The 144,179-nt window shown below is 39.6% G+C and overlaps 1 protein-coding gene across 6 annotated transcripts; it reads left to right on the top strand.

Moving 5' to 3' along the window:
* The first annotated feature begins 51,957 nt into the window (after positions 1–51,957).
* On the top strand, positions 51,958–136,931 carry SGMS2 (sphingomyelin synthase 2). 6 transcript variants are annotated; one of them, XM_027062008.2, is made up of 7 exons: positions 51,958–52,098; positions 115,254–115,441; positions 115,876–116,579; positions 120,257–120,374; positions 125,459–125,612; positions 130,478–130,644; positions 132,183–136,931. In XM_027062008.2, exons 3-7 carry the CDS (start codon positions 116,125–116,127, stop codon positions 132,384–132,386), a joined length of 1,098 nt encoding a protein of 365 aa, XP_026917809.1. In that variant the 5' UTR covers positions 51,958–52,098; positions 115,254–115,441; positions 115,876–116,124; the 3' UTR covers positions 132,387–136,931. The 6 variants fall into 6 exon arrangements, with proteins under 6 accessions (XP_026917809.1, XP_026917807.1, XP_026917808.1 ...); XM_027062007.2 differs by lacking the exon at positions 51,958–52,098 and adding an exon at positions 52,397–52,534; XM_027062006.2 differs by lacking the exon at positions 115,254–115,441 and having other exon boundaries at positions 51,961–52,098.
* The last annotated feature ends 7,248 nt before the right edge of the window (positions 136,932–144,179 follow it).

The raw sequence follows: 144,179 nt of genomic DNA, 5'->3' as shown, positions 1-144,179 counted from the left end.
GACCTATCCATAGAAACTTAGCAGGTCAGAAAGGAGTGGCAGGATCTATTCAACGTGCTGAATTGGAAAAACATGCAGCCAAGAATTCTTTATCCAGCAAGACTATCATTCAAAATAGGAGAGATAAAGAGTTTCCCAACAAAAACTAAAGGAGTTCATGACCACTTAACCAGCCCTGCAAGAAATTTTAAGGGGGACTTTTTGAATGGAGAAAAGACAAAACAAAACAAGAAAGACCAAAAGCAACAAAGACTAGAAAGGACCAGAGAACATCACCAGAAACACCAACTCTACTGGCAACACAATGGCACTAAATTCATATCTTTCTTTACTTACTTTAAATGTCAATGGACTAAACGCTCCAATCAAAAGACATGGGTTATCAGAATGGATAAGAAAACAAGACCCATCTATATGCTGCTTACCAGAGGCTCGTTTTAGACCTAAAGACACCTGCAAATTGAAAGTAAGAGGATGGAGAACCATCTATCATGCCAATGGTCATCAAAAAAAAAGCTGGAGTAGCCATACTTATATCAGACAAATTAGATTTTAAAATAAAGACTGTATCAAGAGATGAAGAAGGGCATTATATCATAATTAAGGGGTCTATCCACCAAGAAAAATCTAACAATTGTAAATATTTATGTCCCCAAAGTGGAACAACCAAATATATAAATCAATCACAAACATAAAGAAACTAATTGATAATAATACTAAATAGTAGGGGACTTCAACACCCCACTTACAACAATGGACAAATCATGTAAGCAGAAAATCAACAAGGAAACAATGGCTTTGAATGCCACACTGGACCAGATGGACTTCACAGATATATTCAGAACATTTGATCCTAAAGCAGCAGAATACACATTCTTCTCGAGTGCATATGAAACATTCTACAGAATAGATAGCATTCTGGGTCACAAATCAACCCTCAACAAGTACAAAAAGATTGAGATCATACCTTGCATATTTTCAGACCACAATGCTATGAAACTCAAAATCAGCCACAAGAAAAAATTTGGAAAGACCATGAATACTTGGAGATTAAAGAACATCCTACTAAAGAATTAATGGGTTAACCAAGAAATTATAGCGGAAGTTTAAAAGTACATGGAAGCCAATGAAAATGAAAACACGACAGACCAAAACCTTGAGATGCAGCAAAGGCAGTCATAAGAGGGAAGTATATAGCAATCCAGACCTTCTTAAAGAAGGAAGAAAGGTCTCAGGTACACAACCTAACCTTACACCTAAAAGAACTGGGAAAAGAACAGCAAATAAATCCCCCAAACAGCAGAAGAATGGAAATAATAAAGGTTACAGCAGAAATCAATTATATAGAAATAAAAATAACAGTAAAAAAGATCAATGAAACCAGGAGCTGGTTCTTTGAAAGAATTAACAAAATTGATAAACCCCTAGCCAGATTGATCAAAAAGAGAAAAGAAAGGACCCAAATAAAATAAAAAATGAAAAAGGAGAGATCACAACAAACACTGCAGAAATATAAACAATAATAAGAGAATATTATGACCAATTATATGCCAACATATTGGGCAATCTGGAAGAAATGAACAAATTCCTAGAAATATATAAACTACCAAAACTGAAACAGGAAGAAATAGAAAATTTGAATAGACACATAACCAGTAAAGAAATTGAATCAGTAATCAAAAATCTCCCCAAAAATCAAGACTCCAGGGCCAGATGGCTTTCCAGGGGAATTCTACCAAACATTTAAAGAAGAGTTAACACCTATTCTTTGGAAACTTTTCCAGAAAAAAGAAATAGAAGGAAAACTTCCAAACTCATTCTACAAGGCCAGCATTACCTTCATTCCAAAACCAAAGACACCACTAAAAAGGAGAACTACAGACCAATTTCCCTGATGAACATGGATGCAAAAATTCTCAAAAGATACCAGCAAACTGGATCCAACAATACATTAAAAGAATTATTAATCAAGTGGGATTTATTCCTGGGATGAAGGGCTGGTTCAATATCCACAAATCATTCAATGTGATATATCACATTAATAAAAGAAAGGATAAGAACTACATGATCCTCTCAATAGATGCAGAAAAAGCATTTGACAAAATACAGCATCCTTTCTTGATAAAAAACCCTTGAAAAAATAGGAACAGAAGGGTTCTACCTCAAGATCATAAAGACCATATACAAAAGGCCTACAGCTAATATCATCCTCAATGGGAGAAAACCTGAGAGCTTTCCCCCTGAGGTCAGGAAGACGACAGGGATGTCCACTCTCACCACTGTTTTTCAACATAGTACTGGAAGTCCTAGCCTCAGCAGTCAGACAACACAAAGAAATAAAAGGCATCCAAATCAGCAAGGAGGAAGTCAAACTTTCACTCTTTGCAGGTGACATGATACTCTATGTGGAAAACCCAAAAGATTTCAACCCAAAAGATTTCACCCCAAAACTGCTAGAATTGATCCACAAATTCAGCAGTCACAGGATATAAAATCAATGTACATAAGTCGGTTGCATTTCTATACACCAATAATGAAACAGCAGAAAGAAAAATCAAGGAATCAATCCCATAAACAATTGCACCAAAACCCATAAAATACCTAGGAATAAACCTAAGCAAAGAGGTGAAAAATTTATACACTGAAAATTACAGAAAGCTTATGAAAGAAATTGAAGAAGACACAAAGAAATGGAAAAGCATTCCATGCTCACGGATTGGAAGAACAAATATTGTTAAAATGTTGATACTACCCAAAGCAATCTACATATTCAATGCAATCCCTATCTAAATAAAATCAGCATTCTTCACAGAGCTAGAATAAATAATCCTAAAATTTGTATGGAACCAGAAAAAACCCTGAATAGCCAAAAATAATCCTGAAAAAGAAAACCAAAGCTGGAGGCATCACAATTCTGGACTTCAAGCTGTATTGCAAAGCTGTAATCATCAAGACAGTATGTTACTAGCAAAAAAACAAAAAAAAAAAAACAAAAAAAAAAAACAAAAAAAAAAAAACAAAAAAAAAACCAGACACATAGATCAATGGAACAGAATAGAGAACCCAGAAACGGACCTACAAACGTATGGCCAACTAATCTTTGACAAAGCAGGAAAGAATATCAATGGAAACAAGACAGTTTCTTCAGCAAATGGTGTTGGGAAAACTGGACAATGACATGCAGAAGAATGAACTTGGACCACTTTCTTATACCATACACAAAAACAAACTCAAAATGGATGAAGGACCTAGGGGCGCTTGGGTGGCTCAGTTGGTTAAGTGTCTGCCTTAAGTGTCTCAGTTGGTTAAGCTCAGGTCATGATCTCACAGCTTGTGAGTTTGAGCGCCACATCAGGCTCTGTGATGAGAGCGCAGAGCCTGCTTGGTAGTCTCTCCTCACTCTCTGCTCTCCTCTCTCTGCCCCTATCCTGCTTTTGCTCTCACAAATTAAACAAAATTAAAAAAAATTTTTAATGGATGAAAGACCTAAATATAAGACAGGAAGCCATCAAAATCCTAGAGGAGAAAACAGGCAACTATCTCTTTGACCTCAGCTGCAGCAACTTCTTACTTGACATGTCTCCAGAAGCAAGGGAAACAAAAGCAAAAATGAACTATTGGGACCTCATCAAGATAAAAAGCTTCTGCACAGTGAAGGAAACAATCAGCAAAACTAAAAGTCATTCGACGTAATGGGAGAAGATATTTGCAAATGACATATCAGATAAAGGGTTAGTATCCAAAATCTATAAAGAACTTATCAAACTCAACACACAAAAAACAAATAATCCAGGAAAGAAATGGGCAAAAGACTTGAATAGACACTTTTTGAAAGAAGACATCCAGATGGCCAACCGACACATGAAACAATGCTCAACATCACTCACCATCAGGAAAACACAAATCAAAACCCCAATGATACACCACCTCACACCAGTCAGAATGGCTAAAATTAACAACTCAGGCAATGACAGATGTTGGTGAGGATGCAAAGAAGGAGGGACTCTTTTGCACTGCTGGTGGGAATGCAAATTGATGCAGCCACTTTGGAAAACAGTATGGAGGTTCCTTAAAAATTTAAAAATAGAACTGCCCTACAACCCAGTAATTGCACTACTAAGTATTTATCCAAAGGATTAGAAGGGGCACAAACACCCCAATGTTCATAGCAGCACTATCAACAATAGCCAAAGTATGGAAAGAGCCCAAATGTCCATCAACTGATGAGTGGATACAGAAGATGTAGTGTATGTATACACATATACACATGTATATCTACACACACACACACACACACACACACACACACACACACACACGATGGAATGTTACTCGGTGATCAAAAAGAAAGAAATCTTGCCATTTGCAGCAATGTGGATGGAACTAGAGTGTATTATGCTAAGCAAATTAAGTCAGTCAGAGGAAGACAAATATCATATGATTTCACTCATATGTGGAATTTAAGAAACAAAACAGATGAACATAAGGGAATGGAAGCAAAAATAATATAAAAACAGAGAGGGAGACAAACTGTGAGAGACTCTTAAATACAGAGAACAAACTGCGGGTTGCTGGTAGGGTGTTGGGTGGGGGGGATGGGCCAATGGGTGATGGGCATTAAGGAAGACCCTTGTTGGGATGAGCACTGGGTGTTATATATAAATGATGAATCACTAAATTCTATTCCTGAAATCATTATTACACTATATGTTAATTAATTTGGATTTAAATTTAAAAAAAAAATAAAGAAAATAAATAAATCTACAGTGACTTACAAACAAAAATAATGTGTAATGTGTAGCTTTATAATGTGATTTTGTACTTACATTTGAATATAAGTATGTCTCACAAGCACATATGTCTATACTAAAAATCATTCTAACAGCGGAAAGGCACTAGAATTTAATTTAATAAGTAAAGGCAGCAATTTATTGGAATGTGTAGTTCTAATAGTGACAGGAATGAGTTTATTTGAAGATGTTTACAACTAAACACCCAATGCAGTGAAATTGAAATCAACTATTAAAAGATCATGAAGAGAAAACCTGGGTTTCCAGTTTGGCACACAAAGAGCTTAGAAGTTGCCACTCAGTCCTAACAACAAGTACAAAGCTGAACAAGTATAACAATCAAGAACTCCTCTTAAATTCTTCAGAGAAGTGAAGTCACAGAGCAAGCCACTCCCCCCAAAATTGGAGAGACATACACGCAGATACAGATACAGTCACAACTTACCAGACAAGAAATCTCCTGGGATTATATGACTGTCCATGTAATATATGAAATAATCAACAACAACAAAAAACACTCCTGGAACTAACAAGTGATTACAGCAAGATTGCAGGATACAAGGTTAATATACAGAAGTCAACTAGCAATGAACAAATGTGATTTTAAATTTAAAACACGTAACCATTTACATTAGCACTCCCAAAAATGAAATGAATGAAAGAAATCCAACTATATATACATATATATATACGTATATATACGTATATATATACGTATATATACATATATATACGTATATATACGTATATACATATATATACGTATATATACATATATACATATATATACGTATATATACATATATATATACGTATATATATGAGGAAAACTATAAAACTTTGGTGAAAGATATCAAAAAGCTAAATAAATGGAGAGATGTTCCACATTCATGCACAAGACTCAATATTCTCAAGATGTCAATTCTTCCCAACTTGAATCATAGATTCAATGCAATTGCAATCAAAAGCCCAGCAAGTTATTTTGTAGGTATTGACAAACTGATTCTAAAGTTTACATGGAGGGGCAAGAGACCCAGAATAGCCAACTCAATTTTGAAAGAGAACAGAGTCAGAACACTGACACTACTTGACTTGAACACTTACTAGAGAGCTACATTAACCAACACAGTGTGGTACCGGTGAAAGAATAGACAAATAGATCATTGGAAAAGAACAGAGAACCCAGAAGTAGACCTACATGCATAAAGTCAACTGATGTTTGAAAATGGAGCAAATCTTTTCAACAAATGATACTGGAACAACTAACTGGTCATCCACATGCAAAAAAAAAAAAAAAAATCTAGACACAAACCTTACACCCTTCACAATAATTAGTTAAAAATAGATCACAGACCTAAATGTAAAATGCAAAACTATACAACTCCTGGAAGATAATATAGGATAAAACCTAATTGACTTTGAGTATGGAGATGACTTTTTAGACACAACAAAGGCACAATCCATGAGAGAAATCATTAATAAGCTGGAGTTCACTACAATTAAAATCTTATGCTCTGTGAAAGGCAGTGTCAAGACAATGAGAAGACAAGCCACACACTGGGGGAAAATATTTGCAAAACATACATCTGATAAAGGACTGTTATCCAAAATATACAAAGAGCCCTTTTTTCCCCTTCTAGAATTATTTGGCACATTTGTATACGAAAAGAATTAGAAACTATTTGCTACATCTAAAATACACACACAAACACACATTATAACTGAAGCATCTATCTTTAGCATCTGAAATATGAGCTATTGGATAAGGCTGTAATCGTAGATAGCACATCAATTCCCAAACTGAAAGATTCCGCTATTTATCTCAAAATTGCCATGGGAAATGCTAGTTGTGCAATATTAACCATCTCTCCTAAGGGAACACTCTACCAATGCTTAGACATGACATTTATCTTCACTAAACACACATCCTTTGCCAAACCTGTTTGAAAAACAATTCATTTGGAAGGTTTAGTTGATCAATCTAGTATGCAGCCAAGACACCTGTCAGTCCTGCAGTCAAAATTTGGAGCATGTTTTCAAGCCAGACGGGATCCCATATATAAAAAAGTAACTGTGAGATGCGCCTGGGTGGCTCAGTCAGTTAAGTGTCCAAGTTCAGCTCAGGACATCGTCTCACAGTCCTTGAGTTCAAGCCCCAAGTTGGGCTCTGTGCTGACAGCTCAGAGCATGAAGCTAGCTTTGGATTCCGTGTCTCCCTCTCTCCCTGCCCCTCCCCTACTCACGCTTTGTCTCCCTCTCTCAAAAAATAAACATTAAAAATTTTTGAAAGGATAACTGTGAACTAAATCTTAGTAAAACAATCTATAAGAACCACATAATCAAGATGAAAATTTCACTGCTGAGCTAGGTTAAAGTTACATCCATATAAAAGGGACAGAAAAAAAATTTTTTGTTGTTTTTATGGTCAAAATCAACCAACCAAACTCTTTAATCTGCTCCCTTCTCTTCAACTAAAGAATTCCTCTACTGTGTACTACAGTTTAGTGGTTAAGACTACAGGTTCTGGAGTCAGATTCTCTGCATTTAAATGGCACTTCCCACCACCTACTAGCTCCACACCCTGGACCAAGTGATTTAACTTCTTCAGGGCCTCAGTTACACCTTCTGTAGAAAAGGGCAAGCAATACAACTAGTTTCATAGAGTTGTTGAGGATAAACAAGACAATACAAGTAAAATGATTAAAAGGGTATTGACACAGAAAATACTTACTAATTATTATTGCTTGATATTATTATAATTCTTCATTTAGTTTCCCAATTGTTCATCTATGTCTTCCAACTCAGAATATAAAATTGCCGGGCACCTGGGTGGTTGACTGAGCATCCGACTTAATATTAGCTCAGGTAGTGATCTCATAGTCGTGAAATCAAGCCCCACATTGGGCTCCATGCTGAGTGTGGAGTCTGCTTGAGTTTCTCTCTCTCTCCCTCTGCCCCTCTCCCCCACTCTCTCTCTCTCAAAATAAATGAACATTTAAAAAAAAGAATATAAAATTGCCATTAAGTGGGAATTAGGTCTCTCTTGCTTATGTCCCCACAACTAGCACAATACTCAGTGCATAGCATGGGCTCACTATGTGTTTCTTAGAAGAAAGGAGGGTGGGAAGGATAGAGATAGGAAAGAGGAGACTGGAAAGAAGAGAAAGAAGTAGGAAAGAGGAAGGGAGAGGCAAGGGCAGGCAAGAAGGAAAGAAAAAAAGGGAGTAAAACTGAAAATGTATAGTGAGGAGTGGAAAACCAATAATAATACACCATGATTTCCTGTTTGTGGGTAGAACTCTCTATTAATTTCACAGGTAACTTGATTGTTCTTCTAAATCTACTTATTTAATACTTTTGATATATATGTTCAGTCACAACAGTCTGAATACATTACAGATATGCCTTCTGGTTTGCTTTTAAAATATTTAGTTCACTTAGTTCACACACAAATATTGAAAACTACAAGGGAGCATATAGAATGAAGCATAAATTCATGTACATGGGCAAATTCAGAGTTTAGTTCTTTTTTTTTTAAGTTTATTTATTTATTTTGAGAGAGCAGGAGAGGGGCAGAGAGAAACGGAGAGAGAGAATCCCAAGCAATCTCCACACTGTCAGCACAGAGTCTGATGTGGGGCTCTATCCCACCAACCCTGAGATCATGACCTAAGCCAAGATCAAGAGTTGGACATTTAACCAACTGAGCCACCCAGGCACTCCCAGAGTTTAGTTTTTAGATTTGTTTACCTCAAAGCATTTCCATGGGTATGTATTGACCAAACAATTAGGTAGTTTAATTTGTTAATTCAAAAGCTTTATAATAATCTTAACAAGAAATAGTAAGATTGTTGTACTGTTTAAGATATTTAAAAATCTTTTTGGAATCAATTATTTACTGCATAGTGAAATTATAATCATACACAGTAATAAAAATGAATAACAATAATATAATAAAATGTAAAAATACATTAAAAATGGTCATTATACTGCTAATTTAGCTAAATCTAATTAGAATGAATTTGAATAGTCTAAATGATCTAGTTTGGCTGACTAGTTAATAGTCAATTTTTCTCTCTGCTTTGTATCTGATAAACTTAGTACAAAGGTACTTGTTTATCATTTGAAGTGACCTATTTTTCATGATTTTCCAGAAATGCTAATTCCTATAGAACAAATATCTTCTAAAAATATTTTCAAGTATTTTCTCAAAATTTTATGCTCTACTGATAGAATCTTTTTATTCACTAAATAAACATTTTCTTGTTTGTATTCGTGTGTGGGATAGTTCCTTTTAAAACCACTCTAATTATCCAAATATTTATCTTACAAGTGAGATCATAATTTTTGTGGCTGTTTCATTTACTATGGAAAGAATACAGTGTTTTACTACAAAGGACACCAAAAAGCCCTTTAATTCTAGAACTTCTTGCCCTTGTGCCATAAAAACAGGCTAGGACTACAGAGGAAAAAAGATTAGAAGGCAGTGTTTATAATCGTAGACAAAACTATGCCCTACACTAGCTACAAAAAATAACTCTTTTTAAAAACATCACACTCAGAACTATGATTTTCAACCCCTTAATTTAACTTTGTTTTGCCTTTGAAGGCAAAAATGCCTTGAACTCTAAGTGGCTTTTAGATTTTAACTGTACTCTCTCATTGAATCTTTCAAGTCCCAAAGTCACTATTTGTTGGATTATAGGTAACATTTGTAAGGGAGGCCCCTCACATGTATGTATGTGTTGTTACCAAGTACCATTTCTAGAGCTAATTTCCATCCTAGGGACCAAAGGGTGAGGTCATAATACACCCAGTGGGTAGAACAAAGGCTCTGAGAGCAACACTGTGTTGCTTTCAAGATCTCTTATCTTTCTCACAAATTTTTAAATGTACTAAATAAAAGTGGAAAGGAGGAGAAGGTGGAAAATGATTTTTTTTTCTTGGCATATAAAAGATTGGGCAAACATCTACGTTAAATCTCATAGGAAGTCTAGGTTATTGGATATTGATGTAATGACTACAAAGGGAAAAAATGTTATCAGGTAAACATTAAAATAAATTACCAAAAAATGTGACCTGCATAAGTAGTTCTCAGCCCCAGTACATATTAGTATCACCTGGAAAGCTTTTAAATTATATGAAATGCCTGGGCCCCACCTTCCTAAGATTCTGACAAAATTGTCTGCAGTGGGGCCTAAGCACTGGCATTTTTCAAATCACAGAGATGGTTTTAATGTGCAAGAGGGCTGATAACACAGATCTACATCTAACCAATTAAATACTTGGGCAGATTTTTAACCAAAGGAAGTGGTTGCTTTAACACCAATAAACCCTCACAAAGGGCCTGCACTTGCCAGGCACTGTGTTAGGCTTTGAGAATGCAAAAATATTTGAAAATGAAAGACTTTGAAAAATAAGAACACAAATGGCACTAACAATGAAAATACTTACTCATAAGAAATGAGGATCAATGATTCTAGGATTCAGGTCAACACTAGAGTTAGGAGTTCAAACAAAAAGAGGAATTATAAGTTCAGAGTAGATGGCCAAAAGCCTCCTCTCAGATTTATGCACAAGTTTTAATAAAAATCCTGAGATTAAAAATGTCTATCACGGGGGGGGCAGGGGCGCCTGCATGGCTTAGTCAGTTAAGTGTCCGACTTCGTCTTAGGTCATGATCTCTCAGGTTCATGCGTTTGGCCCCACTTAGGGCTGACAGCTCAGAGCCTGGAGCCTGCTTCAGATCCTGTGTCTTCCTCTCTCTCTCTGTCCCTCCCATGCTCGCTGTCTGTCTCTCTCTGCCCTTCAAAAATGAATAAATGTTAAAAAATTGGAAAAAAAAGTCTATCACTTAACTATGAATAAGCCAAGAGACCCCTCATAAAACAAAGGAGACAGAAATCACAAATGCTGAAAAGCAAGAAAATGCAAAGAAGCCAGTTCATGGTAGTGCTTTTTGGTAGAGAGAGAGGCTGCTTACCAGCAATAGAAATGTTGAAGTGGTGAGATGACTTTGAACAATTAAAATTGAGGAAATCCCCATCTTCCTCAGCCAGAAATTTAATATGGCTTTATTTCTCTTGGTATATAAATTCTAAGGAAGCATAACAATCCATATTGAACTGTAAAGACAAAAAGATAATCCATAGTTAAGTGAAATTACTTGTAGGTTATTAATAAATGAATTAAAAACCTTAATTTGATCCATAAAGGGGCACTTCCACAAAAGCTGACAGCTTGACTTAAAAAAGCATAAACAATAACTTGGGCTTTATTTTATTTATTTATTTATTTATTTATTTATTTATTTATTTATTTATTTATTTATTTTAGAAAGAGAGCAAAAGAGAAGGAACTAGAGAGAACACACAGGTGTATGTGAGTTGGGGGGCAGCAGAGTGTGAGGGAGAGAGAGAATCCCAAGCAGGCTCCACACTCAGTGTGGAACCTGTCATGGGGCTCAATCCCACAACTCTAGGATAATGACCTGAACTGAAGTCAAGAATCAGTTGTTCAACGGACTGAGCCACCCAGGTGCCCCTCTTGGACTTTATTTGAATACCCAAACAATAAATATCAGTGCTGGTGTTACGACCCGGAGTAATGGATATTGGTCTGATTCCAAAGTGAGAGCTAATAATTGTGTTTCATGAGGAAAGTCTGGAGAGTACATATCACCTGCTATAAGATATTAATTAAAAATACATAAAGTTTGGGGTGCCTGGATGGCTTAGTTGGTTAAGCGTCTGACTTTGGCTCAGGTCATGATCTCGGGGTTCATGAGTTAGAGCCCTATGTCAGGCTCTGTGCTGACAGCTCAGAGCCTGGAGCCTGGTTCAGATTCTGTGTCTCCCTCTCTATGCCCCTCCCCTACTTGCTCGCTCTCTCTCTCTCTCTCTCTCTCTCTCTCAAAAATAAATAAACGTTAAAAATTTTTTTAATACATAAAGTTTTCCTCAGATTTAAAATTAATCTCTATGCACCAGCCACCTGTAAAAAAAGCATTCTTCTTGAGAAAACTGTTGCACTTTACTCTCCTTGTCCTTCATTTCTTGAGAATTGCAATGCTTTCTCAATTATGAGTTGTATGAAGAAGTTCTTACCAACTGATATCTTTACACAGTCCACCACTTCTGTATGTAAGTTGTTTACTATCATCCCCACCACTAGTAATAATAATGATTTTGATGAGGAAACAATTCACTGGGCTCTATTGTATACCAGGTCCTTGTCCTTCGTGCATATTAAGCATTTTTATATATTATCTCACTTAATCTTCATGATTAACTTATTTATTCATATTTTAAGAATGGGAGGATTATGGCTAAGCAAGATTTAAAAATTTGCCCAAGGTTGGGGTGCCTGGGTGGCTCAGCTGGTTAACCATCTGACTTCAGCTCAGGTCATGATCTCGCAGTCTGAGTTCAAGCCTCGCATCAGGCTCTGTGCTGACAGTTTGGAGCCTGGAGTCTGCTTCGGATTCTGTGTCTCCTTTTCTCTCTCTGCCCCTCCCCTGCTCATGCTCTGTCTCTCTGTGTCTCTCAAAAATAAATAAAACGTTAGAGGTAAATTTTTTAATTTAAATTGCCCAAGGTTACAGAATTAGGAAGTAGCAGAACTAAAATCCAAGTTCTTTAGTTTTCTTTTTCTTTGTTTCTTTTTTTTTTTCAATTTGGAAACCTAAGACATTCCAATAATACATGCACACTGTAAGAAAATCCTAAAATATAAAAAAGTCAGCAAGAATAAAAAGGCATAGCCGTGAAAGATAACTGTTGAAGTATGTTCTGTGTGTTACCTTCCCATCTTTTTGTTGTACTTGTACACCAGTGCCTGTGATCTCAAGCACCAAGCTCGGCAACCGCTCTATGATTCCGTCTATGTGTATTCAAAACCCATCCTTTTAGGGATTCCCGACCATTCTCTATTCTCCATACCTAGTGCTGTAGGCAGAAATACACCCAGATGCACAAGGAGTTACATCTCCTTTCCTACCTCCCCTGGGATTGTCATTCTCTGTACCCTGTCTTCTCCTTGCCAAAAGAAAAACTGGCAAAAGAAGCAAAACTCAAGTGACCAAATCATGAATTTCTTTGAAACACCCCAAAATAACACAACAAATCTCTGGGATACAATGTCTCAGGTCTGAGTGTAGAGACAGAAGTTGTTATCAACCCAGGTCTCTGAGAATGGGTAGTGTAAAAGCCTTAGAGTTCAACAGGAATCTAATGAAGTATGATTTAATCTCTAATAAAAACATGTGTGTGTGTGTGTGTGTGCGCACACACACACACACACAACTTATAAATGCCTCCCTAGTGTCTTTCTTCTTGGGTCAATATTTCTGGAACACAAATTTCAGAAAGTATAGATTGCTGTGACTTCTTTGAAGGGCATTTTGGAAACAGCTATAAGAATGTAAAATATAATTACTCTTTAATCAGCAGTTTCATTTCTAGAGATCTTTTCTTCAGACCTAACTGAAATACGTACACAAAAAGTATACACAAGGATATTAGTAGAGCATTGTTTGTAATTGAGAAAAATTAGAAAGCACTTACATATCCATCAGTGAGGGACTACTGTGGGAGCATAGAAGTGGTGCCCGCCCTCATAGAAGTTCATTCCAGTGGATGTCTGACTTACCCTGCAGAAGCTGTCTTAGCCTAAAGCACTCACTCTGTGAGTTTACATTCTGGAACCACTCCACTGCTACCTCCGATAGTATCACTGAGAGATCATAAGATTAACTATTTTGTAATGCTGGCACAGCAGGAACAACTAAAGCTAAGTTGTGTCATTATTTGTTTCCTTTAAATGTTCCAGGAGTGCCATAAAATTAACCCACCTTTAAAATTTTTTTCTACTGCAACTCTTAAAATATGCTTTTCTCTCCCCAAAGTGGCAAGGAATTCACATTCTCTATTTGCCTTCCAGATTCCCTTGCAGTGTGACAGTGGCAGCTGGGTACCCACATCACATTTTTTTAAAAAGTTTATTTATTTATTTTGAGAGAGAGAGAGGGAGAGAATGAAAGCATATATGTGAGTGGAGGGAGGGGCAGAGAGAGAGAGAGAGAGAGAGAGAGAATCCCAAGCAGGGCTCGACCGCATGACCTGCGCCGAAACCAAGAGCCAGATGCTCAACCAACTGAGCTACCAAGGCACTCCCCAAATCACATTTTAAAACACCAGAGCCACCACTGAGGTCCCTCCCGAATGTCTATGGTCTTCAGAAATTGGGGAAGCATGTGGAAAAGAGTGAAATTCCTCTCAAGTCATTCTCTGCAAGCAGAGAGTTTCAAGAACAAGGATTACAATGTGAGTTGTACCCTGAACAGCAAACATTTCAGAATGTGAGCAAAACATATCTCTTGGAAAGTAATTGAGCAACATCTATTGTAAATCTTTGAATGGGGATTATAGCCAGCCATTGAGTGTACGTTCTAAAAATTGTCTGTCCTTTTTCACTAATGCAACTAATTAGGGAATGATAGGAAAGGTCAGATAAAAATCAACGTCTAGACTATATACTTACTTTAAATAAATACAATTTTATTACCTTCATATAGTGATATATATGAAACTGTCACAAGAATAATGCCAAAAATTTTAATAAGGGTACCCTGTTTGTTTATTTATTTAGAGCATGCTAGCACGTGCCCATGCGGGAGGAGCAGAGAGAGGAGAGAGAGAATCCCAAGTAAGCTCCATGCTCAGAGCAGAGCCCGGTGTGGGGCTTGGCATGGGACTCGATCCCACTCTGTGAGATCATGACCTGAGCTGAAATCAAAAGTTAGACGCTTAACCCACTCAGCCACCCAAGTGCCCCTAGAGTATCTTGTTTTAGATTAACACATTAACTATATGTAAATTGGACTCCTAGCATTTGAAAACAATTTGTTCAAAACAGTCCCTAAAATCTTACACCCACTATAAATTTCTATGTCAAGCCATTTTGATAGGTCTTGAAGAAAAACTTCAGCATAACCAAATTCACTGTTTTCACAAATTCAGAATTAGTGACAATTTAGAAACTTAAGGTTGGAAGAGACCTAAAGTTTATCTGGTTTAACAATCCAATACTCTGTAACATCCCTACCAGTTAGTAAGCATGTATTTGTTGAGCGTATACTATGTGATAAGCCAAGGGTTTCTGAAGAAAATCTCTAAAAGGAGGAACTCCCACCTCACAAAGCAGCCCATTCCTCCTTGGGAAGCTCTAACAATTAACCATGAGCTGGCAGCTGCAACGTATCCTCTGAAACTGTTCTTGCCACGTTTGCCACTGACCTCCCTACTGCAAAAATCAGTGTCCTGTTTTTAATTTCATATTGCTTGAACTATCTGGAGCACTTAACACTAATAACACACCCTTTTTTTGAACTTCTCATCTAATCTCTTCTTCCCAGATTAGATCAGATCCCCTAGTTATAACCTATTATAGCACCCTATACTTTGCTTACAGAACACTTATGAGAGTTTGTAAATAAATGCTTAAGAGCATGGACCTTGATGCCAGACTGTCTGGATTCAAATCCTGCTGTAACACACACCGCCTGTGTGACCTTGGGCAAGTTTTTTTATACTTCAGTTTCCTTATCTATAAAACAAGAACAATAATGGTATCTACCTCATGGGTTGTCGAGTATTAAATGTTACTATTTATAAAGTGGTTAGAACACTGTAAGTGGCAAGTACAGAGCACTATGTGTTTGTAAGATAAATGGATGATTTGATTAAATTCTGTGGGTCTCTACTAGATTGTAAAGTCCGTAAGGATAAGAAATCATGTCTACTCCACTTACCATTTTATGTTCACTACCTAGTTCTGTGTCTTTTGCATCAAAGTGTTTGTTGAATGAGTGAAGGAATAAGTGTACAAGTGGAGGAAGAATCAAACAATGTAACTGATACAGATTTTATTATCTCGTACGGAAAGAGTGCACCCATCCAAAGCTTACCCCATATCTGGTCCATAATGGTCACTCATAAACACCTATTCTAGACAATTTCCCTGGAATGTTCCCTTCTTCTTGAAAGCCCTCTGCTGACTGTCCTTGGTCTCTTCCTCTGACTTTCACATTTCTGATTACACGAGCTGAGCTTTGAGAAATGCTTCTGGCCCCTTCAATCTTGGCAATATGCATAGATACCACTTTCTAGCATTTTGAATGGGCTCCCTCCTTGCCTTCAGTTTTGCTCTTGCCCTTGATTTTGGTGTTTCCCCAAATCCCAAGATCCACAGCTGCTGTGTATTTAAACTGACACAGGAACCCAGCTCTCTGACTCATGGTGTATGATGCCATTTAGACTCTAGCAATATGCAGTTCTTGGATAGAAGGTTAAGAAATTTGGCAATCTACTACTCAGAGTACTTTTATTTTCCTCTTAATTTCTCTGAGCTAGGATCTTTCCATTTTGGCCAGTGAAAGGTGTGGCTCCTATTCAAGTTTTGCCTTGTGTGCATTTGATAAAGTCAGCTGTGCATTTGATAAGATCAGCTTTGCATTTGCAACTTTACTCTGTTTTGTTCTTGTTGTTGTTGAGTTTTCTGTCATCTTTTAAAAGGAGTACTTTATAGCATTTCTATACTGCCAAACACTGGGACCATACTACAAATTGTTTGGCAAAAGGGAAGATTATGGGGGTACAAAGTCAGCACTGTTGTGAAATGGTGGCAAAGATCCTCATCGTTTCTAGGTTAAGAGATGATAATAGGATGTGGGAGGAAAGGAATATCAGCAAGTAGATTTTCTCTAAAAACCTTGGAGTCCTCATGTAAACATTTAGTCATAGGGCTGTGAAAATGTGCCCACTGTAAAATAGCTAGGTCAGAAGCAAAATTTGAAAGCTTACTACACAAATTCATGAGTATCAAAATAACTTTATCCTTCTGTGTTTATTTCCTTTAGGCAGAATGATTAGTAGAAGTTGGTTGAGGAGGTTCACTTCTTGGTCCTTGAAAGTCAAGAGAATTAATACAACAGAACCATCGGAAAACTAAGATCAAAGATCACAAAAAGGACTCTCGAAAAGGGCTCTTCAAATAAATCATTTCTGTCTCAATTTACCCTCTGGATAGTTATCAAGAAAACAAAACTAGACATGCTTACTATGTACATATAAGTAGATTCTATTTTCCCAGAAATAAATCCTTCTCTAAGACCATAAATGTGGTAGTAGAGTTGACTCCAAATTATGCGGGGTTTTAAAAAACATTATTGAAATGTTCAAACCCTTCCAAATACACCCAGACATGCACACACACATACATCACACTTCAAGTTAGTATCTGACTTTGTTGTTGTTGAAGATCTATCTAGTGATACTATTTGCCGTTGACCTGCTTTTAGGGTAAACAGTTTAAAATTTTGTATCAAAGAGATGCAACTCAGTGGGCTAAAAATAATGAAGTCTATTTTTCTCATTTAACATTCCCACAGGGTGAGTAAGGCGGCTGCTGTGCTTTACATAGTCACTTAAGGATCCAAGTTCTCTCCAGCTTTCTAACTTACTTCACTTGCCTTTTCGAACATCACACTTAGCTGGTATACCTCCTATCTTTTTTTTTTTTTTTTTTTTTTTGGTCTCTCCTCTGTTTTGAGTGGGCTCATTCTCCCTCATCAACCCTACATCCAAAGGTTAAGGGCACAGGGTTCAGTCCTTGGATCATCTCTTTTTTCCTTACCATTCACTCCCTAGGTGCTCTCATCCCGTTTTGTAATGTTAAATAACATCCATATGGACGACTTCCAGATAAATACCCTTAGTTGGGATCCTTCTTTTGACCATATTTTTAGTAGTCATTTAACACCTCACTTGGAATCTAATGGGCATCACAACTTTGACATGTCCAAAACTGAGTTCCAGATATTTCCCTCTAAACCCTCCTACAGTCTTCTCAACCTAAATTAATGGTAGTACCATTTTTTAAGTTCCTCAAGCCAAAATCTTGATGTCATCCTTGACTCTTCTTTTTTCTATCTCATACCTCATATCCAGTCCTTCCACAAATCTTGGCTGTACCTTCAACATACATCCAGAATACAACAGCTTCTCCTCCCGTTGCCTTGTCTATACCTGTATTTGGTCTCATTTCACTTCTTATAATGGCCTAATACCTAGTCGATGTTTCAAATCTCCCTTCCCTGCCTTATTTTTGTCCTTAGCACTTATTTGTAACAAACTGTACGTTATACTTATTCACCTGTTTTTATTGTCTATATGAGCTCAAGGAGGGGGCAAGAACTCTGGTCTCTTGTTCACTGAAATATCTCCAGCATTTAAAATGCTACCTGCAAAGAGTAGATTCTCAGTAAATATTAGCTGTAAAAATGAATGATTCATGTTTCTCCCCCATTGTCTAGGGAGGCATGTACATGTAGTGTTTTAGGCTCTAAACCTCATCACTACCATTTATATTCTGTTAGGGAGACCTTAGATAATGGTCATATCTAGCTATATGGGAGTTTGGAAATGGCACTTCTAGCTTGTAAGCTATGGCCCACCTACAACTCTATAATTTAGAAAAGGGTGGAACAGAATTTGGTGGACAACCAGCAGTCTCCACCAACCTGTTATTTACACAACTCATTTTATTCAGAATGACAACAAAACCCACTTTGGAGTCCCAGAAGTAAATTACAGGCTGAAGGCAGACCAAGCTGTTCAATAGCATGCAAACCTAAGAGTATTTTATAAGCCTTTTATCACTAGTTTGCTCCTTAAAGCATGGCTGAGGCAAATCCCATTTGGAAGACTCTGCCAAGTCCTAGATAGTCTTACTAACTGCTTTAGACCGAAACTTCCCAGAACACATGGACCATATCTTTAGACTTTTATTATTTTATTGCTCAGTGCCACCTGCAAAGGTTTTGCAGAAATAGTATTAAGAACAAGGGAAAAAAAGAAGTGTAGGTGAAAATCTGTAAATAGTATGGTGAAAGAAACTTGTTACTGAGTTTCCTATTATTATCTCCTCAATTACTAGAACTCCTGAAATAAAACAATGGACTAAGATTCCTCCTTCTAATAGATTCTAGCAATCTATGTGAATGACCTCCAGAAAACTGGATGATGTAGAAGCGTGGGGTGTGGAAAATCTACAATCCAAAGTCCAAGCATAGATCTTTGCAGGAAACAGTCTCAGGTATTGAAATTAATCAGTAGTCTGGAAGTGACATTATTGTGCTTTATCTAAAGTTTAAAAAGTCTCAAGTCCCTTTCAGTCTTATAAAATTAATTAATTGAAGCTAATTTCCATAGTCACCAGATAGCATTTATGATCTTTTATTTTTTTATTTTAGAGACACAGAGTGAGAGAGAGCAAGCAAGCAGGGAAGAGGGGCAGAGGGAGAGAGGGAGAATCTCAAGCAGTCTCCACACTAGGTGCAGAGCCCAATGTGGGGCTTGATTCCATGACCTTAGGATCATGACCTGAGCCAAAATCAAGAGTCGGACGCTCAACTGACCAGCCACCCAGGCACCCCTAGAATTTATGTTCTCATGTGTCAGAATATAAACGTAATATAAACACACAAAAAATTTGTTAATGAGGACTACTCTTTTGACAAATTAAATGTATTACATATCTGAAAATAACCATGGTTCATATAAAAAACATTTATTATTGCCTCACTGCAAGAATTCATGATATTTTAGGCAGTGAGTTTATTCGTCTGTCAAAAAATACAAAGAAACCATTTCAAATGAATACCCTTTCATCTGGTTTTCAGTGTGTCCCATGAAGGGTGTTCAAATAAAGGGAGCTGGTGGGAGTAAGACAGGAAGATGGGGCCTCTCAATTGTACACATAAAACTATTATCTCAATTACTACAGCTAAAAAATCAGCTTCTAGATTTTCTCTTCAAGACCTTCCCTTTTAAATAACTAACAGAAGTTTTGGGGCGCATGGGTGTCTCAATGGGTTAAACGTCTGACTCTTGATTTCAAGTCCAGTCATGATCTCATAGTACATGAGTTTGAGCCTCGCATCCAGCTCTGTGCTGACAGCATGGAGCCCGCTTAAGATTCTCTGTCTCCCTTTCTCTGCCCCTCTCCTGCTCATAAGTAAATGAGTAAGTAAATAATTAAATAAACAAGCATTTGAAAAATCATTGGAATAACCTTTTAAAAAATTTTTTTAAGTTTATTTTTGAGAGAAAGAGAGAGAGACAGCGTGAGTGAGGAAGAGGCAGAGACAGAGGGAGGAAGCAGGCTCCAGGCTCTGAGCTGTAAGCACAGAGCCCTAGGTGGTGCTCAAACTCAGGAACTGCAAGATCATGACCTGAGCTGAAGTTGGGATGCTCAACTGACCAAGCCCCCCGGGCGTCCCTGGAACAACTCTTTTAAGGATCGTTCATTAAAATACTAGAACGTTACCTGAATGGGTCCTTAAGTCTCTCGAAAACTAAGTAACTGCAAAGAAAAATTAATTTTCAAACAGCTGAAATATGGTACAAAGCTTTGGAAGTCATCTGGACTGAATGATACTCAGAATTTTACACTCACCTTCATACCATTTTCGCAGCTGAGAAGTGCTCATTTCCCTTATACTCAGGTATGGAATCTCTGGACTTTTTTTTTTTTTTAATGTTTATTTATTTATTTATTTTGAGAGAACACAAGTGGGGGAGGGGTAGAGAGAGGGGGGCAGAGGATCCCAAGCGGGTTTGATGCTGATAGCAGAGAGCCTGATGTGGGGCCCCGAACTCCAAACTGCAAGAGCATGACCCAGGCCGAAGTAGGATGCTCAACTGATTGAGCCACCCAGGTGTCCCAAGAATCTCTGGACCTAAAAAAAAATTTTTTTTAATGTTTATTCATTTTTGAGAGACAGAGAGACACAGGGTGCGAGCGGGGGAGGAGCAGAGAGAGAGGGAGACACAGAATCCGAAGCAGGCTCCAGGATCCCAGCTGTCAGCACAAAGCCTGATGCGGGGCTCGGACTCACAAACCAGGAGATTGTGACCTGAGCCAGGACGCCCAACTGACTGAGCCACCCAGGCGCCCTTTGAATTTCTGGACTTTTAAAATGGGACTCAATGGGCAATCAAGAATCATAAATAATAATAGTAAGACCAGGGTAAGACTGGCCTGCTGTCCTTTCTAGAAGGCCAGCTTCACAGTCCCGTGGCAAATAGGACTTGAAAAATATTTGTTCAAACCTCATAGTGTTCAGTTCGGTGGATCCAGCCCCTATCTGCCAATGGCTTTGGAACCATTTTTCTTCATGGCCATACTTCTAGCTGTCAAGTAGGTTTTTATTAGTTTCCCATTTCTCTCAAGGTTACACAAATGAGACAGGAAAGTGAAACTATTTTTCTATGGAATAAGGCACGTAGTAAGTTTAGTATTAGCTCCAATTTACTGCCCTAGGACTGATGGCTGTCGGCCACGTCTTGAGCAGTGTGAGGAGTTCACACACCCTGTGCGATCCTAGCACTTTTTTGTTCTCATTCTCAATCTTCTGAAACAATTAGTCCATCGCCTCTCCAACCTACTTTTATTCTGTAGAGGTCATGGTTGCCATCTCCAACATTTACTTAAAACCAAGAATTTATTGTTCTTCTGAACTAATACATCCATAAACAGTAGATCATATAGTTTATGTGATATTCTATAAATAATGCTTTTAGACAGCTACTTCCTTTTTAAATATTTGATGGTTGAACTCATAAAAACATAACTTGAAATGATAGCCCTTTCCTCTTCTGATCCATAGGTTTTCCCTGTTTCATTGGGGTGGTAGGTTTCTACACATAATTATACATATGCTTCCCATACACCAAATTTAAAAGAAATAAAATCAGTTCCCAGGCCAAATGCAAAACATGTTGAATTACATACTTATAAAAAACATCTCAAAAGGTACATGCTCCTTGGGATTATTGTTAGAATCTCAGTCAAAAACAAAATCCCAGCTCAGGCTTTGCAAATGTGGGCAGCACCACGGGCATTCTTTGGAGTGTTAAAGATTTTGCAGCTTGGTATTTTTTGGTTATTCTTTCCTAAGAAACATACAGGAAAAAAAAATTTCAAGCTTAAGAGAAGGGTCAGTGAGGGGGCTATTTAAACCCACTTTTTTTATTTCTTGAATTGATGGTAGGAGGCAGCAGCTTACAAGGGGGTGAACAACTGCCTTCAGATTCACCTTTTAGCAAGGACCCTCTCTGTTTACTGGCCCCTCCTTCCTGGAAGTTTGCACATGTGCTTGTAGCATTGGAAGTTTGTGGGATATCCAGTTAACATGAAGTATTTTCCTGCAGGATTGCGTGCCTTTCTCACAACCTTGACAAAGCACTATTACCATCATCATTGATAACCTACAAAATGTGTTATGAAATGTGACTCTGTTTCTCTGGCATTGTACCCAAAGTCACACTCCAATCCCTTAAAAACAAAACAAAACAAAACAAAAAAAACACTGCTGAGAAGCAGTATCATAGTATGATTCAGGTCAGCAGCTGCCGACTACAGGTCACGGGCCACCACATTCCATCCTTAGGACAAAATCACAATTCTTAGGGTTCCTGGGTGGCTCCATAGATTAAGCATCCAATTCTTGTTTTTGGCTCAGGTCATGATCTCATGGTTCATGGGTTCAAGCCCCACATGGGGTTCTGCACTGACAGTGAGGAACCACTTGGGATTCTCTCTCTCCCTCCCTCTCTCTCTGCCCCTCCCCTGCTCACATGTGCTTTCTCCCTCTCTCCCTCTCTAAATAAATAAATAAACATTTTAAAAAATCACAGTGCCCAACATGGCCCATAAAACCTTGAATGGTATGTTCCCTGCCTACCTCCCACATCAAGTCATACCCATCTCTGTGTCAGACGCTACATGACAACCACCCTGGCTTTCTTCCATTCCTCAGAAGGGCTAGATTTCCCCTACAAGACCTCTGCTGTTCCTTTAGCCTTCCCATCTCCCCAGGGCTCGTCTCCCACCCCTCACACATGCAGGCTAACTTCAACTCAACTCTCAGTTTAATGTCACTTACTCAAAATATGGCCTTCCCCAACCTCCAAATTTAAATTAGGCTCTTCTATAACAATGCCTCAAAGTATCCTGTACTTCTCTCTTTTACAGCACATATCACTATTTGAAAATATATGTTTATTTTTATGACTGGGTTTTAAAACTTTTTTTATTTATTTATTTATTTATTTATTTATTTATTTATTTATTTATCTCACTAGGCTAATAGCAAACTCCATCAAGGCAGTCTGGGTCTCTCACCTCTATAGTCCTGGAAACTAGCATGTACCAAACAATAAATATTAGCTGAAAGAATGAACTTCACTTCCACATTACATGCCAGGAGGAGAGGTCTCAGAACATTGGCCAACCATTTTCCAGATTCTAGGTCCCTGCCCTATGATGAAGCTATTGAAAAGGGCCGGGATGTGCCTTTTAATTGTCATAGAGCCAGCTCATGCCCAGAGATTGATTTCCAGCCCTGGTCATTCAACCATCCTTGAGAACAACTAGCTCATTCCCTGACTGGTGCTAGCAGGAAAAGGCTAGGTACAGGTGGCCACAAAGTCACTGTGCATGCTGGTCAGAAACTGTTTGTATGCTTCCTTCTGTTCTCCACACAGGTTGTATACTTTCCTACTTTCTTCTGGATGTCTTCCTCTACTTACACAGTTAGAAGGCATTAAAAAGCACTCCTAGGAGCTGTTTGTATGTCTTCAAACATTAGGTGAAGCTAAGGAATGTTCTCTCTGCAGTCCTTCAAGCCAAATTGTCACATGCTACTGGGCCTGAACTTCAAAAAGAACATTCATATAAGTATAATCCCTTATCCACAGAGTTCTTTGACTAGGAGAGCTTAGAACATGCCACTATTTTGTTCCAGGACAGCTGATGCCTCAAGACCTCCTTATGCAGCTCTGGGAAAAGCCATGGCTGAAGCATGTTCAAACTAGCAGTGTCACTGGCCCTGATATTGGACATGTGCAGCCCTATCTCATGCTCTTCTGTCTCTATCATGCTATGGAAAGAGTGTTGCTCAGTTATAAAGGACACAGTCTCATGAGGGGGAACTTCGTGGCCCTCTGTTGGCAGTCATCTGTGGAAATCAGCAAAATCCTAGAGCCCCTGGCAATATAACCCCTAGTCCTTGGCAGGCACTGGATCATATGTGCACTCCCCATAGCTGGTAACTGACCCCTGGTTGTGGCCACACCAGAGACACCCCTTAGCATCCAGTAAGGCCACGAGCATGACTAGTACCGATTACAAATAAATGATTGTTAGAAATTCTTGCTCTAAGCCAGCTGACTTTACATTTCTTGGGCCATTTGTTTTAAGTGTAGTTCCCTTGCAGTTCTTAATAGGTCTTGGCCATACATAATTTATGGCTTCTATTTTAAAAGTGCTATCAGAAATCAATAAGAATATAAACACACCACTGTTATAAATGTCCTCATAGCAACTGTCATCCCATGCCATGCTATTCTTTTCACAGATATAACTAGAACAATTGATGCCCTTCTTATATCAGCTGTTTTCCTCAGGTTGAGCCACAGCTGAATGAAATATTAGCCAGTTTTAAGGAAGAACACTCTACCCTGAGACATTTAACTCAGGATGAATCATTTAAAGCGTAGTCGGAACTTAGCTGTGCTGTAGCACAGTTGAGGTTTCACTATATTAAAGAATGTCTACTGTATAGATTATGTTGGGATATTTTCCCAATCAGCAAATTTAATTAAATTCCTACCACACAAATCTCTTTTTGGTATTTACTGAAGTCTTTGACTATATTATGTGCATTTTGTAGTTTAACACTAAAATGTCATAATTGCTTTATTAATGTCAAACCAATACCTTCATTAAGACATTCAATAAACATTTATTAAATGCCTACTATGTACCAGTCACCATGCCAGGTATTGGTGTTACCTGATGAATATTCTGCCTCCAAGGTGTTTCCAGTCTACTCTGTTTCCATGTTTAAATTCTTCCACAAACTCTGGAAGATGGGCAATAGGTCTCATTCAGCTCTATATTTTAAGTGTCCCATGGAGTGCCTGGCACACGGTAGGTACACCATAGATGCTTGTTATTCAAGTCAATCAAGGAATAAACTAATAAATGAATGACTGAATTAAGAAATAGAAGCTACTGAAAAAAAATTTGAAGATCTAGGCTGCCAGAAACCACCAGACCAAGAAGCAATAGCCATTTTTTTTTCTCTCTTAAGTTTAGAAAACAGAAGAAACATACTCTTTGCCTACCTTTGGCCCCCATTTAGCCTCCAATACCTATTTTTTCCTGAATACATTATTTCCTCTTGCTCTTTCATTTGTCCTATATGAACAAATTGTCTAGAATAGCATAAGGCAAGGGTATTGAGTTTAACCACAGCTTCCTTCCTTTCCATTTCCTTCCATTTCCCAAAGCAAGTCATAGGGTCAGTTACCATCAGATTTTGATTTGAGATTCTTCTAATATATGCATTTCTTTCCATGAATTTATTAGACCCACCCTGTGCTTCAGGGTCTCCAGAAATCAGGTGCTTCATAGGAAGTAGAATGTAACACCAAGGCCAGTCAAATCCTTGCATTCTAAAATCCACTATGTAAATGAACTTGAGATTTGAACGGGACACCAGATTACCATGTGTTTCTCTACTGACAATGGCTGAAAGTCACCTTATCCCAGTGAGTCTAGAAAGAGCCTATGCAAGTGACCACTCAGCAGGTTCCCAGAGGATACTAAGGCACTGGCATTGAGCACCAGTTTCTGGACACTTCCATGAAGAGACCTAGGAAGAAATTGGGTTTTCTCAGTTTAAAACTGAGGGGGAAAGTTCTAAGTCACGAAAAACAATGGTCAACATAATGTCTCTTCTCTGAATATAGATCATCAGCTTGGACATCAATCACTATTCATCATTCTTCTTTCAAGACTGTAACATCTGCGTGGATCAGAAAAATCCTCAAAAGATTCTTTGGTAAAAAAATTATTCATTCATTTAACTAAGAATTTGCCTACAAGGTGACAGGCAACAAATTAGGTGAGTGTAGACCTCTTCCTGTTCTGAAGGAATAATTCCAAATGTATCAAGTGCTGTGGAAGAACTTCTACAAACTTCTCTCAGGGCAAAGAGATAAGAGCAACATCCTCTGTAACATGCAGAGGAGGGTGTGTAGCTCTGTTCCAAAAAGTGCAAGCTCTGGAGACAGTGCCCCAACCTACAGCCCACCATCAGGCCTCACAGGGCGTGAGATTTCAGTGAGACAATACATATCAAGCATTTCGTAAACATTTAACACTTCCTAGCTCCTCTCTCCAGACTAAAATGCCTGGCTTGTTCTATACATTGTTATTTGGAACACTATCTTTGCTCCACGTGTAACTCCCTCTTTTTCCCTCATTATTGAATAGCCATTCCCCTCCCCCAAAACTTTATTAAAAATCCAAATACATATTGTTGTTGTGCATTAGCCACTAAAAGTTGTTTCTAAGACTAATGCGGATATTGCCAAAAAAAAAAAAAAAAAAAAATCAGGCCTGAAAGAACATAGGTCCCAAGGGCATAGCCAATTGAGGTGGCCCCAAGTGCAACACCAAGGAGTACTCAAGTCTTCCAGTGTCTAGGTAACCAGTTTCTTTTTTCAGTAAACACGGATATACCCTTGAGAGATGGAAGGACCTGAACTGACAAATTTTTAAGCAGGACAACAAGAAGTTCCAAAAGACCTATTTAATCCCAGAGCTATCCCTGGGCTACATTTTGAGGACTGGGGGTGGAAGGGGGGGTGACATTTCCCTACTTCCTCATTTTCCATAGAGAGAGGGGTACATTTCTAAATTTCAGCCCTAGGAAGAGAGAAAGGACTGAAGGACTTCTGGATTCTCTTCTGGATTCCCAAATAAAGAGGAATTATGTCTCTGATTGGTGATGTGGGGAAGAAGCCTCAGAACTTATCTTCAACCTCTTTTCCTCTATTTTAGACACCTGGTCTCAAGATGTTGTCGGTGGAATTGTGTCCCCATAAAAAAAGATATGTCAAAGTCCTAATCCCTATACCTCAGCATGAGACCTTATTTGGAAATAGGGTCTAGATTACAGAGGTAATCTTGTTGAAATGAGGGCCTTAATGTGGTTTGTAACCTAGGATGACTGATGTTTTTATAGACACAGAGACGAATGTGCACAGAGGAAAGTCCACATGAAGAGACAAGGAGAATGGTGGGAATGACTCTGCTACAAGCCAGGGAACATCTGAGGCTGCCAGAAACTGGAAGAAGCAAGGAAGGGTTCTTCCCCTACAGGCTTCTGAGGGAGCATGGCCCTGCTCATACCTTCATTTCAGACTTCTAGCCTCCAGAAAGGGGAGATGTAAATTTCTGTTGCTCTAAGCCACTTAATTTGTGGTACTTTGTTACAGTAGCCCTAGCAAACTAGTTCACCGAGACAAACACTTTCTCTGCTCACTCTGCCCCTACAAAGAAAGACATGTCCATCCTGGCCTCTGACCGAGACACTCCAATCAAAGTGGTGAAGTGGAGTGGGTAAGGCAGGGTCGTGGTGGATCATATTAGCAAACCCATCAGCATGCCTCCTTCTTTAAATGCTTTTTATTGGTAGCAAAGCTAACAGATCAGTATCTTATTTCTCAGTTGTTGAATTTGAAACACATGGGCTTGATTTTCTTTTTCTCGTATTTTTTATATGTTTATTGACTTATTTTTGAGAGAAAGAGAACCAGTGGGGGAGTGGCAGAGATTGGGGGCAGAGGATTCGAAGCAGGCTCTGTGTTGACAGCAGAGAGCCTGACACGGGGCTCCAACCCACGAACCCTGAGATCACGACCTGAAGTCGGATGCTTAATCGACTGAGCCACCCAGGCGCCCCAGAGGCCTGATTTTCTAGCCTAAACTCCAAATCTAGCCTGAAGCACATAGTGTACACGTATTAATTCATTTAACCTTCATAGCAGCCCTATAAACGTATGTCCTTCTATTACGCCTATTTTACAGATGAGAAAGCTTAGGCATCAAGCAGTCAAGTAATGTACCCAAGGACAATGAATGGTGAGGAGTTGGTTGTAGGCAGCCTGGGGCCAGTCTGTCCTCCCTGCCTTGGCAAAGGCTACATTCCAAGAGCAAGCCATTAAATAGTCCTATTGAAAAGGGATCTTTGGTCAAATAAATGAAGAGAAACCTGGCTGAAAAAAATAAACATTTCTTTAGTGTCTCCTGATCTTCTCAGAGCTTTTACAATGTCAATGTGCTTTATGACTCTTTGTCAGGATATGGAGTCCACCATTTGTTCACAGAGCATTTTTAAGGAAGCTTGGGACTAATGTTCTGAGGAATACCAGTTTGAGAAACGGGAAGAGAATAGTTTGGGGAGGGGGAGATACTCTTTGGTTTGGATACAGATACAGGATTTTTTATAATTTCTATATGCCATTTAAAATACTAAGAAATTCCTTCATTTAAACTTTACAAAGAATTATATGTAAGGCTGGGCCATTGGGGGGCTAAAGCTGACACATACCCAAGCCATTGCAATAAGGGACAGTGGAATTGTTGTAACAGAAATACGAAGCAAGGTCAGCAGGGGGCACCTGGGGGGCTCCAGTGGTTAAGCAACCAACTGGATTTCAGCTCAGGTTATGATCTCATGGTTCGTGAGTTCAAGCCCCGCATTAGGCTCTGTGTTAACAGCACAGATTCTGCTTGGGATTCTCTCTCTCCCTCTCTCTGCCCCTACCCTGCTTGTGTTCTCTCTCTCTCTCTCAAAATAAATAAATAAACTTAAAAAAAAAAAAAGCAAGGTCAGCAGAGGGCAAGTCTAAATCTCAGGGGGTGAAAGGGATAATTTCATGGACAAATTGGAGTTTGAGCAGGACTTGAAGGATAGGTGGACTTTAGACAGTTATTTTGGATTAAACTATGTTAGGCCTAAATCATTTCTGCTCCAGGATGGGGTCAGAAATACTGGAGACTCTAGAGGTCATTTCTGAACCTAGAGTTTGTACAGGGGCAGTGTTACTACAGCTAATGAAAGATCACAAATTGGCAGCCCCTAAGAAGGATGTGACCAGCAGACTCTTGTTTGGCCAGCTCAGTGTGGCTGCTACCTGTATGTGTAGATGTATGTACAGCATCCTCCCTCTCATCCATGGTTTCACTTTTCACAGTTTCAGTTATGCATAGTCAACAGCAGTCTGCAAATAGACACTCTTCCTTCTGACGATATGTAGTAGCCTAACGCTACGTCACCACACCTACATCATTTGCCTCATTCCATCTCATCTCACAGCATCACAAGAAGGGCAAGTACAGTACAATAATATATTTTGAGAAAGAGAGAGACCACATTCACATAACTTGTATTACAGTGTGTTATTGTAATTGTTCTACTTTATTAGTATTGTTTTCAATCGTACTGTGCCTTATTTATAAGTTACACTTTATCGTAGGTGTGTACGTATAGGAGAAAACATAGTATACACAGGGCTCACTGCTATCTGTGGTTGTGGGCATCCACTGGGGGTCTTGGAATGTATCCCCTGGGGATAAGGGCAGATTGCCAATTACCATATAAGTGAAGGCTTCATTTAACACAAGTACTCTTGTGTCCCACCATCAATACTATTTTACTTACCTGTCTGGTCCCTGAAATCTGGTCCCTCTTCCAGGCTGGTGTCACTATGTGCCACAGCTCAAAGATGCAACTATCTACTCCTCTGTCAACATGTCAATATGACAATATCATGGAAAACTTCAGAGTTGGGTCTCTGTTGGGGAATACATATGAAATATCCCTCTGGAAATGGTTGGCTGATTCTTCCCAAGTTGGTTATCACAACCTCCCTCTGAAAAGGAATTCTCAGTCCAGGGCAGTGGCTCATACCTGTGCTCAGCCCTGCCTATAGCATTTTAGTTCAGTAATTTTTATAATGGATTGTATTACATTAAACTCGGCACATCTGTCATTCTCTTAAATATGCTGGGAACAGGAGAAGCATAGGATGCCAAATAATTTAAAATGTAATCTTTAAAAATCATCAGATAATGATCTGCAGGCCAGCTAAGTCATTTTCCTTAGGATTTTTTTATGTTTCTTTTGAAATCTTTTATAGTTTTGGTTGTTCTTCTGAACTAGTATAGTCGTTTCATTAATGTTCAGAAAGTAAGCAGTGTATGTTTACAACATATTGTTATGGTTATAGGCACTGGAGTGCAATAAAATGCATCCCTACATACCATACACTTGTAAAATTGTGACCACAAGAACCATTCTATGCCTCTTTATGATTATGGCCACACAGGATCTGGACAAAGATACCAACAGAAAGCTTTTGTGAGTTTCTTCTCACCCTTTTTCTCAAGGGGGACAGAGATGGGAAATCACTCTTTTTACTTCCCTTGTGGAATGTGGTCCTCACAACTTTAAGCTATGCCACACACAGAATTGGTTTTTCTTTCTTCTTCTAGTAGGCGTCTTCCTAGTGAGGATGCTGATTCTGAGAGATCACAGGATTGCACAGAGCAGTGACCCAGAAATGCCCTGTCTGCTTCCTAGCTTCCTCCCTGGGCATCCCTCCCTCTAAAGGGGCATCCAGCCCCAGATAGTAAGAGGATCGTGGGACATTCCTCTCCCTTTGTAGCTATCTGTGCCTTCTCTCCCGGGGCAGGAAACCATACGCAGGTTCTGTGCTGACAGACACCATGTTTAAACGTTTATAAGTGAATGGAGAGCAATGAGCTGGAAAGGGTGGGGCAGGAAACTTTGCTTTTCATTATTAACCTGCACTATTTGGTTTGTTAACTAAGCGTTATTACTTTAATTTTTAAAAATTGTTTAATTCTGGGGCGCTTGGGTGGCTCAGTCGGTTAAGCATCCAACTCTTCGTTTCAGCTCAGGTTGTGATCTCATGGGTTTATGAGTTCAAGCCCTGTGTCGGGCTCCACACCAAGTGTATAGCCTGCTTGGGATTCTCTCTCTCCTTCTTTCTATGCTCCTCCCCTGCTCATTCTCTATCTCTCTCTCCAAATAAATAAATTAATTAATTATTTTGGAAAAAAAAAAGTTTCAGCCCGCTCTTGAATATTGGAGCTGCTGTATACCTTTGTTCCTCTTTGGGGGCAAAGCTACCTGAAAGAGCTTTTGATGCTCCCATTTCCCCTTCCTCACTTTTCATTCAATATATTTTAAAAAGTTAAAATGTGTAACTGATTTTTATGCAATTTATACATATAGTTTTGAAATATCCAGCTAATACTAAAAGGTTTTAGCGAAAACTAACACTCCCCTGCCCAGTCCACAATCCTGTTCCTCACCCCACTGGCAGTGAAAACCACTTTCAACTTTTATGTTTTTTCTACTAGGAATTATGTGTGTTTTTTAAAATTATACGATTATACTGCTACTAATTGATCTATTTTAAACAATTTCCATACACTTCTTGTTACAGAAGTTAAAGTATGTCATAACAGACATATACACATGTCCCTTTCCTTCTTCATCTTCTCAGTATAACTTTATTGTAATATTTGGCTGTCAGCAGTCATTTACATTACTATAACCAGTAAATATTCACTGTTCAACTCAAGTTGTACATAATGAATATTTCCTTTTCATACAGCATTTTCGTTTTTCTGGACTCAGACTGCCATTTCTTAGCTTCCCTTATGTTTATTATTTATTTTTTTCTGAATGTTCTTTCCAAGAGATCTGATGAACCTCTGAATAATTTTTCCCAAACATTTTAACACATCCATTCCATTTTTTCACCTAGAGACCTTTCTCCTAAAGCCCTTTGTCTTCTGTTTTAGTTGGGAGAGGTTGGCTGCCCTCTAGAAAGTTTTGGTGCCTGACAGACAACCCCTTCACTCTTATTTTCTGTTGGATCCTTTTGTATTAATCATGGTGGGATGACCACCATTATAAACAGACCCCAAATATATTAAAAGACAAACTATTGACATTTATTTCTTCCTTACTGCTGTGCACTGATTGTATCCCCTTCTTTTTTTTTCTTTTTAGAGAAACTTTTATTTATTTTTATTTTTTTTAATATGAAATTTATTGTCAAATTGGTTTCCATACAACACCCAGTGCTCATCCCAAAAGGTGTCCTCCTCAATACCCATCACCCACCCTCCCCTCCCTCCTACCCCCCATCAACCCTCAGTTTGTTCTCAGTTTTTAAGAGTCTCTTATGCTTTGGCTCTCTCCCTCTCTAACCTCTTTTTTTTTTCCTTCCCCTCCCCCATGGACTTCTATTAAGTTTCTTAGGATCCACATAAGAGTGAAAACACATGGCATCTGTCTTTCTCCGTATGACTTATTTCACTTAGCATAACACTCTCCAGTTCCATCCACGTTGCTACAAAAGGCCATATTTCATTCTTTCTCATTGCCACGTACTATTCCATTGTGTATGTAAACCACAATTTCTTTATCCATTCATCAGTTGATGGACATTTAGGCTCTTTCCATAATTTTGCTATTGTTGACAGTGCTGCTATAAACATTGGGGTACAAGTGCCCCTATGCATCAGCACTCCAGTATTTCTTGGGTAAATTCCTAGCAGTGCTATTGCTGGGTCATAGGGTAGATCTATTTTTAATTTTTTGAGGAACCTCCACACTGTTTTCCAGAGCGGCTACAGAATTGTATCCCCTCCTAAATCCATACATTGAAGTTCTAATCCCAAGTGATTATATTTGGAGATAGGGCTTTTAGGAGGTAATTAAGGTTAAATGAAGTGCTAAGAGTAGGGTCCTAATTGGATAAGATTGGTGGCCTTATAAGAAGAGGAAAAGAAAGAAATCCTCACGAGAAGGCAACTGGCTATCTTCAAGCCAGGAAGAGGGCTCTCACCAGATTTCCCAGCCTCCAAAACTGAGAAATAAATAAATGTTTAAGCCACCCAGTCTTTGGCATTTTGTTATAGAGGTCTGAGAAATCTAAGGCAGTGACTTTTCGCTGGGTGAATCTGAAAATATCAGTGTTTGTCAGTCTTTTTTTAGGGGTAATTTAGGTTCTCCAGAGAAGAATCCTCCCATCTGCTTACCAGTCTGTTGACAGAATTCCAGGAGCATAGCAGGGGAAAGGCATCCAAGAACTATAATTCGGTATGAAAATGTTCATTTAATCTGTGTATTTACAACTCCATGCCTTGTCCTGTCCTTTCACTGGACTACGTGTCCCAAAGTCAAAAGTTTCTCTCTAATCCAATTTCTCCAGAGAATAAAATTCTTGGGCAGGCAGGAGACACATGGGAATGTAGTCCTCTGGCTGGGTCACATAAGGAAGGGAATCAGTGAGCTTGGTCACTGTATAACAACTTTCAATGAACATCTCTATTTTCATCCAGGTACTCACATCCACCTTCTGAAGTACCTGCTATATCCAAGTGCAGAACATCTAAAGAGTCCCACAGGGCGAACTGACTTGTTCCTCATCAAAACTCCTCAACCCTGCTGCTGCCCCCAGGTACCTAAGCATATATCCCCCCCTATGCTCTGCTAGGTCAAGTCAGCCTCTACTTCCTGTGCTTTCCATCTTCCAAAAATGTGTTGATACTGCTTATCTGCTGTTGCCTCCTTTCCTATTAATTTTGACCTTGTGGTTTATTATCTCTTATTGTTCCTCATTTCTTACTTGGTGGAAATATATTAAGATGCAGTCCCCTTGTATATCCTCAAGCCATTTTGGCAAACTACACCTTATTTTCCATCTCCACAGAAACTGTCCTTACCAAGGTCAGTAAATGTCTCTATTATTGCCAATGTGGTGGAGGCTTTTCTAAACTTATCGTACTTAATTCCACAGTAGGAGATGACACTGTTGATCCATCTCTCCTTCATACAACACTCCTCTCCAGACATCTGGTTTTCTCCTACATTACTGCTTCTAATCATTTGCCTCCTTTGTCAGTTTCTCCATCTCTAGTTGATGTCAAAATGTTGGAGTTTCGCAGGTATTAATATTGGAACTTCTCTTTCCTAGTCAAGCCTTTTCCCTAGGTAATTTTATCAAATTCTCATAGGTTTAACTATTTTCCATTCCCAGATTAATATTTCTGGACTTCACCTCTCTGATCTATAGACTCATCTATCCAACTGTCAATAAATCCTACCCCTAACCTGTGCACTCTTCCATATCTCTGAGGCAATGTCCCTAGTCAACAACGATTGTCTTTTGTCTCTTTAAAATATATAGAAATATAAATAAATCTATATAAATAATATAAATATATATAAATAAATCTATATGTGTATATAAATAATATAAATATATATATAAACATGTGTATATAAATAATATAAATATATATATATATTTTAAAGAGACGAAAGACAATCGTTGTTGACTAGGGACATTGCCTCAGAGATATGGAAGAGTGCACAGATTAGGGGTAGGATTTATTGACATGTAAGAGATGTAAAATAGACAGTTGGATAGATGAGTCTATATGTATATGTGTGTGTATATGTGTATATATGTGTGTGTGTGTGTGTGTGTGTGTGTATATACACACACACATATGTATATTAACCAAGTCAAATAGGGCTCCGGCATCAAATTTGGGACAGTTACTGGGGATCTCCTGCATAGGAGCTACAACAACTGCAGGGTCATATCTTCTTCTAATAATTGGGGGAGAGTCCCTCACTCACTTAGAAATCCTCTTGCTTTCATGTACTCCAAGTTATTATCCTCCTAAAAGAAATTTTTTTCTCATTAATTCAAATTTCTTCTATTTTATAAAGAGAGAAAAATGCTGAAGTGATTTTTTTAAAACAATTCATTGTGGTAGGAACCACCAAAACAATATGGAAATCAGAAGAAACAGCAATAAAATTTTCCATTTGGGGAAAGGAGAAAAACACAACTAGGAAAGCATTCCTTTGCTTTTTTCTCTCTGCCACCCAAGTTCTATTTGTACTTGACAAGGCCAAACTAAACTTTTTGCCTTGTTAGGAACTGCAAGGATTTTTCCATTCTTCTTTGGTTTTCCCAGACCACAGCAGTGCCTTTCTAGTATAGCTGGTTGACTTCAGCTTTTCACTATAATTCCATTGGATTTCTTCCCCCCATTTTCTCTACAGAATGCCATTTGAGTACGTATTTCAGCGCAAAAAAATAATAATAATAATGAAGGAAATTTCAGTTGATTTTTTTAAATGTTTACCTATTTTTGAGAGAGAGACAGAGCACCAACAGGGGAGGAGCAGAGAGAGAGGGAGACACAGAATCTGAAGTAGGCTCCAGGCTCTGAGCTGTAGCACAGAGCCTGGTGCGGGGCTCAAACCCACTAACTGTGAGATCATGACCTAAGCCAAAGTGGGATGCTTAACTGAGCAGCTCAGACGCCCCTGGTTTTTTTTTTTTAAATCACTGATTACTACTCAGCGAAGCTAGGACGCTGCCAGATAAAAAAAGGATTCTTTTTTTTAGACACGTTTTTGTTTTGTCGGAACTGTGCATTCATCCTTCTGTTGTTGGTGCTGTGAAAGACTTCATGGGAGCAGTCCTAAGACTAACAAATTGCCTTATGAAACGATGGCCTTAATTTGCTTTGGTTTATTGACTGTTTCATTCATTTCCTTAATATTTCTACTCATGCAAAGGAACAACAGTGCAGTGGTTAAGAGTGTAGTGGTTCTGAAGCTAGCTGCTTAGGTTTAAATCCCAGTCTGGCTATTTAGTTGTGTCACCAAGGGCTCCTCACTTAACCTTTATCCCTCAGTTTCCTCATCCTATTGATACGTAAGATTGCGACATGCCCAGTGCACTCTAAGTGCAATGTAAATGCTAGGTAACCCGTAGGCTAAGTTTACATTTGTTGCTAGGGATCAAATGATAGGCAAAACCAACATCTTGCTCTATGGAGCCTTCTACCTACGACTTAAGCAAATGACTTCACATAAGCCTCAGTTTAGTTATTTGTAATCGAGTGTCTCCCTCGCAGGATTGCTGTGGGAATCATAAGAGATAAGCTAAGGAAAATGCTTAACAGGGTATGGCAGATATTAAACACTCAGTGTGAGCTAATATCGTCCAGCAAGAAAGGCAGATAATTAAGCAGCCTACGGGATGTCATAACTTATGGTAGAGAAGTGTAGGGTGCTATAGAAGCACCCACTAGGATGTCTTCATTGAAGATAAGTAAGGATGAGTTAGCCAGAAAAAGAAGGGCAAGAGAGTTTCCAGCCACTGGTTTAAACACAGTGGAAGTTTAATATGAAGAAAAGGAACTGGGAGTGAGTGGCAAGATTTAAAACTGGAGTGGTAGGTAGAAATCAAGTCATAATAGACCTTTTCAGCTATCCTCAGAGTTGTACTTTATCCTGAGAAATGGGTGGAATGAGAAGCCATGTAATGGGCTCAGGTAGGGGAGTGATAAAACCAAAATGGCCTTTTAGAAAGAGCCAGATGGCTGCAGAATATAGAATGGAATGGAGGGTCCACAACCGGAGGCAGGAAATCATTTGGAGTCTGCTGCCTGTCCTAGGTTCTAAGTGAGGGATAGAAGGTGGTGGCCTCGGACAGGGTAGAGATGGGGAGACTCATATGCTTCTTTAGTCCTGCCATTTTGGTGAACACTTCATGTCTTCAGTTTGAAATCGTCTTTTTTTCTTACATACATTTTTCCTGTGACCGTTTCTTTGGCTCACCCCCTCTCATCTACTACAGTGAGGGGTATTTTTTGTCCTCCTGAAACTTCCCAAAACATCCTGCCAGGGCAGCAGGCTCTGGAGAGTTCACCAGAGTTTGCTGGTTTGAGTGCTGATTGTTTCCCACAAAGAGAACAATTCTTTTTTTTTTTTTAATGTTTTTAAAAAATATTTATTTGAAAGAGGGAAAGACAGAGTGTGAGCAGGGGAGGGGCAGAGAGAGAGGGAGACAGAGAATCTGAAGCAGGCTCCAGGCTCTGAGCCGTCAGCACAGACCCTGATGCAGGCCTAACCCACAGACCGCGAGATCACGACCCAGCTGAAGTCAGATGCTTAACCGACTGAGCCACCCAGGCGCCCCAAAAAGAACAATTCTTAATCAAATACTGCTTGAGTCTCACACCATTTGTTTTGCACGCTGCCATCTGGAGCTGCCCCCAGATAGGTCACATGACAGAAGTGCTGTAGAGATGATTAGAACTGCAGTTTTCCATCTAGAAAGTTAATGTTCACCTCACTGGGAGGAGTAGTGCAAGTACTTCATAAAATAAAATAATGAGTTACCAACTTCTTCACCACCTGACCATACTTTGTCCAACCACTTAAAAATAGTTCCTTGAAAATGACTTGGGTATTGGGCAAGGGGGAGGGTGTATCTAGCTCTTTCCTGGGAACCCACCCCACCCCAACCGTTTAGTTCACCATGAGAGTTCAATGTGACTGGGCATAATCCGATATTGAAGTCATGGGTTGCGATAAGATAAGTAAGCAATAAATACCCTATTCAAATAAGAAGACATGACATTTTAAAGGTTATTGGCCTCAATACTTTTCTCCTAAGCCATTATGGGATTTGAGGAGGGGGGAGTTTTATGGTTTGCTTTTGTTTCTGTTGTCATCTTTGTTCAACAGAAGCCCTGATGAGAATAGCCTGAAGCAAAATTGTAGGTAAAGGATGTGAATTTAGACAGCATTTCCCATTTTTTGCTGCTCTGCATTGCCAGCCTTTAATGCCTTCTTGTGATACTCACTTAGAAGCAGGAAAACAAATGAACTAATTCCCAATAAGTCTTTAGTATGTTTGTCTTAGTGTGAGGTATAGACGCAGTCCCAGGGAAGCAAAGGTGATCTCAGATTCAGAAGGCCTGATGAATTTGCTGAAAACATGAATTTTGGGATCATGAAACCAACAGGAGGAAGTCCATCTCCGAACCAGTTCAGTTGAGATCGATGCCAACCTGACTGCTGTGAACAGCAAGTCTTCCTCCCCTCCTCTCTGGCAATCCCCTGTGCAGTTTTGACATTTCACTCCACAAATCTTCCAATACCCTAATTTTAGGTCTTTAACTTCTGCTGAATAGCAAGCATCACTCTGTAGTATGCACAAAGTCCCCTTGGCCTGAACTGTGTTCAGTCATATCTCTTGCAGCTGTGTCCACTCCAAAATAATAAACTTATGATCCCTCTCTCTGAGAGCCGTGGCCTCAAACCTGCATTTCAAGTTCATGGAGACTTCAGTCTTTATCCCTTTTCCTAGTCTCAGCCCTTCCTAGCTTTAGGGCCTCTCTAATCTGAATTCCATCGCTTCGTTCACTGAACTAAATTTATCAAGTTTTTACTTTATGTTTGACATTGTTTTAGACCAATTGTTTTCATCCTTGGCTGTACACTGAAATCATTAGGAGACCTTTAAACAATACTGTGCCTGGAGCCCACCCAGAGATTCCAATTTAAGTGGTTCAGGAATCTCTTTTCTTTCTTTTTTTTTTAATTTAATGTTTATTTATTTAGAGAGAGAGTGCATGGGCAGGGAGAGGCAGAAAGAAAATCCCAAGCAGGCTCTGTGCTTTCAGAGCAGAACTGGACCTGGGGCTCGATCCCACGAACTGCGAGAACAAGACGCGAGCTGAGGTCTGACGCCTAACCCCCAGAGCCCCTAGGCATCAGGAGTTTCTAGAGCTCTCCTGGTGATTCTAATCCACAGATAAGATTAGGGACCACCGCTCCAGAGAAGAGAGATACAGCAATGACCAAGAAAGTAAGGCAGAGCTCATCTTCTAATGAGTTCAAATTCTATCCCTCCTCTTCTTACTGCTTTAGTACTCTCACCAGTTTACCCTTCTACTAAACTAGTCTTCCAGGTCCTGATCCCAGATGAAACCATCCAACTGTCTCTACTCAAGCACCCGGGCATCCTGGCACAGCTGTGTTAAAGATATAATTCTGCTGATTAGCTTCATTATATATTTATGAGCTCCATCCTCAGCTTGGCTCTCAACATTGGCAAATTTTTACTTATCTTTTGCCAGCTTCCTTTCTCATTTCTGAAAGCAGATATCTCAAATCTTTCTCTCTCTCTCTTAAAACCCTATATCAAGATCCTGCCTCTCTCACTTTCAGCCATTAACTCAACCTCTTATTTAACAAAGAAAATAGTATAAGTAGTAAAGTCCTTCAGCACTCCTCCTTTCCACCTTAACATTATAGCTTTCCTCTCCTTTGTATCTTTAATTTGTCTCCATGGCCAGATCCTTCTCTGTTCTCCACAAATGTGCTCAAGTATTTACCTATTGAACCTGCTTAGAATCAGTCTATTCCCTCCCTGTTCTTTCACTGACCTATATCTTGAAAGAATTCTCTGTACCTGCAGCCTCCACCTCCATTTCTCTGCTTACTCCCCCTGAATTGCAATTTGACTTCCACTGCTGTGACCTTACAACTGTGCTTTCCACACTTTCCCATGCCGTGGCAACCAGAGGAAATTACTGTATTTACTTGACATCCTAAGGACCCCCATCAAGGTCGCTTCAGCCCCTTTCCTGGCCATGTTAGAAACTTAAGGGGCTCATTTCTTAGCTCACCTGCAATCGCTCATGGCTCAGCAGCCTCCCTTGTCTTACCACATGGGAAACTCTGCTTCACTGAAACTGCTCTGGCAAAGGACATCAGTGACCTCACTGACAAAGGCAATGTTTGTTCCCCTGTCCTCATCCGTTCTGTAACAGACATTATTGATCATGACGATTCTTTATTTAAAATGACCACAGTTTGGTCAAGATAATGTGGAATGGAGGCCAGGAAGTAGGTGGAGATGAGAAGAGCAGGCTACTTTCCTTTCACTGTCTCCTTGATTAAAGCCCAGTTGTTTCAGAGAACTCTGCTATCAACAGACAATGCCTGGGAATCCATGGTCAGATTATGTGGCCCACAGAAGGTCATTTGCTACAGGAAAAGAGCCCGAGTCTTCATTGACTAAACAATTGGTAAATTGTGACACTTAAGAATCATTTTGTGTATCACCCTACCCCTAGAATGCTTCCACAAATTAATTCTAATTATTTAAGATCCTAAGAATGGATTATTTGCATATTTCTGAGGAGAGGCCATTTAGGGAGTCTTTGAATCACAAACCTTAGGATGATTTTTGTTGTATGTGTGGTTTAATTTGGAATTATCCAGGGGCATACCTGCATAACTGCTTACCTTACCTTCATGGTGGCTTCTTTTTCTCCTAGTTACTATAAAGATAAGGTTTAGCATGACCCAAGAGCATTTTCCCACAAAAGCGACAAGGAATGTAATGTGAACAACTTGGCCACGTTTAAAACATATAGTAGTTGGTGTAGGGGAGGAGTTTGGGAGGGTGATTGGTTAGGCTAAACTCTGAGGTCATTGGTCTTTATAATATGCCCTATTATGCCTATTCCCAACTGGGCTGAGGATGCTGGAGTTCACTGCCTTTAAAAATATCTTGTCATAAGGGTGCCTGCGTGGCTCAGTCAGTTGGGTGTCTGACTTCGACTCAGGTCATGATCTCATTCCCACAGTTCATGAGTTCGAGCCCTGCATCGGGCTCACTATTGTCAGCACAGAGCCCACTTGGGATCCTCTGTTCCCCTCCCCCTCTCTCTGCCCCTCGTCCACTTGTGCTCTCCGTCTCAAAAACAGAACATTAAAAAATATATATACCTCATCATAAACCCATCTGTCATAGGTCCCAAAACTCTGTAGGGAGCTATGCTGTGGTTATTCTCCATTTGCCCTTCCAGATCCATTCTCACCCTTCTCAGCCCTGTTCTGTAGCCCTGGACCCTGAACTTTACTGACTGTATCATCTGGGCTTCCTCACCCTTCAGCTCCAGGTCAGTCACCAGCAGGAAATGTGGGGGCAGGAGGAGAGAGGTCAGGGTCACTGTTCATCTCACTCTCTCCACTCTGAATGGCTACATTCCTCCACCTGCAGCCACAGCTTCTGTCTGGCAGCCCGTTTTCACAGTGTTAGCTCTTATTGGCAATGGAAACATCTTTCCCTCCCTTCCTTTTCAGGCCCAGAGGTGGTAATGACTTCCCAGTGTGCCTGAGTGCTTCATCATTTCTTGTTTTATCTTTGTACTAGCCTCTCTGACTACATCCTTTATAAATAGCCCCTTCATTAAACTCTTTTTAGTTAATCTCTTTGGGTGTGCCAACTTTTTCCTGCCAAGACCCTGGCTATATGGGTACATGTATAGCCATTTGCCTATGGTGCGGCATTTTAGTGAATATGATTACAATTATTATTCTGTGTTTTCCTCTTAACTTTTTCTGTTAATGCAATTACATCCAACTTAAATCACCTAGCATGTTTCAAAGGCTGTTATCCTACAGATGAAGGGGCAGTGGGAAGCCAGAAGCCAGAAGTGGTTGGTTGACACTGGTAGACACAATTAAAGTGGGTTCTAAGCAGGTTGTCATGGGGCCCATGAGTTGGAGTGAGAACTTTTGAAAACAAATGTGAAATAAATGCATTAAATTTTAAGTTACTTCTAGGTGAAATATGATCACATTCTGACAAATGTAATTCTAATGTGTTCATCTTGTTTTCCCAACTGTATTGAGAACACTTTGAAACCAGGGATATATGCTATACCTTTGTCTCCCTATAAAACCCAGCATATAGTAGGTACTTGATAAATGTTTATGGGATAGATGGACTCAAAACAGGTGAAAAGTACAACTAAACAAATGAGTAGTGACAGGTTGCTAAGTGGAGAAACCTAGGATATATATAATAAATAAGATAATCTTTTTCTTCAGATTTAATCAAAGGAAAAGTAAATAGAATGAATGAAACCAGACCAAGGAATAGATGGTTAAAACAAGGACAAGATTAATTTATGGGAACTAGCTAAGAGAGGGCAAGGGCAGGAGAGAATGAAGAATGCCAGGTTGGGGGTAGCAGTGGATGATATAATGTTAAGAAATTAAGTGTAGGGGTGTCTGGGTGACTCAGTCAGTTAAGCATCCACCTCTTTTTTTTTTTTTAACATTTATTCATTTTTGAGAGAGAGAAAGAGAGAGAGCAAGCTGGGGAGGAGGCAGAAAGAGAACAAGACCAGAATCCGAAGCAGGCCCCAGGCTCTGAGCTGTCAGCACAGAGCCCAATGTGGGGCTCAAACCCACAAACCAAAATGGGCGATCATGACCTAAGCTGAAGTTGGACACTTAACCTACTGAGCCACGGAGGTGCCCCAGCATCTAACTCTTGATCTCGGCTCAGGTCTTGATCTCAGGATCGTGAGTTCAAGCTGCAGATCACACTGGGTGTGGGGCTTACTTAAAAAAAATAAATAAACAGAAAACAATGGATTTTAAAAACACAAAGGAAAATGAGAAATGTTTTTAAAAATTATTAGAGTCAGTTACTTTCTTCTGAATCTTGGAGCATGCATATTCAATACTGAATGCAGACTAAGGAGCCATCAAAATTTAATTTAAGAGGATGTTGTAAAGATATAATACATGAGTTAATGTTATATGAAAGTATTCTGGATTCTTTTCAATGACATATAAAAGCAGGTGTTATTTCATGTCAAAATTATAAATTGTATATATGATATAGTTTTTAGTGGCCACTGCCTAAAAATACACTTATGACTGGAAGAATTGAAAAAGCTGAGAAGTCAAAGATTTTCATCTATCTTCCGTGTCTCTTTATCCCTGACTATATTTAGTCACTAGGAAGTAACATGTAACTTGTAACTGAAAACATGATTGATATAGTATTTATGACGTACTAAAGGTCATTGACTGGATACTTTCATATAGAAAGCACAGGATGCAATTATTACCTCCCTTCATTCTAGAAAGGGCTTGGATAACCAGGTGGACTTTGTACCTTTTGCATTAGACATCTCAGTTTGAACTAATAGCTGAAAAGTCAGATCTGCATAAAGTTAGCATGTCCTACAGCAATATCGTCCTCCTTCACATTTTAAATTAGGGGGAAAAAGTCTGTTAAAACTTGCGATTCAAGTCCCATTCCTTTTAAGAAGGGCAGAGTGGGGTAAGGTGATATAATCACATGTAGTTCCCTAATAAACGGTATGGAGGGAGGATGTGTGCACACATTCTAATTGGAAGGGAAGCAGGGGGAACAATTGAAGAGGCAGTGAATGGAGAAAGTGAGTGTGGCCTGAGAGGCTATCAGGCTGTCCAATAAGGACATGTGTCCTATAAGGAGTGACTTCCCTGCTGTGGGTACCTGTCTGTGAAGTCTCGTCTTTAGTTTGATTGGCTTAAAATTCAACTTTGCTAGAACATCAAGGTGACTGGCCCACTAGAGACTGACTCACAAGAATCATAGTCACAGAACACTCTAAACATTAGAATATAACTATTAAGCTTGTTAGTAAATTCTCTTCCCCTAGACTAGTCTGGATGAGTGACTCACACAGGGAAGGAGTTTGGGAGTAGAATGGTGGGGGATGACCCTCCCTCTTGAAAAGGAGCCTCCAGTCTCCCTGAGGAAGCTGGTTAAAGTTGAAGTGCCCTCCATCCTCCCTTCCCTCCCCGCTCTCACCCAACCCCAGACAGTCTTGTGATTCCGATAGGCCCTTCTGAGATGGCATGATCCCAGGTTGAAAATTATGGCTAGTGCTTCTTTAATAAGAGTGCAGTTTGCTCAACAATAAAGGGAAAAAAGGTAGAGAATCATTACCTTGAGGTGGAATTTTCCAATTTTTTCTCAGTATTCAAATCATCTCAGACACTGACTTAAAATGGTGTCTGGAATCCCTCCCCTGAAGATTCATTAAGTCATGGGTGGGCTTCACACGATGACGATTGTTACAAAACTGGCAAGTTTGGGCAATGCTGCTCCAGGCTCATCTATCTGGGAATCAACTCATTGTCATCTTTTTTTGTTGTTGTTGCTCCTGCTGAATTTTCTAAGGAACTTTTTCCCACTACCTTCCAGGAGACTCTCAGAACTATTTCTGCCATTTCTTTTCTCATGTTGTCCCAACAATTATCCCTTTATGGTGGAAGTGAAGTGAGTGTCATACAATAAAAAAAAAAAGCAATCTCAACATTAGCCAGTCAAGCAGACCCCAGAGGTTAGATCAGCTCTTACTTTTAGTTCAAGTACTATATTTCAAACGACCAGATTCTTCCAAGTGATGGATATTTGGTACTGTTCTCTTTAGCCCAATCCACTCCTGCTCCATCCACAGCCGTGCCCTATCCTAGTTGACTCCATGGCTTCCTATGTTGATCAGTAAAGTGTGCCCCCCCCCCCCCGCCAACTCCACCCCTACCGGATCTCTCTCTCTCTCTCTCCCCAAGAAGAGCTGCTCAGTATTTTCAAATCCAGTTTCTCCTGCCTATTTCCAAAACATTGTCATGATTTGTCACTCATTGTGAAGTCTATCTAAGTGCAGGTGATTAGGGGCCAATTCGTGGATTTTGGATCCTGAAGGAGGAAAAGGAGAGGAGCAGGGGTCCTTATAGTAGTTTGGCCTTGGAATGGAATAGCCAATATAAAATGAGACCATTTGCACTAAGATTAATCTCCTCTTGACATATCTCCAGAACTCTATTACGCTAAATAACTATGTCTCCATTTCAGCCTTGAGTTATATTACACAAGAATACCTTTTACTACCTTGGCTTTGGGAAAGGGTCAAGCTGTCAGCTTCAGAAACTGTAGGCAGTGGGTTTAGGGAGAAAATCTCCCCCAACACCTGCCTATTCCATCTCCATACATATTTCCATATACTTATTTCTATAATACTCTATGACTTATTTCCCTGATGTCTCTGACTCTAACCCAAGGCTCCCTAAACCCTTCTCCTATATCCTCTGAAATACCTACTTTATGATCACAAATTCTCTTATCTGCTCAATCATGTCTCTGAATCTCCCCCATATCTTTTGGCCTTACGTGAAATCTACGGACATGCTTTCCTTGAAGCCTATCAAGGATATCTGATTATCTTCTCACACTGTACATCCCTTGGAGTTGAAAGGTGAAGGCTGTGTCTCTTTGATTTCTAGATATATGTCTGGACTGAGATTATGCCAGGCTTTCGTAAAGTGCCCTGCTTGTTTGAAGCGTTCACATCTTTTCTGCTATCCTCTTCCTCTCTTCATTCCCACTTATTAATTGTTTGGCAGCTGATTTACAGTCTTCTACTCCTAGTCTGGCCATCGTTCCAGGTAACTTCGGCAGCCATGAGAATTGCTCTTCTAGTGCCCTGTACTCTTTCTCTTCTCCCTCCCTCCACCTCAGCCACCCACTCACAGCCAGGGTTCAGGCCCTGCCATTGCCCAAACTACTCAGATAAGTAGTTCATAAGTCTCACCACCCAATCTCTTGTGCTTCCAACTTTTTCTGTCTCTTACCCCTGGTTCACATTTCTGCCATGTCTCCAGGATCTCTAAGCCACTCATCCTTTTTCTTGTCCCTTCTGCATCAGCCCCCTCGTAGTGGCTATAAAGGCAGAAATAGTTCTGAGTGTTTTTGCTTCTCCCCCTGACCTTCTTTTATTCCCTAGTCCACTACTCCACTGACACTATCCTAGACTCCCTCCCTCCTTGCCTGTCTATCCCATCCACCACCCCCATTCTTGGTGCCCATGCCCTGGTGTCTGAACACTGCTGGAGAAGGACATTCTTGGTACCACTGCGGCCTGACTTGAGTCTTCAGTAGCATCTGCCAAATTTATATTTTTCTAGTCAGTTCACATTCCTACTCTGCAGTGTGGTGACTTCAGACTGTTTTCATTCTTTCTAAAACCACCCACCTCTTCCACTTCCTTATTCTTAGTTGACTATGTCACCTTAGGGTCAGCAGAATGGGCCCCCAAATTGTCCCCACCCTAATTTCTGGAACCTGTGAATATGTTACATTACATGGCAAAAGGGACTTTGCAGATGTCATTAAGATTATGTGCTTTACCATAGAAAGAGTATCTTGAATTATCCAGTGGGCCCAATTTAGTCATGAGCCCTTTAAAAACGGAGACCTTTCTCCAGCTGAGGCAAAGACACGTGGCAGAAGTCAGAACAATTTTAAGTGTGGGAAGGGTTCGGCACTCCATCGTTAACTCTGGGGCCGATGCCTCTGGCTTCCAAGGTAGCCCCCCAGCTGACAGCCTGCAGGGCAACAGAGGGCTTGGTTCTACAACCAAAGGGACCTACATTCTGCCAAGGGCCTGAATGAGTTTGGAAGCTTCCCAGAACCTACTGATAAGAGCCTATCCTGCCAACACCTTTATTTCAGCCCCAGAAAACCGGGAGCTGGGAAACTCAGCAGAGAGTTTGGAGGGCTTCTGACCTGCAGAACTGTGAGCTAATATTTTGTGTTGTTTCAAACTCGTAAGTGTGTGATTTGTTACAGCAGCAACTGAAAACTAATACCCACCTCTGAACTCCTAAAGAAATGGAAGAATAGAAAGCAATGATTTCAACTTCCTATAAGCAATCTACAAACATGAGTCCCATGCTTCTTTTTTCCCTTTCCCCTCTTATATTAGAGGAGCTGTTCCTTCTTGCCTGTTAGGCCATTCCTTCCTTCTGTGTGGTGGGTACTATCTTCTCCTGACTTCTCCTGAACCTTGACTACTGATTATCTTCCCCATTGTCTCTCTCCTCATCTCCTTTACTGATGGCTTCCCATCAGCATTCAATCAGTTGTAGATAAATTTTAGAACGTTTTCATCACCCCAGAAATAAAACTTACATCCATTAGCAGTCACTTCTCATTTCCTACCAAACCCAAGTTGTATTTTATAAAGTTATTTTGTAATGCTTTGGAACCCCTATAAACTAGCACTCCAGGAAGCCAAGTAAGCTTCTACCCCAGTCAGCCCCCTGCCAACCCCAGCTCTTCCTCACTCCCACTCATTCAGATTCCACTCCATCTTGGCATAATCATCCCCCCGTTGCCCACCCCGGTTAAGGCAACAACCCTGTGTCACCAAATCCATGGGCTTTTTTGGTCTTTATTTTATGTGCTTTCTCAGGAGCATTTAATGTAGAGTTTCCTTAACATTAGTTTCCTTAACATTACACTCTCAGTTTCCTTAACATTGCACTGTCCTACTTTTCTTCCTAGTTATGTATTTTCACCCATTTGCAGGGTTCTCCTTTACCAACCCTCTAATTTTGGGCCCTCTCTTGGACTCTTCTCTTCTTACTCTGTATACTATTTCCAGGCCATCTCATTTTTTTTTCCCCTTAGGATCTACATGCTGACTATTCTAAAATTTGTCTCCAGATCATACCTCTTTTCTGAGTTCCAGACTAACATCATCAGGTGCCCACTTGACATCTCCATTTATACCACCCACATCTCAAACTCCTTTTTAAAAAAAAATTTTTTGTTAATATTTATTTTTGAGAGACACAGCATGAACAGGGGAAGGGAAGAGAGAGAGGAAGACACAGAATCCAAAGCAGGCTCCAGTCTCCAAGCTGTCAGCACAGAGCTCAATGTGGGGCTCAGACTCACAAAGTGTAAGACCATGACCTAAGCCAAAGTTGGATGCTTAACCGACAAGTCACCCAGGCACCCCTTCAAACTCCTTTTTTAAAAATCATTCTCTGCCTTCACAAACCTGTTCCTATCTTGGCATCCCTTGTCTTGGTAAAGGGCACCACCATCTACCCAAGTGCTTAAGCAAACAAAAATGAGTTGGAGTCATTTTTGGTTCCATCTCCATAGCGCATCAATCTGCAAATTCTGTTCATTCTACTTCAAATCCACTGTACTTCCTGCAATCCCATCTACCATCGGAGACCATGGCCATTCTGCACCTGGGCTGCTGCAAAGCTAGGAGCTGCCCTCCTACACCCTCCCCGTCTTCCTCTAGGCCAGAGGCAGATGGACAATGATATTAAGTGTGGCACATAGTACCTTTCATTTTTCTGAAGACTCAAAACACTTCTATTTAATGTAGAACATTTGCACACATAGTATAGTAGTACTAATATAAACAAGGTAGTCTAAGAGTTTTCATTGATAGAAAAATGAAAAAATATTATACTAACCCCCCAAATTAACAGACTACCAGATTGAGACTAAGTTCAACAACACATACATGCGGAAGCATATACGATTTTTTGGCATACCATAGAGCCACTAATACGATAATTGTGAGAAAAGGATACAGATATAGTGCTAAATTTTTAAAAATCAGAATAAGAATTCTCTGTATGATGTTGTTGAAATTATCTTAACAATAGAAATTTAAGGAAAGGAAATTAGACACCAAAATGTTTACAGTGCTTATGTTTTTCACTTTTCAATTGCTTTAGAATATGATAATGTTACAATTTTTTTTTAACTTTAAAATAAACATGTGTTTAAAACTAAAAAAATGTAAGTATTGGGGCACTTAGGTGGCTCAGTCAGTTAAGTGTCTGACTTTTGATTTCAGCTCAGGTCATGATCTCATGGTTCTGAGTTCCAGCCCCGTGTCAGGCTCTGCACTGATGGCTTGGAGCCTGATAGGGATTCTTTCTCTCCCTCCCTCTGTCCCCTCCCCCTGCTTGTGTGCACATGTGCATGCTCTCTCTCTCTCAAAATAAATAGACATTAAAAAAAAAAAAAGTGGGACACCTGAGCGGCTCAGTCAGTTGAGCTATGGACCCTTGGTTTCAGCTGACGTCACGATCTCGCTGTTTGGTGGGGCTCTGTGCTGACAGTGCGGAGCTTGCTTGGGATTCTCTCTTTCTCTCTCTCCTCTCTCTCTCTCTGCCCCTCCCCCACTCATGCTTACTCTCTAAATAAATAAATAAACTTTTAAAAAATTCTTTAAAAAAAGTAAGTATTGTTAAATGAGAAGAGTTATATCTGTGTAGGTGAAATTTATGGAATAGGTGTCAAAAAGTGTGTACTTTGAAGCCAAAAATTAATGCTTTATGCCCTAGTGATGCCACTTACTTGGGTGTGATCTCAGGAAAATGATAATCTCTCTTATCTTTGGTTCCCTCAAATGCAGAGGAAGGCATTGTGAGTACCTAACCTCAGATTGTTGAAGTATTTACATTTTATTCATTGTTAACATATGACAAAGCAAATTATTCATCTTAATTTCCATGTTTTGAAAAATAGTGACTTGTCCTCACAGAAAGAGGATTAAATGAGATAATACAGCTAAAGCGATTTGCATAGTCCCTGGCATATAGTAAGTACTCAATAAATGGTAAATATTTGGCCTTTGGTTGGGCCTGGCACTAAGTGAATATTTGAAATTCCAAATCCGAAAGGTGAACAGCCTTAATCTCTAGTTGTTCTGGGTGTCATTGTCTCTCCAACTAGACTGTAAACTTCCTATGCCGTGGACTTACATTACTGTCTTCTAAGTTCTAATACTGCTTGTGTTGAACAATAGTCCAAAAATACAAGTTTCTCCTTCACACTCTGCCTTTCTATATCTCACTATTGAGAGGTAATATAGTTTGGTTCTGAAATTTTTCGTGGGAGTGGTGTTTGTTTCACAAAAATGGGGTGTGTGTGTGTATGTGTGTGTGTGGTGTATTTTCCCTCTGCTTATATTTTTCACTGCTTATACCTGTCACTAACAAGGACAGTTTTCTGAAGTCAGAGCCTATGGGACTATTTTATTCTTTTGTCGCCTACATAATATCCCATAACATGGAGTCACTTCACTATTGGTTTGTTCCTTAAGGCTTATTCATTTGTTTATTTCACTCATTGACTATTACATGCCAGGCACTACACGGGATCCTGGGAAAATAATAAATAATACTGTAATAAACATTCTAACGCAAAATTTTTTAAAGAAACTTTCCCATTACTGACACCTATGTTTAGAAGATGCACATGGTGATTCTGAGATAAACAATGTGGGCACAAAGTATGAACTTAATAAACATTGTTGGTTGAGTCAATGTTAGATATGTCCAGAGTAAGAGTTAGTATAAGAGGAGATAAGTACTGCAAATGTTTCCCTAACTTAATCAGTATGTTTTATCATAACAAAGAGAGATCTATAAAATGTTATTTGAAGTATGCACTAGTTTAGAAAAAATTGACAAGAACATACTGGTCAACAGTTCCTTTCCCTTAAAGCATTCAGCACTATAATTTTTGTAATGTGACTAACCAAGGACTTAGTCAACTTTGATACATTGTAAGAACAAAAAGTTAAAAAAAAAAAAAGCACCTCTTTCTGTGAGGACAAGTCACTATTTTTCAAAACACAGAAATTAAGATGAATAATTTGTTTTCCCATATGTTAACAATGAATAAAATGTAAAAACTTCATGCAACTCAATCACAATTATACTATTATGTTCACTGGAGGATATTTAAGTGAATAATAATATGGCCTAATTATTTATTTTACAATATTTAAACTGAGGCACAGTAATAACCACAAATCCAGAACTATCCATTAAACAGCTTTCTGGGAGCACCTGGGTGTCTTGGTGGGTTAAGTGTCTGACTTCAGCTCAGGTTTATGATCTGGCGGTCGGTGAGTTGAACCCTACTTTGGGCTCTGTGCTGACAGCTCAGAGCCTGGAACCTACTTGGGATTCTGTGTCTCCCTCTCTCGCTGCCCCTCCCCCACTTGCGGAGGCGTGCGCTCTCTATCCCTCTCTCTCTCAAAAATAAATAAACATAAAAAAAACAAAACAAAACGGCCTTCTGTAAAGAAAGTGATCCTCCCCTGATGGAGCTGCGGGATTTACATCATGTAGTAAGACAGACGGGATGGCAGGCTTTGTTATGAATTTTTTGAGTTTATCTTTGTGCATAGGCCCAAAAGTCCACAACATCATTTTTTGAGATCTGTAGAAAACCTTATTTGTACATATCTCCATAACGTCCAGATATTTGAACTTTATAAAGTAGGGAATCAGTGGGATATTCACCCAAACTTGCCTGTGGCTACACATTCGAATCTAGTCCCAGGACACCCAAACTTCTGATGAGGTCTGTCTGTGATTCTCCACAAAAACTGTTGGTTTGAATTTCCATTTACTTTGACTGCATCCTAGCAAACCAATCTATTTGCTATTGTCTTCTGGGCAAAATGCCTAGGCTTTGTAAAACTGAAAATGAATTCCTCCTGAAAAGGAAAAATAAACCCAAGGAAAATTAACTTCAATTGTTGGTGTGCTCTTCTGGGTTCTTGCCTTTCTGCAGCTTTAAGTGAGTGCATTTTTCACAACAACGATGCTGAAACTTTGGTTAATTTCAGGAGCAAGTTCATTTGGGGGAAGCTTCTGTAGTGGAATCTTACAGTTGTGTGTTTTGGAACAGCCCTGTGTGTTTGTTGTTGTTGTTGCTGTTGTTATTGTTATAGTAGTTTTTAATTATCATAGATAAATGATTGTTTCCCTACATGATTTCTGCAATAGGCACCTAGAGATGCCTCTGGATTATTTTTGTTGATTATATGTAATCACCCATAAGGCAATGCAAATTCTAAACATAATTACCCTGTCCAGAAGTAGAAATGAACATAAAATATTTGTCATTTAAATTCAATGAAGATTTGGCCAATTCTAATTCATCCTATTTAGACTCTGAGACTGCCATTGTTTACTTTGAAAACTGCCCAGCAGGTGTATGAATAGCAACTCCAAGAAACGTAGAGCCTTGACCATTTTTAAGAAGGCAACACCCCTTCTAAAAACATATCTGCTGAGCTCATCAAGGAAACCACTGGGCCGCCTTGTGCTCCAAAAGCTGCGGAAGAGCGCAGCGCTCACTTGAGCAAAGAACTACTCTCTCAATGTTTATTTTGGTTACGGTCTCTTGTCCTTAAAGAGAAGCAAATCAATTAACAGGACAGATGACACGGCGGTTAGTCACCGAGGGGAAAGTATTATTAGCCTCATTAACTTGGAGCACCCTTCCAGCTCACACCTAGAGTTGGCCACCGAGCGGACCTATTACTGACACAGCCAGGCAACCTTGCGAGGTTTGGAAACCCACTTCTTCGACCTAGGCCCGGGCACCAACCCTTCGAATAACCGCTGACGTCCCCAAGCCCACTCACACCCACGTCAGGAAGCAGTTCCTGAAGAAGGCGAGGCACGGGGTGGGGGAATCCCTTCCCCGCCCCATCCTTAAAAGTTGCTGGGAGCGGCACCCAAAGAACTTTCCCAGATTGATCTCTGTCACCGCTCAGGGAGGTCTGCTCCGGGCCCTCAGGCTTTCCGCCCGGAGCCAATCGGCCGTGCCTGCCAAGCCCCTCCTTCCCAGCACCTTTAATGGTTGAGAGAGGGGAGGGTCGGCTGGGGTTTTCTTCTTAAGAAGTCGCACCGGTTTTTCGAGCTCCGCTCTGCGCCTGGAGAGCCACAGCAGCGAGAACGGCCGCTGCCACCACCGGGCCGCGGGTGAGTCACTGTTTGGAAATGGAGTGGGCGGGCGAGGGTGTGAGAGAATGAATGATGTCAGGAGCGCGCAGGGCGGCGGGCGGGGAGAGCGGGCCGCCGGGCCGCGGTAAACACGGAGCGCCGCGCCGCGCCGCGCCGCGGGCCGAGCGGGCGGGGAGACCCCGCCCTCGGCGCGCACGGAGCCGTCCTCGGCCGCCGAGCCCGGCCCCGTGCTGCAGCGCCGCCGGGAGCGGCCTCGGGGGCGGCGGCCGCGGGAGGGAACCGGAGAGCGGCTTCCTCGGCGGGGCCGCGGCGCGCACGGCGAGAGACCCCGAGCAAACTTTCTAGCGGCTTCGGTCCGGGGGTGGCTGCGGCAGCGGGCTCCGTCCCCTGGCAGATCCCGCCCGGGAGCCGCCGCCTTCGGCCGGGAGCGTCGGGAGCCCCAGGCTGAGAGCGGGTGAGGAGCGCCCGGAGGGGCCGGGGGAGGAGACCGGGCTGAGAAGCCGCGCGACGGACGCGGCGCGGGGAGGGGGAAGGTGGATGGCGAACGCGGACGTGGCTCTAATTCGGCCCCCGCGCGCCCCGCCCCAGGGCATCCTTCTCCAGGTTTTGCCTGCTAGGGGGTGCGTGTGTGGCCGAGTCTCCCAGCTCTGAGCATTCGTCTCATTCATTTGCAACCATTTCGGGTAACTCGGTCCTGGCGTTGAAAGGACACAGATTAAACCGTGCATTGTCCAGAGCCACTCCGGAGGGCAGGACTGAAGTTCAGGAGGTGGAGGAGGGACTGTCTTGTTCTTTTCTGAGAGCCACTTACTGACGACGTGTGGACAGTAACAGTCCAGCCCTGGGCTGCCCTCCCTGAAGCCTTTCAACGGTTGGCATTCCCGAGTTACTTGGCTTAAGGAAAGGGAGGGTAGGTTTCTCAGCGCAGATGGGTGGGAGTGGACGCGTCTACCTCTCCGAGATACGGATCGTCGTCAGTAACCCGCGGCGACCCCTTGAAACAACTCAAATGTTCTGCAGTCTTTTCTTTCTGTTCATCAGTCTTGGCCATTCTTCTGTTTCATCTTGCTTGCTCTAATACGACCTCAAAACGTTTTGACGTTTATGCTAAATTTTGAAGACATTCAACTGTTTAGTGACCCCAGGTTGGGTGTGGATTTTGAATTTGAACTTTTCAGATCGTTGGTGTCGCTCGTAGTCTCCTCTACTAACGGTGGGTTCCCAGTCACATTAAACACTCTGAAGCAGTAAAATGGGACTATAACTACAGATGAGAATAATGAGGGTTAAAGCAAGAAAGACCTGTCATAATGTATGGCACAACTCAGACCCCAACAAATTGTGACTTTATGTATAAATAATAGTGTTTGAGTGCTGGATTGGGGGTGATAACCAGTGAATTGCCACAGAATTTCCTGTTCAGTAAACTTGGTGGGCTGTGGTCTAGCGTGAGAAATCCTTTGGCAAGTTCCTCAGATCTTCAGGAAGCTAAACCTTTCGTTGTGGATACCTGACAGGTTTTGGTTGCCACCCCATTTCAGGGGAATTGCTTGTTCACTGTTTAAACAGAGCCAGAGCAACGGCTGAAACTGACAAACCTAGAATTTGGAGGAAGACTGGACGTGTGGAAAACTCTAACTTTACTCTTAACTCCCCCCCACCCCCAAATAAGCAGTGCAAAATTCTCATGGTCCTTTCCTTAGTTTGCTGCTAGCCTTACTTCAGGGTAGTCTTCTGGTTGAAGTGTTGTTTTGCGAGTTAATATTTAATTTGACTTCTTTAGTTTTCATTTTTAAGTAAAGCTGGTTGACTTATAAACCTGGAGGGAAACACTGGACACCTTTGGGCTGCTGCCTCCTGGTCTCCGTTTCTCTTCTGGGATTTTATAAAGCCCTAGGAAGTATTTGGAGGGATAGGAAGTATTTACTTGGGTGATATTGAAAACGTTTGTTCTTAACCATATCTAAAACGGCTTTTAGGGTCAAAGGTCAGAGGGAATTTTTCACACCACATGATGTAGAATGGTCTTGGGCTTTGGAATCCAGGAGACCTGAGGCTATCTGGGTGGTAACTTGACTCTCCCTATTTGAGCAAGTTACTTAAACTGGGATTTTCCAGATACTTTAAACAATATATAGGGGAAAATAAAAATAATCTTACATCTATTAAAAGAGACAATAGAATACAAATGAGAACTTTTTCTTATTTTTTTGTTTATTTATTTTGAGAGAGAGAGAGAGATAGCATGAGATGGGGAGGGGCAGGGAGAGAGAGAATCCTAAGCAGGCTCCACACTGTCAGTGCACAGTCCAATGTGGGGCTGGAACTCGCGAACCGAACCGTGAGATCATGACCCAAGTGGAAATCAAGAGTCCATGGCTTAACCAACTGAGCCAGCCAGGTGCCCCTGGACTTTTTCTTTTTTAAAGAAGTGACACTTTGAAGGGAGTTTTGTTTTGGGGGGAGGGGGGTTGACAATTACTAGACAGTTTCAGACTAGAGTAGCCTACGTACCTTTATCTGGCTATCTTATGGGGGAATTGAAGCCTCTAACCTGAACTGTCAGACATTTATTCACTTCATTCAGTTGGTGAACATTTAGTGAACAGATACTCTATTCCAGTCACTGTGCTAGGTACTGGTGATGCTAACACGAAGGAGATTTTGTAACTGTCCTTGAAGCTTACAGTCAGTACAGAGCGTCCCTTGGCTTTGAAAATAGAGGGGGAAAGAAGGAGCCAAAAAAGAGGAGACAGTGGGGAATGGGGAGGAAACAGAAAGAGACTAGGCTCCCATAGTCTGCCTCCCACTGGTAATAGCAAGATCCAGTGGCTTTCTAATGAGTCCTGAAATGGGGCTCATAAATTCGTAAGAGGCTGAACAATGCAAGTATGCCTTCCTTTGTCCAATAAAAATATTATAGGCAAGTTTGGCTGTTAAATTAAGTAATTTTAAGTGAACCCCAGAGCAAACTGGTTTAAATGAAATCTGAAGGGTAAATTCAACTCAACCAAGGCTTATTTACTGTGAGCAAAGCTCTATGGTAGGTTTTTAAGAAGATGATTTCTGTGTGAGAATATTCCAATTTATTTAAATTTCCCCCATATGATAAGTATATTACTTATGTAAATTTAAAAGTACAGATAAACAAACCAGCCATCACTCAGAAAATCACTTAATACTATATCTTCAAATTTTTTCACCCTGTGAACATATAACACAAAGAGCTAATGTGTATTGAGAACACTGATTTAAAGAGAGAAAATAACTTTCCTGAAGTTGCACTGCTAGAAAGTCATTCTCTACAAAACTGAGTTTGTTCCCTATACCTTATTTTCTAACTTGCTTTTTTCATTCAAATATGGACATCTTTATCACTAAAATACTCTTTTACAGCAGCTTTTATAATTTTCTATTATATGGCTGCATCCCAGCTGAACCAATCGCCTATTTTTGGACAGTTAGTTTGCTTCCAGTTTTTACTATTTTAAGCAACTCTGCATTAAGTATCCTTCTAGCTATGTCTATGAGTATATAATCCATGATCACTTTAGTCATTTTGCATTTTAAAAAGTGAATTATAATGTTCAATTTAGCTGCCTTTTTTTTAATGATATTCAGAATTAGAAAACTTTCTCCTCTCTCTTTAAAATTTAAGAGTTTTAGTTTCTGTGTTCCTTTAGTGTTTCTCATAAGATTTCAGCAATAGGATCAACATTCTCTGTGGAGCTGCACAATAGGTCAGTAGCTCATTACGCAAGGGATTTATCTGATGAAAACAGAACACACAGGCTTTCTTAAAGAGCTATTTGGGCTTGTATTTTGTTGTTCGCTGTAAAGCTAAAGTTTTGTGGGGAAATATAGCAGAATGGAGCAGTGCTAATTTTGCCTGGTAGCTCTCTGGAAGAAATTCTGCTTCTACAATTTGCCTCCTTCATTCCCAGTAGGATGACCAAGTTAAAACTTTCAGTCATTGCATTTAGCAGATTTATCACTACACTAGCTTTAGACTAAGCACCATCACTTTTAAATAGGTCACCTTTTAAAAAACCTTATGTGTTTGTTGTTTGATCTCTTGAAAAGCATATCATTGGTAACACATTTTTGGGTTGATTTAACGAAAGGGCAATAAATTTCCACTAGCTAATTTTCATTATAGGTATAAAGCATTTCTTCATTTATGCATTCTCATGTTTTATTATTCTATCATACCCTCTTTGCTACCTGGAGTCAGCATTTAAATTTTGCTATGGGTTTACATTTGCATTTCCAATGCCAGTTACTCTGTTCTTATGGTTTTAATAAAGGATGTTAGATTATGCATAGTGTTCAATTTAGCCTTTTCTTTTTTTTTTAATGTTTTATTTTTTATTTATTTTTGAGACAGAGAGAGACAGAGCATGAACGGGGGAGGGTCAGAGAGAGAGGGAGACACAGAATCTGAAACAGGCTCCAGGCTCTGAGCTGTCAGCACAGAGCCCGACGCGGGGCTCGAACCCACGGACCGTGAGATCATGACCTGAGCCGAAGTCAGATGCTTAACCGACTGAGCCACCCAGGCGCCCCCAATTTAGCCTTTTCATACAGAAACTCAGATCAGTTCTAATTTCTATCCATGACTTTTCTAGGATGAAAATATAAATAGGGTAATCTGTTATTTGCTGGTTAGTTTTCCCTGCTACCAAACCCTAACTTGATGATTTGCTGACAATTTAAGATTCAGCTTTACAATTTTGTTTCGTAGTTTAATCATGGCACTTAAAACTTTCAAACCAAATTTGGCACATTCTTAGATTTTTTTAAAAAGAAGCATTAAGTGGATTGAGTGTTGTACTGTTAAAAAAGAATAAAACAACATATTAAAATTGTTAAAGAGGAGGTAACAAATTCAAAGCCAAAGTGTCTGAAAAGAAAGCCAGGTACTAAAAGTCAAATCAGGTGAAAGATTCTGGAAGGACCCCTTCAGGTGAATGTCACTTCTTTGCCTGGTACTGTCTGTGCTGAGGTTCATTTATAGTGATGCATTTCATCTGTGGAAAGAAAGATGCCCAGATGTCAGGGTTAGCCTTGGGCAGAATTGGGAAGGAGCTGAAGTACCCACCTTAGGGCATCCTTGACTCTTAAGTTTATTTGGCTGTACTTGTTTCACCAAGAAAGTGTTCAGTGAGTATCTGAACAAAGGTAAATTGCTCTCCAATTGAAACTGTGGAACTGGAGGCATCATATTTATGGAAAATTGGGGGAGAAGTGTCTACCCCTGGAATTTAATTACCTCCTTAAAATTTTTTTAAAGTTTATTTATTTTGAGACAGAGAATGCACAAGCAGGTGAGGGGCAGAGAGGAGAGACAGGATGCTTTCTGTGGCATCAGCGCAGAGCCTGATGCAGGGCTCGAACGCAGGAACTGTGAGATCATGACCTGAGCTGAGATCAAGAGTCCGGTGCATAATCAACTGAGCCACCCAGGTGCCCTTGCCTCTTTTTAAGATGATTAGAAATGCAAAATACGTGATACGAATTAAACTCTTGAAAAGCTGTTCCTCAACTGGGAAGGAGCTGAAGAGACGGGTAGCCCTGGAGATGGAGAGACAACTGCAGAGACCAAGATGGAAATGTGCTAGAGGCCTGCTCAGGGTTGGCTCCTCCTCTTGGAACTGGGGTCGTGCGTGACCCTGGAGCGTGTGGCCTGGCAGGTGTGACAACATGTGTCAGAGGCCTCCTTGGCCTGTTTTGCCAAGGAGAACCATTCTGGGAAGGCACTCTTAACATACACTTCACTGGATGAGTTAAGGATCCTTTTCCTTAACCTGGGAATTACTTTAAGTAGGTAATCTGATCTAATACCTAGAGAAAATGAGAAGGAATGAGTTTTTATTTAGGGGTAGGGATGCCAGTCAAAGAAAGACTATATGGTTTTGGATCATGGACCACTTAGTGAATTGAGGGGCCGTGGAGGCATACCTTTAGATGGCAGCCCATGTCCAAAGACAAGTGGAGACCTCTCCGGAAGACACTTGCAGCAGTAGTTGAACTTGAAGCCAGGCCTTTGACACAGAGCTTGTCCTCTAAGCTTCCTCACACCCAGAAGCTGGAGCTAATCGGGGAAAATAGTGATGGTTGAGTAATGGCAGATACTCTGAGATAGCATTTTTTCATCTACCCTGGAACCACTCTCTTCATCTCCAGACTGCCCTGCAAAACAGAAACTGTGCTGTCTCCACTGTGGAGGTAGGGAAGCCATTTTTAGAAATGTTAACACACTCAAGACCACAGAGCAAGGGTTTGAAGGGAGGGCCGGCTGATTCTAATGTCCCACACTGCCTGATATCCCTCCAGGCTTTCTGTAATCTTTTCACTGGCTTTGGAAATATGGCAGTTTTTAGGGAGTGGATATTTTGATACGGGATTGTATGTTTACCACCCCATCTGCTGGGATGCTTCTTTGGTCTCAGCTGACCTCAGGTCATGAAGTAACACCAGAGAGATGAACACACACAGGCTTAGACCCACCTGGACAAGTGCAGCTGTGTGAAATATATGGTCTTGTGGCCTCCTAAAGAAAGACACACTCATCAGGGAGGATAGTGGGGTGTCATGAATCCCAACACCACCCCTCGCCACTAGGTGACCTTGAGCAGCTTTCTCAGATGAACCTCCATTTCCCGGCTATAAAAAGGGAATAAAATATTTACTTCAATAAGGTGACTGTATGATGTATAAAACTTTGTGAGCAAAACTTCAAGGGTAATGTTAGCTTTCATTATTTTATTTTATTTTTTTTGCATATAACCTGCATCTCTAACTTTTAAAACAAAGGGTTCAATTCTGTTACCTTAAAAATCAAATTATTTCTCATTATTTTTTAAAAACTTCTTTAAACGTTTATTTTTGAGAGAGAGAGAGCGCGCGCATGAGCACAAGCAGGGGAGGGGCAGAGAGAGATTGGGAGACACAAAATCTGAAGCAGGCTCCAGGTTCTGAGCTGTCAGCTTAGAGCCTGACACTGGGCTTGAATTCACGAACCGTGAGATCATGACTCGAGGTGAAGTCAGACGTTTAACCGACTGAGCACCCAGGTGCTCCATCATTATTTCTTTTGCAATAGAATAGCCATTCATCACATCATGCCTGTTGGTAGGGTCTGGGTCCTATCCTTCACCCTTCCCTCCTCCTCCTCATCACGGTTAAAGTGAAATAATTGAAGTTGTTTGTGATTTGCCATTGAATTCAAGAACTTTCATAAGAACTATATAACATCATCTGTGAATGCTGAAAAGCTTTCAAAGTAGCAATCACAATATGCCAGCCCTCTCAGCAGATGCTGGTAGCATTAACGTAGCACAATTGCTGTGCCTTACGGAGCACAGCCTTCTGAAGAGTATTGTACCATGAACACCACTGTCCCAGAAAATGCCCAGGGCCATTAAGAATCACAGACCCCACTGTCCTCCCCGATGCTGTGAGTCTTTCTTTAGGAGGCCCTGAGACGGTTTATTTCACACAGCTGCTACTGTTTTCTGAGATTTGCATTTGTCCAGCAAGTTGTTTAATGTCCAGTTATGACCACCCCAGTAGCTACCCAACTTTAATAGCAAAAAAAGGCATTGTTTTTGTTAAAAAATTATATATATATTATATATATAATAATATATAATAAATATATGATAATATATAATTATTATATATATAATAATATATATAAATATATACAATAAAATTTTATATATATTATATATACATATATATATAATCTGTGTGTGTTTATGATATATCCTCTATAATGGATTAGTGCTGAGAAGCACATTCCCTTGGAATATAGTTTGGCAAGTTATAAGCAGCAAGCAGGAACATTTAAAATTTTATTCACCAAACACTTAAAGCACTCACTATTTGCCAGGGTTTTTTCTGAGCACTTAGAACTTCTCTACTTCTCCCCAAACACTCTGAGGCCAGTATTATTATCCCCGTTTTAAGAATCCCCATCTGAGACAGAGAGGTTAAACTTGCCTAAGGTCACAGAGCTGGTATGAGGCAGAATTAGATTTTGAAAGCAGACAGTTTGGCAGTGGAGTTGAACCATTGCACTTAAAGAATCTAGCATGGAGGGGCACCTGGGTGGCTCAGTTGGTTGAACATGTGACTGGCTCAGGTCATGATCTCACAGTTCATGGGTTCGAGGCCCTCGTCGGCCCTTGCACTGACACTGCAGAGCCTGCTTGGGATTCTCTCTCTCCCTCTCTCTCTCAAGTATAAATAAACCTAAAAAATTAAAAAATATATATCATTAGAGTAGCAGGCATAAAATTGCAAATCATGCTGAGCCGTGTGCACTAATCTCGGGAATGGAAGAATGTCCTTCTTTTCCAGACTCAATACCAACCCTGACTGAACACTCGGAAACTTTTAGAGAACTATGTCTGACAATACTGTATTGAAAGTTAAGCATCACCATCTTTCAATACTGATACTGAAATACAGGACCTAGTTTAATCCTCTGGGTGGTAAGTCACAGGAATTGATGGCTCAAACTCACGAACTGTGAGATCATGACCTGAACTGAAGTTGGACTCCCAACCGAATGAGCCACCCAGGTGCCCCATGATATTTATTTTTTAAGTTTTAAGGCTTTCACCTGTTATAACATAGTTGAAAGTTCTATTGGGGGCCAGTATTTGTACATGTGAGGTTTCATTGACTGTCTTCTAATTGGTATTGGAGATGGTGGTCGACAGAATCATGGCCCCCCTCAAAGGTTTCACATCCTAATCCCCAGGATCTGTGTATCTACTATGTTACATGGCAAGGGGGAATTAAAGTTGCTAATCAGCTGATGTTACCACATGGAGATTAGCCTGGATTATTTGGTTGGACCCAGTGGAAAAGAGAAGCACAGGAGTCAGAATCAGAGAGTCCGAACTAGCAGTTTTGAGTTTAAAAAACTTAAAGGACCATTGCTGGCCTTGAAGATGGAAGGGGACCACTAGCCAAGGAATGTATGCAGTCTCTCAAAGCTGGAAAAGGTAGGGAAATAGATTCTCCCCTAGTGCCTCCCAAAAGGAATACAGTCCTGCTCACACTTGGATTCTAGCCTAGTGCAACCCATTTTGTGCTTCTGACCTCCAGAACTGTAAGAAAATAAATGTGTGTTGTGTAAGCCGCCAAATTTGTAGTAACTTGTTACAGCAGCAAAGAGAAACTAATAGAGTTACCACAACAATCTGCATTTGGATCTGTTCCTTAGGCCAGCACTGGGAAAGCTGTGTAATCTCATGATTTATTGTTATGGCACATCAGGTATAGCAAGTGTTTATATTTTGGGGGCTATCATATTTTACATGCAAAACTAACCGCTTTGGGGGCTTTTGATAATTGTGTACATTCTTATACCTAGCAAACATTTAAAGTGACAGTACCAAGGTTTCAGCAAAAAAAAAGTCTGTTGGTTCTGGAGCAAGTAGCGCCACTTTGCTGGGCCTTTTTCATCAGAGTTGCAGGACAGAAATATGGCTCTGCACTCCACGTGGTGGTCATCACCACTCTGCGTTTGTTTGGGGGTAAGATGATAGTCCAAATGTGGGGGGGATTATCACTTGAGTTCTGACTCCAGAGTCCTTTAATTTTTTTCTAAATCTGCTCTTTGCTTATCCGGCAACTTTATTATGAATTCTCTGAGAGCAAGGGCATATCTGTACAAGGACTTCCCAAACTATAGCAAATTAAATAAAAGATGGTATCATTCATTGGATCGTCTATAGTAAGTATCCAGAGGGTTAGAGGACCCCAGAGTAGGTGATATCTTGGAATCGAAGAATCAATTACTAGAATTAAAAATAACAAGAATTGGGGGGGGGGGGGCGCCTGAGTGGCTCAGTCGGTTAGGCATCCAGCTTTGGCTCAGGTCATAATCTCATGGTTTGTGAGTTCAAGCCCCATGTCGGGATGTGTGCTGACAGCTCAGAGCCTGGAGCCTGCTTTGGATTCTGTGTCTCCCTCTTTCTATGCCCCTCCCCTGCTTGCATGCACGCACACTCTCTGTCTCTGAAAAATAAACATTAAAACAAATAACAAGGATTATAATGGATGGGATTAGTTTTGTTTTGTTTTTTAAAGGAATCATCCAATAGCTAATCTTATGTTGTGATTTGGAGACAACTTCCATGAATTAAGGTCTCTTCTGGGGAGCCTGGGTAGCTCAGTCTGTTAAGCTTCAGCCTCTTGATTTTGGATCAGGTCATGATCTCACAGTTTGAGAATGAGCCCTGTGTTGGGCTCTGTGCTGACAGCCTGGAGCCTGCTTGGGATTCCCTCTCTCCCCCTCTCTCTGTGCCTCCCCTGTTCACTCTCCCTCTCCATCTAAATAAATAAATAAATAAATAAATAAATAAATAAATAAATAAATAAAATTTTAAAAGTCAGGGTCTCTCCTTTGTACAATGTAGACATAGCAGTGTAAGGAATAAAATCTTGGGATTTTCCTATATTAAAAAATGAAAGGGGCACCTGGGTGGCTCAGTTAAGCGTCCATCTCTTGGTTTCAGCTCAGGTAATGATCTCATGGTTCTTGATTTGGGCCCTGTGATAACAGCATGGAGCCTGCTTGGGATTCTCTCTCTCTTCCTCTCTTTCTTCCCCTCCCCCAAGCACTCTCTTCTCTCTGTCTCTCAAATAAATACATAAATAAAATTTTAACAAGTGAAATAAGGGCTAATGTAAGATTTTTAAAAATAATTTTAAAGAAATATTGGTAGAAAATTAGCTGGATGGCATAAATATATATATATATATGTATGACTGTTTCTAGGAGAAGAGACTGCCTTGTGTAGAAATATTTAAAAAAATGGAAACTTTTAAAACCACAGAGATAGGACATTTTCATATTTGCATTTCCTTTGAATGTACCCCTTTGAGATTTGGAGTCACTTTGTTAATTTAAGGGGGAAATTATATATGCGTAAAAAAAGTAGGATTGATTTCATCTTAAATGTGAAGATTTGGAAGAAACTTAAATGATGTGTAGGAAAGAAGCTTTTGGTCTGTGTTCTAAAATGCTTTGGGAGGAGATTTTTCTGGGCTCTCATCTCCTTAGTCTAGGAACTTCTCGAGCCTCGGCTCTAGGGGTGCCGGGCTCCTATAGGACTCTGGACTCCTTTGCTTGCATTTTCTCCTCATCAGGCAATTCTTGGTTAATAGTTTGCCTTCCCTGCCAATATCTCCATCATGGAATGAAGATGTCTTAGTTATGTAAGAGGCCTAGTAACCTTCACCAGTACCAGAAGGTATCTATCCTATCTCATAGCCATCCCTGATAAGTTAATAGATAAATGTTTCCTGTTGCACCTTTTGTTGGTATGAATCAGAGCTTCTCTCTCCTGGGTGAGCTGATGAAATAGTTTCTGGGCAAAGATCAGACCTGGGACCAAGGTGCTGCCCTGCCCCCCAGGAGGTAACCATCCCCTAAGAACTCAGTGTTTGCCAATAGAAATATATATAAGCCACACATGATAGCTACATGTATAATTTGAATTTTCCAACAGCCACATTACAAAAGTTTTTTTTTAAGTGAAATTAATTTTAAGAACATATTTAAAAAAAAATTTTTTTTTAACGTTTATTTATTTTTGAGACAGAGAGAGATGGAGCATGAACGGGGGGAGGGTCAGAGAGAGGGAGACACAGAATCTGAAACAGGCTCCAGGCTCTGAGCTGTCAGCACAGAGCCCGACGCGGGGCTCGAATTCACAGACCACGAGATCATGACCTGAGCCGAAGTCAGATGCTCAACTGGTTGAGCCACCCAGGTGCCCCTTTAAGAACATACTTTAACTGAATAGATCAAAATATTCTATTTACTATTGCCAATTATAGTCAATATAAAAATTCTGGGAATATTTATTTGTTTCTAAATTTTTGAAATCTGGTATACATTCTGCACTTAACAGCACATCTCTGTGTGCATTGGCCACGTCTCGCATGCTTAGCTATCTGTGGTTAGCAACTACTGTACTGGGAAGTGCAGCTGTGACCAATTTTATCTTTAAGCAAAAATACCCTGTATGAATCTGAGGATAATTCCTTAATAGTTGCCATCTAGTGATTCTGGTGTGTTGTATAAAAACTGAATTAATTATATCATGGTGTCGCCTTAGCACCAGAAAAAACTGGTTCTCGTGCCTTTTGCTGGAAAGAGTGAACAGGCTGAATGGTACCAGGGAACATCTCTCTGAGGTTATCTGTAACATAAATTTGTGAATTTCAATGCCAGGAGGTGTGCCTAGGCCTATAAATGAAACATGTAGATTATTAGGATAATGCTTAGAGAAAAGATGACTGTTCCTATGCATTTATGAGCTGATACCATAGGATGTGTGAAGCATCTGGCCTGGTCTCAGCCCCAGTGCCTCCGCACATTTAACTCCTCTCATCTGTCACCTCACTCTCTACCTGTTTATCTACCATTGTCTTCATCCTGTCCTTGCCCTGTGTATATACATAATGCTGCTTACTCATTTATGCCCTTGTTCAGTTCCCTATTGTAACAATTTGAGGAGCAAGTCCACTCTAAAACCTAGATCACAGAAATTATTACTTGATACCAAATATTGGTCTGCCAGAAACAGATTAGAATATAAGAAGACACAGGCACGATGTGAGAGGGAGAGAGGAGAGAGGGAGACATGGGAGGGGAGGGGGGGAGGAAGGGAAGAGTGCATTTCTGTGTGGGAACATAACTAAAAGCAGAGGATTTCATAGCAAAACATTCCCCAGCTATTGGGCAAGCCACTGTTCTCACCAAATTCTCAAGATAGGTTTCTTTGGGTTTCATAAATGTACTGACACTATACAGATGGCTGAGACATAGTTCCAAGCCCTCCTTGATTCCTTCTGAAGTTGATTAGCACATTTAACACAATGTTGTGAGCACTTGCTAGGTGCTAGACTTTATTCTTGATTCTAGAGATTCAGTGAATAGCAGTCAGGGCTCCTACCCTAATGGAGATTGTTTGAGTTTATGCGTTGAGAGAGGAAAGGACGCTGAAAAGAAAGATTGCACAATGATAAACAAGTAAAACCAATAAGTAAAGAAGGTTAAGTTCAGAGGTAGAGCCGGTCTTTAAGGGCAACTTAAGAGTGATATGGTGGAGAGTGACTGGGGAAGCCTGTTCTAGCACAGTTGGGAAAAGTTTGTTGGAAGCAGTGAGACTTGTACTGGGTTGTGAAGGATGAGAGGGAAGGGCATATGCATCAGCCTGGGGAGGAGAGTGCTTGGTCACACAAGTGGTGGGAAGGAGCCAGCAGTGAGGGAGAAGTGGCTCAGCCGGCAGAACCAGGTTGGATGGGGCTTGCAGACTTTGTGAGGAGTATGGGCCTAACTGCAAATGCAGTGAGAAGGCCTTATGACTTGATCTAAGAAGGAGCAGGCATGATCTGATTTACATTTATAAGACTGTGGCTGCTGGGCAGAGAATGAGGTGGAAAGGAGCAAGAGTAGAAGCAGGATCAGTTGTTAAGCTACTGCATGAGAAGGGATGCAGCCTGTATGGGAGGCCGTATGAGAGAGGGAGAACCCCAGATGCATTTGAGAGGTATGGAGATTGAATTGACAAGACTTATGGTTAGGTTGGGTGAGGGGCATGAGAGAGTAGGAGAAGTCAAGGAGGACTCCCAGATTTTTGGTGGGTGAGACAGTTGTAGAGAATAGAGTTCTGTTTTGGACATTGGTTAGTTTGAGTTGCCTGTTAGTCATCCTAATGGAGACAGATGTCAGATAGCCAGCCATGACCAAGAGACCTGCATTCAGGGATGCGGTCGGTGTGGGAGCTGTTTCAGCATGGGACTGGTGCTATGTAAAGTTATGGGGAATCTACTGTCATCTAAGGAGATTTTGTAGGCAGAGAAGAGAGACTGAGATCAAACCCCAGGGAATAACTGAGTTGAAAGATCAAGTAGGAGACTATGGAGTAACCAGCAAGGCAGGAGAAGGACCAGAAGAGCAGTGTTCCAGATGCCAGCAGAATCAAATGTCTAGAGCAGGATGGAGTAATTAGTTCTGTTGTAAGTTCTTGAAAAGTTGATTACAAGGAGAACACAGTATTCATTGGGTTTAGTAATGTGGAAGATTCTTTTACGTGGTGACCTTGTTTTTTAGAGAAGTGATTTAAAGCACAAATGAATTGATCCACAGCAGGTCCTGCAGGAAGCTTTCCTCACAGTCTCCCTTCTCCACATCACCCCTGGGGGCTAGGGGTTCCCTCATTGTTCTGGAGTACTTAGGCCTTTCTCTGTCAACTGGACTACCATATTGGAAGGTGATTTTCTGTTGAAATTAGGTTCTTTCAGACTGAGCTCTTTGATAGCAAAACTTATACTCTGTGTGTGTGTGTGTGTGTGTGTGTGTGTGTTTTAATTTCTTAGCATGATGCAGACACTCAGTACATGTTTTCTGAATTAATGCGTTGAGTATTTTTGAAACTGCGTTTTTCCTTGTGTTATTTACTCCTGTATTGTATCAGCAGAGGCCAATGAAGAGCCCAGATTTCCTGATTCTTAGTTTGCTGCCCTCTGCCTTCTACAGCCATGGTCTTGCCTGGACTGATGTTCCCCTTTTGCCCAGGATTGCCCCCCCCCCCCCCACTCCTCCCCCAACACCTGTTGGCCAGTGATTGCTTTGGAAGGCTTGCTTAGCTCTAGTCTTTGCTCTGGTCCTCTCTTCTTAGACCTTTCATTTGTACTTTATACCTTCTTGAGATCCACATGTGAACACCTGTGGAAATCACTTCTCTTCCAGAAACCACCCCTCTTCCCCATCTTCAAGTTCTTGGGGAGAAGACATCTGCAGTTACTCCATACAATTTACCATTTTTACCCCCTTGCATACTTATGCATCTTAAAGGCCTAGAAGCAACTAACAACTTCAAAAGGCTTCTTTTTAGTAAGTTTCCTTGTGTGTGTGTGTGTGTGTGTGTGTGCGCGCGCTTATTTCCTCACCAAGGCTGTGTGGAAATTTTATTTCTTCTACACTATTTCTATTATTTTGTTTTCCACTTCATTCTCCGCCTGTTGCAACACCACAATTACACTAGTTGCTGTGGAAATAGTAAGTGCATTGCTAATAATGGAGGATTACTCCTTTAGGTGGAAGAATAGAAGCAAGAGGAGAATATAAATCTTGTTTTTGTGCAAATGTTTCCTAGTAACAAAAATAACTAAGTGGTATTAGAGTCTGTGGTGCAGAAATGTCTATATGGGATCAGCTTATGGTTTTAGAAAGGATTGGCTTTCTTAATTAAAGAAAATATTAATTTAAGCTGCTGGTCCTCTTAGAGGCTAATTCCCTAGTTTAATCCTTTACTATTCATTTTTTAATTTATATTCTTTGGCAGGTTGTTGTCCCAAATAGAGCAAGTTTTTTGTGGACTTCATCTTTTAAGATTTATTTCTTAGAGCCTTTTTAAAAAAACTTTTCTAAAGGGGACACATTTTAATATTGTTCATCTTATATTTATTTCATGAAATCTTGCAGTTTTCCATGGACTTTATTGTTATTAAGGTGACCGTGTCCTTGTATGCCCAGCACAGCCGCAGTGTATAACTGCTGTGCTGGTGTCATTACTGGTAAGGTTATCTGGCACTCTCAGAACTGGCCTGGTTAGGATGTTAAATTATATGGCCACCCTAAGTAAAGACCGCATTTAATAGAAAATGGAAGGAATGAAATATTTTATGCTTTTTTTTTGTTTTAATCCATATAATGTACATATTTTTAGGTAGATATATGTGGATTATATACTCCCATGTATGTATGTGTAATATATATATATGTAACACATACATATGTGTATATGTATTTTTTCTTTTACTTCCTCCAACTAAACTTATAGTTTAAAACTTGCCAAATGTCTTGATGCTGTAGAGAGACACACATATACTTATATATACACACACATATATACATACATCTATATACACACAGATACACATATGTATATGTGTGTATATATATATATATGTATACACACACACACACACACACGTGATTCTCTTGTTACATTTAGGATTCTCTCTCTATTCCCCTCCCCTGCTTGAGCTCTCTCTCAAAATAAATAAACAAACATTAAAAAAATTTTACATTTAGGATTTTACATGATTCCCTCATGTTACATTTTTGCCAAGATTCACTTTACTGTAATAATGGCTGACCTGGCTCCTCCTAAATGGACAGGAGCTATTTTGAGGGAGCAGTGTTCTCCAAATGTTAGCTGTTCTGATTTGAAATGACTTCTCATATCTCATTGTGTTTCTCTCTACCTAATACAAACACTCACTTCTTGTTCACATCAGATTTTTCTCCCTGCATGTAGTGGAATTGGATATATATCCTAGACTATTCCATTGTATCATCTATTAGCAGCTCAGTTATTGATACACCCAAAGGTAGAACAACAGCCACTAGACTAAGAAAAGGAAGGGCTTTTAAAATCTTGGACACCTTGAAGAGTAAAAAGTACCATTTTGATATTCAAAATTGAATTTAAAAAATAGGCACATTCCTTCCCTAACTCATCCCTCTTAATATCAAGTTTATTAATGTAAAAACTCTGAAAGTCATACTAAGATTTAAAAAAAAAAAGATTTTCTAACATTTATTCATTTTTGAAAGTCAAAGAGAGACAGAGTGTGAATGGAGGAGGGGCAGAGACAGAGGGAGACACAGAATCTGAAGCAGGTTCCAGGCTCTGAGCTGTCAGCACAGAGCCCGACGCGGGTCTTGAACCCACGAGCCATGAAATTATGACCTGAGCTGAAGATGGACACTTAACTGAACCACCCAGGGGCCCCCATACTAAAATTTTTTAAATGTTTGTTATTTATTTTGAGAGAGAGCTCAAGCAGGGGAGGGGAAGAGAGAGAGAATGCTAAGCAGACTCCAAGCTATCAGCACAGAACCCAATGTGGGGCTCAATCTCATGAACCGTGAGATCCTGACCTGAGTGGAAATCAAGAGTCAGACGCTTAACTGATTGAGCCACCCAGGTGCCCCCATACTAAAATTTTTATAATTGATCAAAGATCCTTGGGAAAATTTCTGGCAGGTTATGCTCTGGGGCCAAGGAGACCTGGAAGTTGTTTTTGTTTTTTTTTTAATGTTTTATTTTATATTTGAGAGAGAGAGAGAGAGCATGAGCAGCGGAGGGGCAGAGACAGAGACAGAATGTGAAGCAGGCTCCAGGCTCTGAGCTGTCAGCACAGAGCCCAACCTGGGGCTTAAACTCATGGGCCGTGAGGTCATGCATGACCTGAGCTGAAGTCGGATGCCCAACCGACTGAGCCACCCAGGCACCCCTTGAAGTGGTTTTAAAAGAAAGTAAGAGTTAGTGAATTGCCAGTATTGAAGACTATCTCTTGGGGTTAATCTCTAGAGAAGAGCGCTGGTGCACCCTTCAGTATGTCAGGGGAATACAAGTCGGTTGAAGGGGAAGAGTTTGGCAAGAACCAGGAAGCACCCTTTTGTGCCTGGCTGGGTGTGTGCTGTTGTGAACAGACAGACGTGGTCGCTCCCCGCATGGAGCCTACCACCTACTATGGGAGCCATCCATTTAAAACAAGGAAACAAGGGGCGCCTGGGTGGCTCAGTCGGTTAAGCGTCTGACTTCGGCTCAGGTTGTGATCTTGTGGCTGAGTTCGAGCCCCGCATCCGGGCTCTGTGCTGACAGCTCGGAGCCTGGAGCCTGTTTCAGACTCTGTGTCTCCCTCTCTCTCTCTGACCCTCCCCCACTCATGCTCTGTCTCTCTCTGTCTCAAAAATAAATAAACGTTAAAAATTTAAAAAAAAAAACAACAAGGAAACAAGCATATAATCACAAATTGTGAAAGTGGGTCAGTAGTGCTCAGAGAGAAAAAGAGGGGAGACCTTCTTTAGACAGTGGTCAAGAAAGGACCCCTTGAGGAAAGAACATTAAAAATGAGAAGTGAAGGATGAGAAGATGCTGGCCAGTGTGAGCAAAAACCCATGATGTCAGCTGTATATGAATGTGGAACTCAGGTTAAGTAATTTGTTCATGATCAGTTAGCCAATTCGCATATAAGGTGCCCTCTGGGTTCCTCTCTCTGTGTTTCTCAGCCTTTTTTTTTTTCATTATTGCCTTTTTTAGACAGTTTTTTCCTAACTACTCCCTTCCCCCTGTGAAATTTTAATGCCTTTTGGAGGATTACAAACCATTTCTTCCACCCTTAGAGCACCAGTTTTCACCATTGAGAATGCATACTTTATTACTTATCGTCTGTGGGGGTCATTTTAATGTTTCTTGAGGCAGACACCATCTCTAATAGGACAATAGTAATGATGCCACCTACCTAGACACTTTTTTTTAAATCTTCCACGAGGTTGGGAAGGGAGAAATAAAAGCATTTGAAATACAGTATGAAAAATCCTTAAATGGTCTAGGAAGGCTGGGATTAATCAGTCCCTCTAATCCAATTTGGTGCCATTTTCAGGGCATTCCTGGTGAGGACCAGATTCAGGAAGATGGTGATTGTTGGGAGTTCAGGTTTTGTTTTGCAGCCTGAAGATTTGGATGTGCACAAAGTTGCAGTCCTACTTAGGAAGACTAATTTGGCAGTTTCTTCCAGTACTTTCATAAAACATGATGAAGATCATGAAACGGGTGCTGCGTAGAGGGATAAAAAGGAAAATCTGATTTGTGATTGCTTCTGTGTTTCAGAGACAGCACATTTGTCTAAAAGAAACTCTATAGGAATTTAGGAGAAAAGCGAAGTAAAGGTAGAGAGTATTAGTAACCTTTTTTAGAGAAGGAAATTAAGAGGGTGATATAACTCTTCTTTATCACTAAGATTCTTTGGTCATTCAGGTTGAGATTATACATGTCCAAAGGATGTGGGTTTATCAAGGATAATTCATGTAATATAAGGTTGAGAGAAATGCAAGGAATATATCTGAAATTAGGTGATACAACCTCTGGTCTGGCTCTTTCTCTGTATCTGTATCTATGTGTTCACGTACGTGAGAGAGAAATTTAGATTAAGCTAGTTATCTGGCCAACAGTCATGGAAACTGGAGAAAGGTGTACCTGTCTTAATGACCGGTCTTGTAATTTCCTATTGTACCTCTGTGAATTTTGGACGTAGGCTTAGTGTGTGTCACAGACTTATAAATTTTGCAGTGTTACTTCCTCTTACTGTATCTTCATCCAACATCGACCATCAGTGACATACAGATTTTAATTGTTTTTCTCAAGATTCTCTGTTCAGTGGTGTAGTCTACTTCTCCCCCCTTCTAATCTTTCTTTTTGGTTGTTTTGTTTACCTTCTCGACAAGTCCATTGCCTCTAGTAGGTGAACAAGAAGGAGGAAAAGTATGAAACTACAGCCAGAAGGATGTCATTTATAAAAGTTCCTTCCAAATGGTTAAGTGGGAAACACAAAAAGTAAAGGTAATGTATGGTATCAGTCCCTAAACTTCATTTCTGTTCTTTTCGCCCCATTTACACAAGCCATGGAGCCCCTGCCCTACTCAGCCATCATTAAGAAAATGAAGCTGAATTTGTTTGTTTGTTTGTTTGTTTTAAATGATGTCCTTGCACTGTGCTTCTAAAATGCTGTTTGTGAAACAACCAGGGTTGGATACATACTCCCTTTTTTATATAAGTAGTTAATTACCTACTTTTGAATTCTAAGAATCCTTTGATTCCTTCCAACATGAAACTTAAAAAAAAAAAAAAAAAAGAAATATTGACAGAATTCTTTTTTGAATCATTTGTCCTCAAAAATATTTTTGTTCCTTTAAATGAGATTTGATTATATTTTACAAAGATTTTGGCTTGACTCTTTAAACCTAGCCAGAATTTAACAAATACAGCTGTCTGATGAGCCAGCTTTATAATTAAGTATTTGTTTATAAACCACAAGTGTTACTAATAGTTTCTAAATATTGTGTCTGGAAACGGAAGTAGTGGAAGTAATGTGGTGTCAGCTGTGAATTGCCCTGGATGCGGTTGTCAATGAGAAGTGTAATAAGCTGAGGGTGTGCCAGCAACAGGACCTTGGAAATGGAACTCGGAGGCCCAGACTCCTTAGCGTCAGCCTCCATCCCAAGGGTGCTTTCATAGGAAGAGGTTCCCAGATCCCACACCCTTTGGATTAGGACTAAAGACTAAAATCATCGTGCAGTAAAGTGCTTCTTTACAAAAGGCATTCATGTGCACTTGTGAACTGAAGATGTAATTCGTAGAAGTCTTAAGAAGGCTGATTAAAATTGAGATTTTTAAAAATGTTTTTCTTATTTTAATTTTTGATAGAGTCAGAGTGCAAGCAGGAGAGGGGCAGAGAGAGAGGGAGACACAAACACAGAATCTGAAGCAGGGTCCAGGCTCTGAGCTGTCAGCACAGAGTCCAACGTGGGGCTTGAACTTATGAACCGTGAGATCATGACCTGAGCTGAAGTTGGACGCTCAACTGACTGAGCCACCCAGGCACCCCAAAATTGAGATATTTCATTTAAAATCACAGTGTACAACTTACATGGGATTTTGCAAATGGCAGAAAAATATCTTTTGGACCTGGCTATTATTTCTGTTGCAAATTTCAGCTGCGTTTTAACTGATCGCAAGGTTCTTGGTAGCAAGGTTCCTTGAGGCAAACAGCTTGAGAAAACTCTTCACTTAGAGGGCTCCGTTAAAGTGAGTGTTTGGCTATAAGCATGTTCTTAAGGGATGTCTTAGGTGTCATTTTGGAAGCAAAACAAGTCTTAGGTGTGGTTTCATCTGGGTACAGTTTTGCAAATGGCACGTTATGGATTTGTTCTGAGCCCCTCCCTATATGGGTTTAGGCTGCACACTGAATGGGGCCTTTAATTTCCGCAGGGATGAGATGTGCCCTACCATTTGGTATACAAAGCATAGCCTTCGTGTTTGTTGGAATGAATACGTATGTAGAATATGAAAACCTGTGGGGGCTGTGATGGAGTTATACATCTAAACATGTTATACCACAAAATGGAATGCTGCCCTGACCACAGATGTTTCGTCAACATTAAGTAGTGTTTACAATGCCTTCTACATTTAGAAGGCTTAAGTGCTTTTGAATTATAAGGCAAATTTAGATCAGTGGTTGTATTTGAGCAAATTGTCATTGTTCTTGAAGGACATAATTGGGGCTGTTCTGCCATTAATGTTGGAATGTTGCTTTACAGCTTAAATCACAGTATTTGGAGTAATTTTTTTTTTTTGAAAAAATTACCGCTGTCTTAAATATGAATGAGTTTATAGGTAAATCTGAGAAGAACTTTTAAAAAATGAATAGCCTTTCTTTTTTGGTTTACAAAAAGACTGAACAGAAAGTACAGAATTTCCATGTACCGTGTCCCCACTTCCCCAGTTTTCCCTATCATAAACATCTTGCCTCAGTGTCATACATTTGTTATAATTGTTGAGCCAGTATTGATACATTATTATGAACTGAAGTCCATAGTTTACATTAGGGTTCATGCTTTGAAAAATGTGTAATGACATGTATCCACCATTACAGTATCATATAAGGTAGTTATACTGCCCTAAAAATTCCTAGTGCTTCTCCTTTTCATTCCCCCGCCCTAACTCCTGGCACTCACTGATCTTTCTACTGCCCCTAGAGTTTTGCTTTTTCCAGAATCTCACATAGTTGGAATTATACAGTAGATAGCCTTTTCAGATTGGCTTCTTCGCAATTTACATTGAGTGTTCCTCCATGTCTTTTCATGGCTTGAAATAACTCGTTTCTTTTCATCACTGAGTAACATTCCATTCTATGGTATATCACAGTTTTTCATTCATCTATTGAAAGACATCTTTGTTGCTTTCAAATTTTGGCAATTACTTGCCATAAATATTTGATGTGTGCAGGTTTTTGTGTGGACATAAGTTTTTAAACTCCTTGGGTAAATACCAAGTGGTGTGATTGCTGGATCATATGATTGAAGTATGTATAGTTTTGTGTAAAACCACCAGACTGTCTTACAGAGTGGCTGTACCATCTTGCATTTCTGCCACCAGTGAATGAGAGTTTCTGTTACTCTGTTATCTTCACCAGCATTTAATTTTGTCGGTGTTACAGATTTTGGCCATTCTAATAGGTGCGTAGTGGTATCTCACTGTTTTAACTTGCATTTCTCTGTGATATATGATATGAAGCATCTTTTTAGATGTTTATTTGCCATCTGTATGTCTTCCTTGGTGAGATCTGTTCAGGTCTTTTACACATTTATGAATTGGGTTGTTTTCTTATTGTTGAGTTTTAAGATTCTTTGTGTATTTTATTTATTTAAAAAAATGTTTAAGTTATTTATTTATTTTAAGAGGAAAAGAGTGTAGGGGAGGGGCAGAAGAGAAACGGGGGGGGGGAGGAGAGAGATTGAGAGCGAGAGCGAGAGCAAGAGAGAGAGAGAGAGAGAGAGACAGAGAGAGAGAGAATCCCAAGCAGACTCCATACTGCTAGTACAGAGCCCGATGTGGGGCTTGATCTCCTGAACTGTGAGATCATGACCTAAGCCAAACTCAAGAGTCGGATGCTCAACTGACTGAGCCACCCAGGCACCCCTCTTTGTGTATTTTAGATAACATTTTATTATCACAGTCCCTTTTGTGAATATTTTCTCCCATTGAGAGGCTTGCCTTCTCTTGACGTTGCCTTTCACAGAGCACAAGTTTTTAATTTTAGTGAAGTCAGTTTATCAATTATTTCTTTTATGAATTGTGATTTTGTGGTTGTATCTAAAAATCTCTATACCCAAAGTCAATTATTTTTATCCTGTGTTATCTATTTAGGATTATTATTTTATAGTTTTGTATCTTACATTTAAGCCTATGATTCATCTTTAGTTAATTTTTATGAATGGCTACGATCTATATATAGACTTTTGTTTTGTTTGCACGTGGATGACCAGCAGTTATTCTAGTACCATTTGTTGAAAAGACTGTCTTTGTTCCAAGGTATTATCTTTGCTCCTCTGTCAAGGATCAGTTGACTTTATTTAGATGGGTCTATTTCTGGACTCTCTATTCTGTTCGATTGACTTGTTTTTCTGTTCTTTTACTAAAACTACAGTGTCTGGATTACTATAGCTTTATAGTAAGTCTCGAAGTCAGATAGTGTCAGTCTTCTGACTTTAGTCTTCTTCAACATTGAGCTGGCTATTCTGGGTGTTAAGCCTTTCTGTATCAACTTTGTTGATATCCACAAAATAGCTTGTTGGGATTTTAACTGGGGTTGCATTGAATCTGTAGTTCAGGTTGGGAAGAACTAATATCTTGACAATAATTGAGTCTTGTTATGCTTGAACATGGAATATCTCCACTTACTTCTTTGATATCTTCAGAGTTTTGTAGTTGTTCTCATGTAGCTCTTGTACATATTTTCTTAAATTGATTCCTAAGTATTTCTTTTTTGGAGAGTGCTAATGTAAATAGTACTGTGTTATAAAATTAAAATTCTACTTGGTCATTGTGGATGTACGGGAAAGTGATTGACTTTCATATGTTAACCTTGTAAACTACAACCTTGCTATAATCTTTTATTAGTTCAGGGGTTTTGTAAGTTCTTTTGGATCTTCTGCATAGAAGATCATGTGGCCTGTGAACAAAGATAGTTTAATTTTTTTTCCTTCCCAGTCTACGTTTATGTCATTTTCCTCCTGCATTAGCTAGGATTTTAGTATGTTGGTAAAGAGCTCCTCAGTGTTGAGTATGATGTTAGGTTTTTGGTAGATATTCTTTATCAAGCTGATGAAGTTTCCCTCTGCTCTTAGCTAACTGAGCGTTTTTATCATGAATGGGGTGCTGGATTTTGTCACATGCTTTTTCTGCGTCTATTGACATGATGTGATTTTTCTTTGTTAGGCTCTTGATGTGATAGATTGCATTATTGATTTTTGAATATTTAATTAGCTTTGCATGCCTGGTATAAATCCGTAGTCATGATATATAATTGTTTTTATACATTGTTGGATTAAATTTGCTAATATTTTGTTGAGCATTTTTTCATCTGTGTTCATGAGAGACATTGGTGGTATGTAGTTTTCTTTTTTAATGTTTTTGTCTGGTTTTGGTATTATGGTAATGTTGGCCTCATACAGTGAGTTAGGAAGTACTCCCTCCGCTTCTGTCTTCCAAAAGACATTGCAGAGAATTGGTAGAATTTCTTCCTTAAATATTTGGAAGAGTTTACCCATGATGCTGTCTGGGCCAGGTGTTTTGTATTTTGGAATGTTATTAATTGATTCAGTTCCCTTAATAGGCTTCTTATTCCCCCCCATAGGCTTCGTATTCAGGTGGTCTGTTTCTTGTGTGAGTTTTCTCAGATTGTATCTCACAAGGAATTGGTCCAGTTCACCTAGGTTATCAAATTTGAGGGTGTAGAATTGTTCATAGTATTGCTTTATCATCCCTTTAAAATCTGTAGTGATGTCCTTTCTTTTATTTCCGATATTAGTAATTTATGTGGCCCCTTTTGTTCTTAGCCTACCTAGAGGCCTTATTACATTTAGTGATCTTTTCAAAGAACTAGCTTTTGGTTCCATTGATTTTTCTTATTAATTTCTTTTCAAGTGCACTGATTTATGCTCTAATTTTTATTATTTCTTTTCTTTTACTTAGGATTGAATTTGCTCCCTTTTTTGCTAGTTCTTAAGGTATAAGCCTAGCTTATTGATTTTATATCTTCTAATCTATGCATTCACTTCTATAGATTTCCCTCTAAGTACTGGTTTTAATGCATCCCACAAATTTTGATAAGTTGTGATTTTATTTTGATTTAGTTCAAAATATTTTAAAATTTCTCTTGATTTCTTCATTGACCCATGTGTTAATTAGAAGTGTGTTGTTTAATCTCCAACTATTTGGGGATTTTCCAGCTCTCTGTTATTGATTTCTAGTTGAATTCCATTGTGGTCTGAGAATAGAGACACTGTTTATGTCTTTTAAATTTATGAAGGTGTATTTTATAGCCTAGAATGTGGTCTATTTTGGTGAATGTTCATGTGAGCTTGAGAAGAATGTGTATTCTGTTATTGGATAACGTCCTCTATATATGTCAATCGATCCAGTTGATTAGTTTTTATTGTTGGGTTCAACTATGTCCTTACTGATTTTCTGCCTGTTGGACCTATTCAAGTGACGTTTTAAAGATCACAATTAGCAATATCAGAATCCAGATGAAAGCCAGGTCTCTTCATTGTAATGAAATATTCTTTGTCTATTCTGCTTCCCCCAGGAAACCCCTTTGCTTCTTGTTTTCGTCCATCGTATTTCTTACTGCTGACAGGAGTAGCTCACCACTGATACGCTATTACGGTTTAGCTAAAGTACCATGAAAAGTGACTGTGTATACCCTGACTGGAGAGAGGACACAGGTGTGCATTTCTTTCATACATTTTGTTTGTTTAGAAATGTGATGGAAAAACTAGGATTATGTACTATCTGTAAACCTTTCTTCAAGGATGAAGTAAGAATTATTCTTTGCTTTTCCCTGCAGCAAGCATTAGACACTCTAGGGAGACAGGGGCAGGGTGAATCCGGAGTTCTTTTTCCATGTGCTGAACCTCATCCTTCTCTTGAAGGTGGCATATTCTAAGATCAAAGTGACATCCAAGGTGTCCAAGCCCATAGATAGTACTCTGAAAGCAAGAGAGAGAAGCATGGTCGTGAATAATGACATTCCTAATGTTTACTCCTTCAGCTCTTGCTTTTTGTACCTGAGGTGTAACCTCTGACCATGCATGATTTAGAAGCTGAAGGTAAAAGCACGTGGCAGATTTATTTATTTGGTCAGCATCACCATCCCATTTTGTGGCAGCCCATTAGAGTCTGGGTGGTGCCTCAGATTCTACCCTCAGCACTTCTAGTTTACATCTAGATGCTCAGCTCTAGCCCTTACCCCCAAAATGTGTTCATCATGCCAGGCCTCTGGGTGCTTTGCTTCATCTTCCTTTGTCTTGCTCAAGATTCAGTTACATAAAGTTCTATTAGTGTGCCTCCCTCATTTCACTTCCTTCTTTCTTCTTCCTCTTTTCCATTTATTCCTGATGCTTTCTTTTTGTTTTAAGTTTTTTTGTTGTTTGTTGTTTTGAGAGACAGAGACAGCATGAGTAGGGGGAGGGGCAGAGAGAGAGAGAGAACCCCAAGCAGGCTCCAAGCTGCCAACACAGAGCCCAATGCAAGGCTCAAACTCCCAAAGCTCTGAGATCATGACCTGAACCAATACCGAGAGTCAGACACTTAACCGACTGAGCCACCCAGGCGCCCCTATTCCTGGTACTTTAATTGGTCTTCTATTTGGACACCAAATAGCTCTTTGGAGCCCTGAGAGTTGACTTTCTTGACCCTCATTTTGTTCTCTGAACATCATCCTTCATCTAATACTTAAAAGAAGACCTTGAAAGATGTTGCTCTGTGAAATAAGGATTATGTAAATATACCAAAATGTAATTTGCCCTGGGATTGTTTTGAAGGAATGTTGGAAGCCTGTTGGGTGAGACTGTAAGATGGGTGATGAAACACAAGGGTAAACTAGATTATTTTTTAAAGCAAGTTTTTAATTTTTTTTAAATGTTTATTTATTTTTGAGAGAGAGAGACAGAGACAGAGCATGAGTGGGGGAAGGGCAGAGAGAGAGAGCGGGAGACATAGAATCTGAAGCAGGCTCCAGGCTCTGAGCCGTCAGCACAGAGCCGGACACGGGGCTCAAACCCCCACAAACCACGAGATCATGAGCTGAGCCGAAGTCGGACGTTCAACCGACTGAGCCACCCAGGTGCCCCCAAACAAGTTTCTCACAAGAGAAGCAAACTGCTAATAACTAGTGAAGAAGCTAGAGGAAACAATCCTTAGAAATCTTAAGACCAAGGACAACAAAAGTGTGAGAGAGAAAAATAAAAACAGGAGGGAAATGGTCGCAGATCTAAAAGACTGGAATGGACTGGAACCTGGGGACTTCCTGAGCAGGAGACAAAGGGTCCGCATGATTTAGCACTGGAGAGTGACTCAGGGGTAGCTCGTCCGCTCCATCTGTTACCCTTCTCAGGTATTACAGTATACTGTAGGATCCCAGTGGTTTCAGCTGTAATGCTTACGTGTATCCTGAGGAGTTACTCTGCCTTCAAAGTCCTCTCTCCGTGACCAGAGGTGAACTCTCTAATAACAGCCTCCTCCCACATTTGCTTCCATCTTAGTTCATGCTTATCCGTGTCTCATTTCATTTTTACTTCTAGCTTCATTTTTATTTCAGAAGACAAGATTTTATTTGAGCAGGAGTAATCATAGCACATATGTACATGTTGCTTTAATTTTATGAACTATATAATTATGCCATATTTAACCAGAGAGGCTGGCCTCTTTGCTACCCAGTGGTACATTACCACAAATGGCATCTTGCTATAAAGAAAACTTTTAAGTTTCCAGGACAGAGTATTTTTATTTGCTTACCCCACGCACAGTGACCAAAATGAAAACTCGGGTTTATTATTTTTATCCTTAGTACATAATGATATTAAACAGACTTTGTGCTTATGATAAATGGTTGTTTTTTTTTTTAAAGAGACTGTTAATATGGTAACTGATATTTGGAAGTTTGTGTTGGGAGATTTAGCCTCATCTTTTCTTTTTAACTTTGTAATTATAATAATAACTCATGTTTATTTTAGAAAAACTTAAACCTGGATAAGAAGGAAATTTTGAATCACACATAAATCTATCACCTGTTGCATTTATGTTTACACATGCCACTTTATAGGATAGATAGGGTCATATACATATTATTGTTGTGTCCTCATGAATGCTCCTGAACCTCTTGTCCCTCCCCATTAAACACAGTAAGGAAGTATATTTCAGAATTCCACTGTGTCCATCCACCACAGTTTAAGCAATCCCCTATTGTTGGACACTTAGTTATTATCAGCTTTTTACTGTTGTTAATGTTCTTAGAAGCTCAGAGCTAAATCTTGGCTCACATTCTTAGGGTGTTTGTAAAATATAAGAAATGTATTTTACAGTGGTCCTGGAGAGGAGTTTGATGATTTGGGTTTTGTTTTTTAGCCAATTCAATATGTAAAAACGTGGTATCTCACTTTTTGATTTGGGTTGCTTTGCTCACCAATAAGGTTAGACACTTTCTTACTTTCTTTAAAATGTTTTTTAAATATTTATTTCTGAGAGAGAGAGAGAGAGCATGAGCGTAAGCAGGGGAGGGGAGGGGCAGAGAGAGAGGGAGACACAATCTGAAGCAGGCTGTAGGCTCCCAGCTGTCAGCTCAGAGCCCAGTGTGGGGCTCGAACTCACAAACCGCGAGATCATGACCTGAGCCAAAGTTGGCTGCTTAACCAACTGAGCCACCCAGGCGCCCCAGCACTTTCTCCCTTTCAATATTAAAGTATAAAGGGGTTATTTTTTGTTGTTGTTGCAGAAGATATGAAAGCATTTCTTAAAGTTTCACTGTTGTGACCGTCTTGTCATTTCTTAGGACTTTTACTTGAAGGAGTTCAGCTGTAACAATAATACCTTTGTGTCATGAAGGAAAGGACTAGATTGGCAATCATTTCTTCACGGAAGACCTAACAGAAAAACTGTAGAAAGCAGAGATTGCAAGACACAGGGCTTTTTAATCTGTTGTTCAACCTCTCTAGCCTTAAAAAAATTTGACTCCTATTTCTGGGATGTTTTGAATGCAGCCTGTATTAGGCAGAGGGAAGTACAGAGTGACCTTTCAAGATATTTTAAATTTAAGGGTCTATAATTAGAAAACCCTATTTGAGTTCTCATAACACAATTTTACTCTTAAAGCACCCATCTGAATTGGTGGGTCGTTCCTGCCCCTCCTTTTCTCCTTCCCTCTCTCACTCGTATCTGCCATATGTACATCCACGGATTCTGCTTCTGAAAATATTCAAGGCATCAAATTTGTCGGTTTTATAATATTAAAATGCTTTCCTGTCGTCACCCCGCCCCACCCTTTATAGGATTACTTCAGTGACTTCCATAATTATCTGATTTGCAAGTAGCTTGCATGGGACTCTTCAGGATCATAGCTGGACTGTCTTACAAAGAGCGAGTTAGGCTGTGAACAAATAGTCATTGACTGTGTGCCAGGGACAGCAGAAAACCTGGCAGATATGGTCCCTTCCCTCATAGAGTTTACAGAAAAGACACAAGTAAATCTTTACTAACAATTTACTGCATAATTAAAATTTCCACTGTTACGATGGAGAAAAAGAATAGAGTAATGTGGAGTTGGTGAACAGGGCCACAATCCAGTCTGGAAGAATCAAGAAAGCCTTCTTGGAGGAAATGATGCTTGTCCAAGGGTGCCTTAGGGATAAGTTATACACATCCTCCCTTGCTCTGCTTCCTTGCCTGCGAATTGCACGTGAATTTATCTGTTTCTGCCTTCTTTGGTGGCTTTGACAACACCTCACAAGTATTAAAAGGAAAATACGTTGCCATAGTTAACAATTTGAAGATTAACACTATGTCAACTGAAGAAAGATGCTTAAACAACTAGCCTTAAAAACAGCATACTTTGCCTGATGGGTTGAAAAAGGTTGACAAACCACTGGGATACAGTCTTATCCATAGGACTTGGGGGGATAGTTCAGTGGCACCATAGATTGCACGTGAGGTGTGGGAATATCTGAAGGGACAAAGGTCCTTTTCTAGCTAAGGTTTTCTAATAACTGATTTTTTAAATAAAAACTTCTCTCTTTTTCAGCTGATATTTTACATTCCAACTTACATCACAATGAAATGTGCCTTAACCACAGTGGCTTTTGTCGTTTGGAAAATCTCCATGTTTTACTGCCAGGTAGAGCCTGAGATGACTATGACAAAAGGAATATTCTCTTAAATTGTTTAATCCCCTGAGACGATTATGGCTGTTCTTTGCCAGACAACAGCTCTCAAGTCCATTAGACTTAAAACCAGATGCTTCTAGGGAAAGTCGCTTTCAATGCATCAGGTTACTTAAGGTTTCTTTTTTTTTTTTTTTTTTTAATATGTCTGCATTTTGTCCATCTCCTGATGTTGGAGAATTTGTTTTACAAATCTGGAGCGGTCTCCTCCTCAGCTCTTATCAGAAGCATGGCTCAAGGAAATGGAAGTAAAGGATGCATTTCTGATGCAGGTGTATCCCTGCAACGAACCAGACCGTCAGAGCAGCTTATCTGTATCATGTTGCCTTGGCTTCCTACCAAAGAAACTCTAGAGAGTTCTGCTTTGGAATGTATGGAGGGATACCCTGGAAAACCATCATATGACGTCAGACGATGGTCTCCCTGGTCTGCGTTATTGCTTATGGCTGGCCTCCTGTGTAGAGACCCGCAGTGAGTGTATTTCTTGAGCTAAATGTCAAGAAAAGCTTTGGTCCCCTGGGGAATGAAACACGGCTCCCCACTTTGTCCCAACACATGCAGGTATGGCGATCCATACGCTGTCTCTCTGAGTTTAGAAAATTTTGTTTCGTCTCTCTTCCTTATACAAAGGAAGTGAGAACCTAACACATAGCCCAGCTCGGCATGAGCTTTTGTCACATTGTAGGACTTGGTACATTCTGTTACCTTATCTCTATTTTAGTTATTTAACAGTAGTACACAATATGCCAGGTGCTATTTCTGAGCTCCATAAATATGAATTCCTTCAATCCTCTTAAAGACCCCATGGAGTTAGTTGCTATCCCACTTGTAGACCAGGAAACTGAGGCACAGAGAAGTATCATTCCTGGAGTCACACACGTGCTGATTGTGAAGTTAGGTGTCAGAGCCCTTGTTCATAAGCCACCCCCACCTCCCAGCTTTGCTACCTTAACAGTGGTTGCTTACCAGGAGCAGGTGCGACAATATTCAGTCACAGGCAATACCTCTCCCTCTTCCACTCTATCTTGTGACTAAGAACCCCTGGTCTTGATCTACCTCACTCTGATTCTACGTTACTCTTCTTATAGTAGCATTTTCTTTTGTAAGTTATATCATTTACTTTATTCCTTTAGGAAGTCATGCATAGTACGTATATTTCAAATTACAGTAAATCATAAACTTTGGTGGCATTTTTTAAAACTGTGTCTTAACATGCTACTACGTTAGCATGTGTACATAAGAGTTTTTGGAATAGTAACCATGAATTTGCATTCTGCCATCCACCCCCTCTTTACCCATTCTTCTTTTTGACAAGGGGGCACTTTTTTTTTTTTTTAATTTATTTTTGAGTGAGAGAGAGCGTGCATGAGCAGGTGGGGGAGGGGCAGAGAGAAAGAGGAGGAGAGAGAAATCCCAAGCGGGCTCCACACCACCAGCATGGAGCCTGGTGTGGAGCTCGAACTCAGGACCCGTTAGATCGTGACCCGAACTGAAGTCGGAGGCTTAACTGACTGAGCCACCCAGGCGCCCCAATAAGGGGACATATTTTAAGTTTGACTAGATGAAAGGCACCATGTTAGCTATGTAATTGAAAAAAAAAATCTGCAAGCCAAATATATTATTATGTCATGAATACCAAGTTATAAACAGTTACAGTCTATTTTAAAAATCCATGAAAAGGTTGCAGCAGCTGTATGTATTTCAAAGAGAGTCTTCCACCATCTTGTGTGGAAGTGACCAAGTGTGCACCCCAGAGCAGCCTGGGGTTCCTGGATGCTTACTTTGCCCTGTGTGTAGGCAGTCCCTCCACCTGGCCCGTAAAACCCTCAGTGACCTGGCCTCTGCCCTCCACTGTGCTTTGGTCCTCCTCTGATCACAGTGCTTCAGCATTGCATGCATGACTTTCCAGTCTTTAAACCGCCTGGCTCATTCCTGCCTCAGGGCTTTTGAACCAGCTGCTCCTTTGGCCTGGAGTGCTCTTCTTCCTTGGCTGCCCAACCCCCTCCTCCCCCACAATTACTGTCTTAAACAGCATCCTCTGCATCCCTGACCACTTGCTCTAAATGAGCCACACCAACCTTGCTGTGATTCTGATTGACTTCTCTCAGTGGCATTTATCACAGTCTTCTTGTTTATCTATGTGTTTGTTGGCACATTTCCACGTGAGCATCACAAGGGACAGGAATCTGCCCACCTTCATTGCTCCACCTCTGAACAGGGTCTGGCAGGTATTAAATGTCAGGGGAATGACTGGCCAAGAGTTGCATTTCTCCTCCTGAAATGCTGGTACCTGTTAGAGTCCGTGTTCTCCTGGTGACTCTTCCAGGAGGACAGTATTAGCTCTTTATTTCGCCTCCATCCCCAGAAAACCAACAAAACATAACAACAAAGCATCTTTCTTACTGAACCTCTCACTCTTCCCGTCCTTTTAGAGCTGTCAGCCTCTGCCCTATACCACTCTTCGCAGAAAGGGTCTGCTATGAGACCTGCTGCATGAACCAGGGTGGGGCTCAGCGTGCTACCATTTGCAAACAGTAGGTTCAGTGCTTCCTGGTGCGAGATCATAAGTACGATTTGCATCAGCTGACGGTTGGTTACCTACCAGTTGTCCTGAAACTTCTCTGTCTTCCCTTTCCAGTTAAAACATTCCATTAATGCCTTAACTGAGAATGTCCTCAGGAAAGTCTTAGAGTTCATGCTGATCCAGGTGCTGGCATGTTTCCTCACTCATTGGATTGTTGCCTTAAATGACAGTAAGAGATAGAGGGAGCACCAAAACCTCCTAATCTCTCTGCATTACTAATGGCTAAAAGACAGCACTCAGGAACCACCTCAAGCATGCATTAAGAAAATGCTTCAAAGGAACATCAGTCAGGTGTGCACCTATTTAGCCACATTACTGAAATTACTACTAGCAGAGTTATTTGGTTTTTATAGTCATTTAAACCAAGGTTAGAAAGGCATGGTAGTCATACCCCTTCTGGACTCACTGAGGAGGAAACTTTCTCTTTTAGGATTGACATTGTGCAATTCAGTTCACTGTCTAGACTGATTTGAATTTAATTTGAAGGAGAATTTTATTTCTAACTAAAAAGAGCAGTAACATTTTTAATGCAAAATATTTTCTCTATGCTGCTTCTGGGCAGGCACCTTACGATTGGGGGTTCATTGGTTCTTTTAGCCATTCTTTTTTTTATCATTACTAATTAGTGTGGTGTTTGCCTAAAAAGACTTCAGCCCTGAGATGGACTCCAAGGCCTTATAATCCCAAGTTAATTAAAAATAAATTTTTATGAATATTTAAGAGTCCTCGTTCAGCACAGCATTCTATAGGCTTGTTTGTCTTCTGTAAAATTCAAAATAATCCTAGGAATGTTGCTAGGATTAGAATGCCTATATAGAGCCAATACTGGGCATGACAACTATTTCTAAATATTTGACCCCGATGATACCTCCCTCTTTGTCTGGTAGTGTCTGTTCCATTGAAGCTAGATGAAGAAAAGAATTCATTTATTCAACAAATACTTACTGAGCAATTTCTGTGTGCCAGGCGCTCTGTTCAGTGTTGCAAATAAGGCAGTGTACAAAACAAAATCCCTGCTTTCAGAAATTGAGCTTTTAAGAAGCTCCCAAATTTCCCCAGCAGGCATATGTTCAAAGGGAGGCATAGAGAACTTAATTCACTGTCAGCTGTCCTGGGGAGACCCCCTTCAAGATGGCAGGCAGACTCAAGATGCAAAGGAGAGAGCGGGAACCGGATTTGGAAAAGAAGATAAAGCAATCTTATGTTCTAGTTTAACCACTGCAGAAATACAGAAGCCTATTAAAAAAACACACGCATGCAAAAAGGTGCCAAGGGATATGACCTGGACTTAGAAAAGACAGAAGGGTTACATGTCAAGGGTGTCATTTTAATATATTTTTTTTAGGTTCACAGATTCTGCCCCAATTCTGCCTCCACTACCCTCTCCCAGCCTGTTATTAGGGGTCCATGCATCCCTCCCGAGTTTCTGCATACACAGACAATATGAATGTGGTTTCATATTTGCCCTTTTCATAAAGTAAAAGATAGTAAACTGTACTTCTGTACAATGTATGTTTTTCTCCTAACATATGTAGGAGGGTTTAACAAATCAGTACTAAAAGAGCTTCCTCGTTCTTTTTTTTTTCCCCCTCAACAGTTACAGAGTAGTCCATTGTATGGATGTACCACAATTTAAATAGTGACCTATTGATGGACACTTGGGTTGTGGCCAGTCCTTTGCTCTTAAACAATGCCACAATAAATAACTTTGTACATAGGTTATTCTGCGTGTACACAATTATATTCCAGAGCATATAATTTGCAGAGCAGAACTGCAGGTCATAAGGTGTATGTATAATTTTCATAAGGTATCTTGTCAGATTGCCTGCCAGAGGGAGTTTTTCTTATTCACATCCCTACTAGAAACTTGTGAAGGGTACCTGTTATCTGGGTCTGGATTTTATTGCCAATCTGGTAGGCTAAATGGTTTCTGAGAGTAGTTTCAATGTAGGAACACTATTTGTTCAGATTTTTCAGTGGTATTTTGGAAAAGAAGATGCTCAGAAAAGTAAATAGGACTAGAATTCAGCTTTTTTTTTTTTTATTGTACAAAAGGCTGTCTTAAATCTTCCGTTACGTAATTTAAGATCATGGTTGTCTACATTAAAAATGCTACATTTTAAGTACTGAAAGTATATAGGATAAAAGTGCTTCTCAGGCTCACGATGTACCTAGGTGACCTGCTAAGAGTAAGATCTTTCTCCTATAATTTGGTCTTATATTGCTAATTGAAATCAGATGGAGAGACTGCTCTCCCTAGAGGCCTGCTTGCACCCTTGGCCCCTTGACTGGCATCTGGGAACAGATTTGGGGAGGGTTCCCATCATTCCCTCGTTAGCGTGGCTCACTGTGCCTAAACTGTGCAAACAGTGCAGTTTCTGTTGAATACCCACTTGCATTCCAGGAGTGTGGAATTTGGGTACATGCCCAACAGCAGGTTTCTCTATGACCAGCCCCAGTAAAAATCCCAGACACTGAGTCACTAATGAGCTTCCCTGGTAGATGATATTTCACAGGTGTTGTCACAACTCAGTGCCAGGCAATTAAGCACAACCTGTGTGATACCAGTGGGAGAGGACCCTTGGAAGCTTGCTACTGATCACCTCTGGACTTCATCCCATGTGCCTTCTCCCTTTGCTGACTCTCTAGCCTCATGCTGTAACAAATCATAGCCATGAGTAGAACTACAGGCAGGGTCCTGGGAGTCCTCCTAGTGAATCACTGAACTGGAAGTGGTCTTGCACTATAGCTCAATCAGCTCTAAAAGACTTTAATACTCTGAGGTGTTCGTGGTGAGTGACACAAATATTGTTAGCATGCAGTTAATCGACCTTTGGCATTATATCTTGACTCGTAGTCTGTGTTCTCTTGTAAAATGTATAATTCCTCAGATTTCTGAACACTGATTTAGCATTTACATCTAACAAATGGAGGCAGCAAGAAGGCGGCTGATATCAGAGGGTTAGACATTTAATGGTGAATCCACAACTGGTTCTTTGGTCTTCCCAATGTCTACATTTAGGCTTCAACACCTTTTGCTTTAATTTTCTATAATTTGATTATTAAATAAATGGATTTACTCAAATTCCTTTGGACTCATGACCATAGAAGTATAGTTAGGCAGTGTGATTTCTATGCTCTGATTCTGAAGTTCTGAAGCTTATCTGCAAATCGTCCTGGAAACTTTGCTTAGGACAGCGGATCTTTGTCCAAATAGACATAAGGCCCAAAGATGGAAATAAAGCTTATTTTTGAATAATCATACAACTTTAGCATCCCACTTTAAATTTTAAATATTCAAATGGGAAACTGATAAGTTAAACAGAAAGATGTACAGTATTTGTGTAAGCTACTTTTCTTCAATAGATGGCTTCTAAAGAAAAGTGTTTATAGTGTTTAGAAATATTAAATGTAGTCTACAGCAGTGGTTCTTAATGCTTGCAGTTGGTTGACTGGCATGTGTTTGATGACAGTGACCAAGATTGAATGACATCGTGGCAGCTGCTGCTCTTGGCCACATATAGTACCTCATGCCATTTACACAGCAACGGTATGAGGTAGCTACTTTTAAGTCCACTCGGAGACAGAGGGTTTAAGGACTTGCCCAAAGTTAAGTATTGGGTAGAACATGATAGAATTAGAATTTGAATCTGAGTCCTCTCCACAGGCTGAGTGCTTAGCCACTCTCTTTCCAGGTCACATGGTAACATCTCACTGGCTCTACAGGAAACAGGTTACATGAAGAATCTCATACATTCACCCTTGGGTAGAGGAGTGACCTATTCATTTTCTGCTGAGTGTAAGAAATGCTCATCTCCTTGGTTTCTAAGTGTCAGGAATCCTAAGTGGGATCCTCATAAATTACAAAACTGAGCGTGTCCCTGATCCCATCATCCTGGGGCAAAATCCAAATATCATAAAAAGGTCTTATCAGGTTCTTCAGGAGCCTGCCTTTCTCCATTTCAGCCAAGCTGACTTTCCTTCTGTTCCCATCCATACTAACCACATTCTCCTTTGTTCCTGAAGGCCTTTGCATATACTATTTCTCTGCCTTAAATAACCCCACCCCACCTTGCCTGATTTTTCTTCACTTTTCAGATCTGAGTTGAGAGGCCCTTTCTTCCAGGAAGCCTTACCTGATCTTTCCAAACTAAGGGGTATACCTTTGCAAGGTGTTCCTAGAGTCTTCTCCCTATGTTATAGTTACTTGTTTTTCTGACAGCAAGCTCTGTAAAGGCAGGGACAATGTCTGTCTGGTTCACCTGATGCTAATGAAAGTTCTTTTGTGACTGAAACTTGCATGAAGCAGATGGTCAGCAACAAATTCATGAGCTTAAATCCTATGCTTTCTGCTGGCACTTTCATTTCCCAAGCATAGCTCCATTTTGGGACTCTGAAGAACAGAGCCTACTCTCTATCCCCGGTTATATGCACAAGCCCAAACATGTGGGCTCCAGCAGGTTCACTTACCAACTACGGACCTCAAATTGGGCGAACCTGCTTTAGGCATGGTTAAGGACTTCAAAATACTTTGGAGAGCAATTTATCCCCATATTGCTTGCCAGTAGTAATTGTAACCAATTAGCCAGTTCTGGATAATGAAGGCATCTTTTTCTTAAGCCTGCCATGGAGTTTGGCAGACTTCAAGAAGTTTTTAGATATGGAAAGATTTTTTTTCCCTAAAATATGCCTTTCAAAAAAGTTTTGGAGTAAATTTTTGGAGAAAAGTTTTAACATATGTTTAAGATGAAAATCTTTGCCAAGTACATTTATGTATCCCTTTTATACCTATCGAGAACAAAATAAAATTTATATCCTGTATTAGATTTTAATAGTACTTATAGATACCAGGCATACTGGAACCCCTTTGTTAGGATGAATATTACTTAGTGCAGGGAAGAAAAAAGAAAACTTCCTAAACTACATTTGTACCCTTCAGTCTATAAGCAATATGTCCATAAGTCCAATAAATTAGGATTCAGGACTTTCCCATCAAGATTAGAGGTGCCATTTAGGTACACTCTTAGGTCTTACTCTCCATGTCTATAGCAAGCATGGCTGAAAAGAAGGACCAAAAAAAAACCCACAGTCTGGTATATGTGTATGTGTGTGTCTTTTTTGAAGCCACTTTTCCTCCTTTGAATATTTAATAAAGAGAAATCACTAGGAGAAATGGTGGGTCTGTAAAATATTAGGGGAATAGTAATAACTGCTGGAGAATTTACATGAAGTGCAAGTCCAGAGTGTTTTATTCTGGAGCGTTTTGGCTAAAGCATGCATGCTAACTTAAATTTGAAGGCAAAGATCAGTGAGGTGACCGTAGGCCCGCTATGACCTCTCTATATATTCATATTCTGTTTGAAAGTAAATCCCTTCAAGTCTGATGCTACTTATATTTGGTCATCAATTCTTTCAGGTAATAAAGATAGGTATGTGTGTAAGTGTAAAAGTTTTTCTGGCCTAGAATGTGGCCCACCAAATGAGTCAACTCTATTTTCCTGAAAAAATTCTTAAGTATGAGGTCAAAATTAGTGATTCATCGCTGTTTAGGAATATGTTATATTAACTGAATTCATGGAAGGACTAAGTTCTCAGAGGGATGGCGTGTAACTTCCACGACTACATATAATTTCAGTTCACTTTTACATGTAAGAATTTTGTAATTACTTTTGTCTTGAACTTTTTCCTTTAGAACTCAGTAGGGAAAATAATGTAGCCTGTATTTCAGCTACAAAGGATCTGTTGATTCTATGCACAGCATACTATATTTTGAATTCCCTGACTTGGAGAGAATTGAAGGGGCCTATACTAACAGTGGCATGTGAGAAGGAACAGTGTCAAGGTTAAACATGAAATCAGCCGTCTAGGGCCGGGAGGAGGTCATGCTGAATAAATATCTGCCCTGGGTCTGAGTGTACCTGTGTGTGAGTCACCTTCCTCCTGCCAAACACAAACAGGTTACTAGGCAACAGGAGTGATTCAGACACTCTGGACACCTCACCATAGTGAAATGTCCATCCACAATATTTCCAGGAAGTGTCCCTCTTATAAGTCACTGGGGAGTGGGATAAACATTCACACAGGCACTGAAGGCATCAGATGACCTAGAGCTCAAAGCTGTGGGTTAGAAGGTGGGGCTGGCTAATATTTGAAAGGAAATCACCTCAACGGGCAAACAGACTGTTACCTGCATGGTAACTGGGGAGGAAGGGTGGAGGAGGGAAAGATGAGATCTCTCTCCCCAGAAGGATTCATGAGGAAGGAAATCCGTTTCTCTTAAGGAAAAAAATAGCACATTCCTAATTGTGGAAATAGACCAAAATCTCAGAGAATCACAACATAGCATAGTGGCTAAGAAGAGCATGGACTCTGGAGCCAGATTACTTGGATTCAAATCTTCTGGGCCACGTGCTAGATTTCTGGGTTTCACTTCCTCATGCCAGAGATGGAGGTGATAATGGTACCTACCCCACGAAGTGGGTGTGCATGTTAACAGGCACATGTGGTAATAACACTAAATATTATTAACATTAATATTTGGGAAGCACCAGTGTCTATTATCATAAGCTCTGGTGAGTGTTATCGTGCTTCCCATCCTCTAGACAACTCCCTAAGGGGCAGGGGCAGAATTGTGAAGGAATGAAGGAAAACCCAAAAAGGAGAACTTTTATTTTACTTTATTTTTCTTTAAAAAAATGTTTTTTTGATGTTTATTTTGAGAGAGAGGGAGAGACAGCGCATGAGCAGGGAAGGGGCAGAGAAAGAGGGAGACACAGAATCCACAGCAGGTTCCAGGCTCTGAGCTGTCAGCACAGAGCCCGAGGTGGGGCTCGAACTCACGAATGAACGGTGAGATCATGACCTGAGGCGAAGTCGAATGCTTAATTGACTAAGCCATCCAGGTGCCCCAAGGAGAACTTTTAAGGAATCATTTATGCTTTTATCATTTTGAGAGCTGCAATTAATAAAAATTATAATTATAGCATCCTTTAAGAAAGTTCTCCAACGGTTTTCAGCATTATGTACTTTGAAAGTTATTTATATATTGAAAACCTACATCAGGATTATGCAGGGAGAGGGGGATATAATCACAGAGGTTCCTTGTGGGGTTCTGAGGTATCTATAATGTTCTGAAGCAACATACACGAGTTTTTGTGTTCTGTTTCTTATACCTTATGCTATGTCCCCCTTATATAAGATACATTATAATAAGGATTGAAGTCACACTAAGTAAAGCATCATAAGTTGGGTGAAATTTTTGGGCTTTGTAGCATGTATGGAAATCCTAATTATGCGGACACGTTATTGACTCCTTTAGGAGGTTCTTTGGAGAACAGGGAGATAGATCTGGTGTCTTTGAATGTGTGAGCTGATACATTCATTCACGGCCACTCTAATGCTGTAGAAGCCAGGCACTTGGTTGGTGGCCAGCCATACTGCCACAAGGCAGACGTGGACTGCCCTTGAACCTCCCACCCCAGCAGAGATAACCTGCAGTAGGTGCAAACTGCAAAGCCTCCAGAACTAGACTAAAGAAATGGGAGGAGCTTCTGTAAGGGGAGGAAGCCATGGCATTAACCCCAATTACATCTCTGCAGAGTTCTAACTTCCCTTGAATTTATTCCTTGAAGGAAAACAGAGTGTTACCAGACTCTGTTGAGAATATGTTGCTGCCCTTTGGCCTAGTGGGACAGCAGTGCCTGGAGGATGTTCGATCATCTGTAGCGATTCAGCAGTGCTGTGAGGGAGTTGTGAGATAGGAACCTTTCTTCTTCCTGAACTTGTAGAGAGGCTCTCTCTGGTTCTGTCAGGTGGGAGTGTTTCCCAAGGAAGGATCTGCCATAAAATCAACAGGATGAAAGGGATTGGGGTGGGGGGGTGGCTCTCAGGATTATCTCAAAGGCTAGCCATATTCATTCATTAAAATTATTTCAATGCCCTGGCCAACGGTACACCTAAGTAACTAACACCATTTTATTCAGCAACTATAAAGATGTGTTACCAAAACAACAGCCTAGTGACTTAAGGTTAACTTTTGGATCTCTATAAAAAGTAGGAGACATGCCTATTTAACTCTAAAATTTTCTGACTTTTCTTGAAGCCACAGTAGTGCTCATGAAATTTAGCACTGAATGGTAGAATCCATTTTATATGCAGTCTCATACCTTGAATAACATCCTGAGTGTAGAATGTTGATTTGGGGAAATGTTTTTAAGCTTGGCTTTATAACGAACCTAGAGTTTTTTCTATCAATTTAGATTTTCAGTCTTCATCAGGAATCTTTGTTACTTGGTGGAAAACTGTATTAACCATTCATAAAAGATTACTGAGCGTATATAACTTATTTTCAAAAATAGAAGCCATAAATCATGTTTCAGATGGTTCAAAAACTTTGATGGAGCTCACTTTATTTTAAAATTTGAGGGAAGACTTTGATATTTTAATTAAGAAAGCTCTAATATGTGGGGCGCCTGGGTGGCTCAATTGGTAAAATGTCCCACTTTGGCTCAGGTCATGATCTCATGGTCCATGAATTCAAACCCCACATTGGGCTCTGTGCTGTCAGCATGGAGCCTGCTTCAGATCCTCTGCCCTCCTTTCGGTCTCTGCCCCTGTCCCGCTGGCTCACACACACGCCCTCTTCTTTCTCTCTCTTTCTCCCTCAAAAAGAAATTAACATAAGAAAAAGAAAGAGAGAAAGAAAGAAAGAAAGAAAGAAAGAAAGAAAGAAAGAAAGAAAGAAAGAAAGAAAGAAAGAAAAGCTCTAATACACGTGACCCTCTGCATGTCCAATATTTGGTTCAGCGTGTGTGTGTTTTCTGTCTGTATGTGTCTGTGTGTATGGTTGTGGGTGTGTATGTGTGTGATGTCTGAGGTTAACACTGAAATAATAGTCTGCTAACCAGAAAAAAAAAAAATCAAATCAATGATTGCTAATCCATTACCAGAGAAGTCTAGTCTTACTTGATATTGTAAGTTGTCTGCCTTTAAACAGACATTCTATTAATGCTAGTAGAATAGTTTAGCTCTTTAAATCAAGATATACTTTTTCAAGTTACTTGGAATATTTTTAATTCTCAATGTTAAATATTTTAGAACTGTTCCTGGTTTAACACTATATAGTTTACACTAACTTGTATTAGATTATTTCTTGATTTTGGATCTGCATCCATATAATGGTCAATTGGTATAATAAAGCATAATACTTGGTTCTTTTGCATCTTTTGGTATTGGCCTCTGAGCTCACCCAATAACTTTGTGTTCTTTACCTTGCATCTAATTTAACCATCATTTGTTCTATGTGATGTGACCTTTCACTACAATCTTATAAAGTTATTTTCTTCAGTTTTGATGTCTTATTTCTTCTTTAATTAACCTGAAATCAGGAGCTCTTTGTTGAGATCTTATTTAATTGGCTTCAGCCCTGGTACAAAAAGGGTTCTCCATCAGCCCCCACCCCCACCCTGCTATAGACTTCTTACTCCATTTAGACAGCGATGTAGTGAATGGAACCTAATGGATGTTTCTTCCATGAATTTATTTCCCTTTTCATGTGGCGTATATTGACAAATATTATTTCTTATCATAAGGAACAAAGATAAACCATATTTTTATTGTAATATGCCAATGGCCAATCATTTGGCATAGTTCCTTATTTGAGAATGTCAGAGAGGTAAGGCAGAAGGAACTGAGGACCAAAGAGATTGCTTCACTTCTTATCAAGTGTTAGAGTCAGAGTTAGAACCTGGACTTTAGGATTCTAAGATATTAATTACCATGTAAGTTCAACTTGTATTTAATTTGCTTCTGATATTATCAAGGACATGTTGTAGGGGTTGTGGTTGTTGAGTAAACTTTTATTGTTCATTATCTTAATAAACCCCTATGGACTGTTACCCATAAATTATCTATATCAAGCCAATTAAAATATCAAACATTTTTATATCTTTGACAGAATCAATTTCTCGCTCATAGGACCAATCTCATGGTGGTGTTTTGACCTCTAAGAGGAATTACCTAGAGCATCTGATGGCTAGTTCATTCTTTATCCATAAGTTACCTTACCCTACTTCTTTATGTGAGAAATGGGACTTTTGTTTGCCTTCTTTTAGCTGTCTTTGTTGAGATCGCTAATGCATCTTTGCTTTCTTTTTATGGGATATATTTTTTAAGTGCGTTTATGTATTTTGAGAGAGAGCGTGCATGCACGCACACATGCTGGGGAGGGACAGAGAGAGAGAGAGAGGGAGAGAGAGAGAATCCCAAGCAGGATCTGTGCTATCAGTCCCCCTGATGTGGGACTCAATCTCTCCAAACATGAGATCATGACCTGAACTGAACCAGGAATCGGACCCTCAACTGACTGAGCCACCCAGGTGCCCTGGGATAATATATTTTTTTAATGTGGCAAAAGGTCTTAGAAATAAAATAATGGGACTCTATTAAATGAAACTGAAACCCAACATTGCTAAATTATGTACCCAGGATTAGTCATGGCTTATTTGTGACCAAATACATAGAGATAAGGATTCTGGTCTATTCTGATCCAGGACCTTGCCATGGTACCATTACTTTTTAAAATTTTAGCCACAGAACCCAGGTTTCAGATGAGATTTTGGGTTACCTCTCCAAAATAGAAAAGCAGAGTTCCTCTAGTTGAAGATGGGTCTGCATGGTCTCCCTGAGACTGTGCACTGTAATGTACTTCTTTCTTTCCAGTATAGTACACAGCACAGATAAAATGCATGGCCCTTCTCCACCCTTAGCACAACAAACTAAACCTGACCTGGTTCTGCTTTCCTGGAGCATTTCTGTCCCCTGTATCTCAAAGAGAATATAAATGAAAAAGTTGGGGGGGTGGGCACAGATGGTTGAGCATCTGACTCTTGATCTCAGCTCAGGTCTTGATCTCAAGGTCATGAGTTCAAACCCCTGCACTGGGCTCCATGCTGGATGTGAAGCCTACTTGGGGGAAAAAAAATGAAAAAGTTGGAGGAGGTGAGTTGACCGAGCGTGGGAGTCACAGCTATAAAGGAAATGTCAGGTCTTCCCCTTTGACTCTGGAACATTTTTACTCTGTGTCAAGAGGAAGTGGCAGAGGAGATCTGGCTATGAGAACCTACTATCTCTATGGTTGGCTCTTCAGATTTGGTAGGGGTTCACATTTCCTTTTCTTTGCTGAAGCCGTGTGCTCATTTGTAGATGTTTTTTCTCAAAAAGTGGCAAAATGACATACTAAATTAGAACCATGTAAGTACCAAATGCTGGCTCCACTACTTAGTAGCTGGTGACCTTGGCTAATTCACTTAACTTCTATGTGCTCATTTGTAAAATATGGGTAATAATAATACCGATCGGAGTTGTGGTGAAGATTAAATAAGATAAGTAAAGCAATTAGAATAGTCTTGGGGAAATAATAAATACTACATAAGTGTTAGCTACCGCTCTTAGTCTCAAGTCTACACTATATAAATTTAAATCATTAATAGGATACAAATTCAAAAAATTTTCAACACTTAAATATTCCAACCTAGCGTTAACTAAACTATTAATTAAATATTTATTTTCTTGGCAGAGAGAATCTAGCATAATAGGGGTAAATCCCAGCTAGCTTTGCATGATCATAATGTTGATAAAATTGTTTAAAATACATATTTGTAAAATACTTTTCCCAATAAAAGCTTTCTTTATGACACCCAGATATTGACTAAGTATGTAATTCACATTTGAAAGGCTTTATGATTATTAAATAGAATGTTTAATTAAAATGCTCTGGATTTTCTTACAATTGGCAAATTTTGAAGCAAAATCTGATTTGCATCTATAGAACACCATTTATAAGAGGTTTGTGTAGTAATTATGCATGAATACATAGGTCAACAGGCAGATGTAAAGAATAGTAACCATACTGTGAAAATGTCGGACACAAAGGACCCCAGAAGGGAAGGTTAGTTTCTAACAAGCCCGAAGTTATAAATAGGCACTTGTTTTTAACTGGAGACTTGGGGAGATCCTGTGTCTCCCTCTCTCTCTGCCCGTCCCCTGCTTGTGCTCTCTCTTTCTCTCTCAAAACTAAATAAATAATAAACATTAAAAAAAAAAAAGATATAAAGTCAGAATCTTCCCCAAGAAGAAACTGAAGCAGCACAGTCACTGTGGGGAAGGACTGACCACTGACCATTTGAGCAGCTGTCCCTCTCTCTCTGGTTTTGTTCCCAGCCCATTTCCTGCTTTACTGGCTTTTTTAAAGCCCTTAAATGGCTCTCTGTGGCCAAAATCCATTGCTTATTTTGACTTTAAAAAAAACTTACAATAGACCATTTCAAGCAGTTATACTGAAAGTAGAGACAACCGTGTGGTGAACCTTATCAGCTACAACAACTGTCACAGGAAATCTTTTTCATCATCCCCCCCACCCCTGGATTTTTTTGAAGCAATCCCAATATCTCATCATCCATCTGTACCTATTTCAGTATGCCTCTTTAAGATAAAGGGTCTCTTTAGAACAAACAAAACACCTTACTGCCATTGTTCCTTCTAAACAAAATTAACATAATTTCCATAATAATAAATATCCAGTCAGGTCACCTTTCCTCAGTTATCTCAGTTTTTTGTCCAAGACTGCTTCTTAGAGGGTGTTGTGTCCTGACATTTGACATTGCTTACAAGGACCTTTGTAATCTGGCCTCTGCCTGCCTTTTACAGGCTTTGTTCTTGGGATGAGTTTTTCCCTTTCCCTAAATCCTGTGCTCCCAGCAATATTTACTTAACTTCTGTTCCCTTTACTTGCAATATGCCCTCTTATCAGGCCTTTACATAGAGTGGGGTTTTTTAGCAGCCTCTTCACCCTTACCCTCTTGCTTACATACCTGCCTCTCATGTGTCAGGTCTCAGAGTGTCAATGTCATTTCCTCCAAAAACCTTTCCTGCTACAATTTTTGGACCCAGAAATGAATTGTCAAGTACAGTACTCCTGGCCCAGTGAGGTTACAGAGCCCAGTGTCCCCTTTCCCCAAGTCTCCATTTAGTTTTTTTTTTATATTTATTTATTTTTGAGAGAAAGAGAGTGCAAGCAGGGGAGGGGCAGAGAGAGAGGGAGACACAGAATCAGAAGCAGGCTCCAGGCTCTGAGCTGTCAGCGCAGAGCTGGAAGCAGGCCTCGAACTCACAAACCCACAGGACCATGACCTGAGCTGAAGTCAGACACTTAACCAACTGAGCCACCCAGGTGCCCCTTGAGTTTATATCTTCTTAGGGAACCCTTCTCTCAATGTTTTCACTTTTCACTTTAATAGTACAAAATACAAGTGGTGCCTGATACTCCCAGCACTATATCAGCTTTCTTTTTTTTAGGTATCTTTTTGGTGGATGGATTTAATCCATTTAAAATTTGTTGTGGCTATTGATATCCTGCCCTGTGTAAGTCAGGATGTTTCTGACCTGAACTAAGCTGGAGAAAGCAGAGTTAAGGTGATGGGAGGAGGATTAAAATGGATAGGACCTACAGTGATTGTCAGTGAGCAGAGGAGGGAGTTAGAAGCTGAGAGGATAGCTAAGATTTTGTTTATCGCACACTTAAACCCCCCCAAATGAACTCTTTTCTTCTCAGTGCTCCCCATCAACCCATAATCCTTTTTGACATTCTTAATTTTTTTTTAATGTTTACTTATTTTTGAGAGAGAGACAGAGGGTGAGCAGGGCGGGGGCAGTGAGAGTAGGAGACAGAATCAGAAGCCGGCTCCAGGGTCTGAACTGTCAGCATAGAGCTCGATGCGGGGCTGGAACTCATGAACTGTGAGATCATGACCTGAGCTGAAGTCGGACGCCTAACCAACTGAGCCACCCAGGCACCCCCCTTTTTGACATTTTAAGATGTACCTCTAAAGTATAGATCCATGTGAACCAGAATGTAATTATTGCTCTTGTTCGGTCTAAGCTCTGGAAATGGGCTCCCAATCTCCTATTATTGCTGCAGATTATGCTACAGGAGATGTTAGAAGCAGAAACAAAACAAAACCCAAATTGGAAAACAAAAAGAAACCAAACTTCTTTTCTAGCCTGTTACTTTATTTCAGTTTTTTAAATGTATTTTGTTGATAGCAAAAGTATATTTTAAAAAACAATTTCAGGTGATTATTTATAGCCAAATACTTCTATTTATGTAGGGTTATCAATGAAAATTAGATTTAATAGAAATAAGACTATGTATGGAATTACATCTTTCAGCTTCCTGATGCTAATTGAACATTGAGTTTATAGTGTTTCCTGGCTACCTCATGGCATCATGTTCATGTTCAGTGCTTTTAATCATCCTGTGTTTTTCTAAATCTGCTTCACTCTGTAGAAAAGAATTCTGACCATAGTTTACTCCCAAGGATAGACCACTGCTAAACTGAATAACTACTTCACTGATCTTCCATTCACTCCTGATTTGTGGAGCTTGTTATTTTTGTTTTTCTTTATTTTTTTAAAAATATTTAAATTCCAGTTAGTTAACATACAGTGTAATATTAGTTCCAGGTGTACAATATTCCTACAACACCTGGTGGGGCTTGGCATTTTTAAAGGGCTATTTATTAAAAAAAAAAAAAAAAAACTATTTTACTTTTTAAAACTTTTGTTTTCAGTTTTCATAGACTTAAAATTCCTGTGACATTTATTACACACACACACACACACACACACACACACACACACACGCACATGCATCTCCAGTCTTCTTCCCCCATTTTAAGTTCATTATTTGAATTTTCTTTTCACTTGTACTTCTATCTGGTATATATGGTTTTACTAAACTTCAAATGTTTTTTCAGGCTGTAATCTAATTTATAAAAGTTGTTTTTATTGCTCTTTGGTCTTTTTAAGTCACTTCTGTCTGGGAAGATTGGGGGGAGATACTTAACCAAAAAAATCCCTTGAGAATAGTAGCCAGGCTTCTCTGCTGCTACCTTCCTTAGCACTCAGAGCCAAATTCTGCACAGAACGGAAGGCCAGAAATAATTCTGCCTTCTGTGTTGACTGCCCATGTATTTGCCTTACCTTCCAGGCTTTCATCAGTGAGTGTAGTAACAGTTACTACATATTTAACCCTTGAGTATTGCTTGAGTTTGGTCACTAGACTTGGGGTACAGGTTTTGAAGTTTTCTATATCCGTAGTTTCTATCCTATCTATTAGGATTCAATGGTAAAGTTTCTGCATTGTAAGTCTAATTGGATTCTAAATCCTCTTTAGGTATTTGCTACCTTCAACCTTTCTGTTCCTGCATAATTGTTTTTACTCTTCCTGTGATTATAATATTGCATCCTTAATCTTTTCTTAAAAGCCTCATGTGGGTTAAACATTTCTTAGAAGACAACACTGGGGCGATCAATTAAATAAAAGTCCATTGTGATGTATATAATTAGAATATTAAACAAATATGTTTTATTTTGGTCTATTAGAAATGGAAAAAACTCAAAGGCAAAAATCCATAATTGACTAATTATTGGAGCATTTCCAGTGGAATCCCTTTTTAATTTTAAAAAGTTTGATTTGCACAGGTTTCTTAGAGCTATTTATATTAATTGGATCTCAGCAGGATGGATGATAGATGTTCTTGATATACCTTTGACTTGGTGATACACTGATTTTTTTTTTTCTGATTAAGAGTATTCATGTAAAATGTTTAAATTGACTGTTACCTCGTAAGCCCAGAGATTCTAGTTTGGATAACCCTCCTGTTACTCTCTTGCCTCATCTTGGTTTTTCATCATAACAATTTTAGTATATGTGCTGCCGAAGTGAACACTTTTTCGTAACAATTTTAATCTTTTTTTAATATTTATTCATTTTTGAGAGAGAGAAAGAGCGGGAGAGTGAGCAAGCGCACACAGTGGGGGAGGGGCAGAGAGAGAGGGAGGCACAGAATCTGAAGCAGGCTCCAGGCTCAAAGCCACAGATGGTGAGATCATGACCTGAGCCAAAGTCGGACCCTTAACTGACTGAGCCACCCAGACGTCCCCAATTTTAATCTTTATATTGTTTTGTACACAACAGAGTATAAGCTTGTGGGGGAAGTGACTTTTTTAAAACTGTGGCATCCCTACAGCATTTCCTATAATAAACACTAAATACCCTCAAATGAGTAATTATCGTTGTCTTTTTAGGCAATAAAATCAAAACATGCTGCTTATTTATTTTTTCAATACAAAATGGTAAAACGTAAATGTTCCATGTAATATCACCTGTCTCGTAGCCATGTTGATTTATTTACACACACAGAACAGTTTTTCCCCACAATAAAGAAACATGCTATATATGGAAAACATTTTACAACTTACTTTCTTCACCTAATGTTGTATGATGGTATGATAGTATTTTATTGTACAAATGAAACCTATTTATCATGTAACCAGTCCTATCTTGATGGACAGTGTGATTGCAGTCTTACAGGTCCAGAATCACTTATCTGTATTTTCAAAAACTAAACTTCTAAAAACTAAAGGCCCTCCTGACCTATCTGTCCCTCCTCCCCTCCTCCCCTCCTCCCCTCTTCCTTCTTCCTCCCCTTCCCTTCTCCTATTCTCCTTGCCTTCCCTCCTCCCTTCAGTAACCCTTGGTGTCACAACTCCTGAACTATCCAGAAGCTCTTTATAGTCTTTATTTACCCAACTTAATGAGAATATTTTCATATGTCTGGTTCAGATATATTAATATTTGAGTATCTAGTGTTTCCCCGATCCAGCCAAGGGGGTAGGGGTGAGCTGTGTGACCTAATATAGCCTATACTTAAGTTTTTCTGAAATTCAAAGTTCTGAGTTTTAAAGTGCATCTGTTGCCCAAAAATTCTATTGAGTAGACTTGGAAAACAATCTTCTCATGCTTATGCTGGTATCTTTAGATAAATTCCTAGAAGTAATTCTAAAAAGTGTAATATCTAGCTTTTGGAATTAGGGAAAAAAGCACTAATATAATTTTTTTTTAAAAAGAAGATATGGAATTAGAATTTTGTAGTATTTGGGATTATTAGTATGATTTATGGGTTTTTGTAAACTTTTAAGGTTTCCAATCATTCTTTGAATTTTTAAAAGTAACTTTTATATATGGTATACTTACTGTTTTGAAAAACATTATTTAATGATCATTTGGCAATTTCAGGTTATTTCTGAAGTTTTGTCACAGAACAGAGGACAAAAACTATTAACTGATAATGAGTACAATGAAGCAAAAGTCCACCAAATATCAGGAGAAAGGTTTTTAAAATACATAAGCTTAAAGCATCCACAGTGCACAAAAATTACCAATATTTGAAAAGAGGGCTTGGGGATCTGCATTTTTGACTGAACCAACTTCCCCATCAAATCCAGTTTGGCCTCATTCTCTGCTACTTGGCAGCTAGTTTTATTCTGGGGAAACTAAACCGAATTAGTGACTGGTTTTGTTTTGTGAAATATTGAGTGACATCCATTATATGGAAATTTATAAAGCAGTCCTCCCTCCTTTGTTGCAAATAAACCCTGCAGAAGGTATCACGCTTCAGTACAATTAAGTCTCTTTTTGAAAGTTGACACTAACTGAACACCAATTTAATTGTGTGTGTATGTCAAGTTAGGGCTGTACCATTCAACTAGCTGTTAGTTTACCAGGCTTTGCCAAGGAGCCGCAGTGATGCAGGTGTGTCTAAAAACGACATTTGTGGGGGCGCCTGGGTGGCTCCGTAGGTTGAGACTCCGACTCTGACTCTTGATTTCAGCTCAGGTCATGATCCCGGGGTTGTGGGATCCAGCCCCATGTTGGGCTCAGCACTGAGAACTGAGCCAGGAGCCTGCTTGGGATTCTCTCTCTCCGTTCTCCCCTCTCCCCAGCCTGAGTTCCCTCTGTCTGTCTGTCTGTCTGTCTCTCTCTCTTTCTCAAATTAAAACACACACACACACACACACACACACACACACGACTTTGTAGACATGTATTTTTTATTGCACTTTATTGAGGGAGTGAAGACATGAAATAAAAAGATTTCAGTTGGTAATTACTTCCCTGAAAGCAACAGCAACAACTATACATGGTTTCAGGTACTTTTAGATATAAAATGTTACGTTTGTAATGAAACATTTTTAAATGTGGACTGCACACAAATGTAGGAAGCAGAAAAATCTCCTACTCCTACCACTTGGACAATCATTCTTAATATTTTAGTGTACTTGTGCTCTGATTTTTCTGTACATGCATTTTTTACATACTTGGAATTGTACAAAACAAAATACCTTTTTAAAAACAAACACATTCTCCCTATTAACTCTGTCAATACTGTTATAGTTAAAATAGCCATCAGCTTTTTCTTGATTACAAGAATGATTAATGTGGAAAGTGGAAAATATAACTTGGAACAAAGAAAAAATTAAAATCATCTTAAATTCATCAAGCAGGATTAATATTTGGTATATTTTCTTCAGGTTTTTTCTATGTAAATATAACATACATCTTTACATTACTGAAATCATATTGTATTTCCTGATCGTTAGAATTGTAAACATAATCTTCATAAACTATTTGAAAATATTTTTGTGTTTAGATATGTGGGTGAGTACTTTTATTGTAGAAAATTTGGAGAAAATAAAGTACAAAGGAAAATAAAAATAATTGATAAATCTCACCATCAGCATTAACATCTGATATTCTTTTGGTGTATTTATTGACTTGGTTTTTAAAAATTCATACATTTACACTTTTATGAAAATAATATACTGTTTTTTAAACAGTAAGTTTAATGTATCTCATGGATGCTTCAAAATGTCTACTGTGGACATTTAGATGCATATTTAATGTATTACATATGTTTTACTGTACTTCACAGATGCTTCTAAATGTCTTCTGTAGACATTTCGATTTTTGTTTCACTGAATGTATTTTTGGATAATGTTTTTCTGTATTAAGACTTGTTCTAAAATACATTCTCAGTAGTAGAGTTACTATGTCAAGAGGTGTAAGCATTATTAAAGCTCTTGACATGTTTAAGTGACACCTGGGTGGTTCAGTTGGTTCAATTGGTTCTTCTGACCTCAGCTCAGATCATGATCTCGCAGTTCATGAATTCGAGCCCCACATCAGGCTCTCTGTTGTCAGCACAGAGCCCGCTTCGGATCCTCTGTCCCTCTCTCTCTGCCCGTCCCCTGCTCACTCTCTGAAAAATAAATAAGCATTAAAAATATTTTTTAAACAAAGCTCTTGTCATGTTTAAAAAGAGACAGAATTTCAAAAGAATTATACCAATTTATGATCCTACCAGACATTCATTGCAATTTTTATGCTCCTTTCCAATTACAGTTTAAATTATAATTTAACGGACTTTGTTTGAAGGTAACTTTCCACTGTTCTTATCCACAGATGACAATAGGGTAGAAGTTTGTATGTTAATCTGTCAATGAGATATACTGTAGGAAGTTTTTGTTACTAGTAATTGGGAGATACTTAGATGCAGGAACTCTTTTGCCCAGGATATGTCAGAGGAGGTGTGGGGGAAATCAGCTCCAAATAGAAATTAAGGAAATGAGTTCTGGCTATAAGACAGGACCTAGCAGTTTTATCCCCTACTTGTGTTTCCTTTCCTGCCCATTCTCCACTCGCCCAGAGAATAGCCCAGCAAAAAAATACTCTCTGTCCCCCTTCCTTCTATGCTCTCCCCACTACATTTGACAGTGGACTGTCACAATCAGGGTCCTGTAATCACCTGGCTTTAACATACAGAATATAAGAATGAACAGCTGACTTAATGTACAAAGAAAGTATAGGGCCAAACCCCCAGGTGGAAGCCTGGATTAAAGAATAATTAATATTTTATATATTATTTATATAGAAGTTATTTATATTTATGTTATAATTACTATTTTCTGTATAATAATTTCTGCTAAGTGAATCTCTGACCTTTTTTACATGATAAATTTTAATTGTGGTTATGTTGACAATTACTATGGTAGTAATATTCCAGTATAGGTAGTCCCCAGACTTTCCAACACTGTATTGCTGGGTTGCAGCACCTACCCCCCAGTCCCTGCCAGTTTGGTTTTCCATCCAAATACTCAGGGCTTTCCTGCTTTTGATAACAAGGATTGACGCTCCCTTCCAGTGCCTCTCCTCACTCCCCAAGCTATAAACCACCCTTACACAGAATAAATCTTACTCTGGGCCCCTAAGAGCCATTTAAGTGCAGCCCTGATGTCTATACTTTTCCATATTCTCTTTCTCTTTTCAGGTTTCATTGTAAAAACTCTTACTCTTTTTCTGCTATCCCTTTTCTTTTCCAATCTCTTCCCTCTTTTTCTAATTATCTCCTGGAGGCATAGCTTAGGTGTGTTGGAACTAAATGTCTCATGTTATGGTATACATAGAAGAAATACAAAAGAAGACCTGTGTATCCTGTTCTAGATTTTTGCTGAAAAGAAATGGGCAATTGGCTAAGGACCTTACATAATCAGTGGTGTATATCATCTACTTTGTGGTCCTTATTCTATCACAGTCCCTGCGCTTTGTGGGGAGGGGCTCACACTCCATCCTGGGTACCTTCAGTAGACAACAAAAGATACATTTGTTTATTAGAAACTTTGCTTTGCAACTTGTGAACCAATGCACGTGGTCACAAATGGAAAGAATAAAAGTCTTGACTAAGCTGTCTCCCTGTTTTGAGGGAGGAATGTGTCAAAACATTTTGATGCAGCTGAAGGTTCCTGGATCACTTGCTCTCACTGAAGACATCAGGCATCGGGACCTAGTTCTGAAGAACCTCATTTTCCCTCTCACACCATGCCGGTTGGCAGTCATTTTGAGTATTCAGATACTTAGCCACTAATATTTACTAAAATAATATTCAAATATTATGGTGTTTAAACCAGATTTATTTCCTTCAAATGAAAAATTTTTTAATATGCAAACTTTCTGGTAACAATTACAGAAATGAACACTTTGTGATAGTTTCTTCTTTAATTTACTAGGACAAGTGAAAATTCAGTAGGTAAACATTTTATAGATATAGTTCAGATACCAATATAACAGTCCCTTGCATTCCTTGAAATTGTTAAAATGGCATTGTTAGATTCAAGATTTTAATCTTTTAAGTTACTTTTTTTTTTTTTTTGCTGCCTTTCCCCCATGTGTACTAATCCTTGTGTCAGGTTGGGTTTGAAATCTGGCTCCCTCTTCAGAGACCTAAAATTAGGAAACATAAATCATCATTATTAGGTTTTTTGCAGTAACAAAATCCTAGATTACAAGCAGATTGGTCAAATAAGTGCTTTTGAGAAACAAATAATGTATTTAAATACAACATAGCAGTTTAAATTCTGAGAGAAACTAGAGCCAAATATAGTGACCTTAATGGCTTTGGAGAAAGTATTGCTTTTTATAGTCTCATACCATTTGAAAGCAGTGGCTTGTTCGGCCAGTCATGCAAAAGAACAGCTTTGTGGTTGGCATAAGAAAATGAGAAACGGAGGCTTTATACAGACCTTTCTGGGTCTTCTGTGGTCTGTTTCCTTTGCCTTATAGTGAAAACCATGCCCTGCCTTGAGGAACCCAGGTGGGTTGCAGCAAGGACTTAAAAACATAAAGAAATACCTAGCCTTCGTGTTCCCCACACACCTTTGCCCTCTCCCGAAGCCTATGTAACACCACACCCAAATCGCAACAAGCAGATGGGGCAAACCTGCTGAAGGTCCAGCTCCTTAATTTTTCGATGTTTAATTCTTGCTACCAGGAAGTGCTCCCCCCAAAATCTCTCCAGTTGTATTAAGCTATTTCTTGAACTCTTGAACCTGTTTATTGGCACAGCACTAAGCAGAAATACAATAACTGTTATATTTTAGATTCCTATCAAAACGTCTGATTCTAGACTTTAGACCTGTACGAGGAAGTTGTATCGGAGCGTACCTGGGTGTCGTTTCTCCAGCAGTGCTGGGGATTGAGTAAGCTTCCTGTTCTTCAGCATCAGCTCTCCTCTGTTACCACACTGTGTACGGACTGCAAGTGCCTGGTTAAATGTCGCTCCTAAAGCCTCACCTTTGCCTCTGCACTAGAGCAAGATCACTTACCTCCTTCCTGTCGTTCTTGCTTACAGGCGATTTCACTCAAATCCCAAAGTGGTGAGATTCTAGTAAACAGCAAGGAAAGCTTCAAGATATTGTTTTTAAATACCCATTTAAATAGGCTATGAAATTGAATAAAGTATCCCCACAGTGAGGTCACAGTGGGGTAGAGGGAGAAATCAATAGGTGTATTTCTTTTTCTTTTAAATGTTTATTTGTTTCTTAGAGCAGAGCTGATGGGGGCAAAGAGGGGGATAGAGAGATTCAAAGCGGACTCTGTGCTGACAGCAGAAAGCTGGATGTAGGGCTTGAACTCAGAGAAACCGTGAGATCATGACCTGAGTCAAAATCAAGAGCTGGATGCTTAACTGACTGAGCCACCCAGGCATCCCTCAATAGGTGTATTTCTAAGCAACCTGAAGGGCATGGAATAAAGAAGCTCCATTAAAGTAGAGAATTATTAAATTGCTATTCTTTGTTTCCTTCTCATTTTTTATCATGGTTTTCCAAAAATAAGATATGCTTCCAAATCTAAGAACATTTTTTATTTCGTTGATGAGGAAATACACTGTTGACTGTGATCTCTTTACTTACTTAGAATGAGGTCTTCTGATATTTAGAACATGTTGTGTGGTCTGGAGACTATGTGAAATTGTTGGCCCTAACTTCTGCTTTTCGTTTAGACCAGCCACTGTTCTTAGGAAATAGAAGCTCTCATTGCAGACTTAATATATTTTAAAACTATTAAATGGAGTTTTTGTGGTTTCCAGAAACATCCTCATTTCAATAGGTAATCTGTGCGCCCGTTGCAGAGTAGTAAGTATTAAAACCCAAGAGAATCGGTTTCTAGGTGTATAAATCTTTGGGGTATATAAGGAAGAATAGGAATGTAGAAACAGGTGATTATCACTGTTGTTTAGTTAGGCTGTAGATTTAACCTTTCTGGTAAAGCCTCCAGGGTATTTATACTAAATAAGTGCTGGCTGCTTTTGTTTGATGGTTAAACATGCAGCAGGTAGTGCTGGTGTAGGGGTGGGGGACAGGGGGAATGATTCTAGTGACCAAATGTCTGTCCTGTGTCTTGTGAATTGACATAATTACAGTTCAGATTATTAAGAGTGCAAACGTCTGTTTAAACGAGAGGGGCTTTCTTTTGCTCATATGCTAAAGTAGATAAGCATTTTGACACAAAGGCAAGACTTCAACTCAGCTTATTCTCTGAGGCCATGGACATATCATACTTTGCTGGCAGTGAGTTCAGAAAAGAGGAGTGGGAAGTAGAAAATTCTAGCCTCATTCTACCAAACACTAAAAACACCAGATAAAGAAAGAAGAAACCACCAGGGGAGTCCCTCTATCCCTACCCCCCTGAAATTCTCTAAGCTTTCCTAGATGTATCCAGAATAGAGGTGGGGAGATGGGTTTGGGGCAAGCATAAGCCAGCCTTTGGGCAAAGCACGTGATGTGTCCCTGACTCTACCCCTTAACTCTGAGAACATCTGCTTTACAGTATACCTAAAGGAAACTGAAGAATTATTTTAAATACTTCCTAGTCCTTGACCTCGATTTACAGCCTTCTTCTGTCTTCAGGTTCCCAATCTGTCTGTCTTGTCCATCTACACATTCACTCATTTATTCGCCTCACCCCACCTTCCACATTGTACTGCAGACTGTCACCTTGTCTTTCCCTGTGACTCCAGCTCTCTGAGTGGAGAACTCCTGTTGGAGAACTTCAGTCTCAACCCCAGGGTGACAGTTTTGTCTTTTCAATATACACTGGAATCAGATCTGATCATCAGAATTTTGCAGCCATTGGCAATAAAAAGAATAGCAGCTAGGAAATAGAAGCCAGGTTTTGAAACATCCAATGGAACATTTTGCTAGTTATATCTTAGTGAAGGCACTTTATTGTGTCACAGGTAAGTCAGAAACAGTTAATACAGGCCACGCACTGCTCCCCCTCTCCTGCTGCACTATGGCCTGGAGATGATCCCTTCTTGTGAAATGCTCCCAGTGCCACGGTTTACGGTTTTCTAATTGACACAGCTAATATTTGCTCTGGGTAAATAAGTATTCCTTTCAACAAGTATTAAATTATCTACCCCACCAGTCAAAGTGACCAATTTTTTTAATGTTTTATTTATTTTTGAGAGTATGCAAGTGGGGCAAGGGCAGAGAGAGAGGGGGACAGAGGATCTGAAGCAGGAAGGCTCCACGCCGTCAGCACAGAGCCCCATGTCAGGCTTGAAATCCTGAACCGCAAGATCATGACCTGAGACGAAGTTGCATGCTCAACCAGTTGAGCCACCCAGGCGCCCCCCCCAATTTTTTTTTTAATGAGAAAAACAATGGACCGTTTTTTTTAATTCTTTTAATAAACTCAGTAAATTTTGATTAATTCTGTTAGAGAAAAATCCATCTTTTTTTGGTCACTTTATATTATTTAGCTACAAGGGTTTTTTTGGAGCACAGGTTACACAGATTTTATTAAGCTGTTTGATTTTCATTGGTTGCTTCTTGAACTTGTCTGCAGAGAACTTAGAAATGTGTATTGCGGAATCACTGCTAAAGAAGTCCTCAGTTGGTAAGTACTACCCTTGACAGGGATACGTCAGTCAGGAATATAATGAGTGTGGGATAGTCCTTGGTTTTCTGGTTCCTTAGAAAGAACTTAGCATGACAGTCTGTGGTTGTTTTGTTTTGTTTTGTTTTGTTTTGTTTTGTTTTGTTTTGTTTTGTTTTAAAAAGCTTCATGAGGTCATTATTACCCACATAGTAAAAAACTCATTTGTGGGGCACCTGGGTGGCTCATTCAGTTAAGTACCTACCTGGCTTCAGCTCAGGTCATGATCGCACAGTTCATGAGCTCAAGCCCCACTTCTCACCATCTCTTCCTTTCTTTTTGCACCTCATGGGATTCTCTCCCTCTCTCTGCCTCTCTCTCTCTCTCTAAAGTAAATAAATAAATACATACATACCTACCTCATTTGTTTTAAGGGTGCAATTAAATGATTTTTTTTAATTTACAGAACTATGAAACCATCATCCCTTCTACTTTAAGGCCTTCACATCCCCCCAAAAGAAACTTGCAGCCTGTTTCTAGTCACTCTCCATTCCCACCAGCAGCCCCAGGCAACCATTGCAATATCCTGGATCTTTCTTCTATAACAACTGAACTGATGTCTACTCTGCCTTCATGAAGGATAGTAAATCAGTACCAGAAGCCAAAACATCTGTCCTCTACCCAAGCTATCTCTCCCAAAATTTAGAGGTTCGGTTTTATCTTTTAAATTTAAAAAATTCTTGGGGCGCCTGGGTGGCTCAGTCGGTTAAGTGTCCGACTTTGGCTCAGGTCATGATCTTGTGGTCCGTGAGTTCAACCCCTGCACCGGGCTCTGTGCTGACAGCTCAGAGCCTAGAGCCTGTTTCAGATTCTGTGTCTCCCTCTCTCTGACCCTGCCCCATTCATGCTCTGTCTCTCTCTGTCTCAAAAATAAATAAACGTTAAAAAAAATTTTTTTAAACCAATAAATTAAAAAAAAATATTTTCCCAGATCCATTCCCAGCATGCTGTCACCCTACAAAGCCTGCCCATTTCCCTAATTTTAAGTCTATCATCATACCTATATAGACCCATTGGCAGTATAAAAACTTATTATAAAGCTCTGATAAGGACTCTTTTCTTTTTTTTTTTTTTTTATTTTTTTTCAACGTTTTTTATTTATTTTTGGGACAGAGAGAGACAGAGCATGAACGGGGGAGAGGCAGAGAGAGAGGGAGACACAGAATCAGAAACAGGCTCCAGGCTCCGAGCCATCAGCCCAGAGCCTGACGCGGGGCTCGAACTCACGGACCGCGAGATCGTGACCTGGCTGAAGTCGGACGCTGAACCGACTGCGCCACCCAGGCGCCCCAAGGACTCTTTTCATGTTAACTTTTGTTGAGAAAGTATTTCACAAAAATACATGATAATTTATTGGTAAATTATAGATCTTCTTTTCAGTTCTCAGTATTCAGAAAATGTTGTTAGTGCTTCTGAAATAGAATCCCATGATTGATAAGATGCCTTCATTATCTGCAAGCATAGTAGGACTTTTGCCCATTTTAGGTGGGAAGAGTTTTATACAAGCTGAGCTCTAAGATTAGAGGAAAAGGTAAGGTGTTTTGATCTCTGAAAAAACTTTATATGCACGACATATCTTAGCTAAAATGGATCTTATTAACATAAAGTGATATATGATAAATTCAAATGGTAGTTAGTTTATTAGGAACAACTATAGTTAAATGGTAGATAGGGGTAATGGGAAATACTTAATTGGCTCCTTTGTTCTTCCTGTCACAAGAGGGGTGAATTATATATTGAAATTTTCTCTAAGTGTATACAAATTTTTGCAAAATAACGGAGATTTAAAAATGCCTCTGATGTTATCTAGAGGACTTTCCTAAGTATTTATGTATCTCTATTTAAAAAAAAATAATAATAAGGGGCGCCTGGGTGGCTTGATCGGTTAAGCATCCGACTTCAGCTCAGGTCATGATCTCACGGTCCGTGAGTTCAAGCCCCGCGTCGGGCTCTGTGCTGACAGCTCAGAGCCTGGAGCCTGTTTCCCATTCTGTGTCTCCCTCTCTCTCTGCCCCTCCCCTGTTCATGCTCTGTCTCTCTCTGTCTCAAAAATAAATAAATGTTTAAAAAAAATTTTTTTTAATAAAAATAAAATAAAAATAATAAGCTTGAGCCTGGGTGGCTCAGTTGGTTAAGTGTCTGACTTTGGCTCAAGTCACAATCTCGAGGTTCAAGCCCCACATCAGGCTCTCCACTATTAACACAGAGCCCACTTTGGATCCTCTCTCTCTCTCTCTCTGCCCCTCCCTCTCTTCCCCAAAATAAGTAGACATTAAAAAAAATGTTAAAAACTCATAGTTGTCACTTTTCTTTTCCTGACTATATTGTTGACCTCTTAACATAATGGCACCAGAGGTGGTGATGTGCCATTAAGAATACAGGCTCCTGAGGTCAGGGATTCCTGGTTCTAATCTGGGCTCTGTTCTTTCTCCCTGTCTGGCCTTGAGCATCTCACTTTACCTCAATTTCTTTAAAATATTTCCTAGGGTTTTATGAGGATTAATTAGGTAAGTAGCATTTTCTGAGAACTATTTGTGGCTGTTTAATTCTACAACTTGACTTTTTAATGGCTTTATGGTGACAACTGAGTTGTTTTGTTTTTAAGTCTGAAAAGCTTTTATGTCTGTTAAGAAACTTATCAGGTATTTCTTTCCACTGATTTTCCATTCGTTAAAATTGTTTCAAGACCTAGTTTTTCCTAAGACTTTAAGCTGAATGTATAAATTTTCTTTTATTCATAATTCCAATTTGCAGATGTTAAAAACACATTTCCTTCCATCAGTGTTTAACTTCTTTCTTTAATAGATGACCTCTTTTTAAACATTAAAACCCATTTTTAAACTCAGATAAGTTTCCTTAATTTTTAAACTACATTTACACATTTAATATGTCTTGTCTTCTTAACTACTACAAATGCACAACCAGGCTGCCATAGGGATCTAGTAAGCCGTGCATTTCTAAGCCCTGTGACAAGAGCTCATGTCTATACTCAGTCTCCACTACAGGCTGCCATCAGTGAGCCTCAGGTCAGGACTGTTAAGAAGATATGTGCATCATGAGTTTGACAACCATACCTTTTCTGATAGCCTTGAGTATCTGTCACATGGCCCCTTCCCCAGTTTTTAAAAACCATAACCTCTGAGATGAATTACTGAGATTCTCCATCTCCTATTCAGATCTAAGTTTGTCTTTAATTGGGTAACTGCATCCTTCTTATGTAATATATCTATGCTTGTCTCACACTTTATAGTTACTACATCAAAACATAGTATTTTATGATAGTGAGATAACCATAATTCATTTAACCCCCTGTTTTTGGATACTAGATTATTTTCAATTTTCTCATATCAATGACTGTTGAAAACATACATTTAGGGGTTCCAGGGTGGCTTAGTTGGTTAAGCGTCTGACTCTTGATTTCAGCTCAGGTCATGATCTCATCATTTGTGGGATCAACCCCATGTTGGGCTCTGCACTGACAGCATGGAACCTGCTTGGGATGCTCTCCCTCTCTCTCTGCCCCTCCCCTGCTGGAGCATGCACACATACACTCTCTCTAAATAAATAAATAAACTTTAAAAAAATGTAGAAATATTTTGTGTACATTCTTACTTCCTTTGGATAAACTCAAAATAGAATAACTCAGTGTCATTACCCTAGTATTATGTAATATATAACCTAATACCTACCAGTGTGAATCTTGGAATTGTTTTGTCAAATTACACAGACAAATCCTATTGAGATTATTAAGGGGAATAACTAATGTATGAATATGGTCATATCAAACCCTTTATGGAATAGAGGTGACAGAAATAAAACAGAAGCTAATAATGTGTTTTCTTGGGGCACCTGGGTGACTCAGTCGGTTAAGCGTCCAACTCTTGATTTCAGCTCAGGTCATGATTTCACGATTGTGAGATCAAGACCTGCATCGGGCTCTGCACTGGTTGTGGAGCCTGCTTAGGATTCTTTCTCCCCTTCTCCCCTGCTTGTGCTCTCCCCCCACCCCCTAAATAGTAGTAGTAGTAGTAGTAATGTGTTCTTGTAATTTGACAAACATTTAAAAAACATTTAAACAATTTAAAACATTTAAAAAATTTTTTTAATATTCTCTAGGTTAACTTCTGGTATTTTGCAATGTAAGGACTTGGAAAGGTTTCATCTGCCTTGTGCTCTGGCATAGTACCGTAAACAAATGAACCAATGGGATTGCTGTCCATCGAAACTATTGTGGTTTTTGTCACTTTCCCAGATACTTACTTGGTAGCAAAGGATCACCATAGAAATGAATATGTTTGTAGTCATCATCTCAGTGACATTGTGTCACAAAATTGGTTGACACAGGATGAATGTGCTTTGTATATTCAGTCTTCTTAATGAAATCCCAAGGAAAATATCAATCCTGCTACTAATGACGATAAATGGGCTTTGCACACACCAAGTGCTCTTACTCCCAGTAGTGCAAAGCTCTTTATGATTAATTATTTCAGTCATCCTCACAGTTGTCCCATGAGGTGAGTGGCTGAGTGCTTCCTCTTAGAAAAAAATAAATAAATAAAACAGGTAACTAATTGGATTTTCTTCTGTTCTACATTTTGTGTTCTAGAACTGGATAGCTACCTTATAAAGATCGCCAGTGGACGTGGGTTTCAAAATCACAAGCTTCTTTCACATATGAACACCAGGCTAGGAGCAGATGTGGAGTAGTAAACTTGGAGAGAATTTTGATGAGTTTGGCAAGAGACTATGAGTGGATTAGCCTAGATGTGGTGAAAAGAGACAGGCAACGACTGAGTTGGTGTTTTGGCACCTCCATTAGAAGTGGTAATCCAGGCTGTCAAAGTTTGGTTTTGCAAATATTTTAACAAGACATCTCTTTGCTATTTGTACTTACTCTTCCCACAACATTGTGCTAGGGTTCTACAAAGGATCTCTGTCAATCCCAGTTTCCACACAGGGTTGCTGGTCCTTTCTCATCCTGCTCTAATGTTTTAGTGCTTGGGGCTTTTCACAGGGACCATAGAAAGGTGAGATGTCTGCTTCTCAGTGAGACCTCTTAGCCTGTGTCCGTCGTCCAGTGACCATCCGTTTCTCTCCAGGTCACCTTATGCCGTCACTTCCCTGGAAGTGGACAGTGCCTCTCTGTAGACACAGCTTGTCAGGGGAGCAGAGATACAACTAAAACTATGTTTTTATCTAGTGATCACCTTGTCCTTCCTTTTACAGTACACCTTTCTGTCTTCCCCAGTAGTTTTGTTGTCACTTGAGCTCTGTCTCCTCAGACTGCAAGCTCTTTGGATGAATGCTCAGGCCAGGCATGTTTTTTAATAAACTCCTTTTAATTGCCTCTGCGTCGCGCCCTCGGTGCTGAGGTGTTCAGGTGCACAATAAAGGCGTGTGGTTGATCTATTTGCTATCCATACTGTCAACAAATATTGCCTGTACTTATTGACTGTGCCATTTTACCTTTTTTCCCTCTTTCTTTCATTAAGTGAAGGTTTAGCTGTCCTGCTTTGAGTTTTTCCTCCTCCCTGTTTTTTCCTAAAGTTCCCCTGAAAGGGAGCCCTTTAAAATGTGAAGAATTACGCTGCAGTTGTGCAGTGTACTCAGGGTGGGGACTAATTACGAGGTTCGAAAACCTCTTCAGGTGGCTGGGTTCTGCAGCACGACTAAAATACTGCTTTCCTAAATTGAGAACAGCTGGGGCTGTGTTGCTAGCAAGTATAAAAGAGTTGGTGCTGGGGCTCTGCGCTGTGAAGAAGTCTTTGCTCTTTGAAGCCTGCGGAGCCTCCGCCGAAGGCACCCTTTCCTCCTCCGTGTCGCGGTGGTAAGTGCCTGGAGCTGGTCCCCAGGGTGTCAGTTTCTGTTGCGCGGTAGAAATTCTGCCGGCTGCCTCAAAATGTGGTTCCTTACTAATTTAGCATGTCAGCTGGAGGATTTTTATCTTTCTCGAGTAACAAGTGGAATGTGTTCCCTGAATGAAAACATAGCTAAGGCTTTGTGTGTCTTTTCACTGTATTATTTTGAAGGCTGTCCGCGTTCCTGATGTGTGGTGTGCATCTCTAAATATAAAAGGATAAACTGAGGCAATGCCACCTTAAGTACCTTGCATATGTGGTTCTTGAATCTGTTCTGAGAAGTGGTCGTTTAAGAAGACTCCAGGAAATAAAAAATTGAGTCTTTGACAAGTGAAGAGAGTAACGATTATTCAATGCATGTAAGCACCTCATCAGTTTTTTATTCTTCCAGGTTCACAGAAAAGCTACAGTCTTAGGAAAGAATGATGTGGTCTCTGGAGAGGTTCTAACTTATTGTGACTTCATGGTTAGCAACAAGTAATAGTGTCTGATGAAGTATTTGCCAAGTTGGGTCCTGATTTTTATTTAAAGAGATTTTAAAGGGATTTATTAAAATGTTCCCATTAATACTGACATCAGCTCAGAAAGAGACAAGATTTCCAAGATAAGACCACTCAGTATTTTACAAATAAACTCCATCTCAACACCTTTCACCATGTTCTTATGATATATTTATAAAGCAAATGGCTTTGGTATTTGCTTCCTTATTTTGATAATGCTTTTGTTTTGTTTTGGATGGTTAACAATTGGACATGCACCGTTTCTGAACGTAGTTTTGTTTTATTTTTTACAGGTGGGTGAGTAACACCTTTGGGAGAAAGAAAATTGGCTTCCTTTCTTGAAGGTGGTGAGTGTACAGCAGGTAGCTGCATGGAAGGAACAGTAATCAGATGGCCACCTTCTTCACTTTGTGCTAGGAAACAAAATCAGTTAGTTATAAGAGTCCATGTTGATCTCGGAAATAGAGGGATTTGAAAAAGTTAAGTTTGCACAAAGAACAAGAACTTTACCATCTCCTTCTTGAGCTGAAGACTGGGGGACCATGGATATTATAGAGACAGCAAAACTCGAGGAACATATGGAAAATCAAACCAATGATCCCGCAAATACTTACACAAGACCTGCCGAGCCTGTTGAAGAAGAAAACAAAAATGGCAACAGTAAACCTAAGAGCTTATCCAATGGGTTGCGAAAGGGCACCAAAAAGTACCCGGACTATATCCAAATTGCTATGCCCACTGAATCAAGGAACAAATTTCCCCTGGAGTGGTGGAAAACAGGGATCGCCTTTGTGTACGCTCTTTTCAACCTTGTCTTAACAACCGTCATGATCACAGTTGTGCACGAAAGGGTGCCTCCCAAGGAGCTCAGCCCTCCGCTACCAGACAAGTTTTTTGATTACATTGATCGGGTAAAATGGGCATTTTCTGTATCAGAAATAAATGGGATTATATTAGTTGGATTATGGATCACCCAGTGGCTGTTTCTGAGATACAAGTAAGTAGGTCTAATAATTTTGGGGGGACTTGCCGTAAGCTTGTATTTAAGGGAGTAAATATATAATTGAAATTGTCTTCCTCAGTTTTGTCCGATAAATTCATTCCTAGCCAGGCATTTGATGACAAGAAGCCATCCAAAGATCTACCTTATTGAATAAGTAAGCATTTGTTGAGCAACTGTGTATGAAAGGGGCAAATATGAGGACATTACAGATATGCTGTGGTTGGTGATTCAGAGTTGATGAATGTAAGGTGCAGTTCCTGATTTTAAGCAACTTGGTACTGTGGTATCTGAATGATAAATCAAGAGGCTTGGAAAGGAATAACATTCACATCATCATGCTTTTGTTATTTTAGGCTTTTAACAGGTGGGGAATGGAGTAGACTGGGAAGTGTTTTTCTCTTATTACTCATAATGTGATGACTATATTGGTCTATAGTCAATGGCGTTCTTTGAGATTTGCTTCTATTCAGGAGTTCTCAAATTTTACATTTCCTTTTCTTTTGCCTATTGGGAATCCAATCACAAGAGTTTTAGAAATTGAATTTAGATGTGGGTCTATGAAGTTTGGGCTTTAGACTTCTAAAGTAAACACACTGTCCAGTTTCCCCCGTGGCACCACAAAGGAGCTCTTAGTTCACTGGTTTCAGTCTCCTTGTTTTGAAACAGGAGCAATCAGGAAGTAGGAAGCCAGGTACTTTTGCTTTAAAGACACTTAAAAATAGGACATAGCTCTGAAGTGGTTATTTTTGCTTCCCTGTGAAATCTCGCTGCTAGCCCATAAAAACAAGGCCCCTCAATTCCCTTTTTCATTTCATTTATCCTTCGGAGATTTGTTCTCTACTAAGATTCTAGCAATTAAATCACTAAAATATAAGTTTGATCAAAGCATTGTTCATAAACTGAGGCTTTTGAAAATGTAATATATATTTAGTCAATACATACTGTTCAAAAATTCACAAATAGGATTTTCACATTAATACCACAAGATCATTTTTAGAAGAAAAAATTTATGTCATATTGTTCTTTCCATTGGTTGTTGCTTTGAGAATAGAAGAATTCAGTCTCTATTTGCTGAAGAGTTCCCCAAATTCAAGTTTGTAGTTTTGAAAACTTATTCTACAAACCAAAGTCATTCCTAAACATTTTCTTTAATATGTGTAAGTAAAAGATAGCCATCAACTGCCTTTTACTAGAACTTTTTGCTGCCAAAGTTGTTAGTTATGGTATGCTTTATGCCAAAAGCAAACAATACATTTGTTGAACTTTAGTGTTTCTCTTTCTGGTTTCTACAATTGACACTGAAAATAAGAGAGCCTGCATAGGCCAAAGGTGTTTGCTTTCTCCTTTAATTTAGGCCAACATTTTATTTGTATATATGTGAAAAGAGATATTTTCCAGGGTCTGGTAAGTAGCTGGCTTCTATCCAGAGGTACAGTCTCAATTTATTTGAATCTTCATCTAAAGAGTTGTTATGCACTGCCTCTCCATGACCACCTGAGATTTTACCATGTCATAGATGACCACACATTTTAATGATACCCACCATTTTGGTCACAACCCATCATCAGAAATTTGTTGGGGAAATCATACTAATTTTTTTTCACTTTTGAGGTAAAATTGTATCATGTATTTTAGTAACTAGTAGAATAATTTTTGTAACATGTTTTGAACATCCTGGCTGAATGACAAATCCTACTTGCTCTTCTTTGTTAAAGCATCTTCAAACCGGGGGGGGGGGGGGGGAACATTAGCTCTAGTTATTTTTCTAAATAAGGTTGCAGAGTGCACATTTTACCTTCTAAGTTAATTTTCAGTTCTGAGTACAGCTGAACTCAGAATGCTGGAATGAGTATAATTGACTCATAATAATTCCTGCTTATTACTTCACCTTGTCTAACAGCATGAAGCACACAGTTCAACACTTTTTGGGTCTGAGCTAGAAGCAAAGAATGAATTGTTTTTCACTTAACCAAATGGAGAGACCCAGCACTGTTTATCGCCCATTCCTTTTCAGTACTTGAAAAGGCATAGTTAGCATAGCAAACCTTTGAAATAAATGGCCTTGCACTAAATAAATACTTTCATCTAATAGTCTAGGTATTTTTCTTCTCTATATTTTGACCCCAGAAACCCTGGAATATTCTTAAAATAGTTACTGGAAACATGCAACTAAAATTACATTTGTACATAATTCTGTAAGTTAGAAATCCTAACAGTTACCTGAATTAGACCTTGATCCACATCAGATGAAAGTCTTGGAGAAAACTAAAAGTATGCCACATACCTGAAACTGCCTATTTTTCCAGAAGTCTTTGATCAGTATTAGTTTTGAAAGTTTGAGAGCTCTGAAAATGGGGGACCTGGAGTAATACAGTTTATGTGCTAGGGAGGTCACAATTAGCAATTCTAGGGGCTTTATGGACCCCGCCCATCTCTGAACCCCCAGAGCCCAGAGTTTATAGACCCACCCCTAACTGCATAGCAGAAAATGAGTTGTCATCTTCAACTGGACATAAGGACACTCGGAACCCTCAAAGCCCATTCAGATACCCGTGAAGCAGTGGTGCGAGCAGGCAGGGCCTACCCCTGTGGAGGATTCCTGAGGTGTGCTCAGAGTCACCCTCTAGGAACCACTGCCTTGGAGTGAGGACTTAGTGGTCCAGGACAGGGACTAATATCAGTTTCCACCAAAAAATCGAAAGTATAAAAGGACTTGTGGGATATTTATTTATTTATTGCTTTTTTGGATCAAGGTTGAATAAAACAAGGGTAAACTCATCAGTTAAGAGCTTCACTGGTAAATGCCCGTAAATGCACAAGGATACTTCGGACAGTTTCAAAATATAATTCTCTGAAAATTGGGGTGCCTGGGTGGCTCAGTTGGTTGAGCGTCTGACTTCGGCTCGGGTCATGATCTCACAGCTCATGAGTTCAAGCCCCGTGTCAGGCTCTGTGCTGACAGCTCGGAGCCCGGAGCCTGCATCGGATTCTGTGTCTCCCTCTCTGTCTGCCCCTACCCTGCTCATGCTCTGTCTCTCTCTGTCTCTCAAAAGTAAATATTAAAAAAAATTTTTTTTTAATTCTCTAAAAATCTATATAGTCATAGACAAAATAGTTCATGCTCAAGTTGTGAAAATCCTTTTGGATGGTCTCCAAATAAACCTTGCTTATATAACTTAGGTTAAATTAGTTGTCCCATTTCCCTATGTGTCCAATTATATAGTATCACCTTGGCTCATTAGTTAATTCCTCTGTGACTGGCTCGTTTATACCTTGATATGTTCTCAAGAGAAGGTTTTATTAATGCAGTGAGTTGACTGAAAACATAGTTCATTGAATTCTTTGGCACAAAGAGTAACTTTTTTAGGAGAGGTGGTTGTCTAGAACCCTGAGTCAACTTTAACTCCCCCACTCCCCACAGACACTCCTTTTGGGTCCCAACCCACCTAGAATTATCATAATATGTGAACCTCTGTTTCTGAAAGCTACAGTATGGCCTCTCCATGGGATTGCAGGGGTGGGCAGTTCACAAATAAGCCTTTGAGCTGTGAAACTTTGGTCTGTTAATGCCACTCTGTATTATTCTTTATTCTGTTAAACGTTGTTTGATAATGCATTAGGAGCAGAAACAACAAGTAAACTTGTTTTCCCCACCCCTGTTTTTCCTTTAGGTCAATTGTGGGGCGCAGATTCTTTTTTATCATTGGAACTTTATACCTGTATCGCTGTATCACAATGTATGTTACTACTCTCCCTGTGCCTGGAATGCATTTCCAGTGTGCCCCAAAGGTAAGTACCTCTGAATTACCATATAGAGGAGATGAAGAAAACGATTATTGAACACCTGCTCCCTATTGACATGCTCTTTAGACACTTTCATATGTGTTAACTGCAATCTAATATAGTTTTTGTTTCTCTTTAGACTTGGGGGAAGAAATTTAAATATGTTCATAAAATGTGTATCTTTGCACATTAGACTTTCATTTTCTACTAACTAAAAGTTACAGTGTTTAGTTTAGTTTCTACTAACTAAAAGTTTTAGTTAACTAAAAGTTCAACTCTGCTTTTTTGCCCTCTTATTTACCTATTCATTCATTCATTCGTTCATTCGTTCATTCATTCAAGTATTAAGCTCCTGTTCTGCACCAGGCCAGCACTGTAGCAACAGCAATGACCAAAACAAAGTTTTTCTTCTTCTAAAGCTTATATTCTGTTGGGGGATGACAACTGAGAAATAAATGCACACCTTGTCACATAATGATATGTCAGGTTGCTATCAGATGAAAAACAGAAAAGCTGAGTAAGGGTAAGAGTGATGCTGAGGACAGGTACTACTTTATACAGAGATCAGAAAGGCTTCTGTAGTAAGAAAGCATTTGGGCAGGAAACAAGATAAGGAAGTGAGCCATGTGGTTGGGGGGAGCCCTAAGCCAAGGAAATAGCTTAGTCACAGTAGATTTAAAAGGTGTCAGGAGGCTCATGTGGCTGAGTAGAGGTGGAAAGGATGGAGGTGGGACAGGCCTTGGGTCCCCTAGGCCCTTTGTGGCCCACTGAAAATGAACTTCAGTGGTGGTGGCAAGAGGTGAGGAGAAGTCATTCAATTCAAGATGAATTTTGACGGTAAGGCCAACAGGATGTGCTAATAAGTTGGATATGGATGTAGAAGAAAGAAGCTGAGGATGACCCCAAAGTTTTTAGCAGTTGGAAAGCTAGAGGGGCCTTTTGCTGGAATACATTGTGGGAATAAATACTGAAACTGTCTTAAGCAGGGTTTACAGTCTCTCCAGGTAGAGCCACTTCGTGAGAGAGCTGTTAATCATCTTAGACCCCAGTATGTCCTGGTTTACAAAAAAAGAAGCATACAAATCATGTGCTTTCTGGACAAGGGAGTAAAGTCTAACATCATATTTTACTGAACACTAAGCAGATGTCCAAGGTGGAAGGAAAAATAGAGTTCTAAGTCAACAGTCTCCCTCACCAAATATAGGTGTGGTTTGGAGAAGCTATAATTTTCCAAAGCCATCAAAGCAGAAAGTATCTGTAATTAAAACAGTGTACATATTGAATTTAAACATTGGCTGATTTTTAGTGAAACTAATTTAAGGCATGGGAGAAGTTCAGAAATGTAATAAACACTTCTAAGGGGTTATTGCTATGTGTTAAATGAAGAAATGGGCACAGAAAAGAAGGCAAGCCCATCCTAGTAATGGATGAGGTTTGCAGAGATGAGTTGCTATGATTATAGAAAGAAAGTAAATTAAAGATTATCCTCCCTGGAAGAGTTGCAATTTTCAGAAGCCACATCAGTAAACATACCACTGGATCACCAAGCTACAAATACTCCCAATGGAAGCTCTGGTGACATCCTAACTAAATAGCCCCCATGTTCATTTGTCAAGACCTCTTCCTGAAGCATAAGCAGGCTATAGGTGCCTGAGTAATGGTTCAGTAAAACAAACACAAATCATTTTGACTAGAGGTGATAGGGTGTTATGGAACAAGAGTCAGAATTGTGTTCTAAATGTGGTTCAGCCACTGGCTTTGAGTGCTCCTTAGATTTTTGTGGTCACAAGGCTATTAGGTAATCTACCTGCCTCCTCTGTTGCTGACTGTGTAGAATGTCCTTCGTGGCTATGAGCAATGACAGAACCATGTATACTGAAACCACTCTCTGTGAGAGGGTGTCACATCTAGTCCTTGGTGCCGAATAAACTTGTCACTCACAAGATACAATCACCACGAGTGATTTCACAAGATTGGTGAAATATTTGGCTTTCGGTTTTCCAGTTGCCTTCTCCCTTGTCTGTCTTGGGCTTTACTTTAAGTCTTTTGCTTACAATTTGCTTCAACCCAGCAATCCAAGCTTTGGTTTGCAGTCACAAACTGTGTGTTCTGAGAAGTGTGTTTAAATAAATGTTGGCCCAGTTATTAGAACGTGAATGAAATGATTTAGCTTTTCAAACCCATTTTGCCACATACAAGAATGTTGGGCTGGAATGACTATAGTCTGTTCCCTGAGAAAGTTTTCCTCACGCCTTGGCCAAGGATGTCTGGAGGACTTTTCTTCTGAACTGAAGGGACAGTCTGCAAGGTAAGTTTTCTGATTTGGCAGCAACGAAGTTGGGCTGTCTTGTACTTTTTTTTTTTTTTTTTTTTTGTGGGGAGTGGCGTGCAGAGGTGACAGTTCGAGGAACCCTTAGAACACTGAGCCTCTTTCTGCCTTGGCTCTTGTGATTGATGCTTCTCCTCTTAGCTGTCTGCATCTTCAGTTCCATATCCAGTCATGGCATAGAATGGTGTCTGACAAATCAGGAAATTAATAGGAACGAGAGTCATAAGTGGTGAGCGTTGGGGGTCCCAGTGAACCAGAACAAAATTAGAAAAATAAGTCCATTAATCCCAACTCTCACCATTACCTTCCCTGACCTTCCTCAGTTTTCTTTATACCCTCACCCCGCCCTCTTTTTTCCCCTTTCTTGAGCATGAACTGCTATCTAGGATAGCAGTGACAGGATTGAGGAATTAAGAACTGAGAAAAGACAGAGCAAGGAGAGAGAGTGCTTCCTCTGTTCTGTATTCTGTAAAGGCATAATGAATCCAGTGCTATCAGAAATCTCCATTCACCCTGGCTGCTGAAAGGAAGAGGGGAGAAGAGAATGTGTGGCAATAGTTTAGCTCCTAGTTTGCTTATACCTTTGGGGCCCATCTAATCCCAGGTAAAGGGACTGATGGCTTTAAGTGTTTCTGCCCTTAGAAAATTAGAGTGTTGAGTTGGGAACGATGAGCGGATAATATATATATATATATTAGGGTTTTGAAATGAAGAGTCATGTGTCCTTTTAAACTGGAAACACAATGGTTGGGCAGTGTATGTACTTTTTTATTTGATCTCCGTGTTGACAGTTGTTTGTCCCAACCACGTGACAAGAAATTCCTGAAGGACTGTGGTTGATCTGATAAAGCACCCGGCTAGGTTCTGTCTTGCACATGAAGGGCGTATCCACAATTTTATGCAGTTTACAGCACACATTTCCTGAGGTGAACCTGAAATGAGTTCTGTAGTTCTGTCCACAGTACTTCTCCTTCCTCAGATGTGGATCCTTTGCAGCCTTCTAGAGCCTGTCTTTTCAAGGCAAGATCACCTGTTACTTTTTTTTTTTTTTTTGTAATGTCTGTTTATTTTGAGAGAGAGTGAGCGAGCATGAGCGGGGAAAGAGCAGAGAGGGGCAGAGAGAGAATCCCAAGTAGGCTCTGCGCTGTCAGCCAGAGCCCAATGCAGGACTCATACTCATGAACCGTGAGATCATGACCTGAGCATCGGGAGTTGGATGCTTAACCCAGGAACCCCTGGACTATCAAGTCTTGATAAAATATCTATGTTGTGTTTTTGCCAGCTGGGCTTGCCCTAAACAAACTTTTGAAGAAGGTTTTTTCTCACTTTACCCTCTAATCATGGTTTATGTCATTTTGTGTTACAGAGCTTTATTCTCAACTATTAACCAATCATGGTGTGTTTGCCTTTTTACATAGGTCATCTGGATACCAGAAAGCTTTCCAGATCCGTATGAATTGTTTTTTTATCAGGAAATGTTTAGGCTCCCCAGTAGTGATGTTTTGGGCAAAGAATCATGCCCTGATTCCTACTCTACTGGATAAGATGGTTTTCTACTTGCTCTAGAGGCTAATTGAATTTCTCTCCTCCCAGACTCTCCTCCCATCCATTTGTACACACTCTACCCTCCTTCACCCCATGCATCCACTTGGGCAGGGTACTACCTGTCTTCACGACCAGTTTAACCACCATCAAGGCTGGACTGGCCATGGTTCAGGGATCATTGAGTATAAAAGACAGCATGGCATACAACTGTCCCCCTAGGTGCCAAATGAATAGTCATTAGTGGTCTTTCTATATTTCTCCTCTCCTGTGTACTATTACTGAATATATTTCTGAATATCATTCTTTGATTTTCTAAGCCTCTTCAACTGATGCTAGGCTGATCTGAAACCCTGGACCCCCAAGCACTTCAGTTTTCCAATTTTTCATGCCTGCTATTCTGACCAGCTCAGTCCACTGCTCCTTCCCATATGCTAAAATTTTTATGGGATATAAGCTTTTGACTATTGGGTCAAACTCCTATCCTGGCCCATCATTGTTTCCCGTGTCATCATGGTGGCTTCTAGGGGCTTCTGCACCATTGTTCTATGGACTCTCTTCTGACCCTCTGCAGTAACACACAGATTATTTCTTTGGAGGATGGTTTTCCTAATCAAAGCTACTCATTTTTAAAGCTCCCAATACATCTCTAATCCATCATTTTCAAACCTGTTTAAATTATTTAATGTGTTGCAGCTCCCCGTTTTAACTGTGAAATGTTTTGATCAGATATTAATACAGCTATTTGTACACTTTCGGCTGCCCACTTAACACAAGGTCTGAATACACTTTAGAATATTAGTAATGTGGTATTCAGCTGAATCAAATATTAACCATCCAAAACCCTGACTTCCCCCTAAAAAGAGGAAAGAAAGTAGCTTTGATTTTTTTTCAGTGCATAGCTGTGGTGAAGTCATTGGTTATTAATATTTTTAAAAGCTTTGCCCAAGGACACACTACCACCAAAACATATTATTAGTAACATATTGAATAATTTAAAGCATGTCACTAAAACTCGCCAATAAATGAATAAAACCTAGTTTGAGGAGCTACCCTCTTGGATTCTTTTTGAGTTTTTAAGTTAAAAAGAAAAAAGCACAGCCTGGTGAATTTTTTTTAGCTGTTTTGTTTTGACCTTTCTAAATATCTTATAAATTAGGCTGAAATGTGATTTTTATCGGCTTGTAAAGTTTCTTCCTTATCTTCTTGTGTCATTCAGCTCAACGGAGATTCTCAGGCAAAAGTACAACGGATTCTACGGTTGATTTCTGGTGGTGGATTGTCCATAACTGGATCCCATATCTTGTGTGGAGACTTCCTCTTCAGTGGTCACACTGTTGTGCTGACACTTACTTATTTGTTCATCAAAGAATGTGAGTACTAACTCATTCCCACTCTATTGACCGCTGTAGTGGGAGGGATCCCTGGGCCCTGAAACTTATGGGAACTCTTACCCTTTGGGCTTGATATCTATGGAAGGTACAGGTGTGTGAGTGTGTGAGAGTGTGTGTGTCTGAGTGTATTTAATTCATTCCAACTAGGCCTATGTGATTTGAACATGGGAGACTTAAAACTTGGCCCTGGATTCTCTAACATTTAATCTGGCTCCAGAATGTCTCAGTCCCTCATTAGAACCTCTCAAGGTATGAAAAGCTATTTTAGTGTTGGCAAATAGGTGTTAAGTTTATTACAAACAAAATCAGTGCACTGGAAAGCTGAATGTAAATGACTTATGAGTGTGTAATTTCCATTGTATGAAACTTCCATTCCATCATTCCAAATAATTTGATGTTTTCCCCTTTTTTTAGATGTTTTCTTGTCCCATTTCAGTGTCACCATTTTCCAGCTGACTTCTGTGCTTTAATAGGCATCTTCAAAAAATATTTTGCCAATATTGATCATTTCTTCATACAAAACATGGAGGCAAGAATGTGAAGTATCTTTCCATATTTATACACTTAATTGCCGTTATACAAAATCGTTATGGAGCCCAGCAGCTTTCATGGCTGGCATGGTGCGTCCTTCATCATGGGAGCTGTGTTTGAGGTTAGCTGCCCAGCAGATCCCATTGTTGTAGATTTCTGAGTTTCAATTTATGTAGACCCATCACCTCAAAATCCTTTCAAAGTAAGTGATACCTTTTCCTTCGTTTTTGCAAAGCTGGTCAGGTTAACCTTCACCTTTAGTTCCAGAATACTCCATATTGTTTCTTAGAACTTTATCTCCACTTTCTTCACTTCCTCAGCACTGTAAAGAGGCCTTTTGGCAAAGACCAACAGAAGGTCGCCTGCCCTTCTGTTGTCCTGCTTCTTCTACCCTCTCTTGGCCTGTCATTAATCCAAACAGGTTTAGCCTTACTTCATGGCAGTATGGACATCACAGTTTATCTGTCAGTGGCACATAAGTGAGTTCTTGTCCCCATAGGCCACCTGGGGTCTCAGGTTTCAGTTCCTCTTTGAGGGCTTTAGGACAAAGATTTGAGATTATTTGCAGTAGAGGAAGTTTTGTTTTTTTGTTTTTTTGTTTTTTTTGGTAAGAATTGTGTAGTTTGAGGTGTTTCCTTTGTAAGTGCTACACACACACACTTAGAGTGGGGAGAGTAGCATGTTAAGTGCACAGGCTTCATTATTCCTGACATAAGGTGGAGGCCGTTCTGAACCTTTCCCCTTATTTCTGTCCTCACATTTCTACCAGAGGTGGTAATGGGGAGAACCTGAGTCTGTTTCTGCACCAATATCGGGGTTGTCTCTTCCTTCAATGTCAGTTATTTCTCATATGTAGTTATTGGTTCTGATGAGCCAGTAGAGAGATCTGTGTTGTTGATGACTCTAACTCTAACTTTTGCTGGGAAGAGTTCCACCAGTGTGTAAGATCAATTATTTTCTAGTCCAGAGGTGGACTCGTGCTATAGGAGTTTCTCTCTAATCTGAGAATCATAGGAAACTTAGAGAAGAAGATGAGGGTGAGGCGGGGAGGAGCTGCATGTTGGAACGAAGCCATGGTGAGTTGCAAGTAATGACAAGAAACACCCCAGGAAACTGAAGGTCAATTTTAGAAAATAACTGAAGACCAAGTGATGCTAACAATAATAGCAAATAGACATAATACTCTGTGCCAGGCACTATTCTAAGTCCTTGATGGAAAATAACTCATTTAATCCTGCAGCCACCCCATGAGAGCAGCACTGTTTTCCCCTTTTTCAGAGAGGACACTTAGAGTGACTTCCCACAGTCCATAGTTGGTAATTGGAGGATGGAGTATTCAACCTCAAGCAGGCTGACTCTAGAGGTTATGCTATTAATTTCTTGGGTCTCTTTAGAATATTTGGGAGCCCAACTTGTCTGATCTTATAAAATTGCTAAGGAACAGTCCAGGTATATTGCGCACTATTGTTCTTTCTTTTACTTCAGGACAATAGCAAGGCAACTTGTGATTATTTTTATGCTCTGATAAAGGCTATGCAGTCAGTATGTAGAGATATTTTCTTCCCAAAACGTGATTTTGGCTTGAGGTTTCAAAAACTGTGTGAGTTAACATACAGCAGTGAAAGAATTACATCCTGATGTTTCTAATTTTTGGTGAGGAATGAAATGGCAAATCTGTAATGCTAAGTACAAACCCAACTCTAGCATCAGTTCTGTACATGGACAGAGCATTCCACGTTTGTTCCCGTTTCCTATGCAATTAGGAAAAACAGTCACCTTCTAAGTGATGCCCTGTGTTCTGGTTCAGAGTAAGCAGTGGTCCCAAATGGTTTCTTTGAGCCGTCTGCTTCTAGAATCAGATGCATCATTCATATATTTTTTTGTTTTCCTGCCTTTTTATCTGTTTGGTCTCTTTCCTTGTTTGCCTGGTTGTCATGAATAGATTTTAATTTAGTCAAGAGACCAGATAAAAACATGGGACCAGGACCATTTTGTGGGCTTTACACAGAGGGGAGTCTTACACAGTTGTGCAAATATTTCACTGAGGCCTAGGTTCCTTAGAAAACTGGCCTGAAGAAATCAGCCTAGCCTTTAGTACCAAGTGCCTTGCTGGTAGAGAGGGAAAAACTCCCTCCCTCCCTCCCTCCCTCCCTCCCTTCCTTCCTTCCTTCCTTCCTTCCTTCCTTCCTTCCTTCCTTCCCTCCCCCTCCCTCCCGTCTTTCCTTCCTTCCTTCCTTCCTACCATGCTACCACACAAAGTCCATTGTCTGTATGATTCAATGTCTGTAGGGCTTGGGTCCCACACAGGCAGTGGGGTGAATTAATATTTGTGTCATCCTCTTTCAGCCTGATGTTATTAATCCCTATGGTAGAATGGGAAAGCAGAAAAGTTACCATTTTCCCATTTCTGTTTCAAAATTTATATTAAATCTTTTCTTTGGCTCAGCCAGCCAGTGTTCTTAGTTAGTGAGCAGTGGTCCCAATGTGGTAGCATAATTGGGAATACATTTTTATGGAAGAGCAGTGTTAGTATTTCCAGACATTCTTAAAACTTCATTTTCAATTCCACAAGTACTAAATGACCACTCGGCCCATCTCTTTACTCCTTTTATACTTCAGCTTTGCTTCTTGTGGATAAACAAATACAAAATTGTTCTGGTTTGCCCAAACATTTTTAACTTCTAAGGTAATAAGTACCAGATGACCTTATAAGCAAAGGGAACTGAGCTGCTGTGAAGCTTCAGAGAAGGGTGGAGTCTGTGGTTCTGCAGAACGCATATTTCGTGAAATCTCCAGATTTCTAAGAGTTGGTTCAATTTTGAGTACTCTCCACCTAATGGAACAGTTATGGGGCCTGGATGTGGCCACCAGGCTGTAAAGGGTAAGGCTTCTTCCAGCTTTAAAATTCTAGGAGTCTATCCATTGTCTGCTAGAAGTCTGTGCCAGGATGAACCAACTGAGAAGCGATAAGGCGTGCATGCAAAAATTAAACAGCAGACTTCCAAATGCAAACAGGTTTGGGGCACCTGGGTGGCGCAGTCGGTTAAGCGTCCGACTTCAGCCAGGTCACGATCTCGCGGTCCGTGAGTTCGAGCCCCGCGTCAGGCTCTGGGCTGATGGCTCGGAGCCTGGAGCCTGTTTCCGATTCTGTGTCTCCCTGTCTCTCTGCCCCTCCCCCATTCATGCTCTGTCTCTCTCTGTCCCAAAAATAAATTTAAAAAAACGTGGAAAAAAAATTAAAAAAAAAAAACAAAAAACAAATGCAAACAGGTTTATAAACTTCCTGTTATACTTGAAACCAAAAGAGCAACAGCTATTTCACCAAAAAATATTCTTCATTTGAATGATACCTGATTTTGTATTTATTTCATCTGGATTTCTGGAAATGGATTCTCTTGGCATTCTACCATTGTGCTGTACTTAGAAATAAATGTCACTATGAATGTAAACACAGTTAAATATGAAATAAATTTTTTAGATTATTAACTTTGTGAGTTAATAAGGCTTTAAAATAGAAAAAAAAAAAGGCACAGCTATTAAAGAAAAAGAAAAAAGGGAAAGTTATTAGAGATGAACCAGAGGTTGCTGCCTGTGTCCTCATCACTTGTGTGCACAGGCTGTGGGGTGTATGATCGCATTTCACCTGATGAGTGCTCTGGTTCTCTCCTCTAGCTAATCAATATAATGACCTTTTTATTGGACTCACTAGGAGAAGGTTAAAATCCACAAGTGAATGAGCCAGAACCCTAAGCTTTACATCAGGAGTGTTTCTTAGTCACGATTAGCAATAACAGTATGAAACTGCTGAGAAGCAAAATACTGTTGGCCACAATGCCATTTTTCTCCCCCTGGAGAAATCAAAATATGTTTCTGTAAAACCTGAAATTACTCCTGCTTTCTTACTTTTGCCTACATTTTCATTGACAACTACCCTTTCTTTTGACCCCTACTGCTTTTCTTTCCAGTGGGATCTCTTCTGTGAGCCAATATGAGCCAATTCCAACCAACCTGATAAACGATTCTGTTCTCTTCCTTATTGAACAACTTAGCAGCGGACAAGGCCTAGAATACCTAGGGAGTGACTGTTCCCCGATGAATGACTATGAGAGCTGCCCCCGGTGGTCCCCTCCTTCTCTCTTTGTACCTGAGCAAATCCCAAACTGTTCACAGTGACTCATTTTGGGTTAATCGGTTTTCTTCTTCCAGTGACTTCCTGACCTTAGATTATTCTACTTAAGGTCATTAACATAGACTGTAATCATTAAATTCATCTCTGGGAATCTTACTAACTCTATACTTTTCCTCCCGTCTAGATTCGCCTCGTCACTTCTGGTGGTATCATTTAATCTGCTGGCTGCTGAGTGCCGCCGGGATCATCTGCATTCTTGTAGCACATGAACACTACACTGTCGACGTGATCATTGCTTATTATATTACAACACGGCTGTTTTGGTGGTACCATTCAATGGCCAATGAAAAGGTGAGAGCAGTGAAATTATCCTGGGATGATTCTCTTTTCTTTAAATGCAGTGGCCCCCTTTTCATGCAGCGGGGGTTCAGGTGGCTTAGTGGGAATAGCCGCTGTCGCCACCCACTTGTGGGGTCTGGGTCAGTTCACTGAAACGTATACCCATTACTGCTTCTTAAATGGTGTCACCAATATAAATGACATTTAAGGATAAAAGTGCTGTATAATTATAGAGCATGGTGTTTTACTAATTCAACTAGTCAATACCAGAATTGAAGAACTATAAATGCTAAATTAAAATGCAGGAACCTTCTTCTGTAGAAGCGTCATGGGGCAGCCAGGTAAGACATGCTCCCTGCCTTCAAAGAACTGAAATTTTGAGGCAAAGACAGAACCTATTTTAAAAAGGCAAAATAAGCAGTCCATGAATTCCTAGATTTGGTCCGTCTTTCGGTGATACTGTGCTCTCTGGCTTCCCTTCTCGTCCCTTCCTTATTTGTTGCTGGTGCCTTCCATTCCCAGATGACCTTTGCTTCTTCTCCTGTTCATGTCGAAGAGCTAGCTCAAATGCCACGTCTTCTGGGAAGCCTTCCTAACTCCTGCTCTCTTCCTGTCATCCCAAGATGGGAAGACTCCTCCCCTTCTATGTGTTTTCCTAGTCTAGGTGTGTGTGCTTGGTGTAGGAGAGTGAGTCTGCAGGGGCGCCTGGGTGGCTCGGTTGGTTGAGCATCCGACTTCAGCTCAGGTCATGATCTCACGGTCTGTGGGTTTGCGCCCCATGTTGGGGTCTGTGCTGACAGCTCAGAGCCTGGAGCCTGCTTCGGATTCTGTGTCTCCCTTTCTCTGCCCCCCCCCCCCTTGCTCTCACTCTGTCTCTCTCAAAAATAAAACATTTTTAAAAATTTTAAAAAAGGAAAGAGCATGCATCTGTGTAGTCTAACTGACCTTTGGATAGTCTTGCCATATTGTCCAATGCATGTAATTTGTAAGCAGTTGAAATATGCCATTCCCAAAGGGTCTAAATCAATTCTCGTTTAGTGGTGTCCACTGATAGATGCCTCTTTTGGGGTTATTTTGTCTCTAGTTCTACTTCCCATTTTATGAACTTTAATTTCCCCCTTCCTTATACTTCCGTCTAAATGTCTACTGACAGCACCCCACCAAAACCTTCACCTTTCCTCTTAAATGTGTTCCACCCTGCGAGCTTGCCCTGCACTCTTCCATCTTCCTCCAGCCTACATCCACCTGCTCACACATCTTTACAACTCTTCCTCCTGGCCCACTCTCACATCCGTTCCTGAATCTGCACTCTTACTGGGACTGCAGGCAGAAGAATTTGCATGAGCTGGAGCAAGGGGGGAAGAGGGCTGGGACCAGAAACATGTCAGAATCAGGGAAAAGGCGCAAAGACAATTACTGCCTTGTGATCCTGATTCTGCTGCTTTCTCTGTTATGGTACAATGAATGACAATTTAATTAAGAAAAAAAAAAATGGGATGCAAATCATGAAAAATAGGTCTCATTTTCCTTTTTTTTTTACCTTTTTACAGAACTTGAAGGTCTCTTCACAGACTAATTTCTTGTCTCGAGCATGGTGGTTCCCCATCTTTTATTTTTTCGAGAAAAACGTACAAGGCTCAATTCCTTGCTGCTTCTCCTGGCCACTCTCCTGGCCCCCTGGCTGCTTTAAATCCTCATGCAAAAAGTATTCACGGGTTCAGAAAATCGGTGAAGATAATGAGAAATCTACCTGAGGAGTAAAACAAAGGCATCAGCTCTTACACCAAAAGAGTTAACGCTGTAACCAAAGGTATAGTTTTGGGTTTTTATTTTAGAAGAACTGACTGGTAAAGGAAGAAGTGGACCAAATTTTGTGTAAATGATTAGAAAGATGAACGAAGTATTACCCTTTGACTGCTTTTCTGATTCATCCTGAGAAAGGTATATTCTCCTGCAGCCCTTCATTCATTGGTGACAAGCCCCCCCACTGGGATTTTACTAATGAGCTTCTTAAAGAGGTGCCAAAGAACATACTATTCCTATCCTTATTCTTTCTCCACTAAAGCCCTCTACAGAATTTTTCAGGATTTTTTTTTTCTCCAAGGTCAGAAGAATTTGTTAATGTTTTAAATAAACTATCTGGATATATACAGCTACTGTGTAAATAGAATTACCCAATGTTGAGAGTGGTTTTAGTATTAGGCTTATTAATGAGGGGGAGATCCATGGTTAGGAGTAAACTGGAGGTGAACTTTGTTTCCACTTTGTCATGGGGAAGGTCAGGGTCAGGTCTGGGAATGTGCACTGCTGCTACCACCCCATGCACTATGTATCACTTTTACTTTTTTTAACTGATACTTATACATACACGCAAACACACGCACGTGCACGTGTGTGTGTGTGTGTGTGTGTGTGTATAGATATATATAGATATATATATAGATATATATATATAGGAAAGGTGATCTAAGTAAATATGGAAGTATTTGACACATCTCACAGATTTTACGTGTGTGTAAATATTTCCCCTTAGAATCTCTATGGCAGATATACAGGACGCCTGGAGCTGTTTCTGCTAAACAGGTGGTCCTTGAGTACACATGTATGTGCTATCTGCCGGGTAGATACGCATCTGGTATCCCTAGGGCAGTCAGCTGCTCCAGCACAGGCTAGAAACACATAGGTGTGTGAGCGGATGGTCATGCCACTTGGGGAACAAGGCTGCATTTCTGTCCTGTCCTACCCTGTGGGAGATCTGTTTTAGAGCTGCTGGTTGGAACTCAAAAATGCAGTTGGCCACATTTCACTGCAGACGATTTCTTCCTAGTTACATTGTACTTTGTGGAAAAACCAAGGAGGAGTCCAAAAGTGTAATGTATCCTTGCCTTTTAGCAAGAGACTCAGCTTCTTATAAACTGGTCCTAAGGACATATGCCACAATTGAGTAATTTTACTTTGATCCTGAACTTACACCACGGTGCTGCACTATAACCTACTGTTGAGATCGGCCTGTTAGACAGTTACAGCTACTCAGTAAAAGGGGGATCATCGTTTCTAAAGTTCTTTGAGGTGGTGCAAAAAGAAGATGGATTTTTAAAAATCGGATCAGATCAATGCTGTCCGAGTTAATCTCTTAAAACTTCTAGTAAGTTTAAAAAAAAGATTTATGGTTACAAAATCATCAACACTAGGTCAGAAGACAGAGAGGCCAATGACGCCAGTGAGCGAGCAGTTACATGTATATCGAACGTGAAAATTTCCCTCCACTTAAGAATGAGAAATATCCCGAAATTTATCATTATAAACTGGTTTGCCTTGATTTGATACACAAAATTGACCTTCAGATTGCTTGAGAGAAGCACAGCACAAATTTTTCAGAAGAGTCCTTATTTTTGGTGCTAAAATTCTGTTTGTGTATTCAGTATGGCTCTTTCTCAATGTAACAGAAGAATCACTAAAGGAAAGGTAGTCGAATTCAAAGGGAGGAAGAAAGACATTCTTCATCCGATCATTTAAAACAAGAATTGAAATCCTAAATATCCTTGACAGGCTTTGAAATGCAAGGAGTTTTCAGGTATTTGTTATTAAATGAATCGATAAGAAATATATCTGTAGCTTCCCCGATGTGCTTAGCCATAATTCTGTATAACTTTCTCTTATTAAATATTGACACTTGTGATATATAAGGGGCTGTGCTTGAAAACACAGAGTTTAAATTCCTGCTCCCTGATTATGAGCAAAAGCATGTGACACTGAAGCCTGGGTTTTATGCTCCTTACATTGGAATAGTCCTTGAGCATCTGATTCATAACCTGATATACCTGAGAGCCTTATTTAACAGTGTGTTGGAAAACCTAATTTTCTGCAAATTAAAAAGGGAAAAGTATTTAAGATTTAAAAATCACGGTGTGTGGATTGCCAGAGACCCTTGAAACAGTAAAGCTTGCATTTTAGTCAAGTAATACAGTTTTAAAAAAACACATCACCTTTTAAAGAACTTTAAAAACCTCTCTGACCTCACATGTGGACACTGTTGCTCACATGTTCTTTACGTGTATGTCTCATAGATGTCTAGTAGACACTAAGCATGAGGTTTGAAAATAAGGAGGGCAAATAACCAAAGTTTCAAGATGAGAAAAGAAAAGCAGTGAAACTCCATTACATGTAGGAAAGCAAACTTGAGGCTTAACCTAACATGCCACTTAGAAAACTTAAACAATTATGATCCTGCTTTTGAAACAATAAATTTTGGGAGCTCCTTTTCCTTGCTAATTATAGTACAAGATCTTATCCATTATCTTTGTTTTTGTAAACCAGTGCTCCTGTTTGAAGCTTTCCTTGTAATTTGGTCCTTCTGCACAATATCTATAATATATCATTCCTGTAAATTACTCCATATTTTTTCTAAATTCTTTCAAGTGGAAATGGATTCCTCTCAGGTTCGATTTTTTTTTTTTTTTTTTTTTTTTTTTTTTAGCTCCTCCACAGCTCTGAAAATAAAGCATTGTTCCCAGCTCCACCCAAACTAATTTCAAATTTGTTATTTAATTTTACTGGCATCTTAGGAAACAAGCTTTGCTGAGGAAAGAAGGCTATTTTGAGTGAGCCCAAGCCCCTGGTCTGGTGGAATGATGACATTGTGTAAGGTTCTTTACTGTATACCAGTGCCCCCTTGTGGAAATATGTTATATGACTTGGAACACAAACTTGCCACTTTTTAAAAGTAGATTTTCATGTTTTTAAAAGGCATTTGGTTGGTTGGTTGGTTGGTTTTTTGTTTTGTTTTATTTTTTGCCAATAATCTGAAAACATCATGCAAAAGGAACTTCAAGGTATGTTAAACCTTTCCCCAAGGGAAAATGTGCTTAGATCGCAGAGAGTTGCAGTTCTAATCTTTCATCCATTTGATCAAAGAAAATTTGAACACCATTTTACCTCTCATTGTCACAATCATTAATGTCTCCCTTTATAACTACCTATATACCTTGTTTACTTTGAAACACCAGGTTGGCTTTCTTATTTTTTATTATTATTTTTTACATGCTAGAGCTCATGCAGTTTCTGTTTTAATTAAAAAGTTCACATCTTGTTTCTTTAATATTTTGAACATTTCTTTTTAATTATTTGTTGTTTTTTGTTTTACACTGTAAAACCGATTAAAAATTTAAGCTGGTCTTAACACACTTACTTCTGTAGGAAGTGTGAGAAGGAATTTCTTAATAAATGAGTTTACAAGTTTTAAATGAGCATATGATAAGTAATATGCCATGTGTTGAAGGCTTTTCTATTTGTATGTATAAAGATTTCTGGTATTTTTTTTAATGTCATTGTGTTGCAATAATTTAACTCCTTTGACTTATTTGCTAAAAATATTTCTTCTATTAAGAAGTGCTCTTGACTTCAGTACCTAAACACTGAAAATCATGTCAAAGGTACCCAAAGATAAGTTTTTATACCGATATACACCTTATAAGTTCTCATTTATTTTATTACTCATTAACTATACTGTGTTCTAAATGAATCATGAGTGAGAATAGCTCTTTATTATGGAATTATTTAAAACTGTCCTTTAAAAGAAAAAGAAGAAACTGTAAACATAAGCTAATCTAGTTGCCAAGTTGGAATTCATTATTTAATTTACCTCCTATGCAATGATTAATGCTGCAAAATGTGTGGTTATGTTACAGTATATTCACAAAAGATATATTATTACAAGATTTGAGAGGTAGCCAATTGCATTCTTTCGGAAATTTACTGTACTGTTTCAATGTGTTAAGTGCCTTGTTGTAAAGTAAAATTTTAAGTCTAGAATTCATTATTTTCCTGACATATTTTTCATTACGATATATACTGTATGCTATTGTAATAGTTTTATTAAATGCTTATATTTTAATCAAACATGTAAATTTCAGAAGCTCTTTTCTCCTACCCACCAGTACCTTAATCATTGGTCTATCATTTGGGATTTGCATTCAAGTTTTGGTTTTTTTTGTTTTTTTAAGAGGAAATTATCTTCGTTTAGAAATGTTTTCCATGCTTGTGCTTTTGTGTCTGTAAAAGACATTTCAGAAGGAAATTAGGAGTGGAACTATAGTTTATACTTCTAAAAATGCCATTTTACATTTACATTTTAAGTGCCTAATTGTTAGTTAAAACTAATTTATGTTTCTATTTTAAAGAGGATATGTGTACTTGGTTTCTAATCTCCTTGGCTTTGCTTTAAAAAAAAATAGCAAAGAAAAAAAAAAAGCAAGAGCCTACACTTTGTATTTACCCAATAAACCACAGTGACATCAACAGTCTTTTGAAAATTAGTATTACTGTTTCTTTTGGTTTAAAAAAAAATTATTTTCTGTAAAGATTTTAAATTTTTGTTTGGTTTTAAGTGATTATTAAAACCACAAGAGGATTATTTTCTTCAAGCACTATTATTAAAATAAGGTGATAACCTTCAATTAATAGAACTGTAAGTAAACTGGAATGTGTTATTTTTTCCCCTGCCCTTGGATTTAAGGTGAAAAATAATTCCGACCAATATAAGGTCATTTATGGGAAGTAAAAAAATCAGCTACACACTCCATGATTCTGATTTACATTGTTCACAAAGGGACAGAATCATTAATTCGTCAAAGAAAACAGTCCTTTCTGTCACTCAGTCCTGAAAGAAATGTCATCCTCATGCTTTCACTAATGGGACACTGAGGTGATGTCCTCTAGCAGACTTCAACAGTCACTGCTACCGTTGATTCCATAAGTTGGTTTTGGACCCCCTGATGAAAGATAAAGGCATGACGCCCCAGAACAGATTTAGTAAAAGCAGTTGAGTGGGGCAAGGGGAGTAAGATAATATGGTTCAAAGGTTAAGTTGTCAGATGTAGTTCAGGTTTTTTCTTTAAATTTTCCAGACACAATAGAGTACAGATCGGAATAGTCTTTCTGCCACGTGCACCCAAGCCTTGGATGGAAAGCTTATTTCACTGATGATGCCATCCTCCTCCGTGAAACACCGTGGTCTGCTGGTTGCACTGGGCATATGTTCTAAGACTACCCTCATCTAGAATGCATTACACAAGGAATTGATGTGATACTCGGTAGGCCTTGACATCCAACATTTCCTTTTCTTCTAATAGATAAGATTATCAGAAGCAGGATACTGCATTACTCACTAATGTAAGTTAGAATAGGAATGGATTACGGACAACTCTGTGTCTGTGTAAAGCATATTTAATTCCTGTGTGGCACCTGTAAGGAGGCATAGCATTTTACAGTTTTTATGCTTGACATACATTCTTTAATCTTCATAAAACCCTGTGAAGTAGGTAAGGAAAGATGTGGTGACCCCATTTTGTGAGATGAAAAAGAGTTCGTAAGTGTTAGAGCTGGAACTTGAGTTTTGTTTTCTGTTTTGCTGTCTTCCTGTCATAATTACTGTGGCCGCCATCACCATTTGTGAGAGATTTTGTTGTTTGTTTGTTTGTTTGTTTGTTTGTTTTGAGGGGGAGTTTATTCCCTTATCACTTTATCAGCCAGTTACTTTATTAAGAGGGAAACTGATCCTTGAACAGTTTGGGTTTTTTGTTTGTTTGTTTTGTTTTGTTTTGTTTTTTGGTCAAATGCTACTACTTTTTCTTATACTTGCAACACACTACATTTTGGAGGGGACAAAAGTTCATGCTTCTTGTGCAAAATGGCCTTGAATGCAAAAGAATCCCCAAGTGTGTTTGAGCTCACAAATTTGTTAGACTAAAGCAAACTCATTACAAGTGTCACTTCTAGGATAGCGCATTATTATGCACTTCTGTCTGAAACAGGTTAACACAGGGGACAACAAAGTGCATAAGGCTATATCTCCACAAGTGACTGTCTCAGGAATTACTCCCAAAGGAATGCCAAAAGGAGGAGAGAGAGGATGACCTGTTTTCAAAGGACAGCAAAGGTCTGAGGAAATGGAACAGGGTTCTTGGGAGTCACTGTAGTCTGGGTTGAGTTAGGCTCCCCAAAGGACCAAAGTGAAGCCATAGGAATTTCTGGTCCTGCCATGAACTGGCAAGTTCTCCGTACTAAAAATGTGCCCAAGCCAACATGTGTGCTTGCTTCTGGACAAGTTTCTGGGCGCAATTACTTCAGCATTAAATTGAAACATTCATCTCTTTTTCCAAGTTCCTTAAATGATGTATTTCTTTGGGTAAAGAGGAAAGAAGCACTACTTACCGGTTAGCTATACCATGTGTCAGGCACCACTAATTGCTTTTACTCGTATTTGACACAACACTCCTTTTATAATCGAGGGAACTCAGAGATAAATATGGGGTAAGGAACATGGCGATACCAATCCCAGGAATGCGAAAACCCGCAATTTTCCTGTTGCACCAGTGTGACAGGAGACTCATGTGTGAGCAAGCAGTTCAGGAGAAGAAGAAAAGCCTCTTCTGGAAATATTTCGACAACCAGATTTTGTGTTGTTGAGAGCAAAGTTGAGGAGTGCTTGAGAGTGAGCCGTGTAAGGGTCTTTGACCCACATTTTGACCATTGATGTGGTGATTGGGGCAAAACCCTGTTGCTTCCGTTCCTCTCCTTCCATCGCACACCTGCTTAAGGCAGGGGGGCTCTGGACCTGTATGGAGACACCCCCAGAGCACGCCTGAGACCACCGGGCACACAGCTCTTTGCTGCGAGGAGATGGCACTTTTGAACGTGTTTTGTATTACATCCAGTTTCCTGGCCCATGTTTGAAGGGAATGTTTGACATCTGGCACTGGGAGAAAGACGTTTATTTCCCTGTTGTCTTAGTCTGCTTGGGGTGCTGTAACAAAATACTGTAAACTAGGTGCCTTAAACCATAGACATTTATTTCTGACAGTTCTGGAGGTTGGGAAGTCCAAGATTAGGGTACCAGCATGGTCAGGTTCTGGTGAAGTCCCTCTTCTGGTTTCCCCACATGTTAGGAGTGGGGGAGAGTGTGGAGAGAGAGCACGGTCTCTGTCACCTCTTCTTATAACAACACTAATCCCATCATGGGGCCCCCACTCTCATGACCTCCTCTAAGCCGAATTACCTCCCAAAGACCTTACCTTCTACCACCATCCTATTGGGGTTAGGGTTTCAACGTAAGGATTTGGGGGACATGAACATGTAGTCTGTGGCACCTGGGTTTCTTAAATATATAAACCTATCTTTTTAAAGCAAAATGCACTGCTTAGAGTACAAGGCCTTAAGCGTTTTGGGTCCCGTGGCTTTTCTATCCTGTGAGCCCAGTCCGTGGGTAGCACTTTCCCGCACCGTTTCAACAAACAATGCCCTCTGACTGGTCTGGCTGCTCCTCCAGTCATCCCCATCCTCTGCTCTGCAGTGCTCAGTCCTACCACGCAATGTGCTCCCCCACCCAGAATATCACCTGCCTTTCACAGAAGGCAGCATGATATGGTGGCCCTCTGCCACCTGGGTTCAAATCTGTTTTTCCAGAACCGGCTGTATGTGGAAGAAGTTAAACAAGTTGCTTACCCTCTGTGCCTCAGTTTATCTGTAGGATGAAAATAGTAATAGTCCAGGTCTCTCTCTCAGAGCTGTTGGAAGGACTCAGTGAAAAATAGTTTTGTTAGAAGATGCACATTTAGGAAGTGTTAACGATATTCACTTAACGAGTGTTTTAGGTACCATGACTCTAGCACTAAAATTATTAATGTATATTCAGATCTTGCCTGCCTGAAACTTCAGCTTTATCTTACGTTTCCTTCCTTTAATTTCTCCCTAAAATGCAATACAAGCTAATTGCCAAAATCACTGCTGTAAGGTTTCTTTTTTTTAATATATCTCATTTCTATACCAAATTAAAGTTCCTTGAAAGAAAGGAGTCTTAGTATTCATTTCAATACCTAATAAAGTTCTTATCACAAACAAGATAGTCAGCAAATATTTGTTGAATGAATTTTTTAAAATGTCTTGTGTATTCGGATTATTAACAGAATTCATGAAGATTCATTGAAAAGGAAATTGCCCTTCATGCCACCAAATAATTTGCTATTAAAATAATAGGGTCATTTACCGAACCACCAAGTGTTTCTAACCTGAAAATGTTTCAGTACTATCATATGTATTTTTGTAATATTTTGGCCAAAAATATGGATTGAAAAATAAAGATTGAAGTGGAAAATCTTTGGACTTGACCCCCATGTTTGTTTCCTAAGGCAACTGTTTTCCAGCCATACAACTTTGGGCAAGTTATTTTACCTTTCTGGATCATCATATCCCCTCTAAAAAAGAAGAGTGAAGAAACCTACCTCCTAATGTCACCGTGAGGATTGAAGATAATGTATACAGTAAAGCACTTGATACTTGACTCATTAATATATAATGTCTAATCTGAAAATAAATTCATGGAATTTTTAAATATTTTTAATTTTATTGTGAAGAATATGAGAGTTTTTTAAGTTGTAAGAATTTAAAGATGAAACATTTCCTACTTATTACAAGATACAAATGCTTGTCGTGTTGTACAAGCTTTTGGATTTAAACGTGAACATGTCAGGTGTTTAAGCTTGTTTCCAAAGGGCACCCTGCCTGCCTTCTTCACATTTTGTGCATTAATCAGGCACATGAGTTGTTTTTTCTATCTCTCCGGAAATATCCAGAAAAGTGAGTGATGAAATTGCTAGGTGGAATTTTTTTTTCTAATAAAATAATTCAATAAAATAATCTATGGTTCACACTGGCCCTGCTGCCCCTGATCATGAGATTGAGAGTGATCATTTTATCCTAGTCATAAGTAGCTACAACTGGGTCATCCCCGTGGGATCATATGTTTGGTACAATGTTGTACTGCCAATGAAGTTACTAGATTTCACCATTAATCTAGTAAGCTGACTTTTACATGACCTGCCTATATATATCCCAAACAGCCTGGAGATTAAGTTATATTGAAGGGAATTAAACTGAAAATCAGCAAAAGTCGTTAAAGGTTGTTTTGTTATACAAGAGCCTTCCCAGGAGAAATGATGAGAAATCTGCTGCCAGAGCTATTTAAAATGAAATTACTCAAACATAAAAATTCATAAATATATGGAAACCAACCAACACATTCTTAACCAATGGGTCAAGGAAGAAATACAAGGAAAATTTGAAAATACCTGAAGACAAATGACAAAATATAGTCTACCAAAATTTATGGGATACAGTTTAGAGGGAAATTTATAGCTGTAAATGCATACATTATAAGAGAAGAAAGATCTCAAATCAATAACCTAACTGTAGACCACAAGGAACTATAAAGAGAATAACAAACTAATTTCAAAGCTAGCAAATGGAAAGAGATGAAAAGTGAGACGGGAAGAGAAAAACAGAGAAATCAATGGAACCAAAAGTTCTTTGAAAAGAACAACAGAATTGATAAACCTTTAGCTGGAATGACTAAGAAACAGAGTGAGAAGACTCAAATTACTAAAATCAGAATGAAAGTGGGGACATTACTAGTGATTTTACAGAAATAAAAATTAGAGTACTATGAGTAATTGCAAATTGGATAATCTATATGAAATGGACAAATTTCCAAAAACATAAACACAACCAGTACTGAATCAGGAAGACACAGAATATCTGAATAGATCTATAACTAAGAAGGAGACTGAATTAGTGATCAAAAACCTCCCAACAAAGAAAAGCCCTGGACCAGATGACTTCCCTGGTGAATTCTACCAGATATTCAAAGAAGAATTAACACCAGTCTTTCTCAAGATCTTCCAGCAAATTGAAGAGAAGGGAACACTTCCTAACTTATTCTATGAGATCAGGATGACTCTGACACCAAATCCAGACCAAAACACTACAAGGAAAAAAACCCTTCAGACCAATATCCTTTATGAATACTGATACAAAAATCCCCAACAAAATACTAGCAAAACTGGATTTTGCAGCATATTAAAAGGGTTATATACCATAACCAAGTGAGATTAATTCCTGGAATGCAAGAGTGGTTTAACCTGAAAATCAACAGAATGAAGGAGAAAAAAAAATTGTTTCCATTGATACAGAAAAAGCATTTGACAAAAATTCAACACCTGTTCATGATAAAAACACTCAACAAACTAGGAATGAAAGGACATTACCTCAACATAATAAAGGTCCTATGTCAAAACCCCACAACTAACAGCATATTCAGTGTTTCTCCTCTAAGATCAGAAAGAAGACAAAGATGCCCAGCCTTGCCACTCCTAGTCAATAGCAGTATTAGAGTTTCTATCCTAGCCAGAACAGTTAGGCAAGAAAAAAGAAGTAAAATTAATTCTGTTTACAAATGATATGGCCTTATATGTAGAAAACTCTAAAGATTACACACACACACTAAGACTATTCAACAAATGGTGGTGGGACAACTGGACAGCAACATGCAAAAGAAGGAAACTAGACCACTTTCTTACGCTATTCACAAAAAAAATTCAAAATGGGTTAAAGACCTAAATGTGAGACCTGAAACCATAAAAATTCTAGAAATGAACACAGGCAGTATCCTTTTTGACATCAGCCATAGCAACTTTTTTTCTAGATGTATTTACTGAGGCAAGGGAAACAAAAGCAAAAATAAACTATTGGGACTTCATCAAAATAAAAAAAATTCTGCATAGCAAAGAAAACAATCAAGAAAACTACAAGACAACCTACAGAACGGGAGAAGATATTTGCAAATGACATATCCAAGAAAGGGTAGGTAGTATCCAAAATATATAAAGAACTTATGCAACTCAATACTAAAAATGGACAAAAGACATGAACAGACATTTCTCCAAATAAGACATCCAAATGGCCAACAGACAACATGAAAAGATGTTCATCACCACTCACCATCAGGGAAATGCAAATCAAAATGACAATGAAATAAAACCTCACACCTGTCAGAATGGCTAAAACCAACAACACAAGAAACAACAGATGTTGGCGAGGATGTGGAGAAAAACCTACCCTTGTGCACTGTTGGTGGGAATGCAAATTGGTACAGCCACTGTGGAAAACAGTATGAAGGTTACTCAAAAGGTTAAAAATAGAACTACCCTATGATCCAGCAATCACAGTACAGGGTATTTACCCGAAGAATACAAGAACAGTAATTCAAAGGGATACACGCACCCCTATATTTATAGCACCATTATTTACAAAAGCCAAATTATGGAAGCAGCCCAAGTGTCCATCAGTTGATGAATGGATAAAGAAGATGTGGTATGTGCATGTGTATGTGAATGGAATATTATTTAGCCATAAAAAGAATGAAACCTTGCCATTTGCAATGACATAAATGGAGCTACAGAGTTCGCTAAGCAAAAGAAGTCAGAGAAAAATACCATATGATTTCACTCATGTGGAATTTAAGAAACAAAACAAGCAAGCAAAGGGAAAAAAGAGAGACAAACCAAGAAAAAGATTCTTAATTATAGAAAGCAAACTGATGGTTGCCAGAGGGGAGGAGGTGGGGGATGGATATAAATAGGTGATGGGGGATTATGGAATGCATTTGGGATGAGCACTGGGTGACGTATGGAATTGAATCACTATATACCTGAAAC

Source organism: Acinonyx jubatus, chromosome B1, assembly GCF_027475565.1.
Source record: "Acinonyx jubatus isolate Ajub_Pintada_27869175 chromosome B1, VMU_Ajub_asm_v1.0, whole genome shotgun sequence".
Lineage (NCBI taxonomy): Eukaryota > Metazoa > Chordata > Mammalia > Carnivora > Felidae > Acinonyx > Acinonyx jubatus.
Note: the sequence above shows the minus strand (reverse complement) of the source record. Positions and strands in the feature narration are given on the sequence as shown.

What these genes read in the sequence shown, in the direction of transcription:
- SGMS2 (XM_027062008.2), top strand. Translation starts at nt 116,125, where the DNA reads ATGGATATTATAGAGACAGCAAAACTCGAGGAACATATGGAAAATCAA. An exon ending in TGGCTGTTTCTGAGATACAA is followed by an intron (nt 116,580 to 120,256) that starts GTAAGTAGGTCT and finishes TTTTTCCTTTAG; the next exon opens with GTCAATTGTGGGGCGCAGAT. An exon ending in ATTCAATGGCCAATGAAAAG is followed by an intron (nt 130,645 to 132,182) that starts GTGAGAGCAGTG and finishes ACCTTTTTACAG; the next exon opens with AACTTGAAGGTCTCTTCACA.